Genomic DNA, 142034 nt, shown 5'->3' with positions numbered 1-142034 from the left:
CTCTAATCAAGTGGGTTCACAGCATGTGAATTAGATTGCACAAAGTGCTCCTAAAATGGACATTCCTAAAACCTAACTACTTGTCTGAGCTGGGCATTTTGGATACTTCATTGGCGCTGCAAGAACTCAGCTTGGGTTCTTTCCATTAGTTTGTTCCATTAATAATAGTGAAAACAACATCTAGCAGGCTGAAGGAAGGCTCAGTAAAATTACATTTAGTACACAGTCGCAGCCATCTTCATTGTAAATGTTCTGCTTGCAGCACTGACCTAACTATTACAGTTTTGCATGTACGGCAAAACCTAGTTCCAGATTCCGAGGAAAGGGCTCTACATGTCGCCTGTCTTGTGGTTTGTCCTCAGTCTCTGTGACATCTAAACCTTTGACTCTTGAGTTATTGGTGTAAGACAAATTTCCAGCTAAACCAAATCAAAATCCTGTACATTGTGCACCAGCAAAATAAACATTTGGTAACAAATAAAGCCTGAGGCCACAAAGACCTTTAATAAAGGTTTTTGTGACCCAAATGTTGGACTTGTCAATAAATACTTTAATGTCAAACCACCCCAGTGACCTGATCTGTTAGGACACGTGTCCCATCTCCATGACCCACCCATACAACTGATCTTGTGAACTTACTAAATGGCTTATCCAGCTGAATAATGTAAAAAAAAAAAAAACAACATTACACAATACACCCCTGAAGCTTTTAACTGGCTATTGAAAGGATAGGAAGCTGTGATTGGTTGTGATTTGGCCTCAGAGGCAGGGTTTCAAGTCTGGTCACATATAAATGTGGCAGCACACTGAAGGTGCGCACTTGGTGACTCTTCAGGTCAAACTGCTGTTAACCATGGCAAAGTGCTGGAGTGCCGCGTCTTTAGTGGCACTAGCACTGCTAGGATGCTTCGTTGGGACAGAGGTAGGAGCTCAGGAGTCATCCTGGCAGAAGCCTGTACCACAGGTTTCTCCACCGTATCCTCAATACCCTCAAACGCCACAGGTCCTTCCTCCTACACCGCCGAAGGTTCCTCAATACCCTCAAACGCCACAGGTCCGACCTCCTACACCGCCGAAGGTTCCTCAATACCCTCAACCGCCACAGGTCCTTCCTCCTACACCGCCGAAGGTTCCTCAATACCCTCAACCGCCACAGGTCCGACCTCCTACACCGCCGAAGGTTCCTCAATACCCTCAACCGCCACAGGTCCGACCTCCTACACCGCCGAAGGGTCCTCAATACCCTCAACCGCCACAGGTCCGACCTCCTACACCGCCGAAGGTTCCTCAATACCCTCAACCGCCACAGGTCCTTCCTCCTACACCGCCGAAGGTTCCTCAATACCCTGCAACGCCGCAGGTCTCTCCACCGTATCCTCAGTATCCTCAAACGCCACAGGTTTCTCCACCGTATCCTCAGTATGATCCAACACCACAGGTTTCTCCACCGTATCCTCAATACCCTAAAACGCCGCCGGTTCAACCTCCTACATCGCCGAAGGTTCCTCAATACCCTAAAATGCCGCCGGTCCAACCTCCTTCACCACCGAAGGTTCCTCAATACCCTCAAACGCCACAGGTTTCTCCACCGTATCCACAATACCCTAAAACGCCGCAGGTTTCTCCACCGTATCCTCAGTATGATCCAACACCACAGGTTTCTCCACCGTATCCTCAATACCCTAAAACGCCGCCGGTTCAACCTCCTACATCGCCGAAGGTTCCTCAATACCCTAAAACGCCGCCGGTTCAACCTCCTACACCGCCAAAGGTTCCTCAATACCCTCAAACGCCACAGGTTTCTCCACCATATCCTCAGTACCCTAAAACGCCACAGGTTTCTCCACCGTATCCTCAATACCCTAAAACGCCGCCGGTTCAACCTCCTTCACCACCGAAGGTTCCTCTGTACCCTAAACAGCCACAGATCAAAATTCCTCCACGACCACAGGTTCCTCAACATCGTAAATCACCAAAGTTTCCTGCATATCCTCGAGGACTTTACTCTCCCCAAGAGCCACAGCAACCACAGCATCCCCAAGAGCCACAGCAACCACAGACCAGTGAGCCAAAGCAGCCTTCTTACCAAAGTTGTGAGGTGACAGCAGGCCAGAGAGTCCCATGTGGAGGCTCTGGTATTTCTGCTGCTGCATGTGAAGCGATTGGCTGCTGCTTTGATGGCCGACAGTGTTACTTTGGAAAAGCAGGTGGGTTTTTGTTGAGGTAGTTATTGTTTGCCAAAGAGGAAATAGGGTTGCAAATAAAGTAGCTTTTGTCTCCTGTATCTTTGTTTATATTTTGTTAAAAAATATGATGGCACAGCTGCATCCTAAGTAAACGCTCAAATAGTTCCTCAAATGACTGTGGACTTATTACATTGTCTTTGGTCGACAAAATGAGATCTTTTAACCCTTCAATGCCTGTTTTTGTGCCACCAGTGACTGTCCAGTGCACCAAGGATGCCCAGTTCATTGTGGTAGTGGCCAAAGATGCGACTCTGCCCAACATTGACCTCGAGTCAATCTCACTGTTGGGACAAGGTTATGGCTGTACACATATCGACTCTAATTCAGAATTTGCCATCTACCAGTTTCCTGTAACTGCCTGTGGCTCTGTTGTTATGGTAAGACCTTGATTGTTTTCTATTTTACAACCAATAAAGACAACTTTAAAAGACTGACAATTTTTTTCACCTTTTTTCACCTTTTGTAGGAGGAGCCTGGTGTTATAATCTACGAGAACAGGATTACCTCCACATTCGAAATTGATGCTGGGCCTCTTGGAGTCATTACCAGGGACAGCCACTATGAGTAGGTGATCCTCTTCTTAAAGATGTTTGTAGTGTCAAGACAAAAGTTGACCTAGACACATAATGCTAGTTCTCTTTTTCAGCTTGCTCTTCCAGTGTAGATACATCGGAACCTCTGTTGAAACTTTGGTTGTAGAGGTGTTACCATTAGATAATCCTCCTCTACCAGTTGCTGCTCTGGGACCCATCAGAGTGCACCTGAGGTTGGCTAACGGACAATGCAGTACAAAGGGTTGTAATGAAGGTAAGTGTATGTTAGCCTGGCAGCAGATGATTTCATAATGTTGACTGTCTACAGACTAACTAGGATCTCTGCTCTCACAGTGGATGTGGCCTATACCTCTTACTATACGGATACAGATTATCCTGTAACCAAAATACTGAGGGACCCTGTGTACGTGGAGGTTCAACTCCTTGAAAAGACAGATCCACTCCTTGTCCTGACTCTTGGTCGCTGTTGGACAACCACAAGCCCCAACCCTCACAGTCTGCCACAGTGGGACATTCTAATAGACGGGTAACTAAAACACCAATTTAGTTTACACCCCTGTCAAGTCTACTCACTAGTAATAGTGAATAGAGAAATTAATGCTATGATAATGTTGATTTTTAAATTTGTTTTAATTTCAGTGTCATTGCCTTAACCTAATTTGCTCTCCTTCCAGGTGTCCATACAGGGATGATCGCTACTTGTCCGCAGTGGTTCCTGTTGATTACTCCTCTCCTCTGCTGGAATTCCCGAGCCACTACAGCCGATTCATTTTCAAAATGTTTACCTTTGTGGACCCCAATTCCATGGAACCCCTGAGGGAACAGGTAATAAATATATCCACTTATGAGAAACTGCTGTAGCAAAATATAGTTTTGCATTACTCTGCCAACACTGCTCATTCCTTGCCCAGGTGTACATTCACTGCAGTACATCTGTTTGTGCTGCTGCACCGGGTCGCAACTGTGGACCATCATGCCAAAGACAAAGTAAGAGATGAATTTATAATCTACATAATTCAGGAGCAATATGTACTTGAATCTGACCATGTTTGTGTGTCTGTCTGCAGAGAGAGATGTCGAGGCTGTGAACCAGGAGACATCTGGGCCAAAGGTTGTGGCTTCTGTTGGACCTGTGGTTATGGTCGCACCTGAGCAGTAAACAGCACAGTGCCAAGCTCAAGAATTTGGTTGAGAACATTCAGTAATAGATTTGAAACATTAACATGGTTCGGTATTAGTGGTAAAAGAAAATTACCATGTAGAGTACTTATTTGTAGTGATTGCGAAAAGACAAGTAAAGAGCCAACGATGTGCTGCAGGACGTTTGCATTCAATAAAACTGTCTGTGATATGCTCATCTTATAAAGAACACCTTTTCAATTTAATACAATTTTGTTGACATTGTGTCAGCCAGGTGCCGATTTAACTGGTAATGTCTGAGGCTGTATGCAGTTGCTGCGTTTTATTGGATTACATTATATTAAAAGTGCTTCTATTGTTTTGTTAGCCCTCATTTATGTGAACACAATATTAGAAACATTTCTCATCATAATTAAATTCAGCACAATACCACAACTAACTACAGCAAAAACAATAACCACATGGTTAAATTAACTCCTGTGTGTCATTTTTCTCTCTCTCAACAACAACAAAAAAGACATTGAATATAGTATTGGATTGGACTGCACAGGAGTACCTTATTATTGGAAAATCAGGGGTATTCCAAAATGCAATTAAAAGATTAAAAAGCAGTTGTTCAAACCCACAGAAGATACAACAGATGGGCTGAAACTGTAGTGTATGGCCTTTTGAAACTTTTTTTCCAGAATTTCTGACATTCCAATAAACATGGACTTTTGGTACTAATACTGAATTTTGTTTATAGTAATGTTTCCAAAAAATAATAAAAGATGTAACTACAAGAAGTTGTGATTTTTGTCTTACTGTCTACTGTAAGTTACTCATAAGTGTTATTTTGGACCTAACTGAGATTTAAATCCTTAAAATGAAATATTTTTACATCTCACCAGGGTGTATAGGCAGTATTTGTCAGCAAACACACAAAGTAGTACAGTGATCGAGGACCCTTTAAGCAATATAGTAGTACCACTATGTAAAATACAATACAAAAGTCCTGCATTTGAATTTGTACTTTTACTAGTAAAAATAGAGAGTATTAGCAGCAAAATGCAGGTAAAATTGTCAAAAGTAAAATGGCACATTATAAAGAAGTCCTCCTTTGTGGGTTAATGTGTAAAAGAGTGGGTAATTAAATCTTTCAGCTTCATATTTATTGGCTTATCATATATTATCTATGTAAGATATTAATCTGTGGAGCGTGTAGAAATATGCTGCTGTAGCACAAAATAGAAACACTTAAAGTATAAATGCACCACTGAGCAAATGTACTTAATTTCCAGTTACTTTCCACCTCTGATCCTGTGTAGGGTAGTGAAGGAAGGATCTCATTATTTCTTTAATTACTAACTCTCTGTGGAGAAGCTCCATGATTTGTTCTGACAAGTCATGTCACATGACCACTACAATCAGTCTGTTTGTTCAGTCTTGGGAGAGTTCTTTAAAGTCACAAGTTCAAAGAGAGATGTGTAACTATGTAGAAATAACGTCTATAATACAATAAAGTATGATAATAATAATGTGAATTTTATTTTACTGTAATGCTAAAGAGGTTCATTTTCCTAAAGAAATGAGATCTGCTACAAGAATGATTTCAGAAAATGGGTCAATATTGCAAAACTAGAATAATTTCCCACTGATTGTTTTAATCAGCAGTTTAAAGACTCCCTACAAGAGTTCAAATTCTAATTATTAAACAGGTATAATCACTGCTATTTTAAAGACTCTGTACGTTCAATGAGCACACCACTGAGTTGAGATATTTACAGTTTTGCTAAAGTGAAGTTTATCACTGGAGATTTGGTGAGAAGGAAGCTGTAATCCCAACAGTGAAAACTATTACAATCCTATGGTTGCAGCCACGAACCCCAAACGTGAAACACTGACAACAAAAGGTGAATGAGCTATTTATTTTTGGAAAGTTGACAGCAAAAATACAGCTAGAAATCGACATTTTCATAGATATATGCTCATCTGTGTTCTTTTTTCAATTAATATTCTATTGTTTGCTTAATATTCTCTTCAGTTATATTGTTTTTATTTGTTTCGCATTAATGTCTATTCCATGAAATGCACACATAAAGTCCTGTAAGAAAATGAGGATATGCTAATTTATTGATTGATAGACTGTATTTGTATGGCACAAATAAAAAACAACAAAAAAAGTGGACTCCCAAGTTCAGCTCCTCAAAGGAATTGCAGTAAACTAACCAACTATGAAGGCATGGAGTGTTTCTACACTGTTACTGTTACATATGAGTAAAACTAAGTGAGGGAGGTTATTAGTTTGCATCATGTGGATAATAGCGATCTTAGAACACAAGAGATTATCGTTTGCACACATTAAATCATTCTAATAATTTGTCTACAAAATTAAAATAAAAAGGTAAATCTTTTTCTGTTACCACGCAGTGAAATATTCAGATTTTAAGCAATAAAGACTGGTTATAGAGGTGAGGTTTTCAAATTCAGTCAGTAAAAACATCACACTATCATCATTATTACCTATGTCAGTGTATGGCAGAGATAATTAGATAATAAAAGACTCATCATGTTATCTACTGCAATAATTATACTGTATAGAGTCATATCTAAAAGTCTTTCTAGACTTACAAATATATTTATGCTGACATGAACCTTCGCAGTCTTGCAGTGGATTTAAAGATCTCTGTTTAGGAGACTGCAGCATGGTTGTGTTTAAATAATGGTAATATGAGTGAATATGTTTATAATAGGAAACAGCAGCGACACATAGACAGACCTAGTTTGGGCTGAAGTGCATGATATGGCAAACTTTGTTGAAGATTCAGAGGAAAGATCAATAAGGGTTTCTATGGTGCACTAACAAAATAAACATTTGGTAACAAATAAAGCCTGAGGCCACAAAGACCTTTAATAAAGGTTTTTGTGACCCAAATGTTGGACTTGTCAATAAATACTTTAATGTCAAACCACCCCAGTGACCTGATCTGTTAGGACACGTGTCCCATCTCCATGACCCACCCATACAACTGATCTTGTGAACTTACTAAATGGCTTATCCAGCTGAATAATGTAAAAAAAAACAACATTACGTAATACACCCCTGAAGCTTTTAACTGGCTATTGAAAGGATAGGAAGCTGTGATTGGTTGTGATTTGGCCTCAGAGGCAGGGTTTCAAGTCTAGTCACATATAAATGTGGCAGCACACTGAAGGTGCGCACTTGGTGGCTCTTCAGGTCAAACTGTTGTTAACCAAAGTGCTGCTAGGATGCTTCGTTGGGACAGAGGTAGGAGCTCAGATGACAAAGGGATCTCCAGCTCCTCAGGAACCACAGGTTTCTCCACCGTATCCTCAATACCCTCCAACGCCACAGGTCCGACCTCCTACACTGCCTGATTGATTAAGATTGATTGAGATTATGAGAAGTGTATATTGTCTAAAGAGCCAAAAGTGTACTGTAGTCAAATATGTAGCTTTTAAAAATATTGGCTTTGATGTGATGTGAATACTTTGATTATGTTTGTGAATACTGTATATTTTTCACGGTCGGCTATTGGCAGTAATATTTAACTTATGGTTTTTAAAAGGACGCTTTTAAAGTAAAATAAACCTTTCAAGAAATATTGACAGTGAATGAGAAACTTTTCCATTTTACCTAAATGTCTTAATGTGACCTCAGAGAAGGTGATCTCAAAAAATGTATGTAATCAATACTGTATCTGTGTCACCTTGATCAATAGACATACCCATTATTTATCAGACTTACACTGTCCTAATGAAATCCAACCACTCTTGGATAAAGCTTTATCATGTGAGGGGCTATATCCTTATTTTTTTAAGTTAAATGTAAGTTCTACTCTTCTGTTTTTTAGTTTTAATTGTATTTAATATTTGAATTATGTATGAATGCAACAATGGTGCATCACTATTTCAGTATTCTATATACAGCATCTCAAAGATGTCATCCACTGTGCACATCTATATTTAATTTAATAGTTAATTCAAACTTTTTGGGGTAGAAAATAACTTCTTTCCTGACTGATGACTGATGCAGAGCTTGTTTGTGTAGTTTTATATTCACAGATCAGAGCATTACGGTTATATAGTTAATGAACTAAAGAGCATGATAACATCTCTATGGTAGAAGGTCTTATAACAACCAAGATACACAGAGATATACAGAAACCCCCCCACGTTTCCTAGGCCCTACTAATGCACCGACAGTTTTAACATTAGGACCGCTTTAGTCTTAAGGTTTATAGACATTAAATGTTTCACGAACACAATACATAGACAACCTTCAGCATGTTTTATTTAAAACAAGTCCTGAATATATCATTGCCACGTTTCAATAAATTCTCATCAAACAGCAAACTTCCAAACATTCTGCAACACTGATAAAAGCTTTGAAACCTTTGTTTTCGTACAAGGCTTGAAAGTAATTTTATACTACAGGTAGATTTACAGAAATGTTTACTTAAATGTCTTATTAATGTCAGCTTAAAAATGATCGAGTCCAGCCATCAGAAAACACAGTAAACACAGTGGCCCCTGTGGAATATGGAAAAGCATTATTTGAGAACTAATCATTAATGCTATTATAAAGCTTCTGTGTCCAAAAGTGACAGCTTTATTTTTTACCCAAGGAAAAATGTTACATATCTCACAGAGAGTGACCTTTACCAACACGTCACAGTAACTATCAAAATATAGATTTAGTCAAAAATAAGTGTAATGTATAAAATCAAATCAACAAAATACTCTGACTTTTTTTTTATATTATGACAAAGAATTTTAGCAAGAAATCTGATTATGTATCAAAAGCACTAGTTAGTTGCCTTCCAGTGATCTTGAGAATACAACCACCAGAGGGCGACTTCAGAGGAAAAACTGTCACATTAGTTCAGTGAAATATTCAGCACGTGGTTGAGATATATTACATTGGACTGTTTAAATCACGCCTTTGATCAGACATCAGGAAGGTGATTTTTATAACACTTTACACATTTTCTGACCAACGTTTCTCCGTCGCCAGTCCAATACCTCCAAGCAACATAACTCCTAGTCAGTTATAGATTGTCTCGCGGGTGGAAGTTTAAGTGCATTTACTTCTCTCTTTGACACTGTTGTGACAAATAATGTAACAGCTGTCACAGCAGTGAAAAACAGTGTTGTGGCTTATTATCAAAAAATGAAACATGGACATTTTATTTGAACAATTTCAGGCACGTGTGATAATATTTTGGTGAGTTTTACTTTAAGCAACATAGCAGAAGAGTCTTTGTTAGTTCTTGCTTTGCAGGGTCCTTGAACGTGGGTTTACCAATAAAAATAACAGAAAACTAAAGCAAAAAAAAAAAAAAAAAACCCCTCACCAAAATGTGTACACTAAACCTTTTTGAGTCCTGTGTTGCTCTTTTCCTGCTCACCGATGTAAAAAAACAGGCAAACACGTCGAGCCATACATCTCATCTGCGTGCGTTCACGCTCTTCCTCTCCTCCGCCGTCAGTCAGACTTGTCTTTCTTTTTGGCTCCTCCTACGGGAACTTTGCTGACCACCGCAGAGCCGACAGCAGTCACTCCTCCAGCTACGGCACACACGCCTCCTTTAACCAGCCCCACTCCGATCCCAGGCACAGCGGCTACAGAGCAGACGGCAGTCTTGGTGAGGTCCAGACTCTTTCCTCCTATCCAGGTCACGCCGCCCACGGTTGCTCCTAAAGCTCCCTTGGTGGCGCCGTACAAGCCCCCCGCCAACCTGCCCAACATGCCCGGCTGCGTCTGTGGGTGGTCCTTGTTGTTGTCTGGTTTAAAAACAACAAGAGCAACGTTTTAAGATTCAATATGTGTCACTGCCAAATAACAAAGAATAAAACAGGGTTCCCACTCTTTTTAGGGATTCATTTTCCAGGAACTTTCCAGGAGTTTTTTTCTTGACAATGCAGGACAGTTCTTGCTCATTTATCTGTGGTTCATTACAGGTAGGTGTTTAGCATTCATGACTGATCTCACCAAGCTGTAGTCTCCAGTGAATTGGCAATATTTTACTACAGTTTTCCTCTAATCGTAACCTTAAATTTGTTAAGTTACTAACTAAATAAGCTCCTTGGTTTAAGCTAAAATACAATTACATAACATATATTTTTCCTAGATCTAGGTCATTTTAGTCCATTTCCAAGACAACAAGAGCAACATTTAAAGATTCAATATGTCACTGCCAAATAACAAATAATAAGACTGGAAAACTAGTCCCTAAGTTTCCAGGTTTTCCAGGACACGTAGGAATCCTGTAAGAGGACAAAAAAATGCTCCAAACTAGGGCTGCAATTACCGATTATTTACAAAATTAATCAACATAATAATTTACTAAATTCGAATATTGTTTGGTCTGTAAACATCAGAAAATAGGTATGATTTCATTAGTGTATAATGACCTGAATATAGGAATTGTTTTTGCAAGCGTTGCTCAGTTAGTTGCAATCTGAAACTTCACTGCTTCAATGCCACTAACATCCTACCCACTGGTTCTTTAAATGACTATATTTAGTATACTGTAATGTAAGACGAGAAAAAGTTGTGAATTCTCACATTTAAGCTGCTGGACCCGTAAAACGTGGCATTTTTCTTGAAAGATTACTTTATTAATCTAATATCAAAATAGTTGCCCATTCATTTTCTGCAGACTGACTTATCAATAAATAATTTCAGGCTTACTCCAAACATCCTGCATCCCCACAGTGGATTTGTACACAAGACTCATCACTTCAATCACTTATTTTATCAAACAAATAGTCAAGATATTCAGTTTATAACTGTTTGAGTTTATTGAATTCACATGAAATACTTTAAAACGATCCTGTGTCTAACATTTAGGAGGATCTACTGGCAGTAATTAAATATAATATTCATATGCATGTTTTCATTACCTTAGTTTCTCCTACACACTTCACAGCCTGTTCTCATTCCCACGTCATCAAATACTGATGCGAGTGGTGTTCAGTTAGTAACTTCCCCGCTAGATGCCACTAAAACCTACACACTGGTCCTTTAAAATGTCTTTTGGTAAACAACAACTCTGCCTCATGGGAACGCCAACCTTTAGAATCTGAACATATTAAGTTAACCATTATAGTAGCTGATTGGTGCAGAAATAAATCTTTATGTACAATACAGCATCCTTATTTCTATATAATCTGTCCCACAACGCCACAGCACCCAGTACCTCCCACCCACGCTGACTAAGACTGTTTAATTCAAACAAACTTATATTATTTATCTTAAATTGCACATGTACAGCTTAGTTTTTTAGTCAAGCTGCTTGAAAAAATTATAAATTGCACACCATTGTACTTGCACATTGCATATAGTGTATATTTTTCAGTTATAGTTTGATATTTCTATTATAATTTGTAATATTCTTAATTGTGATAAGATTGTATTTGTACACTGAAGTCTTTTTATTGCACTATATTCCCCAATGCTGCTGTGTGTCACTTATATTTCTCCCACGGCGGATTAATAAAAGGTACATCTTATCTTATTGAGTTCTTTGACTAAAAAAACAATAATAAACTAAAACCCTTGAACACGTTGGCGTGACAAAACAGAAATTCCTAATTGCCAAACGCACATTTAGCAACTAAAACTTACCTGAAGCTACTGTCTCATCGTTGAGGTATGCAGTCACGTCCTCAGGCTCCTGCTCCGCCTGACTCATCTCTCTGGGAAGATAAATAAATGACACAATAACCATAAGAGACACACAATAAACACAGATTTATGAGGGTATATTCAGTAGTTTCTGTAATGATGTAAACCCCGTCTGAGATCTGTGTCTGTGCTTGTTGTTGCACAGTTTATTCCTGTCCTTGTATGTATGTATGCCTTGTATGTTAAAGAGGGCAGCTGCAGAAACAAGTACAACAACAAAAACAAAATGTTTATTATAAAGTGTCAGTCGTGCTTTAACTGAATGTATATATAGTAAGCACACAGTTCACTAAAGATAATAAAAGGAGCTTGCTTTGGGTGTGCTGCGGATCCTAAAACAAGGCAGACCAGTTCACAGTCTGCCAGAGCTGCACAACAAGTTATAATAGTAGACAAGAGTTTATAAACTTTCTAAACTGCGGAAACATCAAATGTTTATTGTTGAAGTAGCATTAATGTCTTCTGGACTTTGAACATAAGCTGGCAGGTTAAAATAATGACCTCCATATTCTTAAAAGTAGACTTTTAAAGTACCTCACCTGGCACCTACAGTGCTTTAGGCCTCGTCAATGATGTGTTCAAAGGTTGTAGAAAATATGCCCACACAAAGGCGTTATTCAGCCATTAAGCACCATGTTACTTCACATTACGTGTTTGCCAGCTGTGGTGACATTTAACTGATGGGTAAACAACATTATCACCCTCTGTATCCTGGTACAGTTTCACATTAAATACACTAATAGGAGAATAGGAGTAGTTAAAGCTAAAGGCTTAACTCAACCTGTATGTTTTCGTAACGGCTGACGCTTACGTAAACTATACGTTAACGTAAAGGCACGTTAAAAGGTTTTTTTTAAGTTAAAAGATTCGTGTACATTTTAGCGCTAACTTGTCGACGCTGTTGACTCACTTTTTAACCAAAAAAAGAATAATAATAATTTAAAAAATGCTTGTTTGTTTGGACTTTGTAGCCCTTGTGTGGCTGTTTTAGCCTTCAGACGCCATAAGTTAGGCTAACGTTTGCCTGTTTTGACGATGTTTCTAAACGTTACATGAGACGTCCATACAGACACGTCACCGCCGACGCACAGCAACGGTTTCCAACGGTTATCGGTGGTTTATAAGTAATTCGGCCCAAACCGTCCGCCTAACGGTCGAGGGAGTTTGAAGACAATATGGCTCACCTTTTCTTTTTTTTTTTTTTTTTTAATAATCCTAACTAACGCTAGCGACAACTTCTCACGGCCGACACTCAAACTGATCCCCAACCAGCTAATTTACCACTTACCTTGCTATTTTCAGATAATGTTCAGCTTCCACGGGCCTGTGAGGATGAACGGTTAATAGTTAGCTGCTGCTGGTGAAGCTGACTTGTGTTTGTCTGATATATTTTTTTTTTTTTTGGGGAGGAGGATCTCTGGTCTCCACCCATTAAAAACACACAGAGGTACATACTGTCCGCAGGCTGGAGCTCCAGCTGCTGGCTGCGTTTACTAGACATAAAAAACAAAACAAGAAGCCACTACTTTAAAAAGTAGTTATTGCAGCCTGGGTAGTGAGATTGTCGGTCAGTGTTTTAAAGCACTCTTTGGCGCACACACACATGGAGAATTTTCAAATTAAGATATATATATTTTTTTTAGATGTTTTGGTGATAAATTAGGAACACACGTATCGTTTTGCTGTTTGGGTAAGTTACACCTCTGTTGGGGACATAAATTATTATTTGATAGTTTATTTTGTGTGGACTGTAACTTTGGCGGGAGAGGGTACTGATACAAATAAAACTCCCATAAAAACAACTTCCGTCCCTCGAAGCGGAAGTGACGTGTTTTCTCTTTGTTTCCCGCCAAAGATCGTCTCTGTTAGACAGAGATGTCACATCCGAGTGGATAAAAAAAACAAAAACAAAAACAGCACACCTGAATCAAATACCTATAAAAGAGTAAATTAGAGCCACTTATGAAAACTGTATTTGAGTTTAAAGTTAAATAAATAAATAAAGTTTTCTGAGATTAAAGGCAACAACACTGGACGATCATAAGAAAGTTGTGCTTGGATGTTTTTAGGGTACCAACTGTTGCCATGGCTGAGAGCTGCACTGCATTTTGTATTTCTGTTTTAAGGTAAATTAAGTGTGTGAGTGCAATATCTCAGAACTTAAAAACCTGGGTAAAAAAAACATCAACATGACTGTAACCATTGGTAACCATTATCAGAATAAAAGGCCTACTTTTCCGTGCAGGTAAAACATTTTGTTTGGTGTGTGAGTTTTGTATTTGTGACTATATAGTGTTAGACTTCGACTTCTCTTTATTGATCCTTTTGGGATGACTCCCGCAAGGAAATTGAATTTGCAGCAGCTTACAAAACAGTGTAGAAAAATAAAGAGGTATAAAAAAATACAGTACAAGATAAACAATAAACTCTTTGGTAGATATAGAAAGTAGACAATAGCACTATTGTTGCTGTCCTCTGAGTTACATTCAAGTTTCATATTGATTCATTTTGATGGAACAAACTTCCTATTTCTCACATGCATACACTCAGCTTCCAGTTTAGTAGGTGAGTAGTACTTAGTTCAAACTAATGCAGTCTAACACGACAGTCCTGATACATCCTACAGAGTAAGTTTTTATTGTATAACTGTTTAAGAGATGTTGTTTTTTTTTATTTTGTTCAGCTCATTTAGAGTGGACTAAAAGACAGAAACATCTCTCCGTAAACATCAATACAACAACATCACAAACTGCAGCCTCCAAACTGACCACAAAGTTTAATCTAAACCTTTCTAGCTAATAAACTGGTGTATTTTTATTTTTTTTAAATCCACAGTTCCCGTTTATAATTTTAATAGACCTTTTCATTGAAGATACTTTGACACGTCATTGTAGGTAAAGCACTGTTGTTAAAATCCGCTCGGTAGTCTAAACCGACTTTACTACAGCTGGATCCTGCTGATAATGCTGCTGGTCGACTTTTGTTTCTCATCTAAAAAAGAATAATAACTGTTCTTTATTTAAAAAAGAAATGGTCTCTGTTGTTGAATGTAGTTTATTACTGGAACAACATCTGTTCAGACCTGGACTGGAAACAAATATGGAGTCTATTTAAGGTCAAAGAAGTGACTTTTAAAAATAATTCATAATTTTTATATATTTTAAGTTAATTTTACAAAGATATATATATACAAAAAAAAAAAAAAAGGACACTAAGGTAACATTCTCATCTTGTCAATTGGCTCCAAAAGATTTATGTAATTTATTTTGGTCTCTATTTTTGTTCTTCTTGGAGAGATATTTGTGCTTTTATTTCCCAATATATTGATTCTGAATTAACCCTTTCATATGAAAATGTATTGTTTGACTTCTTTTCTTATTCTCCTACCAAAACAATTAATATAATAAAATTTAAGATAGCCTCATGGTGGTTTAGAAAAGTCATCTGTGACTTGCGTTACCATCTTATCATCCTGGAAAGACGATCACAATGGAAATTAATTATTTTTCTAACTTTATTTGTGTTATCCTCGACACGTATGCATGCAATGTTTGACAATGTATAGTTGAAAAGTCAAATAAATCAAATCAACATGATCCCACTTCTTGCAAAAAATATTCATAAATCAACATTTTGCAATCATGAAATATCTTTTTTTTAAAATCTTTTTTATTTAATTGTTTGAAAATAAAATCATAAATCAAGAAATACAACCTCAAATTAATTGATTTACCCCATACAACATTTTTGTTTACTAATATACTATATATATATATGATGTTTACCTGCTGTTAGTTAATAAAATAAATAAATAAATAAATAAAAGAAACCGGAAACAGCGAAACCACGTGGCTCCAGCTCTGTTTCCCGCCTGTATTCGTAATGACTGATCTAGTTCCCGGAAACAGCCGCAGAGTGACAGCTCTCTCTTATAAAACTCACGCTTTGGGCTGCGTGCAGATAAAGTTCCTGCCTGTGGAGAAGCAGACACTTTTCCTGACCCCGACTCTGGATTATAAACTGAAGTTTGGTGCAGGAGAAGATTTTATATTCCCGGGTTTGGATCCGAAACATCCCGAGTCGTCGCCGTCTGTTCAGCATTGGAAAGATCCTCAGTGTGGGAAGACAGGTAGCCTCACTAATGACAGTCATAGCATGGCATTAATGTTATTATTATTATTATTATTATTATTATTATTATTATTATTATTAATTATAGAGGAGGGGGGGTGTCCACTTTTTAACAGCAAATTAACTCCCTGCAGAGTGATGCTGCATTAGCACACATACATTATGTTAAAGGAGGTTTTCAACTGTTTATTATTATTATTATTATTATTATTATTGTTATTATTATTATTATTATTATTTTACTCAATATTAACATCCACATTAGTGTGATTAATTAATAAAAAAAAAAGTCCAGGCCATCCTCAGGGAGTCTGTTTACCTCACAGGACATCACTAAGTCTGTTCTTCTTTAATTAAAGTAACTTTAATAAAAAATATGTACTTAACTGCATCCTGGCAGTAATTCATTAAACAGATAATCTGATCTATCCGGATCCTTCTAGTGCTCCTAATGGTATTTATAAGAAGTCAGCCTTCAACCAATCAGAGCTGAGAAAGATTACTAATTGTTATTATGAGTCTCGTTTCCCAGCAGCCGTATTTTGACGACCTTTCACAGATTATCTGTCTCACGTACTACTGTCAGGATAAAGTGAAAGTTTCAGCAAATATGAGAAGTTATTTCCATTAAATTTACCTACTGCACCTTTTTAAATGCTTAACTTGGTTGTTTGAGATTCCCTGTGCATGTTCAGAGTTTCACATCAGGACATTTAGCTGCTGAAGGGGGAAGGAAGCTCTTTTGTGACAACTCAGCTAGTTTGTTAGTTATTATCCAAAATGCAACTCACACAAGTGTGACGTTAAAACTTAATAATGTGTGTTTTCTGTAAAAAAAAAAAAAGACATCAACTCCTTCTTGCTCATTAAACCTTTCAGAATCTATGAATATACACGTTTTGATCATTTCTAAAGTTTCCCTGTTGGACACAAACTGTCTCCTACTCCTTACTAAAGTCCATTCTCAGTGTTTGTGCACTGGTGGCTTCAAGTTTCTACATCACACTTGTATTTTATCTATTTATGATGTCACAAATTGTGCTCGTAGGCCCCGCCCCCTTTAAAAATCTGATATTCAGTGAGCTCAGAGAAACTCTCCACTTTCAGCACGTTTAATGTGAAAACATCCTTCTAGTGTCAGACACCATTCAAACATCACACTGTAGCAACAAGAAGAGAAAGATTGTTGACTGAAGGGCAACTTTAAAGCCTCCAGGACATCTTGTGTTGTATTCTATCTCAATAAGATAGAAAGGGTTAGATACTATTCTAAAACAAACCATATTAGACACCATTTATTATTCTAATTTAGAGTATTTTATGTTTAAAATATGTCTGTAGAGGATCTTTGATATGAATGGATCCAGTAATGTTTGTATTCAATACATGAATCTGCACATATAGTAAAGTTATGGTCTTTTTAAATGAATAGTTTGATCTGATCATGAGATTTCTTACTCAGTCTTATCTGCACATTGAACACAATGTATTTTATAATTGTGTGTGTGTGTGTGTGTGTGTGTGTGTGTTTGTGTGTGTGTGTGTGTGTGTGTGTGTGTGTGTGTGTGTGTGTGTGTGTGTGTGTGTGTCTCACATGTAATGACAGTTAACTTCCAGCAGGTGTCAGTGTAGCCTCACTGTAAGTGACAGACTGACACAACCACATATAGTTACACTCACTGTTTGATGTAATGTGTCCTCAACAACTTACATATGGCCCTTTTTATAAGTGTGACCTTTAACTAAAACTGACTCACTGATTAATGAATTAGTTGATCGACAACTAAAAACCAATTTTTTTTAAAATTTAGATAATTAGTTTATCGTTAAAGTCATCAGTTATCAAGAAAAAATGTCAAACATTTACTTAAATGTTAAGATTTGTGTGTTTTGCCTCTTTTATACCATTAAAAACTAAATAACGTATTACTATATATATATATTTTTATATTTAGTATAAGGAAAATACCTTAACATTAGTTTTGATAGGTATAAAGTGTTTATTATGGACGTACTTTAGGTAAGTATCTACAAGTACAACCTTTTTAAAAATCACACTTTTATCAATAGTCAAAGTCTGGATTTCTGAAAAACACTGAATATATTATATTGTGTATATTAAATGTTGTCCGTATGAATGTTTTCACTCCATATCTGTGTGTATCTTTGATATTCAACTTCTTCTGAGTTCATAGATATCAAATATTGATTGTGCCCCTTGTAGTTTCTTCTCTTACATTTATGTGTGCAACTTTTATTCATATGGAATATATAGATAGAAGCCCAATAAGTAAAAAAATCCCTCCATTTTTAATACTTATTTTAGGGCATTTTCTTCCGTTTTAGGAAGAAAAAAAAACAGTTGTTGTAGCCAAAGACTAAATATAGTAACTCAGTTTCAGCTGCAGGCACAAAAGAGTTAATAAAATGAATTAATCTGCAGATTAATTGATAATCGGGCTTCACAATTAATCGAAATGTTATCGATATGAAGTACTGTAGTTCTGAAGAGATTACCTAGTCTACAAATATTGTTCTCATGATTTAAGAAAACACGTTTGTTTGGTACAGACACACAAAAACTTCACATTATCATAATTTTAAGGTTTTTATTCCAGTGAAAATTCAATTTGTGATGCAAAATGACCAAATATAGAATATCTGTCAGATTTATCTCAATCTGATGTTTTTACCATATTGTGCAGCCCTAATTGATAATGAATTTAAGCCTTTAATGAACTGTACAACCTTGTTTTTATTACATTACTGTTGCTTCTTTTACTGTATGTCACTAAGTATTAAGAGTAGAGGTTTAACACTGTGTCTGTGGTTCCCTCGCAGGCTCCTCGTGGTCGCACAAATAACATCACATCCCCTTTTTTTATTGGCAGATTGGTGTTTTCATTTAGGGCCGTTACGTCCTCTGAGGAGTAACAGGGACAAGAGTCATTAGTTAGCCATCGACCCACCGGGCAAAATTAGCTCTCCGCCGCCCTCCTCTCCCTCCGTGTGCACAAACAATATATAAACACAAATTAGGACTCGCTGCTTTGTGTCAATTGAGAGTGCAACAAAGATGCTACACAGAGTGATATGTCATTAGTGAGCAGGTGGGGACGGAGGACTGAGAGCTGTTGCCTCTCCAGCTAAGTAATGAAGAGGTTTCCATGGCGACCGGTTTGCTGCCCGTCACCATCCTTGTGTGGGGGGGCAGCAGAGATCAAAGTCGGCTGTCCTCCAGCTCTGCTGTAAGTGGAGGGTTAAATGCTGGGGGTTTGTGTGTGTGTAGTGTGTGTGTGTGTGTGTGTGGGGGGGGGGGCCTCATTAAAGTTAACCAAAGCTCCTTTAAGACACAGCTGACATGTTACTCCAGAGATGTTTTTAACACTCAACTCCTCTAGAAAACAAAACACTGTCTACAGGTCCAGACTGCCGCTCTAGACGAATGAGGATCTGATTTTTGATGGATTTATTTCAGTTTAGTGAAGAGTTTTTAAGGTTTATATCACTGGACTACGAAATACTGACAGTAGGGTTTAGTACTACACATATTTAGGAACATTTGACCTAATGAGGAATGTAAACTGGATTAACTGGATCACTGTGTTTTAGCTATTTAGAGGAATTTAATTTAAATTCTAATTTAAGATTTAGTTATCAGAACTGCCTTTAAGCAGACCTGATTGTTGTTTTGTATTGTATTTCATATTTTAATTTTAAAAAGAGACAGAAAAAATTTGATAAGTCAATTGGCGGGTAATTAATCAACAACAATTTTGATAATTGATTCATTAATAAGTCGTTTATCAAAGGGAAAATCGCAATAAACACCTGTTTCTCAAATGCTTCTTTCCCTTTTGTTCAGTTTTATTTTGAACAGAATACCTTCAGGTGTAGGAAAAACAAGTTTTACAGTTATTTTACTTAAAAAAGTAAAAATAAATGACTTATAATTAATATATAAGGAACATATTTGTTAGTTGCAGCCTTAATTCAGAAGAAACTTCAAGTTAATTCTAGTCAAGAAGCTAAATTAAGCTTTTGGAGCCTTTTTCACAGCAGACACATCGACTTTATTGTTTGAGCAATTTATGTGTGTGTCGCTTTAGCTTAAAGACGATAATGGAGCCTAAAACTCTCTAATCAACCAGCTCCAATAAGAAAACCAGTGATCGCAGTAACCAACAAACATTTTCACCAGAGTGAGGTTTGAATCTCAGATCAGCTTTTAACAAAAAATTACTTATTTTTTGTTTCCTGATGAGTCTAATTAACCAAACACAACCCACCTGTGTGAGCTGGAAGGATGTGAATCAAACCAGATTCAAAACACACCTGAGCCTGTATGACATTATTACATTTTTACTAATTAAGTAATTTTAAAAAAAAACCCTGCATCCACGTGTTCGCTGACACTAATTTTAGCCATCAGGTTGAATTTTATGATAAGATGAAATAGACTTTATTGATCCCACACTTGTTACAGCAGCTCCAGATCCAACACAATAGATAATGAGCCAAAAGATGCTTCTGTTGTGGGTTTTTTTTGTTGTTGTTATTGTTCCGACACAAACATTTTTCCTGCTGCTCTCTGCTTGTGTTTGGCTTTTGGTCCTTAGCCTCTTGAGTTTTTAAAAGGATTATCCATCAGCCTGACTTTTTGGGTGGTAACGGTGAGCAGCGAGGTGTGCCCAGTGTGTTGTAGGACCGTCCTAATGAGATAACTGTAACCCTCCATATGAGCAGCTACACTGCTGGTGGTCCCGGTACTGGGACACACTGGGACACACTGGGCTCAGCTTTTTGACTGTGGAGAGCTGCGAGAACAAGCAGTGTGAAAGGCCAAGCAAAAGTGAGGGGGTTGAGGGAGGTGGGGGTGCTCTCAAATCCTTTTTAAGCCTTTTGTCATTTATACAGGGATTTATTTGTCATTAAAGAATTATAACAGCATTTGTGGCACAATTAGGTCTTTATCAGATAAAAAAAAGTGGACGTTTAAAACACTAAAGGGCAGTTTGATTTAAAAAAAAAAAAAAGTCACTTTTGTGCACCTGTGCATGGGATTTAAAAATAATCTTAACTTGTTTCAGGTTGTTGCTGAGTAAAGCTGCAAGATATGATGAAAAAAAAATCATATTTATTCACGATAAGTGGGATTGATCGTTGCTGCATCACAATTTTCATTTTTTCTTTACTTTTTAAAATCATGACAATGTGGCATTTGTTGGGATTTGTACCAAACAAATTAGTTTTCTTACATATGGAGAACAATATTCATAGGACAGAGTATCTCTGCAGCACTACAGTACTTCATTATAATGTTGTTTTGTCACACATTTGACCTTTTTTATCAAAAAAAATTGCACTTCAGATATTTTAAATCTTTAAAATGGTACATGTTCAAGTTCCTCCTCTCTCTTAAGATTACTTTATTGTCAATATACACAAGGTAATTGAAATTTCTCTTTTCACATCTCCCTCCCAGTTACACATCTACAGTTTCCCCACATGTATTCAGTACATCAGAGGGTCGACTGCAGTGGAGTGCCTTGCTCAAGAGCTGTTAAGCAGAGCTTGTCGGCCCTGTATTTGTGATACCACTCCCCAGATCACAGCTGGAATACATCCTCCTGTTGGTGCTGGGGATCGAACCGGCGACCTTTTCTTTTTAACATTTTCCCCCAACTTTAATTAAGTAAATCCTTAATAACCACCTGATGCATGTTTTGCATCCACGTCATGTTAGTTCTGTAATTAATTTCAGGTTAACCAGTTGCAAGTGTAACTTTTTCCCACATGATTAGAGGAGAGTTTGATCGTGTTGAGGTTTTCAGGTTGTGCTGCCACATCGCACCATCTGTGTGAGACCTTAATAACTGGGCTGGTGATTTATTGCCTGTACTCAGCAGTGTCTTTTTGAGAGGAGCCCAGACAAAAGCCGAGACCCTCGCCCTCCCGCTGTTTTTAATAGTTCTTTTAGGATGTGTAGGGGGAACAAAAACAAAGTAGTAATGTGAGGGCTTCAACCTTTTTTTTAGGAGGCAAAGTGAAAGACGATTGAGTCCTAAAAGGAAAGTAGATTTTTAATGTGGATCGTCTACAAATTAAGACATTTACATTCCAAAGGCTGCTGTTTTTTTCCGGCCATGTTGCTTCTCCGTAAGCCTTCGGTGACCCCTCTCCTCCTCTCCCATCCCCTCCGGAGGGCGATAAGGTGCTGCTGGAGGAAAAAAAAAAAGAAGCTTGTCTTATCTCCCTGCTGCCCTCTGAAGCAGTCATGTTTTATGGGTTGTAGCTCTTTTGTCTCCTTGTTCGCTGCCTCTCCCTGATCACTCACACTCATCCCTCATGGAAGTTGTTTGAAGGCCTAGAATAGCTTTGGAAAAGAAGCCCCCCACCTCCTCCTCCTCTCTCCTACTCCTCTGTTCACTCTTTATTGAATCCCGCCTCCGTATCATTTATCTCTGCACCCCACCCCCCCCTTGCCCCCTTTTTCCTCAGTTTGAGGGGGCCGTTAGGGGGCATCCTCTTTTCTCTCCCAGCTGGGTTTGTTGACACACAGTCAATCTACGGTTCCCTTTCACCTCTGCCACCCCTCTTTTTAACTCTCACTCCCCCCCCCTACTCTACCCTCCGCTTTCCCTGAACAGTAAAGCTGCCACAGCTGTGGACTGTATTAGCATAGCTGCTGAGGAGCAGAGGGGAGGGGAGGGGGGGGGTGCTAAATATATTGCAGCCATTACCTTTTGTTCAACAGTTGACAGTTTTAAAACATTTCAGCTTCTCTCTGTGCAAAGGCACTGAAGAGAAAAGGACGATGATTTCAGTGTAACAGCTTTTTAAATATGGGACACAGAAGATGGAGGACGAGCAAGTGGAAATCAAAACAAGTCAATGTCTAATTAGTGCAGTTAAGGGGGAAAAAGAGAATTAAAAAAATGTCAGAAAATAAACAAGCAATCATGATATTTTCCCAAAATAAATAAATAAAACCTTGTTGTTTTCAGGTCTGACATAAAAATGTAGTGTGTATGTAATCTCGCGTTGAGCTGATAGCACAGAGGAAAGGAAACGTGTGTTAACGCTCATTAACAGTGATTGATGTTTCATTTAGGCTGAATGATTTGTTATTGTTCTTGCTGTCAACAGGTGTTGGAATGAACAGGTCCAGGTCCAGCTGGGATAAAAAAGCCCCCCAGCCTCCAGTCACCAGGATAACTCGCAGCTCCAGGCATACCGACCCCACAGAGACCCAAGACTCTGGGCCGGGTCCGTATGGAAAACAACGAAAGAAGCAGACGGACTCCGCGTTGGCCCAGAACCTCAGTCAGATGAGTGTGAGCGGACAGGACAGTCTGAGGTGAGGACACATTAAAGAACCTGTGTTTTTGTGTTTCTACTTTATTTTTAGAGGGGAACAAAGGGCTGAGAAAGGTGCCAACCCTAACCCCCTAAACACAACATTATCAGTGCTGTTTTCTCAACGTTAAGTTAGATATACTACACTCTGGCTCTGACAGCACGGTCTAAACCTAACCAACCAAACCAACGAAGGCAATGAACACCAGCCAATCAGTCTTGGCAGAACACAAGTGTTACACAGGTGTTTAGGGGTGCATACCTAGACTCATCAGGTGGCAGTAGGATGCTCACGTGGCCAAAAATCAGAAGTGCGTGACAGTGAGTAACAGCCCATTTTAGGCACTAATGAGAACACAAATAAGAGCAGGAGGCCACACTTTGTTGTGATATTTATGTATAATATTAATTTTATTTAATATTTATTTTACATTGTGGTAAGTTGAAGGCAGACTCATCCTCTTTGTGTCCTAACTGTCAGGTCAAGTTAAATTCATGCTGCCATTCGTCCACATAAGTTCTGTTAGCTGGATATTTTGCTCTTTTTCCTCAAACAGCCAGTGTTGCTGTTCATACAGAACCTGAGGTAGTTATCGAAGGAATTTACATATTACATCTGAACAGGAAAATCTTCTCTCTATCAATAACAGCAAGTGATCATGTCTGAGATTGCCTCATATTGGATCAGGATGCCTTCATGTGTCTTTTCTTGGCCTTTTCCCCCCAGTAAAGGAAAGGTGTCCACAGGCAGCAGTGACCCTGTGCAGGCTGCTCAGTCCTCTGGGTCCAGATCTGATCAGGGCAGTCCCTCAGCGGTTGCTGCCAAGTCATCATCCAGGGGGGGTCTGGCCTCTGTGGCTCGGCTGGTGAAGCTAGGCCGCTGTAAGAACGTGGTGGTGGTGGCCGGAGCAGGAATCAGCACAGCCAGCGGCATCCCAGACTTCAGGTTGGTGTCTCTCTACCTCATCTTCATCATTCTCTTTACTATTATATTCCTATTTTTTCATCATACTTGGTTCTGTTTCACACTAAACCTAAATTGTAAACATGTTTAGCTACTCTTAATATCCCAAAACGTACATGTACAAAATGTCTGTTCTCTTTCAGAACTCCAGGAACAGGTCTTTATGCCAACGTGGAGAAATACAACATCCCTTACCCAGAAGCTATTTTCAACATCGACTACTTCTCCAACGACCCGCAGCCTTTCTTCTCCCTGGCCAAGGCTCTGTATCCTGGCAGCCACCGGCCCAACTACATACACTACTTCATCCGCATGCTCCATCACAAAGGCCTGCTTCTCCGAATGTACACCCAGAACATTGACGGACTGGAGAAAGGTGAGTGAGAGCTTAAAGGGAACAAACAACAGCTGGAAATGGATCTTTAAATCAAACTGTAACTCACGCTGTAGGTTAGCTGAAAGGTTGTTTTTGTATAAACTTTACACATTAAAATGCAAATGCAATGCATACCCATCACTTACTTATATCAATTACTTATGTACAAGCAGTGAAAGGTCTCTCACATCTAAACAATAATAAAAGATGTTTGATGTCATCGTGAAATGGCACGTCTCAGGGTTTATTGTTCAGGAGGTTTCTAGAGGGGGCTGAATTATCCACAGAGGTCTCGTCCTCTCCAAAACAAACGGACCTGCTGGTTAAAACCAGAATAAAGCAGTTTCACCTTTTTAAAAGTCAGTGTTTCTCCGATGCTGTCCGGCAGACAAAGGATGCTCAGGAGTGGTTGCGAGCTGAGCTACTGCTAACGTTAGCTCAGCTTGTTTCTCTGAGAACTTTAGATCCAGACATCCGATTAGTAAAATCCTTCATCTGGTTCAAATATATGGTAAAAACCACCAAAATCTTAAAAGGTCCATTGTAAAAATGTTGCCAAAAATTGGTTAAAAGCATTAAGGATATGACGCCATTGACAGGTGAGAAAATCTATAACATAGGTCTAGTGTTTATAGACATTTTATTGTGGAATTGTTACATATTATATCTTTAACATATATGTAACCAAACAGAAATAATAAACTCTCATTGATTACCATCAATATGATGTAAATATGTGATTATTCATCTGCAGCCCCTGTTATATATGATAAGAAACCAACGAGACAACATCAGAGCTCATACAGGAGGACACGGCATGAAAGAAAAGACCAAACATCACAGAAGAGTCAAAATACAGTAACATAAAACACCTTTTTGATACCCAGTGACTTGCACATGAGTTTTGCTTATTTTAGCCAGAAAATTCTGTATACTTTCATTCTGACGTGTTGTTCGGAGATTAAACTCTTAATTTCCAGGCAGCCATTGGTTTCTATTAATGTTTGTGCTCAGAAAATCAGCTTTTCTTTGTTTTAGTTTAGTTTTCATCACATGGTTACGCAGCTGCCAGCAGGGAAAGATTATGAAAGCTCTTCTTGTTTAAAGGTGGATTCATGGATTTTGTCAATACATGGTTTTTATAGGACGGAGACAATATACAACATTGTACAAAGTACAGTATGTCCATGAACGCACCACCAAGAGACATACTTGCATAACTTTAGTTGCGTACTGACACTCGTTTGCTCTTACAATATTTAATACTTTATTCACAGTTTGTGGCATCCCAGACGACAAACTTGTGGAAGCTCACGGTAGTTTTGCCACAGCTTCCTGTCACCTGTGCTACACTGCGTACCCTGCTGAGGAGGCTAAGGTATGTCTGAACCCCAGTGGTCAAAAACTATTCAAATTTAAAACAGTCATTCACTGCATTTGGTCATTTGATGCCAGAGTAACACTTCTTTTCTTCTCTTGTTTCACAGCACGCCATAATGAATGACAACGTCCCCATATGCTCATTCTGTGCCGCAACAGTCAAACCTGATGTTGTGTTTTTTGGAGAGGACCTCCCTCAGAAGTATTTCCTCCACACTAAAGACTTCCCCAAAGCAGACCTGCTAATCATTATGGGCACGTCTTTACAGGTGAACATTTAATTAATATGTATTCATTACTACATGTTGTGAGTAGGTGAACCCTGAGCTCAGTTACATCTGAACAAATATTCCCTGTTTCAGATTGAGCCTTTTGCCAGCCTGGTGAACACGGTGCGCTCCACGGTGCCACGTCTCCTCCTGAACCGACACGCCGTGGGTCCCTTTGAGAAGGTCCCGCCGCGGAGAGGAGACCACATGGAGCTGGGCGACCTGGAGGAGACAGTGCGGAGGTTTGCAGAAATGCTCGGCTGGAACGATGAGATTGAAGAGCTGATGAGGAGTCAGGAAACAATGGTGGGTTTCATCCTTGAGGCCTTCTTGCAGTTAATGTGAGTCTGTTTGGGTTCTTCATTAACAAATTGAAAAAGAGAAAGTAGGGATATTATACATATAAACTGAAGCCAGTTTGGCAGCTTTGGCTCCTCCGTACTCCTCGTCTCTTCTTCTCAACTCTCTCTAACATTCTTAGAAGTGAGGGGACATGTCAGCATAATATAAAGCACCCCTGGTCTTGATCCCCCACGACACTCAGGTGACATAACTTGAGGTAATTTGTCAGATTTCATGCCACAATATTCAACTATAAATCTCTCTGGGCTCTATTTTAAAGGTCCAGTGTTTAACATTTAGGATCTATTGTCAGAAATGGAATATAATATTCATAGGTATGTTTTTATTGGTGTATAATCACCTTAATATAGGAATTGGTGTGTTTTTGTTACCTTAGAAGGAGCTGTTTTTATCTACAGACACTGCGTCACCTGCCACTGGCTGTAGATGGAGCCATTTGAGGTTTTCAGACATTTCGCAGCCACCATAGTTTCTTCTACACACTTCACAGCCCGTCGTCAAATACAGACACGAGCTAACAATGCTACTGAATCCAACACACTGGTCCTTCTTTAAAACACTTTCTGACTGTGGCAACAACTTCCCTCTCTTGCAGAGCGTCCCTGCATTGATCAGCAGCCCTCCGTCAGTGAGCGGACAGACATCGTGCCCGGGCAGAAGAGCTCCAGAACCTCCAGGTAGGATGGAGACATCCAGGTCCAGACCAGGAGCTCAAAGAGCAGCCAGCAGCGGCAGCGAAGAGACCGACTCAGAGACGGACAGCAAGAGCACCGCATCGTCCAGCCTGAGCAATTGACACTGCATGTTTCATAAACAACGGCACTGGAAAGGTTTGAGAGTTTCTCCCACTAAGACTGTTCTCCTGTTAACTGTGTGTGTGTGTACACATTACCGTTCAGCTGGTTATTTTCTGCTAGTGGCCATATGGTCATCTTACCTCTTCATCCCAGTGTGTCATGTTCACGTGTAAATCAAGAAATGACATCAAATGCAGTTTAAAAGCACATTTAAAGCACTTATTATAGAGGAAGGGTCCATCCAGAACACTAGTAAAAAAAATGAGTCCTGAAACAAAGGGTTCTTGTTAATGTTTTATATTAGCACACACTGTATTTTAAACAATATTTAATAAAAGTATTGTGTATTTTGCATCTCTTCTGTCTTTTTATTGTGTAGTATAGATTCAAAAATGACCACTATTTGTATTCTCCATTTTATTAATGTTTCAGTGAAAGCCTCTAAGTGTGGCGCTATTTACAGTATGTAAAGAATCTGCAAAAAAAAGAACAAACATATTCCCATAACATATTCTTTCTACATGGAGAAGTGATCAACATGCAATGTAGATATTTTTTTTTGGACTGATTGTGAAGGAAAAGCACAATAGAAACAAACTCTGGTCCACAGATGCCTGACAAATTAAAGGGGAAAACCTGAAGAAATGAGTGGAGGAACATAACAAAACGGAAGTATTAACATTTGTTTGCACTGAAGTTGTTCTTGAGGCTTCTGGAGGCCAAACGACCTCACTAAGACACTTAATTGTTGCTTTTTCCTTTAAATTGTGACGCACATGTCTGACCTTTCGTGGCTTAACGGTCACATGATTTAGGAGGCGACTCACAATGTTGAGTCAGCTCTTTTTTGGGTGTGAGGCCAAGTCGAAATAATTTATCTTTTTGATCTGACTTAGTGTGAGTGTGAGTGTGTGTGTGTGTGTGTGTGTGTGTGTGTGTGTGTGTGTAAGCAGGCAGTAGTGGTGATTCACAGGTCAGGTGAATAGTGTGCTCATGATTACTCAATATCAAAACAAGTGAACGGTCATCAATTCCTGTATTAATGACACAAGTTCTCTGGTTAATATTCACTTTGTCTGGATTTAAAAAACAAATGTATCTGTAATCCAGAGCAGGGTTTCAGTTCAGGACCCAAACCGTACACAACCATGCAGCTGATTTCAGAACTGGCAGCTTTTATACTTGATTAAATTGTACCAACATAAAAGGAATATTATTATTCAGTTATACATACACTAAACTTGTGGATTTATATAAAATTAACAAAAAATTCAATCTAGAGAAAAAAAAAAGGGAGAAAAAAAGGAATTCACATCACAGAGAACAGATTTAACATCATGCAGATTTTGGCAAAAGTAACATGGATTAAAAACAATCGTTGCAGTTTACACATTTCTTTGTCAACAAGAGGCAGAAACAATCTGTTCACTATAATCCACCGCAGGAAAATGTTGCATCTTTCCATTTAAAGTCTTGATTTTAAGCGAAAAGAAGTCGTCGACAGTAAGCCAACAAGCCCTGAATCTAGAAAGTTTCCTTGCCGACAGACTGTGTGTGTGTGTGCAACATTCATGATCATTACATCACCACATATACTCGCTGTGAGCTGCAAGTTAAAACTGCCCACACTGACACCGTCTGATTTCTTAATATACATCAAACCTGTGGTCCTTACCGGACAGGCCCCATGAAACCAAGAACTCGGTGCACTGTTAACAGTTTTCAATGATTTTGTGTGTGTGTGTGTACTTTAATAATCTAGAAATAATAAAAAAGAGTGGACAAAATCATCAGATAGCAGGAAAAAAATAAAATAAAGAGAAACTTATAAAAAGTGAAAAACAAAAGCACAGGTGAAGGAATGATTATTCAGACCTAATTACACTTTTAAACATAACAGTTCTTTCAGTGACATTCACACAATCCAGCAAAAATTATATTATCTCTATTTTCTCAACTTAGGGAGCAATGAAAATAAATGATTAAAAAGGTGCAACAGTAACCACGGAGGCCTCCGATTCATTGTGCTGCCAGTCTTTCTGCCACACGTCCAAGTCCACTTACAGCTGCGAACAGAGCCTCAAAAGTTTCCTGTGACAAGTTTAAGCTGTGTCCCAGTTCGGGGCCGGACATTTCTAGACTGAATACGTCATAATGGGCTGATGAGGTCTGTCCCCCTTCAAACGAAACTCTGAATGAGGCAAAGGAAGCCATTTTCTTCTTAGAGACGATCAATGATCCCGCAACCCAAAATCCTTTGCACACCGGTCCACTGTTGAGCGATGTGTTCAGGCGACTGTTTGTGAATTGGTAAAATTGTGAATTTTTGTTTGTCATATTTACCAGATTTTGTATTTGCATTTAATATACATCTATATATATTTATATATTTAAAAAAACATGATAATTTACACAGCTAATTTTAAGTAACAGATGCCTGACATAAACATACAGATAAATAGAAGTTATATGGATGTATTTACTTTTAACTTGATACACTATTTGCCAGTTGTACTGCATTTGTTACAAGATAACTCTGGTATCACAAAACGTGTCCCAGTTACAACCATTTAAAACGTCCAGTGTGTAACATTTAGAAGAGGATCTACTGGCATACATTTTTATATAATATTCATAGGTATGTTTTCATTAGTGTATAATCACCTGAAAATAAGAATTGTTGTGTTTTTGTTACCTTAGATTCAGACATTTGTATCTACAGAGGGAGCGGGGCCTTTTGTGGTTTTTGCACCCACTGCAGTTTACCTACATGGTCTACACTCTTTAAACTTTGTCGTCCAATTTTATGCGATTTCGTGGTGATATAAGTTGAAAAACTGAGCCTAAATTCCACCATTAGTTTGGGTTTGAGTAGTCTCGACAATAGATCCACACATTTTGCTGATATCTGTCGGTCCATTTAAGTTAATAGAGTGATTCATTGGGAGATATCAGTGCAGTATGTGGATCTTCTGACTGACTTCTGCTCTATACTCTTTCTGTGACAGTGAACTCTTATTTTAGGGGCGGAGACACAGATTCAGCCTCGCTCCTCTAGAGGACCCACCTTTGTGGGCATCATCCTCAATCCAGCCCTTGAAATGGGACACAGCTTTAGACGTGTTGGGGCCCCGGTCAGCTCAGCCTGGAACAAGTGGGCCTAAATGTGCAGTGCACTAGTCAGAGTCTGATTCTGAGTTGTCCTCAGGTGGATCACAGAGCGTCTCCTCAAGAGGTGCTAACGTCCCGTCAGGCCTGACACCCATTGGCCGGATTACGTTCTGCCTGTGGACACAAAAAGAAAAACCATCAGAGACGCTCACTTGAGAGGGGGTTTGATAGGAAGGTTTCCAAACTGCAGAAACACATCAATGGACATGACTGTCTTCATGTATATTTTAAAAGTAAACAAACTTTGTAGACAAAACCCAACTCAGGAGCCTTTGTATCCACTGACAGTCTAAAGAGGGCTTTCACTTGTACATCTTTACTCTCTTACATCCAGAGCTCGAGGACCCTCACTCAACAACCCCCTTCCGCCCCCCCTTCATGGACACTCGCCCCTGTCTGGCCATCCTCTCTCCCTCTCTGCCCTCCTCTCCTGTGGCAGTTTAATTACAGGATCAGCGCTCAGACTAATCTCCTCAAAGCCACGGCTGCCCCTTCATCCTAATCCAATTATACCTGCACTGTGTGTCACCACTCCCTCTAAGATGATTTATCAGAGAATTATCCATCAAAGATTTAAAAAGGGACCCATTTGCATTCATCTGAAAGAGATTCAAATATAAATGGCTATGTAATTCCTACTGATTCCTGCAATTAAACTGAACTTAGCTATGGACATCTAGAGGTTAAGTTCTTTTAAATAGGAGATGGAGAAGACCTTTGATGTGGTTAAATCCGAAAATATTGTGGCGTCTTTTCGGTGATGAAATCTGCAGAGAGGCACCACCAGGCCACGGCCTGACATCACGTGTCAAAGTCAGCAGGTACAAAGAGGGCGAACAAGACAAAAACAAACAGGTAACATCCTCTTTCCCCAATTAGAGCAATAACAACAACAAAAAAAACCCTCTTCTCCTCAGCAGTGACTGGGGGTCTGGCAGATGTAAGAGGGGCTGGTGGGTGGGGATGCAAAATATGTGCTAATTGGAGGACCAGTTAAGCAGTTAGGGGAGCACATTCTTGCAGGGCTCTGAGCGATCTCCTTAGAGCCTGTACTGAGGAAGCACCTCTCCGTCATCATCGCATCCCCTTTACCGAGGAGGAGAAGAAAGAGGGTGCAGCCTCGGAAAGGAATCTTCCTCTTCTGGGAGCACGTGCCTCATTACAGCTCAACCCCCCCACCCCACTCCCTATTTGGCTGAACAATGACAAGGTCAGCTTTTCTTATGTCTGCACATTTGTTCGCCCGTGTGTCTTCCTCCTCGTCCACGTTCCACCCAAATTGCTTTGTCCAATGGTGCCTCTGTCTCAGTCCACTCCCTGTCTGGTCAATGACTGACTCCTCAGAATGAGGAGAATAAAAGTCAGGACACACGTGTTATTAAAAACCTGAATGTGACACATAAAAGGAGCCGGGACCGACGAGCCGTCTGTGTGCACCAATTAGGTGATAATTAACGGAGCAGTGGTAATGATGGTGCAGTGGCGTGCCGGCAGCCCCCATTTACTCCAGCTGAATGCTGCGGTGTGCTGGAAGTCCAGACCTAATTGAATCTGCAGCTAACAGCAAGAGATTCTTCCTTTGATGAATGGGTTGGCAGGGAGCGAGCTCACTGTTACCTTTGTACGGGCCTGACTAATGTTAGCTTCAGCTCACTAAGGAAAGGTCAACACAAATACAGCACGACTCTTTGCAGAGGAAACAATAAATAATATGAATAATTTGACCGAGGGGAAGCAACAGTTGTTCAAACGGGAAAAATTTTGTCATCTTAGTCGAGCGGTCGCAAAAGAAACACAATTCATTATTTGTCAAAGGATTCTGTAGCATCTAATGTTTGTTTGATTCTTAGTTGGATTTCTTTTGAATTTTCCAAATACACTACCAAAACTCTATCAGCAGATTTTAATTAGACTTGGTGGAGAGTCGGGCCATGGGTCCTGGAACATTTGGTTTGTGCCGATCTAGTATTTCTTAACATATCTAAACACTTTCAGCATTTTACTCATAAACTATAGCCGTTATCTGAATGAAGAAATTCTGACTCCCAATTTCTGTCATGTTCTGTCTCTGAGTGTTCAGTCTCAGTGCTTTTGTAGCTTCTAACTGAATCTCTGTGGTTTGAAGTTTCTCTCCTGCTTTCCTGTTTCAAATATCAGCTTTATTTTATAGTTTCATTCCGCTGTGTAGAAGTTAAGTTACTAATGAAAACCCAACACTTCCTCATTGTGTTGCTTCATAATAAACATAAAATAAATGGGTACTTTTATCATGAAGAATTTATGAGAAATAAAACCAATGTAATATTACTAAACTAAACTGAGAGGATGCAGTCCTTTGAAGAGTTCTTTCTAGTTCAGTATATTTACCTTGACAACTTGTCAAACATATTCACAAGTTTTTGGGCTTCGTACTCCTTCTGCTCATCTGTCATCTCTTCGATTGGGTTCGGCATCGGCTCCTCCACGTGGCCGGTGATCGGGTTGATGCTGGAACAAGCAGACGAGCAAGTTTAATACACAGCTGCAAAGGTTCATACAGTACCGATGCATACACATTACTGTGCTGAACAAGGTGCTGTGCAGAGTACTCACAAGGGTTTTGCAGATTTGTATTCCTCTGTGTCTGAGTCTTCATCTTCGGAGTACTGAGTCTCTCCTCTCCCTCCCGCGAGAAGTCCTCGAGCCACCAGGAGTCCTGCCGCATTTCCATATCCTGTGTACTTCAAAAGGTTGTCCACTACAAGACGACACAGGAGACACACAATGTGAAGTTACATATACATACAGCAATGTGGACATCACACCTGCTCTTTCTCATATTTCCTCATCTGATGTTCCTCCTATGACACAACCACAGCTGCCCCTCCACACTCACCGCTTTCTTTGCAGAGGACAAAGAGAAACTCTGCCGCCGTCTGCTTCACACCCATGTCAACATGTGTCATAAGGCGAACCAACTTATTTCTAACGGTGGTGCCGATCTCTGGCCTGATCTTCACGTCTTTCAGTGGGGGAAGTACCTAAAGATGCAGAGATTATGAAGTTTATTGTTTTATAAAAAGGTAATTAAAATCTGGTTAGGATCCTAGTTAGATTTCAGTATTTACGCAGACCCTTCAGCAGGAGAAATGCTTGCTACTGTACCTGAGCTTTGATATATCTGCGGATCTCCCTGTGTTGTCTGGATCCTTCAGTCAAAAGGCTGAGCACCGGAGTCAAACCTTCTTTGTAGTTGGAGCCCTGCTTGGAGTGACAGAAACCACAGACACTTCACAAGCTAGAACAACGGATGGACTTTAATCAGTAGAACATTTGTGGGTAATATGAAGGATAAGGAGGTAAAGACAGAATGATTGGTTAAGAAACCGAATTAGGGATCAAACAATATGTTTTCTTTAGTGCCGATACAGACACTGATTATTAGTAGCGAAGGAAACTGATACTTTGACTTTGATAATTTGCAGTAAAACTGAAAATCGGAGTGTCAAAATATAGAATAACCAGTGGTGGAGTGTAACTAAGTACATTTACTCAAGGACTGTAAGCAGGTACAATTTTTAAATACAAGTTTTATGCTACTTTATACTTCCACTGTACTCACTTCACTATACTTTGGAGGCAAATATTGAACTTTTTACTCAATTACATTTATTTGATAACTTTAGTTATTTTACAGATTATTAATACCAAAAATAAATCAAGTAATAAACAATCATGTATTATTATAGATTAAGCTACCCAGAAGTATACAAAGTAATTAAATTAATGAAGACATTAATGCATCAGTAATTATATAATAATATATTATTTTGATCATTCTGCACTTTTACTTTTTGTACTTTAAGTATAATCTGATGCCAAGACTTTTGTACTTTAATAAAAGAGTACTTTAGGCATATGTTCAATAAAATCCTGCACAAAATAACTTTACTATTTACTATAACCTCTACTATATATATATATATATATATACACACACATACAATACATATACATACATTATTATGTCCACTTTTTAGGACATATTTAAGTTTCATTATTAACTATCAACAGCACATAAACAGATATAGTGGATAAGTAATCAGTTCTCACTGTATTCGCTGCAGAGGATGAACTTTACCTTGTCGATCCTTTTCTCCATGAAGTCTAGTAACATCTGCACTGCATCCATGTTTTTCCCACCATATCTTTCCTCTCCTCCCTGAACAGGCACGTCAATTAGCACGTCGAGGCAGGACACAGGCAGGTTATTCAGCAGGTTGACGGCATGGCTGGAGACATAAAAGTATTTCTTAATGACGTAGATCAACAGTAGTGTTTTAAAACCAAAAATCCTCTGAGATGAGACTGCCAAAGGGTCAGTGGGGTTGAGGAGGTAAAAGTCTAAAAAATTAGATTTAAGAAGTGAAGAAAATGAGAAATAGATGAAAGCTTTGGAACAAAAGCTTTTGAAAAAGATTAAAGCTTTGGAGCATTTAGCCCGAGGCAAGTTGTTCCAAAGTCAAGGAGCCCTTGTGGCAAAGGACCAGTCACCTCTTGTTTTTAATCTACATTTTGGAACAGCTGATGGGTCGCTGCCAGATGACCTCAGGCTGCGATCTGGCTCACGTGGGGTAAAAGGAGCTTTCAAGTTAAGAATCATTTCATCTAACTCCCATCTGTGACACACTATTCATATCTTTGTTGTCAAGACAGCAATATACAGGAAATGTAAGTTTTATAGTGAGAGACATTTACATTGTTCATCACATTTTTGATTAACTGGTTGGTTAGCTGCGCAGCGCATCTAGAAGGAAAAGCTTGATGATTATGGCGAAGACTGCCAACACTAAATATCGCAGGTCCGATGCTCATAATTCGTAACATAACAGGAAAATGTTGTGTAGCTCCACCTGGAAAAACAATCTTAGTAATATTGTGTGCTAGTGTGTATTGTAATCTTGTACAATAATAATAATAATAATAATAATAATAATAATAATAGCAATACACAGAATTATACATACTTGCTGTTGAAAATAGCACTTAAACACATATTTATTCCATTACAGGAGGGCCCCCATATCTCTTTATTTCTGAATCTATACAGATCCGGTTGAACTTTGTAGGGCACAGCTAAACCTTCAGCCATGTTGACAGGATTAGGATTTTGGAATGACTGGAAAGATAAATCAGGAAATCAATATATGATTGTAGGCTGGCGAGCTAGACAGCTTTTTTTGAAGTCAAGCCATGTGAGTATATTTACAATTATCATAGGAATTAAATTCACCACAATACATTTATCTAAAGAGTTTTTTTTTTAATCACAATATGCGATACTATTATATATTGTCCCATCCCAAACTGTGGGGATTTTTGAGAAATGTCTTCTTATTTTAGTGACGCACACCAATTTTAAAGTTGGTTATTATTTTTAAACACCTTGAAACTGCTTACATTTGGAAACGATTCTTGTAAATATGATCAACCAACTTGTTTATTATATTAAAAACAACTTTACCCGTTCACAATATGTTCTGTCACATACTCACACTAAAGTTACGCCGGTCAATGGGCCAAACTACCATGACCAGTGCAGCCAACGACTTGACAAGTCAATTGAAACATCGGTCACTTATACAGGACGCTGTTTAAATCTGAGTCTATAGGCACGGATTCCTGGCATTCCTGCATTTCATTACCATGAGAAGCAGATACTGCTGTAGTATTACGACAGCTAAGAGAATTTAGACGATGAAACAACCAAACAAGGCACCAAAGAAACATCTCTGTTGAGCTTTAAGTGTTTTTTCCCCCAAAACACGGCTGTCCTATCGGTCTTAATTTTTCTCTCTTACAGCTGCTCAGTCGACACTCTTTTCCAGAGGGGTGCTTACATGCAAATCACAGTGACTCCACTGTGACCATGGATGCAAGTTAATTTGCTCAGTGGCAGAAGCACTTTGTCTGTCTGTGCGCTTTTCTATGCAAATCAGTCTGGAACAGAGTTTGAAAAGCTGCATTCTAGTAAAAGACACAACAACCAAATACACAGGCGAGGACACACATTTACGTACTAGAAGCTATGAAACAGAGAAGCATCATGCGAGGGGGCCTTGTCATGCGAGTTTTGTGTTTTTTTTCTCAGGTTGCAAACTTCATAGCACCTTCATTCAATGTTCAGTTTACTAAAAGAGATTAAACTATGAAGAGCAGCGAGGGGCAGACTTTCCCACCTGTGTGCTTCCTCTGTTTTCTCCTCCGTCTCAGTCTTCAGCATCAACAGATGACGCAGGGTGGCAGCGATGAGTCGGAACTGATGGTCGTCGTCCTATCAAATCAAAGATGTTCAAGACGGTTTTTCATTGTTCAGGGGTAAAGCAAAAACAGTGAAGGTAATAATAAAACTTGAGCTACAAGGACGGGAAAACTGGAAGCAAAAGGTCCTACTGCAAAAATAGCTGCCTTAATATTAAATAAGGCATCACAACCAGACTACAGCGCAAAAAGGGAGAGCAAAGAGATTAAATGAGATCAAAATAGGTGGAGGAAGAGGAGGTTTGGATTTCTACGTCACCAAAGAGGAGAGCAGGGTCAAACTTGAACCTAAGAGCTACATTTGGTGTCATCAGGACTTACACTGCGTTAGCTGCAGCCTTTGACGTCACGTGTCCCTTTTAGCCGAAATTGCATGAAATGTGGCAAGCATGTTTTAATTACCGTCTTAGACAAGACCGCCAAGTTTGACAGTGATAACTATATCATAACGACATCAATCACAGTCACATATGTAATGGACACATGGTAAACGCATACAGGATAAGATGATACAGGTTTTGTGTGTCTTCTGTGTGTGCAGCCTATGATAGAGAGCTAGTGTGGCACATAAAAGTGATATTGGTGTAAAGAGGCCTTTTTTTTCATTGAATACATTTGTCACTGTAAGAAAGTGTAAATAATATAATTAATAATGACATCATGTTGGCTCGCTGACACGGTTTACTGGGACACTTGCAAAGAACAGAGCCATTGTTAATGTTATTAGTAACACCTGAGAACAGACTCATTCGAGATGAAAGTGGACGAGATCAGCTTTCATAGAATATAAAACAAGAAGTCACATAAATATTTACATCCTGTTAGAGCCATCTGTAAACTACCTGTAGTTTCCTATCCTAACCTTCATTGTACAACATGAGACTTACAGCCTACAATCGCAGTAATTATTGTAATCACGCAAATAAATGTGATTATTTTTTAGGGCGTCTGGCTCTAAAAACTACGGCCGCCTCGATCTGGTGAGGTTGGCTTTGCATAACATCAGAGCAAGTTGGCATCAAGTCGGGCACATATCTAACTGGCATGCATTGTGCACCGGTGATCGATTCCCACAGGCCTGGCTCAGCTCGAAAGGAGCCTAGTGTCTATTGTGTAAAGGCCTACGCTGGACTGGATATCAGTGACTGATCTGATTTACATGAGAAACACGATGGTCAATACACCACTTGAGTTAAATGTGAAAGTAAAAAGAGAGGAGGCCATTTTGGTGAGTGCAACATGACTCATGTCTGCAGTTTCCAATTAACTGTGTAACAGGTTTTTTTTTCCAACAGGGCCGGGAGGGGTCAGTGGTGAACAGACACTTTGATTTGACTGATTCTCAAAAGTTCTGTATTAATGTGTAAGTGCATCCTTAAATTAAGTGTCAGTGATAACATTAATGTTGGCTGTGCTTTCAACCGGGAACACCTATTCATAATGACTTCACTACACACCTGATAGTGATTTTGTGTGTTTTTCTTTCTGATACATGAACTTAATCTTGAATTACAGTGTTTTCACATTCAAGAATGATTGAGGGTCTTCCTCAGAAAGACGTAAACATGAGAAACGGTTAGTGATAGATAGATATAATTAAGTTGTTGTGGGGGTCAGATGCATGATGTTTCTGGTCCAGGAGAGTCTAATCTATAATCGATATAGTCATGCATACCTGACCTGCTCTTAACCCCTCCATACACACTTAAAACCACGAGTCAGACAACAAACCCCAACAACTCCTGTGCAATATGAACCTTAACTGTAACATTACGCACTCTTGAACTAACAACACTCACCTTACCACCAGCGTAAGACAGCGTGAGGTTGAACAAGGCTTTCAGTGCTTCCATTGCTCGCTCATTGTCCTCTGCGGGCAAGGTCAGGGCCTGTGGATCCGGACGGGCAGCTTCATAGGGACCGACCCAGCGCACATCCAAGGTGTGCTCCAGAACCTCCGACAGTAGCCTCACAGCATGCCAATCTCTCCTCAAAATGCCTCTCACGTCGGGCCTCAAGGGCAGACAGCAGGAAGAGAAGGCGCAGTGTGAACAGGCCCACCTCGTGGTGCCACGTGCGGGCCTTACGCAGGCTGGCACACAGACCATGAGCCAGCTGCACGTCTACACTAACCTGCTGAGCTGCAGGACTGTTGTACACCACATTGCATAGGCACTTCAAGGCCTCCACCACCACCCTCTCCTCCTCCTCCGACAGGGCGTCTTCCTCAGAGCTTTTCTCGTTGTCAACTTCTTCCTCTCCGGCACGCAGCCTCGCCATCCCTCCCAGGATCAGCATGCCCTCCCTGGTGGCTACAGGTGCGAGGACACGCTTGTCTCTGGACAGGATGCGGAGTGTCTCCAGACACGTCTTCTGACAGCTGGGCTGCACCTGCCTCCCAAGTACTGTCAACACACTCTGACACAGCTTCTGGAAAATGACACAGAGTGAAAGCACTGTAGATTATTACAACACCACCTCGATCATATCACAAACATAGTGCTCAGGTAACTAGTACTTACACTCCGCAGGGTTTCCTCCTTTTGTTCAAAAGCAAAGGTGTGACTGTTCTGAAACAGATAAGATGCTCATTGAGTGACACCAAACAACTCACACTGACATGTAAAAGATACATATTAGCTATAGAGCCAATAACCCCCAGCCTCTCTGAGACGGATGTATTAGATATATAAAGATATATCTCAGACACGTTTGCTAATGTTGCTAATACAGCTGTGTGTAAGTGCAGTAGCTAACATGGTTACAGAGCAGTAGCATTAAAGTTAGACAACGTTGTCAACACTCGGTTCGCCTCAAACACAGGGTTTGTTTTTGTTTTACATGTTTAACGAGGCAACGTTAGATATCAACACCTTCAGCTCACACGAGCTGACAACTTAAAGTTAGCCGCGTAGCCACCTAGCTACCTAGCGCGCTAACGTTAGCATCGCCGTTTGTTTTTGGTTGAGGTAAAAAAAATAAATAAATAAATAAATAAAAACAAAAAGCAAAGCCGAGACTCACCTCTCGATTAAACTGCGTCAGGAGCTGGTCGACGTCCTCTTCGTTGGCGGCGTCAAACTGCGACAACATGATGTTTAAATCCATCGTGGACATTTAGAGAGAGACGAGCTAGCTCTGCGGCTAGCTGAGAGTGTGTGTGTGTGTGTGTGTGTGTGTGTGTGTGTGTGTGTGTGTGTGTGTGTGTGTGTGTGTGTGTGTGTGTGTGTGTGTGTGTGTTGCTGTCAACAGGGAAACTCCCCTGACTGTCTCTTTATAACACAGTCTGTACATAAACTGCATCATATAAAACATTAATATACTTTATTTTATATATTTTTTTAATAAGTCTGCAGAGTTTTTATTTGTTTTTTTTAATTTTAGTTTTTTTTATTATTTTTTTTTTAATTCAGGTGTTTTTTTTTCCAGAGTGGATTTGCTCGTTTTAGTTATTTTTTTTTATTATTTAAAAATGTTTAGTTTTTAATTAGTTTCAGTGTAGGTTTGTTTTAATTTACACTGCTCACAAAAAGTTAGAGATATTCCACTTTCCTGTGAAATTTATGGAAAATGTAAAAAGTTGATGCTACAGTGATATTATATCTAAAAGTAGGGCATTTAAGTAGAAGGTCAAATTAAGATCACCTGGAAAGGTTATAGTGCATTTTATGTACATTCTGAAATTTCATCTGAAAGCCGAATATCCCTAACTTTTTGTGAGTAGTGTATATATTTTTATATAATTTGTCTAATGCAAGATTTAAGAAGTTCAGGATATGTGTTACAATACGTACAGTACATATGTTGACATCCCAGTCTCAATAAAGAGATGCACTAATGCCTCCTGATGCTGACAAAAGACTAAAACTAGAGATATATTTAGTCGTTTTTTTAAGTACACAATATTGTTTTATCTGTCATTCAGTTAAATAAAATGTTTTTTTTATCGCACCTAGTTTTAGTTTTTAGTTAACTATAATAACCTTGTTCCAGACATAAGCCATGTGCTTTGGGGATAGTATGAAAAGTATCAGATAAATAAGGGAAAGCAGAATTATTTAGTTCATATTCAGGCTATATAAACCTGAACACGTGTCAGTTTTATATTAAATAATGTAAATATTGTTTAGTACAATATGAAATATTTATCTGAGAATGAATTTTTCCTCTCTGGCTCATAAGTGTTCGTAGACTATTATAAGATGTCCTGTTTGAGGTTTTGGTTGCATTGAGTATTGAAAATGTTTGCCTACGTATTCTTTGACGTTTCCAATCTGTTCCATCTCTCTTACGGAGAAATTAATGAACATGATTGCTTTCACTTGTTTATATCAAGTTAAACCTGGTGTTACTGAGTCAACAGTGCTGGTAAAAAGATATTTATGAATGAAAACATTAAAATATATGTTAATGTATGACTGGAGTTTGGCATCACAGAAATAAAATGCTGTTATTTCAGATTTTAAGAAGTAGGGGATAGATCCTTCAGATTATTTTGAAATGTCTTATTGTTTTATAGATTAAAGAAAATAACAGAATAACACAAAACATTCTGGAGCCAGTTACAGTTTGTGACTGCAGAAAAAGTCTCCTAGTGAAATCAGTGCCACTTTTCACGTCAATAAATGGGGTCAGGGTATCTACATATTGTTTACGTGTGGAGTATATTTGTATATTTTCTCTTTTTCTGTGCAATCTTCCTTCAACAGTCCAAAGACATGCACATAAACTGGAGAATCTATAAAGAATAGAGAGTGAAGATGTGTTTTCCACCTAACTAAATGTTCCCACAGGTCAGCTTCCCTTCATGAACCTTAAACAGAAATATTTTAGGTAATAGGTGTATTTATTTAATTAGATCTGTAATTTTAATCTTATTCAAACACATCTTTTCATTTTAATACACTAAGTATAAGAAATATACTTGAATCAGTGTGTTATGGGTTTAATTTAAAGCACATAACTATTAAAAAAGATTTAAAAAACGAGGTACGTGTTATAACTGTGTGAGCAGTGTTTATAAGGAGTAGTTCGGAGATGTCTGACAGAGCTGACAGCGATGTGCACTCCCAGACTCACCAATCTTTATCTGAAATCTTCAGCGGATATTGATATTGACACTCGGTCAGGTGATTAAATCACAATCGTGAGTTGCATTTTTTTTTTTTTTTTTTTAACAGGTTTTCTGCATTCAAAGTCTCGGCTGTGAGTCGTGCAGGGAGACACTGAGAGACACAACACAGAGGATCTATGTTCCAATAAATACAAACCTCGGCAGGGGTCAGAGGTTAAAGGTTACGGGACTGAGGTGCAATGACCCCAGCACAGCAGGACATTCTCTCTATAGAAATGTAATTCTTTCTGCAGTGTGGCCCTTGTGCTACCGGCCCAACCCCCCACGGTGTTGTCACCACATGAGGAGAGAAGTAAAAAGACGACTTCAGAAAATGTTTTTCCTTCTCCAACAACAAAATGTAAACTGGAAGTCTGAGGGGAAGCTAAGATGGGATGAAGAATTTAGAAAAAGCAAAACACATGTCAGTAGTTATAAAGTCAACATATAAGGCAAGTTAGTGAAATCTACCCTAATTATATTAAAGACTTTCTTCTTATAGTCACACATTGAAAGATTAAGACTTAAGAGATCAATGGAATTCAAGACTTAAGCTCTAGTTCTGATATTGATGAGTATTAAATGGACATTTCTGTGCATTATTTGATGGACTTTAACACAGAAAAGAATAAATAAATAAAGAGTTGAAAAAAAGACGAACATTTTGACAAACATGACTCACTTTTTTAAATTTGTGAAATTATTTATGTGGCAACATTTTTCCCCACATACACATCAGTTTCAACTGTGATAGTTTAACAGTCACCACAGACGGTTTCCAGTGCTTTTATTTACAGAAAAGTGGCTAGACTTCATGTTACTGTACACTTTGATATTTTCCCTTTTTATAAATACCCATAGGGTAATAGGTCCTCAGTAGCTTTGAGTGCATTATAAAACACACAACCCTAGGTTAATGCGTCTTTTACTAACCATACAAAACAGAGAACAAAGTACCAATTGTAACATAGAAAATAAAACATACGCCATGTTACAAAGTTACAGAAAATACATACTATATATATATATATATATTGTCACAGGAAAACAGCAAAAAAGATTGCGACAGAATACACTCGCACAGTTGTTGTCACAGCATTCAATCATTAAAAAAACTATCCGAGATAAAGACACACTGATCAAGGTCTTTGAAGAGTTTATACGACGTTGTATGTTTTGTCTTTGTGCCACTGTATTTACGGTGTCCCAAAAAGAACGTTAAGGCAGTACAGTTCATCCACATCCTGCAGCAAACGAATCTGCCGCAGCGAGCCCAGTGACAAGATGCTGCACAGTGATGAGCAACGAGAGGAGTCGGCGGTGTCACTGAGATTGTACTGACGTCAGTAACGGCTTACAGCATCCCGATCCGTCAGCCATTGACAAAACTGACTGAGGGTTGGCCGGATGATGTGTGTGCTGACGCGTGAGGCTGATGAGGGGGGAAACTCTGGCAGAGGTGTACATTCCTTAAAACAAAGGCACAGGTTGGCAGCAGCATTGCACTCTTAAAAATGATTTTGCTGCAAGTTTTGACAATCTATATGATTTGAATTGAATCGATTCTTTGCTCCAGCAGTGAGCAAAAAACATCAATTGTTGAATAAATTTCATTAAACTTCCGCACAAATTACACCACAATCATCAGAGCGATTGACGTAATGAGTCTTTTCAAATTGTCAGTACATCCACACCATGATTCCTATTACCTTGCATTGGTACTATCCACTCTCTGCTCTTCTTCTTTTTTTTTTGATGTGCTTGATTGGAAGTGTTCAGAGACTTTGCATCCACCAGTCTGGCAGGCCTGGAGCTTGTACACAGCGGTCCGAAGCGGTGCCTACGGGCTATTTCGCCCAGCCTGTGGTGGCCTCTCCGTTGATGTAGGCAAAGCCGGGGAAATGCTGCGAGTGTTCGTACTCTGAGTTCCTGCGTGGGCCCAGGGGAGAGTACATGTCCCCAGAGGTGGCATAGCGGGATGAATGCATAGGTGGGCTGGTGTAACAGGTGTTAGCTGGCGACACATCTGGCCACCGGGTGCCGACAGGTGCAGGGTGCAACCGGGGAGTGCTGCCCATCAAGCAAGGCTCCATTCGAGACATCTGGCCGTTGAGCTGATACTGTGGAAGAGGAGAAGGCGAGGAAAGACATTATGGTGATGCAGCAATAAAAACATAAAATATATAGTCAAGAGCTTCGCATCTCCAACTTTATACACCACATTCTTCCCAGAAAATATTATGCTTTCCAAGTACCACCATCATGACTGAGGTTACGATACAGTAGCATAGGCCGACCCTAAGATTGATCATTGCTGACTGTGGTTGAATCCTGAATGGAACCACTTCGAGGACCAGAGCTAAACTGGTTGAAATGCTGGCACTCCAGGTCCACACTTCTCTTACCATTTGGAGCCACGATTACAGTGTTTTTGAACCATTAATTTTACCTCAGATTACTATCTTGCCTTCATAGTGTAGCTTGTGATTAATCATGCATGTATGCATGCGTTACATGCATGAACTTGACTATGTAGCAGGTTGATAATGAAACAAAATATTACACCGAATGCAAAACTTATTTTAAATTACATTTCAACTAGTTTGATTATTTTTGTTTGAATTTTTTATTTTTTTTGATTATTATATATTTTTAAATTAATTTATATTTCAGAGATTCCTCTGCATACCACCAGTGGTACACATGCAATAGTTTGAGACCTTAGCTTAGCATTAATGCTAAACACAGCAAGGCTCTTGCACATAAACCCCATGAAACATTGTCGGCACATTTTGCGGCAACTTTCTGAGCTGATAAATGAAGCCAACGCTGAAGCGCCTAAAACTGCAGTTCCTTTACTTTACAGCAGCAATAAACAGCCTGATACAAAAACTTTTAAAACTTTATTAATGGTTAAAGTTGTGCATAATTAAGTGTGGCCACTTTGAGTGACAGGTGGGTGACGTCATAGGAACCACAGCTCCACCCACGCTCCATGTCTGTGCCTATTTTGGCATTCAGGACTCAGGACTGCCAAGATGGCGACGGCTGGAGCCACCACACTTCACAACAGCTTCACAACAGCTCTTCAGAAACCTGTGGGTTAGTTTTATACAGTCTATATATGGGAGTCAATCTTATTATCTAACTGTTGGCAAAAATGTCAGAAACAAACAAGTGGACAAACACTGAATCCTTTATTTAATTATTGGCCTAAATTTAGTCAAATTTTACATATTGAGTAAAAAGAAATACTCATATGGACAGTTCTGCATCATAAAATCCGACCACGAGTAACCTTTAATTATAAATGTTTACAGAGTGTCCTCAAATGTAGCTATAAACCTGCTGATATCACACTTGATGCTGTGTAAGCGCAGTAGGGTGTGAACTGACCCTGCCAATGGTAATTTCCTGTCAGGGGAAATTGCTTCACAAGTTGTACCACAGTCAAAACAGATCTAGAATAGAAAATTAAGCCACTTAAGAAAATTATACATCAACAAAAAAAAGTAGTTTTCCCGTGTTATTTTTGTTGCCTATGGTGACTGAACCCAAACAGCTCCGACTAAATCTGCTTGTTGATAAGAATATTTTGGACAGATGGGGATCCGACAAAGTTTTCTGCTCGTCTAAGCTCCACCCCTAACCTCTCACACGGACAAAGCAAAGTCATTGTGCCCGATTTAAGCTCAGACAGGCTTAAAAAAAAAAAGTGGAAGTAGGACCCTTTTCCTTTTTCTCACTAAATATAAACACAACAGTCGATCCCATTATAAGGGAGCACGGCATGGAAAAAGACAGTCAGTGCAGGTCAGAGAGCAGAACAGACGGCTCAGCTGCCTGTTGTTCACAAGCAGAAAAGAGACCATTGAATAACAATATTTTAATAAACGCCCCATTGCCCTGCTCTGTGGCTACTGGCTCGAACAGATGAAGAGACTATTGAGAGCTGGAAAGAGGAGTAACAGAGCAGGGCCCCTCTTGGCCCCAGCCAAGCCACCTTTCACTGTCTGCTTCCGCTGTGTGGAGAGGGTGATTCGGGGACTTTTAGAAACACTGCGACTGCTGAGGTCCAGCTGATCTCCTCCCACCATAAAGGCAGCGGAGGCTGGAGGGCCCTTGACAGGAAATTACCATCAAAAGAGTTAACTCACACCAGAAGCTACACGAGCTGTAACATCAGCGACTCCATCTCATCCTAATAACCTTTTTTTCTTTTCTTCTCACGTTTGAATTCAGTCTTGGGACGCCCTAGTGGCTCGCCTGGTGGAGCGTGAGCCCTGTGTACTGGTGCTGGGTTCGATTCCAGCATGTGGTCCTTTGCTGCATGGTTATTCCCCCTCTTCCTCTCCTGCATTGCCTGTCTATTTTCAGCTATCACTCTAAAATAAAGGTGTAAAAAGCCCAATCTTCAGTCTTCCATTACTCTCTTATAAGGACAGTTTACATTTTAAAAGACCAGTCTGATGATATCCATCAACTTGTTCCACTGCTGCTGTGCTCAGTGTACTAACCAGTGTCTCAACTTAAACTCATTTGTTTGACTTAACTTTCAATTCTCAGATTAGTTCAGCTTGTGCACCTGATACCATTATCTTGGGTCACCTCAGTCTCAATGAATCTCTTGGCCTTGCAGTCCACATTTGTCCTGCCGATGAGATTAAAACTGGAAGCTTTCTCATAACCACTGCGTTTCTCTAACGCTCTCCTGTTTTTGTTTCTGTCTCCTATAATGCATGTCTCTCTCTCTCTCTCTCTCTCTCTCTCTCTCTCTAGTTTTCTCCCTCTCTCTCACTCAGGCTCTTCTCTGTTGGACTGGCACACCCATCCAGATGTTTGGATCTGTGATCGTCGTCCCCAAACAGCGTCTCCTCTCCTCTCTCCCTAGTTTGCATGTGTTTTCAGTGGGTTTGTCCGTCTCTCCTGTCTGTGTGAATGCTGTACTGTCTCTTCTGGGTTTGTGTCTGTCCTCCATCCATTGGAGTCACTTGAAGTGTCTCACTGTCCTCCCAAATCCACACTTTCACATATATTTTATCAATCTACATATATTTGTATTTTTGTCAACATAATTTGTATATATTGTGATATATTATTCTACTCTGTGGTCTGTTCTCTTCCAGATCTGGAGAGGCAAATTTGTATGTAATGTGATTTTGTGGTTTGTTCTGTACACTCATTATCTATTGAATGTCTGCTCCATCCTGGGAGAGGGATCCCTTCTCTGTATCTTCAATGTTTTCCCTGTTAAGAGGTTTATTTGGGGGAGTTGTCCTTACCCGAATGAGGGTCTAATGACAGAGGACGTTGTACAGATTGTTAAGTCCACTGAGGAAAATTGTGATTTGTGATTTTCAGCTATATAAATAAAATTGAACTTAACTAGTTTAGACATACACACACACATACATTTTGTTTTTATTAATGTGAATTTAATTTCACTTTTATTTACATACTCTACTGCAGGTACATCTTTGAGGTACTTGCACTTTACTTTTACAGTTTTATTTATTTTTATCTTTTCAGAGCAACAACAGGTTATGTATCTAAATACAGAAGCATATCCCGTACTGTATATTATCTATCTGGCAAAACTTGAGTCTTAGTTCCCTGAATGTAAATGTTTAACTTTTAGTTATTTATAAATGAATCTATGCCTACATCATTGATTTAAAAGGATTAAAATATATTTACATTTATTTTAAATGATATTGAACCACCAGTTCTTGAGTGACTGCCACTGACCTGTGCAGACGACCGATGGTAGGCGGAGTAGTGGAGGGGGGCTGGGATCGCCGGCTCATGGGCCAGACTGGGATACTGGCTCTGGATGGAGTGAGGATGCTGGTTGGCGTAGCTGCCATAGTTGTAGCTACCAGTATACCTAGAACGAGGTAAGCTAAATTAATTCAAGAAATCCTTAAACAAAACTAAAATGTTTCCAAAATGCCTTGAAAATTTGTTTTTAATACTAAAAATCATAATTACCCATGCTCCTCTCTGTGGGTGTAGACTGGCATCCGGTGGGTGGAGGATGGAGGTGGGGCTGGAGCGCTGCTCCTCATACAGGACAGCTGCTGTCCGGCCTCTGGAGTGGAGCCGCCTGCTGTTGTCACTGTGTATGTAAGGGACCAGGTATATGACTGAACAGCGCCTGGTAGACACATATATGGACACAGAGACAAATGTGTTGGCGCAGAGGAACTATGTGCGGTGAGACATCCGTTTATTTAGGATATCTGCGTGTGACTGTCTCACCTGTGGTGGAGGTGACTCCGGTGTACTCTGGGGACACGGCCGCTGTTGGGGAGCTGGCCGAGGAGACGCCCACCGAGTGGACTGAGCGAGCGGGAGAGAAGGATCCTGGAGACGGGGAGGTGGGGGTGGTTTCTGTCAGCGTGAATTCCTCCTCTCTCTCTGCTGAAGGTGTCAAGAGGGGACAGATCGTTAGACAAATCAATATAACAGGGATCTCTTGTGAAATAAAATTTGCAGTTACTTTAAACTCTCTGTGAGTCAAACTTGAATGTGTACAACTAAAATTAATTTATAATTTTTTTTTGCAAACTGTAGTTTATAGACTTGCATGGATTGGAAAGAGGATTCAAATGTTTTGATACAAGAATTTAGATGTACAGCAGGTACAATTCACAGTCTTACTGCACTTTGTATGATGATGAAGAGAAGTAACTCATGTCAGTATGACTATTAATGAGCTGGAATAATAAAATCTTAGCTACCTCAGTAGAGCAAAAGATCAGCATTTCTTTAGGGTTTCTTGCTAATGACCCCATCTTATGCTCCCAGAACTCTCATGACTTCAATAGTTTGAGGTTTCAAGTTGTAAAGTAAATATACTTTTATACTTTGTTTACTTGAGAGCACTGAGGGAGAGTCACCAGTAATTAACGATAATCTTCATGAATCATTAATCAGCTGATTATTTTCACAATTAATCTGTTTGGTGCATAAAATGTAAGATAAACATCTAAGTGATGTCTTCAATTTGCTTATTTTGTCTGACTGACAGTACAAAACCAAAGCTATTTAGTTAATTATCACTTAAAACAAAGAAAAGCAACAACTCAAATGTTTGTGGTTTTTGTATGAAAAAGCGCTTAAATGACAAAAACAGATACATTTTCAATTTCCAGTAACACAATATTCTTATTCGGTAACTTAATTTCTTTATAAACTACTGCACAACACATTTAATGCAGCTGCACTGTCATTAATTATTGACTGAACCTCCAGGTAGCGGTCTCACCTGTGCTTCCCTCTCCCTTCATGGCCCTCATGAGGTCGTTGGCTCTCTCCTGGCAGTGCAGGGACTCCAGCAGGTAAAGCACATAATCATCAAACATGAGGTGGATCAGGTGGAAGGACCCTGAGGACAGACAGACAGGAAGACTTTAATACAGGGAAAGAAGTGTTATTTGTACCCAGGGGCGCAGCCAGACTTTGTAAACATTTGGGGCTTAACCTAGGGGGGGTCTGGGGGCCGTTTCCCATTTACAGTAGGTATATGTTTTTCAAGCCAGCTTCTGGAAAAACATGATAGTTGCACAAGAAAGAAATCATCCTGAAGAGCCTTCATCCTGTTCTGTAACTAATTGTTCTTCAACTGTCTTTAAGGATTTTAAACCCTGTAACCTAAAAAGAGGCAAAAATAGTTGGATGTTTTTATTTTGAAGTTACATAACATAGGTAGGGTAGGGATTTGTGAACAGCATTACTAATCTTGAAACCTATATATACTTTTAGCTTTGTTATGTCAGTAGTCCAGTAACTGAATGAAACACGACACACATAAGACGACAACCCCTATAATATTTCAACCTATAATATATTACAGTATTTCCTCTGTAACAGAACTTCTCCTTTGATTTTCTGGTCCAGTCAGAGAGACTGAGGGCAAAATTGTAGTTACATTAAAAGCCTAAAAGATGTTTTGAGAAACATTCGGGGCTGGAGCCCCAGAAGCCAAGTCCCCCTCCTGCTCCGCCTCTGTTTGTACCAAAGAATTGAAGGTTATTGGGAGTAATTGTGTGTTAAAAAGTGATTAATGTGGTAACAGTGAGACTGAGTTGGCCGGAAAAAAGAGCCTCCAACAGGATATCCATGTTGTGGGATAGGACATAAATGATGATGACCATTAAGACCGAAGCATCCGAGTGACGACATCACATCCTGCAGACTGACAGGGGGGCTGCTGTTATTAAAAAGAAGCGAGTTTGATTTTTTCCGTGTACCGAGGCAGTGCCAGAAATATGGCAGCCGACCCCCGAGGTCGCACGGAAGAAGAAGAAGACCGCTGCATGTGAAGGAGTGTCACAATTGTGTCATTGTGCGGGTCGCTGCCGCCGTCGTGCGCATAATAAACACTATTCAAGGGAGCAGGGTGTAATACTGACCGGTCATAAAATGGAAAAGACAGGCAAACACATCGGGAGAGGGGAGGGACGGCTTTTGTTAATTAGCTGTTTGTGCACAGAGACCTGCTTTATCAAACCACTGCAACCAGCTGTGTCTTTGATATTCACAGACAGACCCAAAGGACACAAGTAGAGGAAAGAGAAGCCATTTTCTTTTCTTTTCTTTTGTTTTTTACAACTCTTCACTTATTGCAAACCTTGGTTGTGCAAACAAGCTGTTAAAGCAGCCATTTTAGTTGTTTCTCCCCTTATTTTACACTTGAGATTCATACAGTAGAGGAATGTACACCGACTTTGGCCATCAGTGGTGATGTATATATATATGTATAATTAAAGACTTGTGAATTTGTCCGAACAGATCTTTAACTGGCACATTTTACATGGAAATCCCTTAATTAGTGATATGAAATCTTCAATATTGTGTAATTGTTTTGGGCATATTCATGATGGTCAGCATAGATTATTTTTATGTATAACAAAGGATGATCTATAGGTGTTTAGAACAAATCTTAAGTACAAATTATTAAAAATATTTCCTCATGACGCACTAAATCCTGCTTTATGTAAAGCAGATCTCTGAGTGCACAGTTACATTCAGGTAGATTACCATCAGCTAAAGCTATAGACACTACATAAACAGGCAGGTTCAAAGTTCTCCTTGAAGAAGAAGAACTTTCAATGTTTTATTGCTCATCATATGGTGATTTAAGAACAACACTTTATAGTAAAATGTCTCTGATGAGTTCTTTTGGAGCGATCATTATATATCTGTATTTTGGACGTCAGTCAGAGTTGGGGGTGCTAAGAGAAAATCAGTCGATATAAAGTCTCATATTAAATACTAAATGCATGACATTCGCGTTTTTTTGCATTCATTTGAATGGCGAGAATAATTTATAGCCTATTTAATAGTTATTAACAACTATTTACACAGATTCTATAACTTAGTGGATAAAACGGATGAAAAACAAAGTTTTCTTTTATGAACAAATGTTTTTTATTATACCAGATTTTAGGGGGTCCCCCTAAACGCCAATGCTTATTAGTATGTGTGGTAGGGGGCTCTTGTCTGTGCATGACACAATAAACAAACTTTTCTGCCCACTCATGAAGCACCATCAAATTATGCGTGCATTTCCTGTCTGTTGCATTAACTAATGATGACAAAGCGTTAGCAGCTCACCAAAGCTGGGCGCGCTGTGGAGGGTCATATCTCGGATGACTCTGGTCCCAAAACACGACCACATCAGCAGGAACTGTTGGGCCACCTTCTTCAGGCACCCGGGCCTCTTCCCTGCCACCTAGAGAGAACATTTCCATGAGAAAAGAGGGGGAAGGGTTGGGATGCCGGGGTAGAATTAACCCCTTGGTCCGCATTGGGGCTTAACCCTCAGGAACGAAAAACATGTCAACAAGTCAACTATTTAATTTGCCCCCAGGGACACGCCTTCCTATTGAACTATTGTCTGGGCAGTCCAAGACGTTGCCAGGGCAACCAAATTTTACAAGCCCATATCTGGCACATAATGGACGCAAATGGGAAGCTTGAAGACATCATTAACTGGGAGGATTGCAACGTAAGTGCCTCTGTGTAAGACAGACACAACAGGGACGAGTGGATTTCGGCCGCAGGTGTCTCTTTTAAAAAAAAATCTGACTTCTGCAGCACAGCACCTCAAACGTTTAGTTTTAAACCACTTCTCTGCAACAGAGGTGGAAAATGTATAAACTTCATCAGTGCGACTTGAACAAAAGACAGATACTTTATGTACAAAATGCTGAGTCAGAACAGGCATAAAGACGTGTTAAAAAAGTTTTAGCTGTCTGACCTTGACGACACAGCGGTCAACCATCGAGTCCAGCCACTCGATGTACGCCTCGATCGGAGACTGCTCCTCCAATAGACGGTCAAACTCCTGATACACTGTGAAAGGAGGGAGAAAGTCAGGTTACACAGTATTTTACATCACTTAAAAGCTATAAAATCGGTGCTTCATCCTGTTGCAACAACTTCTACGTATCTGTGACCTCTGATCCGGCCAGGACGGACTCAGAGGAGTGGGGCTGGACTGAATTGGAGATGCTCCACAGGGCGTTTCAGAGGAGAGTGAACTTGTTTAACCTTTTGGTCTCCATCATTTATGCTTTGACTCTGCTGGTCGTGGGAATGATTGTCCTTCTGTGTGTTGTTTGTGTGGAAGTAGAGTGTAATTCTCTGTCTGGCAGCGTGCGTTCGAGTGGAATCAACGTAAATGTGTGGACTTACAGTGGATAATAAGCTGCCTGTGCTCCTCTTGTGAGTCCTCCATGGTGTAAAGTGTCTGCTTGGTGATGCTGTTCAAGTCCACATTCCTCCAGTCCTCCAGCATTTGAAAGGTGATGTCGGCACTGTTTATCACAGTCCGTGATGCCTGGGGACAGATAAATCAACAATATTACTTACAAGCATACCCATATCCCTTATCAGCCGTGTTTGTTCATATGGGTTTTATTAAAAAAACATTCAGAGCGCGACAGGCACCTGACATAGATGGTTTAAGGATGTTTGCCGCTTTAGAATCTGAGAAAATCTTCTGGACACTGGAAACGAAGAGGAGAAAACAATACGGCGTGTCATCATAAAAACGTTGTGTTTAAAAATAAAAATGTGAAGATGTTAAACTGTTATGATGAGATTTTACACTTACGTTCAAATTTGATATTCCTCAGGTTTTCAGGAAGGTCATGAAGTGCTATTTTTAGCCACTCGTCGAGCTGTTTGGCAAATTTTCGAATAACCTGAGTCAAACTGTGCAGACGAGGGGAAACAGAAAAACATTAAATACATCGTAAGTCATAATTTAATTTAATCAGAACAACAACTAACAATTATTTTCACTATGTTTATTATTCTCTCAATCCATTTTTTTGTTCAAAAATTGTTGCAAAATAGTAAAAAAGTTACAAGTTGGGGTCTAAAAATTACTCACCACTACTTCTACTAAATCTTAGAGAGAAACAAAGATATTCAACTATCAACCTCAATCTGATGAGGAAGACTGAGATGTGAGAAGCTACAGAAAAAGCAAGTAAAGGCTTATGCTTGTTTCCAAAGTACTTTATGGCTAATCAGTTAAAATATGATGAATGAAATTATATTACGGTTGATGCAGCAGCTTTAATTTACACTCCAGGACGAGCGGGTACACTGTTATCTGTATCTGTGCAACCAACTGAATTATCTGTGTTCATATCTGCACTGGGAATGGGCGGGGCTTATACCAGAAGAGGGTTGGACTAACTGGAAGTTGTTCATTTAACTCCTTGAAATTAATATGGTTGATCAGAAGTTGCTACATTATTGGAAAACTATTTATAAAATTAAGCTTCAGAGCAATGTTTTTGTTCACATTTTATTCATTTTATACTCCTACTCATCATCTGTACCAGACAATCGCACTACTATAATTAAATGTTTGTTGTTAAAACATATCACCCAATCCAGTTTTAGTAACAGCAGGCAGAAAAATGGTACAAAACTCACATATTTTAGGAGTAAAGGTTACAACACGTGCTCACCTATCAGGCAGTGCTTGCAGGACGGTGGGCATCAGCACCCCAGAGATGGCCTTGTAGAGGATGGAGTCACAAACACCCACTATGTTCACCACCGTGGTGGAGCCGAGGACAGGGAGCATGTGGGGCGGCATGCCCTGCCAGAAGTGCAGCAAGAAGCTTTGGACCTGAAAGTACAGCACACACACACACACTGCGATATTCAGTATTACAGGAAATAACAGTTCAATCAAACAGTTTCTTTGAGGCAGATTTGATGTGTAAAATGGTTTAAAACAGAAGAAACCTTGCCTCATCAAAGTTGGCTCGAATAACAGTGTCCAGTATCCTCTGACAATGCGTTCTGTACATCATGATGAAGGTTGACACCTGTGAGTAACAACAGAATATTAATCTCATTGCATCACAAACTTAATAGCTTTTTTTTTCTCTCTTTTGGGAAACTAAAAAAAAGTGGTACAAAAACAAGAAAATAAATCTTGCACAAAGCATGTGAATCAATAAATACATGTTACAGGTCTAGGCTGGAACAGAGTGATATAAACCGAGCTTTAGAGATCAGCAAAACACAAACCATTTAAAATCATGGCCCCTCTTTAAAAGCCGGACAGCTAGTGCCTGTCCTTTGTCCATTACTAGATCTTATTATCTCCCCCAAAAGATTAAGAGTTAGTGAGGAGCCAGCATATAAATCCTCAAGGTCCTTCTCTAAATGCAAACCCAGTGAAGGTCCCGGGGCAGATAAAAGGCTGGAGCCAGAGGGGGCGCAGAGATGGTGAGATGGCAGGGAGAGGTGGGAGGAGGGGGAGAGCTGTAAGGATGGACTTTTAAAACTCCTGTTTACCCTCTCTTCTGGCAGGCTGGCAGGCAAATTTAGGTCTTTGACATTTGGAAACTCTGGCAGGAGCGTTCCCAGTTTGGAGCGCGGTGAATACGCCACTGTCTGCTTCGTAACCTCTTTCTTCCCCGTCTCGTTCACCCACGCCGCTCCCTTCTTGGAGTACATCACGTCATAATACTGAGAGGTCTCCTTCACCGCTATGCCGTAGTAGTGGTACCTGAAGAGAACAGAGGGACAAAGTAGGATCATTATAGGTTAAAGAAGAGTGTGAAAGAAAACTAATACGTAATTTATTATACGTTTGTTTAAATAAGTTTGGTTCTTCAGATTACATGCTTCTCGATGATCTTTCTAGTCTACAATTAGCTGATTTCTCCTAATGAAGATTGTGATAAATGTATCAGGTAAAGAAAGTGTTAATTTCCAGTAAAATAGATTAAAATAATAAAATAAAATAAGTAAATAAATCAGCTTTATTTTAATTATAGAATCTCACAAATGCAGGAGTAATTTGAGTTAATGAGTAATTTTAACTTTTAATGATGCTAACATGCTGTGCTTTATGCTTTGTCTGCATGTGTACGCCACAGGTTTTGGGGGGGTGTTTGTGGATAAGTGTCTAATATGTAGGTAGTTTATGACATAATAAAACTAAACCAACTCACTTTGACTGCCCTCTTGTCCCCAGTCTTCTGGTAGTCAGTGCTGGAAACTGTTGCCTTATGATCTGTTCATTGGAGGAGAGAAAAAGTTGTCAGTGTGCTACAGAAAGAGAGAACTTTAACTTATATCTTTAAAGTAAATTCCTCTCAGCCTTTCACAGGAGTTTGTAACAGTAAAAGGGAAAATAAACAGGAGGTGGAAGCAGGTGACACAAATAAGATCTTTATGTAATATCAACTTAGACTTTTTAACACACAGCAAATACAGAATTACTTGTCAGAAATTACTGCTCTACAGTATCTTTAGTTCTTTATGAGAAAGTGTTTAATTAAGTTTGTCAGGAGAACAACATGAAAGTCTCATAGCTGTGACCACGGGGAGGTCTGTGAGGAAAAAAAAAGAAGCTTTGGGAGCCATCCATTTATGACATTCAGGGGTATTACTTTTTTTTTTTTCCCTATATCAACAGTCTCCCCTCATCTATCCTCCCACCCATCCTCTCTCCTGCTTACTCTCTTTCTCTTCTCCACTCCCTCCTTCTTCCTCTCTCTCTCCTCTCTTTTTTTTTTTTTTGTCCAAAAGAGATTGGCTCCTCGGTCCAGCTCCTGGTGCAGAAACTTTAGCAAACAGTGTAGCTCTCCATTGTGTGGGATGAAAAAAGAGGGCAAGCTGTGAAGTTTCTGTCAGGCCCCGCTTGATAAATGAGCAGACAGGGAGGCAGTCCGGGCCCTCTCTCGTTTTTTTGTCCTGAATCAATGAAGCCTTCCTAAAGGACACCCCACACTGCTCCAGCCACTGATCTAACATTCCGCAACATCTCACCCTTCCAAATTTCCTTTAATTACACATTAATCCAGGCCCCTTCTCTTTTTCAATATCTTCCGACAGGAGCTGCAGAGGGGCGGCGGGGAGGGTGGGGGTGGCGGCGGCGATGGTGGGCTGGGTTGGGGGTTGGGGCCGGAGTCCAGAGTACAGGGGATCGCTGGGGGTAGGAAGGCTGAGGAACTTCTTGGGGTTGTGGGAACAGACGAAAGCACATCTCCTTTGGCTCTAGATTATGTGTTCAGTGAACGACCGCAGAGCTTTGCTTGCTTCACACTGAGCTGCAGTTGATATTACTTCAACAGCAGCCAGAGCTGCAGCACAAAAACCAACCCAGGCATGAAATGGTCAGACTTAATGCTTATGGCTGATTTAGTGCCAGAGATTATTGCTTTCATAGGGGTAACAACATCCGAATATTGTTCTTCTGTTGAGTCATTTTGTTCTGATTAAACTTACAGCGCACATATAGATGTATATTAAAAACCCTAAAAAACTGAGAAATGCTCAACTTCAAATCATCTGCGTAGTAAGTCAGACATTTTAAATAGAGATGCTGACAACAGATGTTACAGAATTAATGGATTTCGTGTGTTTTTATGACATTTAAAAGATGATTTTCGGTTAAATTGGATGAGGGAGGGTAATAAAAGAGTTGCCAGACGGTTTAACCTTTGAATCTTACCTTTCCAAAGCTGGCTGCGTTCACAGGCTGTGTGTCATGCTTTTCACTGAAGTCTAGGTAATGCATGTAGAGGGCACTTCGGGGGATACACACACCTTCAGCTATCTCATAATTCTCTTCTAGCCTGTTAAAAAAATATTGAAGTTTGTGAATGAGATGAAATGAGAGAATCATAGCTTTTTTTTTTTTTGTATAAATGGGGGGAAAATGTGGATTAATTTACAGTGTGAATGTTTAGGAAGCCAGATTACATCCATGTCAGCATAAAGAATCAATGCAGTGAAATAATAAATGATAATATGGTGTTAAAGTTTAAATGATATTTACTTGTGCAGGTACATTAATAACCATTATGGCAAATTTCTATAAACATAAAATGTCACGCATAGTAAGCCCATGAAGTCAAAACAGAAAATAAATAACTGAATAAAAGCACAGTTATATAATTTTAACCAGCATCAAGTCCGCTCATTCACAACACATCATGTCACATAAACAGTCACAGACATTTAACACTACAGACAGAACCAATCAGCAACAGGATTTAAATGTTCAGAAACACACAGCAGTCAGTAGATGTACTGCAGCACACAACTTTATCATATTTAGCATCAAGACAACTCAGATATCACTGACTGCAAAGACATAAACACCTGCTCCTGGGGGAACATGTGTAATAGACCAAAGTCCAAAAGGTAATTTTCTTGATGATAATAACAGGAGAAACAAAATGTATAAAAAGATTGTACTTCATGATAATTTTACAGTGATCGTATGTGTTTTTTGTTTCCAGTTCTTACATATAAAAGGTTCACGTTGGTTTTAGTGTAGTCTGCTTTAAGTTCTGTTTTACTGATCTAGTGAATTATTTAAATCTCCATTAAGAAATAAAGTAGAAATTAACACTGAATAAAATTATTCCCTTTAATGTTGAAGAGTTGCTGGCACTTCGAATCCCAATGAGAAGCAAAACACGACTCTAAATCTTTTAGTAGTTGTCAGTGTTTCTAAACTGCATTTTGATGATGTTGGATGAGTTTGTAGCTGTTTGCTAACACACTAGCCGTAAGAGTGAGGTGACTTTGAATTGGTTATTTCTTATGTGTCCTATAGGTCTCTATCTGTTATGCTTGGAAACGTCCCCTCCTCTCACCCTCTTCTCTTTTGTGGGGTCCCCCAGGAGTCTATTCTGGGTCCCCTTTTATTTACCCAATAAAGCCTGGTGCCATCAATGTGTCCAGAAATTAAAAACTGGATGTCCAGAAATGTGGTTTTTTGTTTAATTATTTTATTGTGAAATGGATCTTATTTGCTTTTAGTTCTTTGTTTTGACTGTAAAACATTTTGAAACGTCTGTGCCGTGATGCTTTAAGGTTGTTTTGGAGTATATCTTCCCCCTAACGGTCCAACAAATTAAATCACTCACTGCATCTTCGCTGTCAATAAATATTGCAATGTGGTATCACACTATTCCCATACAAACATGTTTGTCCTTGTACAAGTAACAATAAAAGGTCAAATAACTTAGAGCGTACCCAAATCTAAGCCTTGAGGTACACCAGCATCAGTACCAGCAACCACAACGTTAAACAACACACTGAATCCTGCCACCACCTCATCATGCATCACGAGTTGCATTTTTATTTATATAACTCGTCTGTTAGCTTCTTCAGTTGTTAGATTAATTGAGCTGGCACACACTGTTTCACTTATAATCTTGATGAAAAGTAAACGCCTCTTACATCGCACTTTTATTTTTATGGAATATACAGAATATGGCAACTGTAAGAGCCTGGTGCTCTTCTTTTATGAGCCCTGACTGTATTGTTTTATTAAACCATGGGAGATGATCTCTTTGACCTGAGTTACATTTGCTTTCATCCAGAAAGTTGTGAGCTGTTATAAAAGAATTACAATCAATGTTTTCAGTGGAATAAAAGAATATATAGACATTATACAGAAATAACTGTATTTTCTAGACTCCACTAATGATTATTCTGTAATGTTATGGTATAAATATTACGGTTGAAAACTTTAACTATAACATCCTGCTAAAATGTAAGTAAAATTTCTAGTATTTCACTATAATACCTGCACATACAATACTTATGCACAGTGAAGTGAGGCCAATGTCTATATTATGTCTATAATGCTTCTCTTTAAAATGGTACAACCCAACTCATGTTCCTCACTCAGGGTTCCAGCCCCCCCACAGTGCAGGTTGAATGTCTATAAATATTAATTTTAAGCCTATGTGCATTTTTGAGTGCTGTTAAGTAAAGGCTGGTCACGTGGCTGTGCAACAGGCAGCCACATATAAACTAGAGGCAAGTGTGGGGTTTGCATTTTATACACGTAGAGGATATGAAAGATTAAAGCTGGTCTTCTTTTTAAGTCTGTGTCTGCGTAAGATGAGTACAAAACAAATTTCCGCTTGAGGACAAATAAAACATAAAATGGTATTTGATCAGATTATCATGATCAGATGTTAAATTAAAACAACTAAAAAACAGAGTTTTCTAAATTCTCCTTCTTGTTACTAAAAAAAAAAAAAAAACATTTCAAAGGCAGGAAGTCACTTATATCTGTGTTTATAGTTTACTATATATTTAAATAAAGCCAGAAAAGAACCCAGTGTGAAGAGAAACTGGTATCATCTGTCTGTGTCATGTAAAACTATTCGAATCAATGCATTTTTAATATATTTAAAAAATGAGGAGGGAAATCTTGGAGGCTTTACCACCAAGTTACCACTGCTATGTGCCACAGTTATGTGTGTATCACTTTAAACCTGGTCAATTAATTTTAGGCTCAATTTTTATCATTAATATTTCATGTTGGTGAGTGGAAGCTTTAATTTATTAAAAACCTTTTTTTGGTTTCATAGTTTTTATATTAATTCACAATATTTACATTTGATTACTTCTGTTTGACACAAAAATTTGTTTTTTTAAATTTATTTTCTCTTTTTTCTTTCAAAAATACAAATTTATTTTTAATTACTTACCATTCCAGGGTAGCCGGTGTCGAATGTGGTTTAGAGGCTCTGTTGTTTTCTTTTTCTTCATCTGTAACATTCAACACATTGTGGATTTTTAGGATGAAATTAAGTTATTTTACGTAAAATGAGTCAAATGAGAGTTCCTATAACCCACAGTAATGTACAAAACACTGTATGTCATTTCCTCTGGTTGAATGACGTTTATAGCACTAAACACTAACTATAAGATGAATAAATAAAGTCTAGGAAACACACAACACAACAAGAGTTGACAGGATTCCTCAGTGAAGTCAGTAGTTAACAGTGTTTGTGCTGCTTACGCTCGTCGTTGGACATGTTCCCCAGAGACGTGTGACTGGAATATCGCTTGCTCTCACTCTCGTTGAGGCATCTTTCAATCCAGCTCTCTAAAAAAAGAGACATGATTGAGCACAGATCACCCTCTTAGTACAGCTCAGAAAAAACTTTTTTATGTTGTTATTCAGACAGAAGGGATGAAATTATGAATCATAAGAATAGGATTTTTAAAGATGTAACAGTGGGATTTTTTAATTGTCTTTAGCTAAAAGGTTTTGATGTATTTTTCATTTTTTTTGTATTAATATTCATTCAAATTTAAATTGTCAAATTAAAAAACTCTTTCTGGGGTGAACTCATTTTGTCCTGCAGTTGAATAGAGCCAAAGCTGTATTTACATAAACAGTGCAAATCACTGCCTATACAGGACACTTTAAATGTCACTAATGTGACAGGGCGAGCTGACAACAATCGATTGTATGGGCAGCGGTGCAGCCATGGCTCTATTTGAGATGTTTTCACCAGGACGGCAGGATTCCAGCATTGTTCCCAGGAAACTACGAGCGTACACAGTTGCTTAAAAGAGCCTGTGCACATTACTGAAGCAGTCTGGTGGAATAGAGGCCATTGTCCTGTTTTAATTTCTACTTAGAAATAGCTCAACTGGTGTGCTTTCTGTGAGCGAGCAGCAGCAAAACACTAAAGCTTTCATGTAGAAACGAGTGGAAATCCATTTTAAATTCTTGCTTTTTTAATTTTATTTTTTTAGGAAAGTTATTCAGTATTTGATGAATGTTATTAAGAAGGAGATTGTACATGAGTAATATTCTGGTTTATTTGAGTGCAAAGCTTTATTTTTTTATTAGAATAATAAGCTACAACTTATTTACCAGCCATTTGTACTTAACTGGAAGCCCTAAAAAAAATATTAACTCTGAATAAAAACTATTATATGCAGCCTAAAACAGAAAATCAATGTGTGTACTTGTATTTTAGTACACACAGCACTAAAGTAAAAAGTACCTAACAGGTTAGTTCTGAGCTCTACAACATTATATTTCTTTAAATTGTGTTTTTATCTTTTTTATTTCTGCATGTGAACTAACAATCACCATAGCAGCTGTTGCTAGGACAGACTGCTGGCAGGGTGACCTGTTGGTGCAGCCCATTGGGGGGATTCAGAGGAGGTCACATATATTCAAAAGTTTTAGAAAGTTTACACTCGATGAGGAAGCTACACCTCACTGTTTGGCACGTGCTGACAGAAAAAAAGGTCGGACAGTAGTTTAGAGTCCCATCGTCGCTGCAAACTCACTGTGAGCTCAAGTTTTTAGAGAAATATATTAATTAGAAGTCTTTAAGGATCTACTACCAACACCTTCTTTAACTTACTGATTAATAGCACTCTATATGGCGATTATATTCCCTGTTATACAATAAAAAATAAAAGAAAGCAACCTGTGCATTTGCATTTGAATAAAACACCATCAGTGTCACTGACGGCTTTCTGACACGTCTCATCATTTACAACAGTGTTGGCTTCTTTTCTACCTAAAAAAAAAAAAAAAAAAAACAAACCTAACAAACCCTGGAAATGAAAAAGTGAATCCACTGAAGTGAAGCTAATTCTCCACAGTGGCTCAGACCTCAAGCTTCATTTGCCACAGGAACAGATAAGTTGGGGATCTAAATAATTGGATTAAATTTGATCAACAAGTGAAACGGATGTTCACTCATTTATTAACACATTCAGGACTAAACTACTCTATGTTGCACAAGCATTTTGGTTTAGTATAAACTATTTAAAAATCCTTTAAGCAAAGATTTACTTCCATTGATCACCTTTACTCATTTTAACACACTGAGCCGCTTCTCAACAGTTTAATTGTTTCTTTAAATCCGACTGGACATGAATCAACAATGTTTCTGAAAACAAATTTACTTTTACCAGATAAGATATAAAAATATTTTACTGATAGATTCTCAGTAAAATGCAGTTTTTAAGTTGAATAAACGCTTTAGTTTTCTGATTTTGGACTAAAAAAAACACCCAGGAAAATAAGCCAAAAAGAGGATAAGACTTTAAAGTGCACCATGATGTGCACTTGCTGTTTTTTTTTCTCTAATCGATCAATCTCCTATCAATACTGGAGATTTAAGGGCTATTTCCCTGCTTTCTGTGACTTTTCTTTAGTCACTGGACAACTGTGTCTTATAACAGCACTTCTCAAAAAATGTGTGTGACCAGAAAAACACTAATTCATAAATAACAAAATTTAAACAAGTCATAAAAAGGTAAAAAAAAAAAAAAAACAACAGCTGAGCATCCAAAACCCTTGCGCTGAATTACAGCAGGGAAAGTTTGAGACTTCCAGAAGAGCAGCAGCAGCAGCTCACACAACGTTTTTTTCCCCGAACAGAAGCTAGTTTTCTCGACGAAATCCACACACAGCAAAGCCATCACAGTTTAACAGGACTGACCTGTGGAATCCATATCAGGCTCCTCCAGCAGCCCACAATGCATCCTCTTCCCATCAACGACACTGGCTCCTCCAAGAAAATGGTTTAGTGCACGTTTCCCCCTCCTCAGTGGCTCTCCCCTTGTCTCGCTCTCTGTTTCCGTGACCACTGCCCGTCACAGGAGATGTTGAGGATCTGAGGTTCGCCCAGAGAGGGGTGGTGTTGGCGGAGGAGAGGGGGGAGGTGGGAATAAGGGAGGAAAGGGGGGTAGAGACTCCAGAAATCCAGCGGGGGGAAAGCCAGACCCGTCAAAATGTTTGCTGATGTTTCATGGGAAAGGGGCTGATTTTATAGGAGCCCTGATGGGGACATGTCATTGATAGGCTTGGAAGGCTGATGAATGGCCCCAAGTCAGATGGGGATGTGGCAAGGCTCACTGGAAGTCTTTTGTGGGGCTGTTTTGAATAAGAAAAGCTCCCTCCCAACGAAAAAAAAAAAGAGGCTTAGATCTACGCAGTCCTAACACTGTGGCCTCCCCGTCTTCCATTATGGCATTTAATACGTTTTTATACACCCCAGAGCTCCATATAAACATACATCCCTACACAACCGCCGCTCCTGCTTTTCCTTCTGATTTTAACTCCCAATTTTCATGTCCCGCAGACACTTGTTGCCACATTTGGTCAGTTTCTCACCTCATTCCACCATTAAACCATCTTTGTGCTAACTTTTTCTCAGAGTCGACAAACCACGTGCTCGGACGAACATAGGAACATGCTAAAAATTGCACCAGTGTGAATTTTCTGGTGGAGTTGTCACCCTCTTTTTCGCTCACTGTTTCGCTGTGGCAACCTTATTTTTGGTGTGCCTCTCAGAAGAGGGAACGGTCACAAAGGGGGGGAAGTAAAAGTGCAAAGCCCGAGGCTGGGAGGGCTCTGATGGAGTGCCTGAGAGCTGGAGAAGGGAAAGCTGTGATTAGAATATGAATGGAACCACAGGAGAGGGGGAGAGGAGAGGGGAAAGAAGAGGGGAGAGGAGAAAGGCGGATTATGGCTGAATTACTCACCACACCATGGATAGCAAAGGAGGACTTTCTCTACCAGCGCGCAGGCACCACTGCTGCTACTCACCGACACACACCGTGCAGCTACCTGGGAGCACGTGTGGGACTGGGTGGCAGCAACATTGCACGGACCTCTCTGTGCATAGCTGGTTATAACAGGTCCGTGCATCCATTCAGACTCATACAGGAAGAAAAAAAAGACTTGTTGGAATGAGTGACAGGTCAAAGGGGCTTCTAAAAAAGCACAAAAAAAACAACCCACATCATCATACCAGGAAATCATTTAGGCTCGTCTGTAAAGATTCTTCGAGCTTAAGAAGAAGTTAAATAATAAATATACTATAACAACTCATTAATGACACAATAATCAAAGGCGTAAATGGTGGCTGTTACAAAGCCGTGACCTCAAAGAAGGATCTAATTAATTTCTGTCAATTAAGGAGAAAGTGGAGTCTGCATCTCCCTCAGTGGACGTCCCTTTTTTTTTTTTTTTCATCCTGTTATCTGCTTATTAGAGCCTCATAAAATAGGACAGGTGCAGCCACCAAAAGAGCCTCTTCCACCCTTCCTATTCTCACACACTCTGCCTGCACAAACGGATGTGTACTGCTTTTGTTCAGTGAAAAGGCCCCAATTGAGTTGTGTGTGTATGTGCGAGTAGGGGGTATGGTTACGCTACATACGACATGTTGGTGGATTTAAGGCTGCGGTTTAAAAGAGGAAACCATAAAGCAACTTTTTCTTCCTATTGACATGAATGGAGACGTATACTTCTACGTGTCATCGCTCAACATTGTCGTATTTAGCATCCAGCTGTCTGCTTATCACGTGGAATTTATATGAGAGTCGTCCTTCACTATCTGCTGGGAAACTTCAATTATCAACAGAAAAACAACCCAAACAAAACTCCTTTTGATGCTTTTAGCTCAGCCAGTTTGTTCTTAATGGAGTTTAATAAGATCTGGTTGATAATTCAGCTCATATTAAACTTTGTTATCATGTTCAACGATTGTCAGGAGATTCATATCCTGATGATGTGATGTATAATCACTAGAAAGCTGCAGTGATTAGTTGATTTATCAAACAACAACAATTGTTTTAAAAGAAATCGAACTTTCTCTGGTTCTCAAATGTGAATATTTGTAGTTTTAATTTCCTTCTACGATTGTAAACTGAATATTTTCGGTTTTAGGACTGTCGGTCGCTTCAAATAAAACATTTGATGAAATTATCATAGACTCTGAAACTGTGTCAGCTGAGTATTTTGTTTAACACGTGACATGTGATGCATTAAAGTGGGAAACATTCATTATTTTCTATTTGATTTTGCATACATTTGCTTAGTTACGACATAAATCCATATCAGAAAATACAATTATTTTCTATTATTTAAATAATGTGATTCAGACATATTACGCAACTGTAGTCTGATATTTTCCTTCTGCTAAATGCAGATGATTTCCCCCAACAGGCTGACTGTAACAATGAGTCCTTCTTCTCTTTGTGATCTCCCAGAATCCAGATTCTTCAGAACCAGTCAACATATCATGACATTTGCAAGTGCTTACTCACTGTTTTTAGCTTTTTAAATACTATGTGAGGTCAATTTATATTTAATTTCTTGAGAAAATAAAACAATTTGTATTATTACTCTGTTGTTGGGATGTTGATGCTCTGATTTCATGTATTATAATAGGCCAAATAGTTTTAATGTGAGGAGCTGTCAGATTCAGATTATTATTTTCATTATATGCATGTTTGTCAAATCTCAGGTTTTGGAGATTTTATTAGCACATTAACACACCATAAGTGACCCCATAGACCAGGGGTGCCCAATTGTTTTCCCTTGGAGAGCCAAAACTGAAACTTAATGATGGGTCACGGGTCAAAAGCAAACACCTGTTGTGCTGTTGTAAGAGCCCAAGTTCCCTTAATTCACTCTGCCAATCAGCTATGCTCGTATTATGTAAAATATACTACATATTTAAAAGGAGTATTTTTTTACCTCACAATAATTAAAACGGAAATATTATATTATAGTTTGTTTTATTAGCAAATTTTTTTGCAATAAACATCTGACACTTTCAGCTCTTTTACCATCTAATAGTAATGTCTTTTTTTTTTTTTTAAAAGGTTTTTGGGAATTTTGAGAGATCACGGCTGGATTCAATTATTGGAGTGGATTACCTGTAGCTCAACAATGTTTTTGCTTTAAATGCAACGAATAAAGTTCATGATATGTAGCATTAAAACATGCAAAAGCAATGATTTTCTTTTTTTAAGAAACAAAAGAAAAGGGGTGCACACTGTTCATGGACTGCAGCAGTTTGTTCCCCGTGTTGTTATTCGTGTAAATGTTGTGTTTGGATACGAGACCATCGTCGTAAAGTACCTATTTTAATATTGGTAATTAAGTTAGAAGTAATCACATAGTACCACACACAGCAGCTGATTACAAAACAATGGTTTTGTGTTTATTATGTACACATACAAAGAGCATAATGGTGAGAAGGCATCAACATAAATGAGAAACTTCACATTGTTTTGGTTTGTGAACACCAACAAAAATGTCTTCTTTTTTTTTTTAAAGCTTTTAGCCTTTTTACAAAGGAATCAGTTTCCGACTTTGTAAATTAAATCTCTAACTCGAAACCTTTCACTCACACAGACTATGTTTCTGTCCCTGTCCTGGTCAGTCGTTGTAGCGCGACAGTTTGAGTCGCGGGATGATGTTCATGGACTGAAGCTCCTGGAAGAGCAGCTTGCAGGCGTACGGGATACGCAGGGAGGAAACGTGGCAGGAAGACTTACAGTAGTGACACCTGGAAGATAAAAACAAACTGAGAATCAGACTGGAGACAAACCAGGGGACTGATGACTGTACTTTATTCTGTGTCCTGTACTCATCCAGGCGACAGTTTCTAGTCTGCATTATGAGATAAAACATCTTCCAGATCTAAAACTGTTTAAGCAGAAGCACTCATTATGTTGCACAACACTATTAGGAGATGAGGACATCTCTTGAGAACACCTGGGGAAAGTTCTCTCCTAATATTGGATTAATAAACTCTCTGTTTATTGTCCAGCTTCACCTTGTGGTGATCAAGGGCCAGAGATTCAGACTTACAGTAGCCAATGAGAGCCCGGTTACAGTGGGGCTGATGTAGAAATGATAATCCATAAAGATAGATTTTTAACTATTTAAGAAACGTTTTCCTGAAATAGACAACAATAGATAGATTCTTTATTGTCCTTTGTAGGAAATTTGTTGCCACCGTCTGTACATACACATATATACACAACATTACCCCAGGATAGACATCTAAACACAACACAGGTAATTACACATAACGGCTACCGGGGAGTTTTGTTGAGAAATGCTATGGTGTTCGGTACAAAACTTCTGCTCGTTTACAGGCTGTTACATTAAGTTTCTTGCTCTTTCAGTACGTTTTAATACAAACTGGATCATGTGATGACAAAAGTTCTCACATAGATTGTTCCAGGGTGTTTCATACAAAGAGTTAGAGTTTAAAAAGTTTAGCCTGTACACTGGTTTCTAAGAAACTTACCACCCCGAGTATCCCAACAGGCCACACTGTCCGCACACGTCCACCTCAAAGGCGTCACTGGAGATCATGAGGCGCTCCAGCAGTAGCATACTCGCTCCGTAGCCAATCAGACAGTCACGTTCCATCTCTCCCAGACGCAGACCTCCGTCTCTGGAGCGGCCCTCCGTCGGCTGCCTGATAGCAGGACAGACGCATTGGGAAAATACAAACAGGTGAGACAGAGGACAGAAAATAGTTTGTTACGCAAACTGCTTTTAAAGTTCAACTGTTTTACTATTTCTGACAAAAACCCTGACTTGTTTCTGTGTCTCGGATGTAATCGTTGACGCAAAACTACAATTGATAACGTGAGGAAACTGGTGAAGATTAACTGCAGAACATCCGACAGACAACTTCACAAGAAGCATACTACTATCACTAGTGTCATAGAGAACATGTAATTATAATAAGACCACTGATTTTACCTGGTGAGAACAGCTCTGGGGCCTCGGGCTCTGGCGTGCATTTTGTCGAGGACCATGTGCTTCAGTTTCTGATAATACACCGGTCCAAAGTAGATATAAGCCTCCAGAGGTTCCCTTAAGAAAACACAGCAGTCAAATATAGAGATCAAGCTACTACATCAAAATAAATCTGGTCAACACTGAAATACAAAATATTTTTAATACGATACAATAAGAGAAAAATCTTCTCACTTATCCAGTAAAAATACCAAATAGTTCCTGGTTACATCTTCTCATATATGAAGGAGCGGAGGCACCTTTAAACACCATGAGGACGATGGTGCATTCAGGTGACTCTGGAAAGCTCAGACATCCTGCATTTAACAGTTGGCTGCCAAGCTATGTTGTTCAAAATCTAAACCACTATCTTTCCTTTTGGGAGGCAGATTTGAAACAGTAAAGAAAAATAAGAAAAGATAAGTATGAAAGTATGAAAGAAAACAGCCACTAGAAAGTCTCCAAACCCATGAATGTTCACTTATGTGCAGCCCAGATAAACCCATTCCAGTCTGAAGTGAACATGGACATTTTCAGATAAATACTTTTTTATTTCTTGCATTATTAAAAACAAAGTTGCGCTTCAGCTGCCAACTCTTTAATAAAAAGTACAAAGTCTTTCATGAATCTGAAAAAAGGTTTAAATATGTAAGAAATTCTGATTTAATATAGTTTTCTGTCCACACAACCTAGTTTTTGTCAAAAATGCATAAAAAAAACTGAAAACAACCAGTAAGAAAATCCACCTATAAATATGATATGCTTTGGAAAATGTGTGTATGTGAGTTGTTAATGGGATGAGATATTATCTCTTTATTACCCAGTGATTCCTGAAGTGACGTAGTCTTTGCCCTGGTAGTTGTATCCATAACGGATGAGATCCTCACACACATCCTTCACCTTGCTGCCTCCAAAGGCCGTACCGTAGTGAAACCGTCCGTCCAGGACTCCCGCCTTCCCAGCCAGCAGCTCAATCAACTTTCCCACCTGACAGAACCAGACAGAAATGTAACAATGGCTCTGTTCACACCATAAATCCTTTGTGATTTACATTCTCTCCTGGCACCAAATGTTGATATTGTGGGTGAGATTAGATTACACATGTACCCCTCAGGGTGGGACCAGCAGTCTAAGGATGACTGATTTCAACAATTCCACTGAGGTCGCACCCAGAGGACCCCTGACCCCATCACATAAAAGGAAACACCTACTCTCATTTCACTCTCAGGCCACAGAAACATCCTCCCGAGCCAAACATTTCTGAGTCTTTTCCATGACAACCACAGCGAGCAAACACGCTGGCACTGACAACTTCAGCAGTAAAGATCACTCCAGTTTTTACAGTGTATGGGACAAAAAAGCGGGCAGTAACGGGGGCCAAGTTTTCATGTCATTCACATTCAGCAACCATCTTACAGTTCAGATGTATTGTGCGTGTTTGATAAAAAAAACTTCCACACACTGCTACAGGCGGCCGCTTCGCTGGCAGCCGTCTCCGCAGCAACAAATATCTGTTTGTGAACAGTACGATTGCTGCTTGGCGGTGTCAATGGACGTGTGCTCTGGAAGCCAATGATAACCCAGAGAGGAGAGGAGCGGGGATAATGAGGGTTTTGTCTCAGAAGAGAGGACACAAACTTATGAAGAGCGACGGTCAACACAGAGACGGAGGTGATTCAGACTGAACTCGCAGCCAAAAATCACAAATAACAACTGTGTACTAGGTTTTGGATTAGCTGTCAAATAACCAACTTTTCACCAAAACAAGAGTTGATTTGACCTTCCGGACAAACGCTACATGTTACACTCTGACACATTAGTCAATTAAATCATTTGCAACTATTTTGATAATAGTTCATTATTTTTTTAGGCAAATTTAATTCAATTAAACTGAATTTTTTTGGTCAGACAAAAGTCATGAGAAGACGTCATCTTGGGCTGTGGGAAGGTTAAACAGGCATTTTTTTTCCTATATTATAGACCAAACAAACCAATGAATCAAGAACATAATTATGTTATTGATTACTAATGAAAATAATCACAAGTTGCAGCTGTAAACTGAATATATCATCATGGGCTCTGATTTATTGAGAAGAGAGTTGTGAAGAGTCGTACCGTCATTCTGGAGGGATATCCGTGAGGGTTCATGATAATATCTGGACAGATGCCCGAGTCACAGAACGGCATGTCCTCCTGTGGAACGATAAGGCCACAAACACCTGATACACACACAGAGACAGAAAAATAAAAACATATTGAAGTCAGTGCACACATCTGTACACATCGAAGTATGACTGTACTTCTAGAAATTGCACATGAAGCACTTTAAAGTGATTTATCTTCAATTAAAGTTGATTTTTTAGGTAATTTTTCAAGCAAAGTGTTTTTTCCATTTATAATCATTGTAAATCTAAAATATTTGTCAGATGTCACCTTGGACTTGGAGAATTTTTCATGTTACAGACTCAACGATGACTCTAAAATATGATCAAGACATTACAGTAAAAGACAATAACTCATTTGCAGCCCTATCTTTGCCCACGTCTAGTAAAACTTTGTGCTGTGTGTATTGATGCTGGGAGACTTGCAGTGGACCTCTGGCAGAGCATGACATTTCCATACTCATGTGGGCAGACAGGGTCGTCTTTTGATTCACATGACGTTGGGGACGAGCGCCCTGGTCGCCAGGAGTTTAAGTGTGAGTGCAAATGTTTGCAGAGGGGCCGAAGCACTCTTCCCTGGCCAGGGTAAACAGATTGTAGACCCATTTGCAAATGAAAAAAAGAGAAAGAGGGGAGAAGAGAAGGAGAGCAGGAAGTAGAGAAAGGTGCTTAGCCTGACAGGGAGACCGGGATTACACATCCATGACTTTCAGTTCAACTCAGAGGAAGTGGGGGGGGGGGATCAACTGGAGAGGAGAAATTGAATCCGTGCACGTGGGAAAAATTCACTATTAGCCGACCAGTCAGCGACACAGCAGACTGTTGATGCCTTACAGGATGCCGTAACAGGATGTCGACTGAGAACAAGTGCAGCGATTTACTGGAAAGTCATCCAACAGCAGGAAGAAGGTGAAAAGAAAAAGAGAAAAGGCAAGTACGGCAGGGCCAGAAGAAAAAGTAAAAGAGGAAAATAAAAGGCAGTAGAAAAAAAGAGAGTTTGGATATCAGGGTAAAAGTAGGATGAAAGAGGGAAAGAGAGGAGGAGGAATGGAAGTGGAAAATGTAGGAGAAGTTGAACAGAAAGATTACACTAGTTCCCATAGCAGACATCCTCGGTGTTGTTTGTTTTGTGTGAAAGTGAATGATAAAAGAGGCATGAAATCAGCAGAGAAAGGCAAGACAACAGCAAGGGTCCAGAGCCCTCCATCACAGCTCATACAGCTCCACACTGGCGGCTCGCACAATGGGCCCCTACTACTGACAACCCCACCACCTCCTCCCCCACCTCCACAGCTGTGTGTGTGTGTGTGTGTGTGTGTGTGTGTGTGTGTGTGTGTGTGTGTGTGTGTGTGTGTGTGTGTGTGTGTGTGACCGGTAAATAATTAACTTATTCTGCTCTGCTGACCAGGACTTATGAGACTAGTCATGAGTAGCTGGGGGATCTATTGTTGCAGCCAAATTCACTTCTAATAAAATAATAAATACAGGATTCGGTTTAAAATATGTGTGAAAGAAGAAAAATGTGGTGATTTCTACATACAAAAACAACCCAAGTGGAGAAAAAATAATAGGTTTCATGAGCTTTCCTAAATTTTTAAGTAGCTCTGAACACCTCTACATGACTTCAAAGAGCTCTGATTAAAAACTGTCCGTCCATCAATTGCACATCTGGGACTTTCCATCCAGATCTCCTCCGGCTAACCCCCCGGCGACCCCTCTCTCTTCGTCACTATCTGAGACAGAAGACATTGTCCCATCCTGAGCTGACCGCCCAGTGGCCACGGCGTTAATGAGGAGAGTAAATTATGCATGGCGCCAGTTAGCTTTTTGATTAAAACATCATACAAGCCCTCTATAGGGGAGGTGCTGCAAAACAATGGAGGTTGTAAACACTTTTTCTCCAGTAGCAGCAGAATACTGCTGGGGTGTAATAAATTTGCATAGTCTGGCACAGGACAAAGAGCAAATTAATTGAAAAGAGCTCTTGAAAGATGAGGACAGGGGGGCAGTGACAGAGCAACAGCCACTGGGACTTGACTCAACAAATGCTCCAGCACAGAGACGACCAAGTTTTTTTTTTTTGCAGTCATTTACAATCTTTCATGACAGGTTCAAATTCGAGGCTCTAGTGGTGAAGATGAATGCAATCCTGTGTATTGTGCACTTTTAGGTTTGAGCTCATTTTCAAAGAGAAGACAGTGTCAAGGCTGGCACCTTTCTGTCCGTGCCGACTGCTGAACTTGTCTCCTATCTCCGGTCTCCTGGTCTGCCTCAGGAGGATCTTGATGAGGAAGGCATCTTCAGCGTTGGATGAGATCATGACCTTCTCGATGTACGAGTCCGTTGAGCCCTTATAGCTGCAGTGAGAGAATGAGAGAAAAGAAGAAGCTGAACAGGTGAGTCCACAGCGAGGCGACACACGCCATGTTGACGTGGTGTGGTTTTAGGAGCTGAAGTGCTCTCACCTGATGGGCACGTCTCTGTACTGGGGCTGGCCTGGCTGGGTACTGCCCTCCAGTGGTGTCTGGGTGACAGTTGGCATGGACTTGTTCACCAACACCTGCTTGTTCTCCACTCTCTCACCTGTGCCACACACAAGACACATCGCACAGTTTATCACAGTGTTAGGACGGCGTCTCATGTGACTATTATCTGGCAGAAAGAGTCATTTGTGTTCCAGAGAGTTACTTTCTGAAACCTAAAGAGTCTGGATCAGCAGAACAGATGTGCACAGCCTCTTCCTTCATCTCCACTGCATGATTTTGAGTTAAACTTGGTTGTTTTGTTTAAATCCCACACCTGGATGTGTGGCTACCAGTGCAACATCTGTAAATGGAATATTTTATTTCTTTTCAACCTGTTCATTTGTCTCCAATAGCAACCTACCTAGAAAAGTAGCAGCTAAAGTAGCAACAGTATTATGGAAGTCGTATTAAAGTTGTACTAAATTCCCTGATGTTTTACTTCTTGTTCCTACAGTTGGGTGTTTGATCTTCACTGTGCAGGAGGTTTTCAAATTCATCTGCTGAAAGAGGAAAGTTTCTCTGTGCTTTAATGTGGAAATCTTTAACTGTCAAGTACATTTTTGTTTTTAAGGAATCTGGATGCTGCACCATTTGAAGCTGTCAGTATGTGCTGATGAAACTTTCAATTAAAAGTAGGCAAGGCATAAAGTGTATTAGTTAATTCATTGCAACATAATAATGTCCCTCATTGGGTCGTGGTGTGTGTGTGTGTGTGTGTCAACTCAAATTGAAGACATGATAAAGAAGGCCAGAGACTCTGTTAATGCTGTAATGTCAGAGAGATTTAAAAGAGCCCAATAAAACTCCTCCCTCTATCACTTCAGTTTGTTAATGCCGGCCTTCCACCAAATTAAATTTCAAGCGACTTTGCTGTCACAGACAAATTTCCAATGTTGGAATAAAATCATTAAAGTTTTGCTCGAGTTGCGATGCGTTCGCTGGTATTTAGGTTTATTAAGTAATTATATAATTTCACGTGGGGGCTCCAACTCTTATAAAACAATGGAAATCAGTTATAGATGCATCCTGCGGTATTATTAATGACAGTCAGCCACATTTCCTGGAGCAGCAAGGCATGCTGGGTCTCTTCCGGTCCTGCTGGTACTCACCAGGGGAGCAGATCCCGTCAGCATCCAGGATGCTGTGCCTCCAGATGGGCTTTCGTGTTGCAGCATCCAGCATGGGCCCCATCACCTTGTCAAAGGTCTGGTTGGTGTAACGCCGCAGTGTGCACTTGGCATTTTTATAGACAAGGCACCGGCCAAATCCTGAGGGACACATAGAGATTAGGATCTTTAAGAGACTGTGGCCTAAATAGGTTGTCACGTGTTCCCTGTTACCTCTCACCTCTGTCAAGCGACGCTTTGTTGAGGACCAGAGCGTCCTCAATGTCGTAGCCGCTGTAGCTCATCACGGCCACGGTGGCGTTCTGACCAGCAGGCAGCTTCTCAAAGTCAATCAGCTCGATGGTTTTTGTTTTGACCATCGGCCTCTGAGGATACGCCAGCAGGTACATCAGAGTGTCGATACGATTCCTCTGATTGTAGCCAATAGTACCTAGAGGGAGGAGACATGGAGATTAGACGAATGACTTCTGCAATGTCCTGTTACTTGGGTAACTCACCGTTTGAGATGGATCTTACTAGTGTTAACTATGTATTGTACCATTAAATTCCAGTATAAGTGCAGCTTAGAGGCATTTAATGTGTCAGGCCTAGTTAGGACCATCTCAGAGCGGCAGAGTAGAGGAACGGAAAGAGTTATGGCATAAAGCCTGGCCTCCCTGGAAGCCTTGACATTTGTCAGATGCTATTACTTCACAATCAGGCTACAAGCACAAGAGTCCGTGATAATGGGCCCGAGCCACACAACCGGATTTGCACATGTATAGGGCCGAGCCACACAAAACAGACAAGGCAGAGGATATTGGGCCAAATATAGTTCCAGTCTGTGTTTTTGTAATAATGGGGGAGGGGAGGAAGGGATGGATGGAGGTAAAGCGGTGGGGTGGGGTGGGGGGGTTGACCGCGGTGCTTACGAATGTTAGCAGGACCGTTTGGGGAAGTTTTTGGTTACCAAGGAGCTGCGGGTGCGCACTCTGTGGTCTTTCGCAGCTGAGCACACTGACCCCCTGAGCACAGCCAGAGCAGACACAATGAATTGCTAATGACACTCTGGGTGACTGGCAGGGAAAGGGCCTCCGCACACACACAGTACAAAAGGGGACCTACGCAAGCGCCCCATGTTTGATGTCCATGCGCATACACACACTGACACACACATAAGAAAAAAACACTCAATCACACATACAAATGTATTCTGACAAGAAGTAGAGCAGGAGCAGAGTTTTTTGGGGGAGATGAACCAGCAGGCTGCTTGTATCTATAGTGTTTGTTATTCTAATGTCCTTTTGTATGATTTTAACTTGTGCAAATAAAACTCTAAACTCTGAACCAGCAGATTTAGGGGGCTTAAGAATAGTGTTAATGCAAGATTAAATTACTGTCACTATCTGTGTTGGTGTGTATGCATGCACAGAAGTAAACACTGGAGGATGTTTGAGAAAGGATTTGAGATCTTCACAGTTTAAGTCAGTTTTGCCTGCTGACTGAAGCTACCTGCCCAGCTGAGTCTTACCCATGGCCTGCTTGCCCATAGCGCACTGGTATGTGTTCCTGGGTGACTGGTTGTGGTGGGGGTAGGGAATGAGGCCCGCACACACCCCGAGCAGCGTGAAGGGCTCGATCTCCAAGTGTGTTGTGTCTCTACGGAAATAAAAGAGGCAGTGAAACCGGCGTGAATGACTAAAACAAATTCAGAAGAACCTTTTTCCCCTCCCCATCAATGAATAATGTGCCACTCACTTGGAAATCATGTGTTCATAAAGGGCGATCTGACAGTCATTCTCCTCATTGACATCCAGGTACTCCACCAGGCCCTCGTGCAGAAAGTCCTCAAAGTTTCTGGAGTCAAGAAAAGTGTGTTTCAGAAATGATCTACTTACATATCTGCAAACAAATACGCTCTTTAAAATTAAGCAGTTTCTCCTGACTCTCAGCCTCACCTGTAACCCTGTGACAGATCTTCAATGTGTTTGTTTTTCACCATCGGCTGTCCCTTCTTCACTATGATGTACGGCCTGATACAGAGCAACAATACAAAGCAGAACATTGTCAAACTACTAACGAGTCACTTATCTCACATATTCTTTCTGGTTAAACAAGAAAATTCTTAGAAAATAATTTCCACATGAGTAAATGTGTAATACAAAGACCTGTATGTGTAATTCTGGATAACAAAATGTGTCCTCTAGCATTTATTTTTTGTGCCTTGTGCAGAAGGTCCAGGTCCAAACTTCCCCACCTGCAGAGACGACCTCCATCAGAGGAGATGTAGACGCAGCGGTCGGTCAAGTTGGTGGAAATGGACACAAACTCGTTGATAAAACCTGCCCTGCGCATCAGTCTGAAGGTGCTGACCAGCTTATGATGATCTCGAATGACACCAAGAATGTTTCCTGTTGACATAACACAGTCTTTTAGACAAATGGACATAAAGACAGTCTTTAAGACAGATTTTGTTCTGCAACATGTGAGTGAGTCAGTCCTGTAACAGAGTAACAGTTGGACGAGAAGATCGATGTGTCTAATTACTGATTAGTACTGTCATTACTGATCCTGTCATTTGTGTCAGTTTCTGGATGTTGTAATCTGTAGCCAGCGGTCTTTGAGAGTGAACAAACAGATGTTCATTTCCTAGTTTAATAATGATCATGATCATTCCTGATTGTGTTTAAAGGTTTCAACCAATAATTATTTTCATAATAGAATAATCTGTCCACAATTAATCATGTTGTCTATAAAAGTTTGGTTAACATCAGCATATCTCTACCAGTTCTAGCACTAATGCGTACTTGACCTTGTACTCATGTTTTTAATAGATGCAGTCATGTATGAGCGGCTTTTTCTTTTCGTCCGTATGTCTCACCCTGTGTTTCTGCTGTTGTGTTATTTTTTTATTGCTGCTGCTAAAAAATCAATTGCCCCTCAGGGACAAATAAAGGTCTTGAACTGAACTTGGAAATGTCAGAGAGAAGTAAAAAAAAAATGCTCATCACAGTCCAATGTGACGTCTTCAAATTATGAACAACACTCTGAAATACAATATATACACTAATATATTGTATTTCTATCATATAAAATCATTAGTCGACAATAAGAACGGCAGCCCTTTAATTTTTTTTCCTGATGATCTTAGGAATTCCTCAACCATTATAGTTTTTAAATCCAGACTTAAAACTCTGTTATTCTCAAGCCCACGGTTTTATTATTACTGTGCTTTTACTATTCAAATGTATTTATTTGTATTCTTATGTTTTGTCCTACTTTTAGATAGATCTATCTCTTTTTATTATGCTTTCTATAATTCTATTGTTTAAATGTGTTTTAACTTTGAATTGTGTTGTTTTATCTTTTGCTTTCAACTACATTGTACAGCACATTGAATCTACCTTTGTTTATGAAACATACTTTATAACTGCCTTTCTTTTTGTCAATCGCCTAAAGGATCAAAAAGTTGCAGCAGATAATATGACTACTTTTGGGTTAAACTGTGACTCAAAACCTCTCCCATCCACAAACTTTAATGCACAGAAAGAGGAAGAGCGTGCGTATACAGTAGAGTAACTCTGAACCTCCACAGCTGGTGAAAGCAGAGCTCAAACTGCCTGCAGGGGTTTGTTCATATCAAGTCTGACAGACAAATGACTGGAGAACAGAGGAGACACTGTGCTCTGCCTCTGTGTGAGGGCACATTTGCAGTGAAGGGCTTTGACACCTGCTGCTACAAACTAATTAAATGGTATGGCAGCTAATATAATTTGACAGTTATCAGTGGCGAGACAAACATATACAGTAATTAAGGGGCCAAGTTCTGACTCAAGAATAATACCTACTGCTGCCATGAAATTAATGACTTATCAGCCTCCCTGCAAAATACAAAATTGTCTTCTGTAAACTAAACAGAATATTTTCCCTTCATGTTCATAAGCAACGCATTCAAAACAGGGAGGATTAGACTTTCTTTTCAAGTGATCTAAGGCAACAGAGTTGTGTTAATTCCAGTGTTAATTCCCTCTGTGTTTATTTATTAAGCTCTACTACTGCGGAGGAGTTTTACCGTTGAGGAAGACGAGGAAGACGCTCGGGTAGGAGAGCTCCTCTCCGCACAGGAGGTTGACGTCCTCTACTCCCAGGTTGAAGGCCAGTTTGATGATCGGACCGTCCTCCATGTCGGTGGTGATGTGGGTCATCAGAGCCAGGTTCTTCACCAGACCACAAGCCTACAAACCAGAACGATATAAACCATGTACAGATATTTTCAGAAGGTTATGCTTCTTTGTGTCGAGTAATGCAGCACCGCAGGTCTTTGTGAAAGTCATATTAGCTTTCTAAGCTCTCTCTCTCTCTCTCTCTCTCTCTCTTTCTTTCTTTCTTTCTGAGTGTAGTCTAGAACCAGGATACGGGTAAAGCTGTGTTTTTATCTAAGAAAATGCTGCTTTAATGTTAACACATAAATAATAAATAAATAAATATATAATAATAATAAAGTCAATTAACAAATGCACTGGTATTACGACACCTTCAAGCTTTTTTGATATTTATATTTCTGAAGGGTCATGAAACCATATTACAATCCAACGATGTTACTTGTTAGTCAACAGAGAGCAGAGAGTTTCATATTACGTTGTTAAATCACATTAACTGAAATGAAACACTGAGTTTTAATCAATTTAGAGAGAGGAAGACCTTGTTTTTCTACAAGGTCCAGTCAAATCACTGTCGGGTAATCGGTTATCATCACAGCGTAAATTAAACTGAGAATAATCAAGAAATAACTTTGTATACAAATGCTTGAGGGCATCAGGCTCTGTTACATGAATGCTTTCAGCATTTAGCAGACATTCAACGTGGAGACCTGTTGGTACGTCATTAATATAACCTCCTCAAAAGGGCAGCAGTAACAGGTCAGGTGCGGCTGCTGCAGCTCACTCACCTCTCCTTCAGGGGTGTCAGACGGACACAGCATGCCCCACTGTGACGGCTGCAGGGAGCGCGGCCCGCTGACCTTCCTGGTCTTCTCGAACTGAGAGGAGATCCTGGTCATCATGCCAAGAGCCGAAATGTAGGAGAGACGAGACAGGACCTGAGTGACACCCTGACGGTCCATCTTGAATCTTTTCAGAGACCAGTTTCCCTGTGGACAGAAATGTCTTTATTACCCTGCTTATTAATACATTTTCATGAACAAAAAGTGAACTCAAAACATGTAGGATTATTATATTAGTCAGGCTTAAACTGCTGCTTTCAAAGCTTTTTGATTGAAGGAGTATGTATCAATATCCACCTGTAACATCACACTGCTGTGATTGTACAGTGTTGCTGAACCGCCTCAAAAATAGGCCCAGGTCACCTAAAATTCTTTGGATTCATTCAACGATTCAGCCACCAGAGTCAGAAACAATGGTGATATGTAGAGGTGTGTGGTCTCAGCTCAGATGATGCCGGTTTTAATATAGATTATTTAAAAAAGTTCCAGTGTGTTACAGGCCAGATGTTTGTTGGAATAAGGATTCAAATCAGGTTCCTCCACAGGAGACTTGCACACACTCACTGTGGATATGGCATTGACCATGCCGTTGGTGATCTGGTCCTGCCGCATGTGCTTCACCACATCAAACTGAGCTGCTCGCTGCTTGGGGATGATCTGGTCAGCGATTTTCTTCAGTTCAGAGTTGAACTTCTTAAAGAGATCTTCAAACAGCAGAGACAGGAGCTAGAAGGAAAAGAGAGAAAGACTTTGGTTAAGAAGGTTTTTTTATAGATATGATTCACTTGTCAAGTCTCCAAACTATATGTGGAGTAAGAACAATCAGTCGTCACTGTGTCTTCACACAGTCTCTCAGATGTCCTTGCACCCTAAAATCTGTCTCCAATCAGTGCTGATGTGCTTTTACAGTCTGATTTAATAACCAGGTGTGCCAGCACACTGATAAGCCTGACCTGGCCTCAATCCCAGGTCCATGTCCTCCACCGCCAGGCCTACAGGAGGCAACCTCTATCACAACCCCCACCCACCCTGTGCATTAGCATACATCAAAACAAACAGGCAGCGCTGCTTAAAATTAATAAAGAAATTAAGCTTCCGTTGCGCAGCCAGGCCAATTAGTTGAATGTCAGGGAACCATAATTGGAGAGTGAGGAGATTGCTGCCGTTGTTAATGTGTAAGCCCCCTATTGAAAGAGGGCTCTGTGGCCCCCCCTCCCTCCCATCTCCTGCTCCTTATACAGAGCAGGTTGGGGGGGAAATTAAAGGCCTTAAGACAGCAGTAATTACATTATCAGAGCCGGGCCTGCGGATTAGCTCAATCGCTCCAGTCAAGGCAGCAATTCTATTGTCACGGTGCTGAAAAATCCCCATGCTTCCACAGCCTCTGGATTTTGGTGCCACCGCATATCTCTCCTGACAAAGCCAGGCTGAAATACAGGGGGAGTGGAGGAGGGAGGGGGGGGGGGTGAAAACAAAACAGGGGAAAACAAAGCTGAAGGAAAATAATGAGAGTCTTATTAAAAGAAGGAGGCAAAAACAAAGATGCAGGTGAGAGATCAGGGTTGGAGCAATGCTGTGATCCATTCGCACTAAAGCATGCGAGCATTATTGGTACTTTTCTATGCGTGTGTTATTAATAAGCATCAAGCCTGTTTAGTTTTCTAGAGGCTCCATGAGGAAAGAAAAGGTAGTAAACACCTTTCAGTTGACAGAAATGATTAAACACACTGTTCAACGGGGGGGGGGGGCTTTTGAACTGAACTCTGGCTCATTCATTTATGTTCCTGTTGCTCAGTTGTTCATGCTTCGTGTTTGTGACACGTAATGGCTGAATGGCGGATTAAATACGGCATCGTACGAGCAGTAAATGAGACCACATGGAGGACAGGTGCGTACAGGCTTACCTGTCCGGCCAACTCGAGACGTTTGTTGCCATAGTAATCTCTGTCGTCCACCTTGTTGGCCCCTTGAGCCAGGATCACTCTCCGCACCATCACAGCCAGGTAAATACACTTCGCCCGAAAGTTAAACTCTTTGACCTACAGACAGAATACGAATGATTAGACGTTGTGGAATATACTTGAGTGTAATCCCCGATTATTGTCTCGTCAGTTAACGTACAGGAACGTGTGTGAGGATAAGAGACGCCAAAAGCTCTCTGGCCTCCTCCATCTTGGTCTTCTTGGGACCTCCCCACATGCGCTGTCTCCGCACTTTATTCCCGAGGTACCTGAGAGCCTGAAACACAGAGCGGAAGATACAGCAGCAGTCAGAGAGAGAGAGCAGTCAACAGGATATTTGGGGTTGGGAGGGTTACTTTAAAAATGTAATCTGATACAAATTACCTGTTAAAACAAAATAATCTGATTACTTTGTTACTTTTGGATCACCTCAACGCCAAATTTGCAAATGACAATGTAACTTTAGAAAAGAAAATGGAAATCAAGATGATTAGCATCAAAAATGTGTCCTCTGCTCAGTGTATTAAAAGAAACTTAAAACTGTAATTCTGTTAATAATCCCCATGTTTACTAAATGCAACTGTAATCTGATTACGTCTTTCTGATTACGCAACTCAGTTAAATATAATCTGTTACTCCACAAGCCTAGATACTGGTACCAATGTGATACCCGACGTTTAAAATGTACCAAACAATCATTGGATTACTCAGTTTGGGGAATATTAACATTTTACTACAAACTTTTGTTAGAATATCTGCAAAAAGCAAACAATCAATCCAACCTCTGGTCAACGAGGACCTTTACAAGAACATCAACAAAAAACTAAAAAAAAGAAGATTCATAACTGAAAATGGAAGAGAGGGGGGAGGGGATGTGGGATGATCATCTTCAGCATCAAGTGTCAAAGACTTTATGTGATCCTGATACAGTTCAAGACCTCCTTGATCCAACCTTCAAACTCTAACCAGTAAAGTAGTGAAAGCCAAGACAAAGACACACAGACGTCATCAAAACATCGCTGTAAATGGATCGAGGGGATTATTACATCATTTGCATTTTGCAGAGTTTTAAATATTTTACTTCAATTATTGGAGACAAAACCAGAACATAAACATATTTAACCCTTTTATTACACTCAAATAAAATATGTCGAACACCTTGATGCATCAGTGTTGAATTAACAACTTTATAAAATATGATCTCAAGTTAGATTTAGTTTACATTAACGGATTTGATGCAAACTCTCGACATTTTGTCCTGTTTTTGACACCAGACAGTAGAAAAGTGACAGATAATGAGGAGAAAGAGAGGAGGGAGGAAATGCAACAAATGTCAAACAGGGGACGTTGTGATTACGTGGTCAGTCTTAAACAACTCATACAGCAGGACGCCGCGCAACTTTTGATACTCGAACAACTTGATTTGGTATTAAAGAGATATTGAGGGTTCGTTACCCAGCTGTGGTCGATAGTTAAATTAGAAATGTATTATATATTATCAACTGCTGCATTTAAAGGTTTTTTGGTGTAAGCTGATGTCATTGTAAATGTATATGTGCAGAATTTTCAAGAGAAGGAGAAAATGTATCCGGTTGTGGGAGGTCAAGTGAATCACAAAGGGCAACACACACACACACACACACACACACACACACACACACACACACACACACACACCCTGACTCAGTGTGCCTTTGGAGCCTCTACAGATCTACAGAAATGTCAAAGGTTAATGAGGCTGAGGCCTTAAAGACCACCCACTCTGTCCACCATGATAAAACCATAAATATATATAACATGTGTAGCCATTAATATCCCATGGACAACTGTTACGAAAAAACAAGTTAATGTCGAATTCAGAGAAATTAAAAAAACATATTAATTGATGAAATTCTGTGTCTTTCAATCTGATGTCTAAGTATATATGACTGGGGAAAAAATGACAGTCAAAATTTGGTTGGGGCAGATTACTGATCATAATCTGATAACAATGTTTCTTAAGCCTTATCTGCCTTTAATTATATAGATTTAGGCGTCATTGTGCACAATACAATGACCCAATGAATACCATGAAAAGACATCATGGAGGCTGGCAGACAGAGGAACATGAGGGCTGCGGCGACCGGTTGCTAGGAAGCAAATATGGCCTCATCAATGCATCAGTGGTTCGTCTAACAACATAATCTTTATGAAAAACAAATTGGCCGATTGCATTCATCTGTAGATGTCAAAGAAAACACGCGGGCCTCCTGAATAACCCATGAAAAGCATTACTTAACTGGCTGGTAAGACAAAACCTTAGTCGTCTGATGACAGAGAGACAAAGAAAAATACCTTCTGTTGACAGGCAGGAGCCGCTTGTTTCTGTGTCTGAACAACAACATCCTGCTCCTCAGACAAAGTTAATGGGCATATTAGGGCGGACTGATAATTCAATCTCCTCCTTTATTGACTTTCAGCAGAATCACACTGTAATGATACGTTATCAATCTACAAATGTGTTAATTATTCTGAACAAGCATGATTTCTCTGACGTTTTTTGTTTCAAAAACTTGAGTTTCTTCTTATTTGATTCATAAAAGAGGAACATTAATCTGTTGAGTTTTTTTTTTTAAAATGTCCTTAATATTTTAACACTTGAGATAAATATGTAGTCCGTTAGCTTAGCTTAGCACAAAGACTGGAAACGGGGGGAAACCGTTAGCCTGGCTCTTATCTAATGGTAACAAAATCACCATCTCTAAAGTTCACTAATTAACTTGTCACTTCTTGTTTGTTTAATATGAACAAAATCAAAAAGAGTAAATAAAAAAACAACAGGTTTTGGTTTTTCGGGGGGTTATGTGACTTCCTGAGTTTTGTCGTGACAGTGAGGTTGCCGAGCAACCAGCGGAGACTCCAATTAGTGAGCTGGCAGGTGGATTTTCTTACTGTTGGACAGAGCCAGGCGAGCTGTTTCCGGGTTTCCAGTCAAAGTGGGAGTGACAAGGGTCAAAACTGATGCAGGCAGAGATATAGTGAAGTTTAACACCTGTACAGGTGAGGTTTCAAAAACACTGGATCCTACATTTCCCACAATGCAACAAATTGCATCTATTTACTAAACCCTCCCCTGATTATTTTCTCCTCCTCTTTTGTTTAAAGTGATTTTTTTTTCTAACTGAATATCGTAAGTTCTGTTTCAACTCACACAAGTTTTAATTTAATCATACAGTTTTAATTTTTGCACTTGAATTCTATTGTGTCTTTTCTTTTTTTGTCTTCTAATTTCTATGCAGACTTATTTTTGCATTATCATTTATCATCATTACCAGGTTCATTTCCACCCTTTGATGTATGTTGTTTAAAACAGAATGAGCCATTGAGGCTTCCATGTTTTGATACAGTGACTACATTATTCACATCGTCTTCCAGATGAGAAGATACGTAAAGCTCCCACCTGAGGCTAAGTAGGATTCCCTTTGACAAGTAAATGACTTTTATGTGTAAAATCAGCTGTGTATTCCTTTAATTTGTATTAATGATTCGAACCACAACACCTCCCGCTCTGGCACACATGAACCACTGGGGTACCTGAGTCTGTGTGAAGATCTGGGCTTTCTGACACTCCTCCAGGCTCGGGGCGAAGCTGGCCATGACGTGCTCCTCCGTACCGATCATCTGCACGATCTCCTGGTCGCTCTCGACGCCCATACCCTGAGTGAACAACGGGCAGAGAGTGTGTGACGAGAAAGTGTGTACTGAACTAAAATAAAAGACCAATTTAAATATTTATCTATGCAGCCACATAAAGACTTTATATTTGATGTAAAATGACATTTTGTAACTAGGAACTGGAACAAGAGGTGAGCCAGGAGGCGTGAGGAGGAGACGTGTGTATACAAGGAGGGAGAGGTGAACTGGGAGTCATAAGGTTGTCTGACATTTGCTTATGGAAATGTGAAGCTGTGGGAACGAATCCGTCTGTCCCACACTGGATCGGAGGTTGTTTCTGCAGGATATACAAGCGCACAGCAAACAGAAGCGAGCACGCTAACGGCGTTCTGCGGATAATAACTTCAGCTCCAAAATGCTTGACGCTCACAAGTTGACATGTTTGGAGAGATTTGTCCTCAGAGGGGAGAGAAGTTAATGAAGCCACCTGGTTAACTGACATTTTCATTGAGAGCAAAGGGCGACGCATGAAAATGAATCTGAGGAAGAATTAATGAAACTATAAACATTAACTAAACACTAACCCGCAGCAAAACCTCTCACTAAACACATGTATTGTTATAATATTGTGTGAAATTATCTATCACAGACAGTTCCCAGGGGTAAAACAGAGTGAAATATAAGTTTAATTCAATCAGATAAACTGGAAATAAACAGAAGTTTTTGCTTCATCCTCTGGGGCGTCAACATAAAACACAGCGTCCTCCAAAATCCTCTAGCTGTGTTGTAGCACCCCCTACTGGGTGCATAGTGTCACTCAGATATCTGGGTGTGACACTGGATGATGAACTGACAAGGAAATCTCATATAGCACATTTAAAACAAAAGTAAAAATAAAATAAATGCAAGTTTTTATGTTGTTAGATTGCAATGAAATGCAAATTCTGTACTGCTGCACTTATTTTGCCATATTTTAGCAATTGTGTGGAAGTGTGGGGCAACATGTAAGTGAGCAACATAAAACTATTGTTTGTAAGACAGAAAAGAGACGTAAGAATTATTCATTAAGTGGATTTAATGGAACTTGAATTACCGACATAATTTGTTATATAAAGGGCAAAAAGTATCACCAGAATTATTGCTTGTTCTTAGTTAAGAGGAAGGGAACACGTAAGGAAATTTAACTTTAAGTATCAGTATACACAGACTTCTTTAAAGCAGGTGTCTATTTCAGTAGTTACAGTCAAGCTGTGTGATTATCTGTGGAATTATTGGTAAATGGACCTTTCAAAGCGCTTTTACACAACGTGCCACATTCGCCTTTTCACACAGCGATGGCAAAACCCATCGAACAGAAACTAACTCATTCATTCACATACACACACCGATGACACGGCATCAGGAGCAACTTGGGGTTCAGTATCTTGCTCAAGGATACTTCCGACACGTGGCGGGAGGAGCCGGGGATCGAACCCCCCGGTTTTTTTTTTGTTGGGGGTAAATTGTGTGTTTCTCTAAAAATTTTTTTAGTTTTTAAAAATTTTTTCCCCTCAAAAAAAAAAAAAAACCATAAATATTTAAGTTGTCAGGTAAGTTAGTAAGAATATGAATTATTGTGTATGATCCTTGATTCTCTTTGCTTCTCATGTTACTGTAAGTACTGGTTGTTAATGGGCAGATCATATTTTCCATGGTTTATTTATGATTTGATTAAGGGGCAGGATAGATAAGAAGTTTCTTCTCCCTACTCCTCTTCAGTCACAGCATGTGTAAATAGATTTCTGATTGTGAATCGCCTCATTTTTCTCTAATGTTTTGTATTAATTAGAAAAACTAATAAAAACAGAATTTAAAAACAGGATGAAATCATCATCAGCAACTCTTTTACCTTAAATATGATGGCAATGGGGGCGTCCTCTGACAGCGTGTTGTGTCTCAGGTAGAATCTGCCTTGTTTGACAATCATATTAGTTCTGCTTTTCTTCTCGTGAGTGGAGCTGGAGTTGAAGACAAGGTTTTTTTAAATACAGATCAGAGCAGATGAAGAAACAGAAGGTTTGACAAAGAAAGTGAATTATTTCACAACAAATATGGGAACTACAAACTAAAGTAATATATAATATATAAATCTAATCTGTATTGTAACTGCACCAAGAGGCAGACTCAAGTATTAAACGGTACCACAGTATATTTTATTTATTTAATTGAGCTCCTTTTACTTAGACTGACACCGATATTATCTGTTTTTGTGCAGGTTGTGCGTTTTACTAGCTATAAATCCACAAAAAAACAGTATTTGCTAGTAATAATTTAATTAAAATCCCTTTTGTTAATCACACTGGATTAATGTTTAGGGGAGATGTTGTTACTGTACCTGGTAACCGAGGCTCCAACTGCACCCTTCCTGTCCTGCTCCACTATGATTCGATTCTTGGACAGCTGCTCCTGGATCAAGATGACTTTCTCCTGGCCTTTAACGATGAAATAACCCCCTGTGAAGAAACACAAGACGGTGCATATAAATCACACAAATGATCTGATAATAATTATACTGTGTTATTGATCTCATTCTGATTACCGGGATCCAGAGGACATTCATTGAGTTTTGAAAACTCCATGGGCGTCTTTCCTGTGAGAACACAGTTTGAGCTCCTCAGCATGATCGGCATCCTGGGAAAATACAGTTAAATACATTAATAATAACAAGAGAGTGTATGAATAAGACTTTATATGTAACATTATACTGTGTCTGAACGCTTTAGAGGAGCTTGAAGGAGGAGTGCAGCATTTATTGGTAGTAAAGGTGGAATATGTCAGATCCATGATGATGAAATGGTAAAGTTTTGACTATGTGACGCTGTAAGAGACAAACTATGACACCTTCCGATGGGCAGCGCGTTGCGGATGATTCTCTGACTGCCACGAGTGTACTCGATGTCCACTGTGATGGGCGCCGAGTACGTCATGTCCCTGAGACGACACTGTGGAGACAAACAGGAACGATGAGCATCTGACATTTTAATCAGAATTATAACCGACCATCATACTGAATGTTTCTAGATCAAGTTCGTCTGATCAACTACTCAAACAGAGAAAATTCACACATTTAATGAGCTGAAACCATCAAATATTTGACTTTTATTTGGTATTTTTGCTTCCTCAAATTATATATATTATATTATATTATATTATATTATATAAGTATTACCAATTAATTGTCTCTAATAAAAAAAACTAAATATGCTGAACTAAAGACAAACTTTACCGCCAACAATGGTTCATATTCTTTAATACCACACAACACAATAATCTCACCTCATGAGGAGACACTGGTCTGGTTACGTTGAAGCTTTCTTCAACATCCGGCATGCCAACGTAGATATTGAGGTATCTGGACAAATAACAAACAAATTTTAATATTTCTGAACTCAGAACTGAATCTAGAAGCCGTAACGTGTCTGCGGCTCATCAGTGTTCGACTGCTGCTGGTGGACACAGTTAAAGACGGTTCATGTGACTTACTTGAGGTACCACATGGGATCTGCATCGCTCGTGATCTTCTCGTTCGCTTTCATAATTTTCTTTATCTGGGAAAAAAACAAGACATTCGTATTTTGATAAAGACGAGGCAGAAACAGCCGTAACACAGCGAAGGTCACGTCGGAGAAGTTTTACCTCCACGTTGATGAAATAGTTGAAGGAGTCGATGTGCTGCTTCACCAGCCCTTTCACCTGGACAGCAGATTGAACAACAGGTTATAATGTTTGTGGTGTATATTGTGCTGAAAACAGTCCGATTAGACTTCTTTAATTACTAATTTAATTGAATTATTGATCCCACACTGGGGGAAAGTCACTTGTTACAGCAGCTCCAGATGTAACACAGCAGATAAGAATAAAGGAAATATACATTAAATAACCAAATAAAACAGAAAAATACAAGATATCAAGCAAAAAAGTAGAATTATGGTTGTATGTAGAAACTATATACAGTATTTAGTAGTTTATTTTGTGTTTATTACTTATATACATTACTGGGTGTTCGATGCAATTGTAGGCAAGGTTGCAGATCAATAACCAGGACTGTTCCAAGGCAACATCAGATTTCAATATGATCATTTTTGCATTGATATGATGAAGTTTCTTGTATTCTGAAGCATTTAATTCACTAAATTAAAAGAAAAACAGACTCTCTCGTCTGACTTTATCATCCATAAACATTTTCTTTAATATAATATTCATAGATATGTTTCAATTAGCGTATAATCACCTGGATTTAGGAATTATTATGTTTTTGTTACTCTAGATTGGGCCGTTCTCATTCCCAGGTTATCGAATACAGACGCGAGTGGTGTTCAGTTAGTAGCAATCTGAAACTTCCCCGCTGGAAGACACTAAATCGTACACACCGGCCCTTTAATATCCCGATATAAAACTACATGTACAGTGATAGTGGATTTATTTATAAGGAGTAAAATGTGCAGCAGGTGGAGGAAGGTGTGTTCAGTTACCTTCAGGAACGCTGGTAACAGTTTCCATTTCTCCTGTTAAAAGGAAAAGAAGGAAAAACACATCAGTCTCTTTTAGGATTGTTGATAACAAGCAGTTTTAAATATATATTTTACTTTTGACTTTTTCTTTGAACAATAAAACAAACAGCGGACATAAAGCACCCAGTACATTCACACACAACAGAGGATTGTTGCCAGTTGACAGCAGCAAAAATACATAAATAAAGAAACCAACAACACAAAAATAAAACAAATAAGTTTGCACAGATAAAAGGCAACATATCAGCTCATTAAATAAACAGTTAGGGCTCATTAAACATTGTAACTTCAGGAAACACTTCCAGTTTTAATAATATATATATATTTTAACTGAAACAACGTCTTTTAATGGGAGTAAAGAACCTTTTGTCCTCTCCAAATATTCCCATATTACAGTCTGGCTGAATGTTTGGAAACCCAGTTAAATATGTGACACCAGAAACTACCTGAGTGCTGCACAGTGTCATCCATCACACAGATATTAAGTTTAGTTTTAGAGCAACTGTAGCTAATTTAATGGGTTTAACAACTTTCTGCTGCGGATAAATGTGAATAAATGTAAATAAATGTGAATAAATGTGACTCAAACCAGAAGAAAGCGACCCACTGTCTGCAGTCTGGGTTCACACATCCCTCCACACTGTCTGTGTGCTGTTAGCATTGTTAGCTCCTCTGCACTCGTGGTGTGAGACTTTTGTATTTCTGGATAAACTAGAATAAAAAAAAAGAATAAAAATAAAACAGAATAAAATCACCTCTACTGTGTTAACAGGAGCCGCCAACTCCCGAGGAGACAAGTCACAGAACTCCCCTCCGAGCAGCGCCATAGTGAACACTTCAGTGTGTGTGCATGCTGTCAGTGTTGTTGTTGGGGCGTCGGAAGTGTGTTCCTCTGTAAAATGTCCGTGCGGGCGGAACTACATAATGTGTTCCGATTTTATTTTATTTTTTTCAATAATCAGGTTTATTTTATTTTCATCTTATTTTATTTTATTTATTTACTTACTTATTTTATTTTATTTTAGCCTGAGAAGGGACAGATTATTCAATGCACACAGTAAAAGAAAATGCCAGAATCAGGTTTATTTAATTAATTCATTTTATTTTATTTTATTTTATTTTATTTTATTTTATTTAAGCCCGAGAAGGGACAGTGCAAATTATTAAATGCACACAGGAAAAGAAAATGCCAGAATGAGGTTTATTTAATTAATTAATTTAATTTTATTTAATTTTATTTTATTTAAGCCTGAGAAGGGACAGTGCAAATTCAAAAATTAACACGGGAAAAAAATGCCAGAATCAGGTTTATTTTATTTATTTAGTTATTTATTTATTTTATTATTTTATTTTATTTTAGCCTGAGAAGGGACAAATTATTAAATGCACACAGTAAAAGAAAATGCCAGAATCAGGTTTATTTAATTAATTCATTTTATTTTATTTTATTTTATTTTATTTTATTTTATTTTATTTTATTTAAGCCGAGAAGGGACAGTGCAAATTATTAAATGCACACAGTAAAAGAAAATGCCAGAATCAGGTTTATTTAATTAATTCATTTTATTTTATTTTATTTTATTTTATTTTATTTTATTTTATTTTATTTTATTTTAGCCTGAGAAGGGACAGATTATTAAATGCACACAGTAAAGAAAATGCCAGAATCAGGTTTATTTAATTAATTCATTTTATTTTATTTTATTTTATTTTATTTTATTTTATTTTGTTTTATTTTGTTTTATTTAAGCCTGAGAAGGGACAGTGCAAATTATTAAATGCACACAGTAAAAGAAAATGCCAGAATCAGGTTTATTTAATTAATTCATTTTATTTTATTTTATTTTATTTTATTTTATTTTATTTTATTTTATTTTATTTTATTTTATTTTATTTTATTTAAGCCCGAGAAGGGACAGTGCAAATTATTAAATGCACACAGTAAAAGAAAATGCCAGAATCAGGTTTATTTAATTAATTCATTTTATTTTATTTTATTTTATTTTATTTTATTTTATTTTATTTTATTTTATTTTATTTAAGCCCGAGAAGGGACAGTGCAAATTAAAAAATGAACACGGGGAAAAAATGCCAGAATGAGGTTTATTTAATTAATTTATTTTATTTTATTTAAGCCCGAGAAGGGACAGTGCAAATTAAAAAATTAACACGGGAAAAAATCAGAATCAGGTTTATTTTATTTATTTAGTTATTTATTTATTTAATCTTATTTTATTTTATTTTAAGAGGGGACAGTGCAAATTAATAAATGCACGCAGTAAAAGAAAATGCCAGAATCAGGTTTATTTAATTAATTTATTTTATTTTATTTTATTTAAGCCCGAGAAGGGACAGTGCAAATTAAAAAATTAACACGGGAAAAAAATGCCAGAATCAGGTTTATTTTATTTATTTAGTTATTTATTTATTTAATCTTATTTTATTTTATTTTAAGAGGGGACAGTGCAAATTAATAAATGCACACAGTAAAAGAAAATGCCAATCAGCCAAAAAAGGCAATTTTTCCTCAGTCCCTGGCCAAGGTGTTAAATAAGCTTCCTAAAATACATCAAAGCAAAAACAAAACAAAGTATGCAATTTAAAGATTGGAGAAGGACTCACAGAAACAGGTATAGAGGATCCATATATGTATGTATGTAAGCAAGAATGGTTATCAAGTAAGTGTGAAAATAGAGAAGATTTCTGGTGCTGAATCTTCTGCTACCACAAATGAACGTGGGTCTCCAGAAACAATCACTCACTCTGAATCAAAGCTGTAGACTTCAGACTTGGGATTGAGTTGGACTTAAATTCAACTCTTACCTGTCCGTTTTTACCTGATAAAATCTTAGGAAAATAAAAATAAATAGGACATGGACAGGCAGACCTTGTATGGCCCCACACTTGATACATTAATGTGTTAAACTTTGTACTGAAGGGACTTGGTCTTCCATGATTTTACAACAATAAAAACTATTATGTGACTATGTGATTTGCTTATGAAGACATGTAAACTTGCAGCATAATATAACACTCTTAAAACAATATTTTCTCACAATTAATAACTTTTTTTTATTGCAAATGAACAGAATACATCAGAAATACACACATACATTTTAAATGTTCCACCCCACCCTCATCCCTGGCGGTTTACTTCCTCCATCTCGCTTTAAACTAGCACTGTTAATGCAACTTCATGGACTGAAGTAGGTCTGTTATTACAGAGGCAGCCCCCTTGCCACATTTCCAACGTAGCAGCCTTGGCTTTGTTTACCAGAGCTGTGGACGCTTCTTAAACATAACATCATCTTGAAAATATTCCGAACGTTTTCTAGTGTAGTTCGTGCTGTGGTACAATTAATACTGTTTTATAACAATATTTTAGGGCCAATTATGTGCAATAATATAATGCAATGGATCATTTTGGTCACTTTTACTGAAGTAAATCTGAGCAGAACATCATTGTAAAGATGTGATTAAAATGATTATAAAGTTTAAATGAAAGTTATTTTAATTGTGGACATTTGTGCCTCAGATTCTTGGTCGTGCACATTATAAAGACGTGATTATCACATCAGAAGATCTTCCTCATCAGTGTGAGTGCTGCCTAAGATGTCTGCTGTTGCTGCTGAGCAGTTTGGGGTACGCCGTCCCGAGAGAGCGTCCGTGTCTGATGACCACCAGCTCCATCTGACACTGGTCGATGTTGACCAGCACCGTGGTGCTCCTCTCCGTGTTTATGAGGAAGACGATGGTGAAGATCGCCATCTCAAACTCAGGGCTGGTCCCGATGAAGGCGCTGCCGACGGGCTTCACCAAACCGTGCCAGCTGAACTGGAGGTTCAGAACGTGGTCGTCCTGATCGGGCTGTGGAGGGGATGTCAGATACACTTTGTGGGTGGATATTAAAGACAACTGTTGTTACATCTGTTATCTGATGAAAGGTTACACTTACTAAGTCATGGTTCCTGGCTTTGTATCCTTTGTAGTCCAAGTGTGTGCTGTTTTCCTGGAGGTAGAACTGGACCCAGTTGTGAAACCCAATGATTTCTGTTCCAGATTTTGTTTCTCCAACAAAAACATGCTCGAATCCACAGGAGTCGAGGCTGGTGAATGAAACAAGCAAAACAATTGTGTAACCTTTTATGCAACTGTAGTAAATCCCTTGATTGCTTTCTGTACACACACTCTGATTTAATATGATCATGTGCTGGTGTTTGGCAGGATGTGTCTCACCCTGCATTCCTCTGTCTGTGGTAGAGGTTGAACCAGATCGTCTGCAGCTGACTCTTAAAGTGCCTCAGGTTAGAGCTGGACTGTCCTTTGCTCACCAGGTACTTATGAGCCCTCTGTGGAGAAATCACATTTATGACATGTATACACGTCAATGGAAACCCGACTCTGCTGCGAGATCTTCTTACAATATAGAACAGATTAAATGGACAAACTGGAGAAGACAGATCAGTTCTGTTGCACAGACGAAAACATTGCAAAATTCCTTTTCAACGGACAATATTCGTTAACAAAGTTCTCTCATCAAAACAATAATAAAAGACGACAGAGGTTTGATGACATTGTGAAGCAGTGTGGGATCATGGGAGTTGTTGTCTTCACCACCATTGCTGTCAGCTTCCCCCGTTAGGATTCCTTTAGTCTGTATCATTCAGGAGGTTTCTACTGGGAGCCAGATTATCTGCAGAGGTTTCTCGTCCTCTCCAAAACAAACAGATTTGCGACTGAAAGCAGTAAAAACTCTGAACAAATCAATGAAAATCAGTGTTTCTCCAGCACTGTTTGGCGGACAAAGGACGTCCCGGAGAAGCTGCTGTCAGCTCAGATTGTTCCTCTGATACCTCAAACTTAAAATAACCAAGCTCAAAGAAATATAGTGTAAAAATTGGGCTTAAAACTGGATAAAAAGTCAATTTATGAGGGCTCCTGGCAGAAAACTACAACGCCATCGAAAAGCGATCGGTGAAAAGCACCGTCACTCATAACAAAAGTTATAAGGAATATTTTAATTATATAAAAAAATGTTGCTGTATAAAAGTGCCAGGAACATGTTCTCAGCATGTGTTGACCTTGAATTGTGTAAGAAAAAGACATTCACTGACTCACTGAGGAAATCCTCCAGAGTATACTGAAACAATACTTCTCTTGTATAGAGAACTTACATAACTCCCAGAGCTCTACATCACATTAATATGTATAATGTATTATGTAGCTAAATAGTTGGTGTGAGAAGCCCCTCTTATCTTTTAACAAGTCTGATGGACACAGAAAGATTATTTACTATTTACTAAGAGTTTAGATCTGATGTCAGCTACAGTCATCAGGTCCAAACATGCTTCCCCCCCCCCCAAAATACAACAAGTACTGCATGTCCACATTTTTCCACTGAACCTCTTCGGGGAGACCGCTGAGGCCAACGCTGCATTCCACAGCTGCTGCACACAGATGTTTTCAGATGGTGTTTTCTCTCTCTAACATCATGAAGTAAAGAGCTGCAGTGAGACAGGAAGAGACAAAACTCCCTCTGGAGTTCAGCTGCAGTCCCAGAAAACCCCACAACGTGTAGGAAAACAAGAAACCGGAAACAGGCAGTGGGAAACAAAACAACTTAGAATACATCTTATATATATATATATACATTCTTACCCTGAGACGCTGAAAATAAACAGCTGTAAGAAAAGAGGTGACAAACAATAGAAACTAGTAGAACTGAAGCATGTGCAGCTTGTTAGGTGCAAACTGATTGTAACACGTCAAATATACCTTCATGACTTCTGTCTCTAAGACGGCATCCAGGAAGAGATTAATCTCTGTGAGCTCCTCTGTTGTGACCCGTTCAGCCACGCCTGTGGACCGCTCATAGTTGTCCAGGAGTTTGGTGAACCCTGCAGACACACATTAAGTTTTTTTTTATTAATTATAGTGAAATCTAGAGGAAAAAGAAGAGAAAAAAACTTTTTATGTCTGCTGCAGAGACACTTACGGGAGAAAGTGGTTGTGTTCTTCAGTTTGTTCTCATTAACGTTGGAGAACAGAGGCTGTGAAGCGTGATCCTGCACAACATGGCTGCCCTGGTTTACATAACTGGCTCTGCCCTGGACACAGTTCAAACACAAAATATATCTTTGTAAAAACCAAAAAACAGAAGATAAGAGCTGTCTGAATAGGAATATGCACCGTACCTGAACAGAGATTGTGTAGTCTACCCCAGGTGTCATGCGATTCACATCCAGTCTCCACAACTCATTGAAGATATTGGATAGTTCCTGGTTTACAGCTGGTCTGTGACACAAAGTCAGAGGGTATAAGCACAGAAAACTGACAAATACTGGCAAACACAATGACTCTTGATGAATGCTCCCACTGGTTACTGTACCTTGATGCATCCAGTCCACTGAGAGACACAATAAGGAGGACAAGGACTCCACAGAACCTGTACAACACATTGACATATTTTCTATAAATACAGCAAAAAGTCAAAGAAAACCAAACATTTTCTGACCTAATCTGGTCTATTGTGTCACATTAAAAACAGTGATTAGTAAACAATCACAAAAGTGTTATAAACTGTAACAAATGAAGCCAAACTGAACTTGTCTACAGGGATGCAATTCATTTTCAGATGTAAAATAAAAAATACAGACCTTGCAGCCATGATGCCTTTCTCGTAAGCTTCCTCTCCTCCAGCTCAGACTACAGTGGAGTACTCACTGGTCTGTTTCCAGTCTCCACCCGCACTTCAGATCCTGCAGGACGATGCCCACTGACTGCGCATGTGCAAATCTGGACAGACTCTCTTCGACGTCCATGTGTTTAAGTGTATAGCCACCAGAGGTCGCTTCATGACGTTTAACCACTTATATAGAACAAGTATCAATTAATTTATTGTTATTGGCACAGTTCAGTAAATAAATAATTTGTTTATAACACCTCTGGTTTTCCATGTGTCGTTCAGAGAGAGGAGGTGGAGGGACAAGTGTAAAATACTTAATATTAAAGGTAAATATCAGCTAATTTAATGTTATTGTCAGAACTTAAGTAAAGAATAGGTGATGTTAGTTGTCCAACCAAGTAGCTGGGTTACCCAATTATACCAAATACAACTGGGTGCAGAGAGGTGATCTCAATTCTGCTTCAAAAGTGTTTTTTCTTTACAGCTGACCAAAAGGAGAACTTCAAAAACCCTCAAAAGGGAAACATCTGTACAATGACTGTTGGCAAACAGTGAAAAAAATATGCTTTAAATAAAAGTTAACAGCTGGTTCGTTTTTAAGGTTTATGTTTCATCTCACTTTGGCAATTTATATCAAAAGACTGATGGAAAATCCAAAGACTCTTTTCATATTGTATTTTCTACATACCATTCTGCACATTTTTAAATTATATAACATTTTTAAAAAAACTTAGAAACCCTAACTTCAGAATATGTATCAGTTAAAGATTTCTTCTTGTCTCTCCTCTCAAAGTTAATAGATTTGTTTTATTATTCTTTATATACAGTCTGGGTCCCATAAAAGTCCCATTTCACCTGTGAATTAAAGGGTCATTTTATGATATATATATATATATATATACACACACACTTGAAGCTCAGTTACTGTAAAATGCTAGTCGTCTAATTCAGCTTAGAAATCTGAAGTCTTAATTACAATATAATTACCTCTCAGTTGTTTGCACGTGGAGCATCATTCTTCTGTACTTCCTCATCTCTTACATGTATTTGTTCTTGCAGGTCGCAGATCAAAGTTGAGCTAAATTGATACGCCTTTAATTTATTGCCTATATGTGTAGTAAACTATTCACAATTATAGACTCTTTAAACAGCCATGTTTTAAGGAAGCATGTTGTTTATGATTCAGCAGTCCTGTCCTCAGTTTGTGTTACACACTCGACTGCGTCCATGTGAGGAAAAAAAACAAATTGATTTAAATTATTTTATTCATCATAGAAATGGATAAACGTAAAAAAAAAAAAACAACATAGTCTATCTTCTCAGGTCGATGGTTGCATTACAACATTATTCTTATCTCACAAATACGACTTTTTCCAAAAATAACTCTTTGTCAGCCAACATGGTTCCATTAAAAATCAATTTATAGTAAAAAATAAAATAAACAACAAGCTCTTATATTAATGCGTTGAATTTCAATACCATGCAATGATATTCATTAGGCTATGATATGTACTGGTGCAAATGCTTGTAGGATATTACTGTCGAGTGAAAAACCTGTAAAATGTTCAGCGTAGGATAAAATATATGACAATTTCCATTTTATTAGCGAGGTTTAGTTCTGTAGAAAACATAGCAGCTGTTTCGGAGTTATTACTTTACACTAACTTCTAAAAATGGGACAAATCTTCTCAGCGTATCCATCTCTTTTTCTCTCTCTCTCGCTCTCTCCCCAATATCTCAACAGTCAGAAAGCAATTTAAAAAGATATATATATTAAAATCTATATTGGCGTATTTTAGCGGGTTGACACTTGAAATAACTCCAGAAACCAGCTGGCAGGCAAGCAGTGGTGTTGCCCCAAATGTTCCCTCCGTCATCCGACGACAGTAATGGAGGCAAAGTTCAGGAGTAATAGTGGCTTACTGGACCGTAGGTGCTCTCAACACCATGGATTGAAACTGCAAATAAGAAGGACACTGTAATACTTTTGGCTCATCTCTGAATGTAACACTAAAAAAAAAAAAAGAAATGTGGGAGCATTCTTGGGAGTTTGTTGAGACAAGTCTGTGTGCGAGTGGAGAGAGAGGGGGTTGGCACAGAGTTTCATTCACAGCAGGACCAGGTCTCATGGCGCTGACAGTCTCATGCGTTGGAGTCATCGTCTGTTACACTGGGGTTCGGTGAATTTGAATTCTCTTTGAAGAATTCATCGTCTTTTAGCATGCTCTGGGAAAAAGAAAGCAAAAATCAATTTGACGCTCCTGAAACAATCAGGGAAGTACAACCTTTAGACTTTAGACTCTTACCGTCAGGTTTTGAATACCCTCAGAGAAAGCTCCGATCTGTCTCACAGTTCCCTCAGAGTCCTCCATCTGTGAAACAACAAGCAGCTTTTAAACTCAATAAACAGAATATAGAAACTACGGAGTATATATTATGAGAACAAGTCATCTTCTAAGCAAACACTGGTGAGCATGTTAACACAATCTTAAAAAACCAAAACACTAAACCTCATTAAAACTGGATTTCAGATATACATGTAATAGAGATAAATAGTTGTTGATGCTGTTTAGTGATTTGAAGAACGAGCTCACCTGTTCTAGCCTGTCAAGGTCGTCCTCGTAGATTTGGAGCTCGAAGCCTTTCTGGAAGCTTCGTCCCTTTGGCATCTCCACATCCATCGGACACACGTACTCCTCACTCTCCTCCTGCTTCTTCTTCCTCAGGCTGCCAAAGTTACCAAATGACAGTTTCCTTGGCTGGTGTGAACGAGGGGAGAGAAGAGAAAGAAAATACATTCTTCATTTCAATTACATAGACAGCAAGTTTTTATGGCTTCACAATTGCAGTGTAACATAAAAGTTTAAGAGTCTACTTATCAAAAATAGTTTGAGCTTAAAAAATTTGCATAGTTGCGTTTTAGTGTATTAATTTGTTTATTTTATTAAAATTTTCTGTTTATAATTTCCCAAAACCCTTCAATAAAAAACAGAAACAAAAATGGGGGGGGCAAGGAACTCAAGCGTTACCTTGACCTTGGTGGTGGCAGTAAGCAGAGTGTAGTCTGGGTTTTCAAGACACTCCTGTTTGAGCTGCTGGGCCTCTGAACCAATGAGCAGGTTGAAATGTGTGGCGAGGTGGCGGCGCAGCAGCGTCTTGTTGGGCGGGATGTTCAGCAGCAAAGCCATGGTCTCCACGTTGAACCGAGGCTCCAGAACCTGAAGAAAGAAAGAAAGAAAGAAAGAAAGAAAGAAAGAAAGAAAGAAAGAGAGACGTTTTTAGGAGTGGATACTTTTAGGAGAGAATCTCAATTTTCCAGGATGACTGAACACTGGACTGTCTCACCATCAGGCCTCCGTGCACACCACTGCCTCTCAGGTTGGGAGCGTATTCAGCGAGGTCCACAGACCGCAGCCACTCCATCACCCTGTGGTTGGTCCACTGGGAAATCTCTGCTGGAGAAATATTGTTCTATGGGCACAGAGCACAGAAAGAGGATGAAAAAAGTTTGTTAACATACAGCTGTGCATTACGAGATGAGTGTGTCAGACAGTAGAAACAAACCGGCTCAACCCTGTCAAATTATTTCTCAGGTGAATGTTAAAGTGAATGCACCTCGTCAGATGGCCTGCGACGCAAGCAGTTGGGCTCGTAACTGTTGAGTCTGAGCACTTGGATCGCTCTCTTGATACTGAGGTGATGCAGGACACTCCCCACTTTCAGAGAAAGCAGATCATCCTGAGGGACAAAAGTTGGACATCAGTGACGTAGTGTAAAATTCAAACAATAAATACAAAATTCAGTTGGAGTTTTGACAAAGTACAGATTATAAAAGAACAGAAAGAAGATGAAGATGACAGTTTGAGCAGAGGCAGACACTGTGATGAGACTTCAGCACGGTCCCAAATGGAGGGTGACACAAGGACATCTCCAGTACAGTTCTCTCTCTATGTAATAATCCTAATGTGAGATGGCACTGGACTCATCAGACCTACTTATCCGCAGGGTCTGTGGAGGGAGCGCATGTGTCTTGTCAACACTCACCACTGTCATGTAGTGCAGCATGCGACCGTCCACCCTCCCCTCATCAAACTGAGTCTTATACTGAGGCAGACCGATGTCATCGAGCCATCCTGAGAGGAAAGGGAAAAAGTGTCAGTTGACAGTCAGGTAGTAACAACTGGTAAAAGAAGAGGAGGAATCTTAGACTAGCAGCTGGTACTCACTCGTCACCCAGTTGTAGTCCAGCTTTCCTTTATTATTCTCCTCCTCTGAGCCAAGGGCCTGCAGAGCCAGCTGCAGCTTCTTTCTGTGCAGCGGGTGTTTGATTCCCAGCTCCTAAAGATCCACAAGGAGGATAAGTATAAAACACATAAAATCCCCGAATATTCCCTTACAACGTAGTAAGTTCAATCACAAGAATACTTTGGCTGTCTGGCGGCTTTGCTAAATCTTATTAAATTCTTCTGCTTCATCTCACCCTCTCCAGGTCCTGTTGTGAGGCCTGTAGAAGCGTCTGTCCAGAGGAGATCCATACACGAGCCATGTTCACATAAAGACCGAGACCCTGATCCTGTAGCCAGTCACACACCTGATCCTTTGACCAGCGTGCAAATGGAGCATCAACATCACTACGAGAAAGAAATGAAAATAGGAAAGTCAAAACTTTTAAAAGGATATACCCCTATAGCTGTATAAATAGGAAACAAACGCATGCTATTTAAAATTGTGAGTATAGAACATTAATTTTTAATGCCTTTGTTATCCCAACAAGACTGCTTTGTCAAAAATCATCACATGATCTCTGAATTTCATTGTATGCCTTCATTGAGATTCAAAACAAGGAAACCACAACTTCAGTCTCATTATTCAGGCTGAATGCACTGACTTACTTGCTGACTCTTTGGAGGTCACGAGACCAACCCAGTCTGGGCCCTGCTGTGGCTCGCACTCCCCCCCTCTTGAATTCACCCTCTGGTAGGTTGTCATCCAGGTTAAATGTGGTAGACTGGCTCCTTTTTAGCCTTAACAATATGAAAAAGTCCACATATTTAAAAACCATCCTCACAATCATACAAAATACAGCGATAGTGATTAACCATATAAAACGCATACATATTTTATATATTTCACTATATCTGAAAGTATTGCATTTAAACATTTATATCCATATATTTTTTTTTAATTACTTAAAGAGTAACATTTTATTTTAAAAATCAAGAGCTAAAGATTCTTATACAAGTCTCTACTCACTTTCCAAACAGTTTCTTTATTCCTTTGGATTTTTTCTTGCTCTCTGGGGTCGTAGAGAGCGTGTGGGTGCTATCGCTGTTAGCTGACCTCTGTGGCAGCCCAGCCAGATCCAGATGGTCGGTGCCCTGTCGCTCTGTTTCAGCTGTACAAAGAAATACAGACAGAAAAATAATTTGCAACGTGAGTATCAGTGGGGTCGACGTGTACAGATCGGTCGAGAGAAAGCCGCTGCACAGGGTCACTGTAGGGACCCAGAAAACACTCAGACAGACACATGACGTCTCCTAGACCTAGACAGGCTGGGAGGTCATGGCGGTGTGCAATAAAAGCAATACCGTCTCTAGTATGCATGCATCAGACACGGCTGATGTCTGACAAAGACTGGAATGAAAAGGTCTTATTATATTAGATAAAAAAGAAGTTTATTAGTTGTTTTGTTTTAGATTTTGAGTGGAGTATTTGAAGATCCAAATATCTAATTTTATTTTTGTTTGATAATTTTGGATCGACAGATTTGTGTTTGGCGGAAGCAAAAGAGTGTAAAGAAATACATGCAGGGCACACAAGCAAAGACGACATACACAACAGAGTGACTGTATGTTGGATATAAAATATTTGTGCAACAGTGGGTAGTGACAAGGGTGTGGCTGTTTAAGCGCTGCAGCTACTGAGACGCGATCAGCTGAATGGATGGGTTTAGAAAAGGCGCACAATGACATAGAATACATTGAGTAGTTTCCTTTGTTTTCTTCAGAGAACTACTGCCCTACAATGACCTGTGGTCTATACTGTACCTAGCATAGGTGCACTTGCACTCCGGCTGCGGTCTTCATGTGTTACAAAGCACACACAACACACGACAGGGTCCAACAGAAAAAGAACAAGACAAAGGGAAGAAATTATGATTGAAATAACTTGGATTGGAGAGGTGGAACAAACACAGACACACGTGTCACACACACACACACACACGCATAATTAAATGGGGACCACAGTTTGTGTGGGCTGCAAATTATGGTCTTGGTCCATATAGTATATTCCATGGGTGTGGCTTGGGAAAATAAAAAGTTGTCCATGGTGGGGAAAAATCTCACTCTCTAGTAAACAGCCATTCAATTCCACAGCTAGCTTAATGCCCAAATATCATCACAGACCGAGTCACCTTGTGAACCAGCTGCTACATCAGGTGGTTTACTCTTACCAAGGTTAGGGGTACTGGCTGTCTTCTTGCCCCCACGGATCTTGAAGAAGCCCTTTCCAAAAGATGAACGAGCCTTTCTCGAGCCAAAGCTGTCGTCCTCCGTGGTGGCAGGTAAGGTGGCAGAGGGACTCTTGGGCGGCTTTTCACTGATTGTTTCACTTGTATTCTGAGAGAACAAAATTATATTCACATGTACTGCCCAACAAGAACTGGTCAAGTTTAATAAGCTAAACTTGTAGCCAAATATTTTCCATTAGAATTTAAATAATGTAACTTTTTTCCGCCACTAAAAACATGTAACATTTACCTTTTCATTGTTGCTCCTATCCAGCTGGTCCTGGCTGCCAGTCTTCGTGGTATACTGGCTGCTGAAATGATAAAGCACAACAATGCACAGTTCACTCGTGGCTGTGTAGTGAAGAGGTCATGAGAGGCAGCAGTGAGGGGCTACAGGATATGAACTACTGTTACACACATCCTCATGTGTAACTTAAAGAAGGCTACTGAGACATTTCTTCACACTCTGCATGACCGCAGCAAATGGACAAAACAGATGTGGGCCCGGTCACACAAACAGAATATACTACTGCACTGCACTCCATACACAGAAGTGAATGTAAAATGGTATATGGACAAAATATTGCAATCACAGCATTATCTTAATATCAGTGTTACAATATTTACTACTAAGTATGCAAGTATAGCATATATTCAAAACAATACAGCAAAAAAGTGAAACCTGTTAGTTCTAGAAGTATTTAAGATCTCATGCTAGGTCTGATTCTGTTCAAATCTGACTAAACAATTATATGGAGAGCAGAAAAAACTAAAAGGTCAGTCTTCTGATGTAAGTGGTGTGACTGCCGGTCACTTAAGTGCACACTACTGAGCCTTACACTGATGAAGAGATACCATTGTATGTTAGCATGGAGAGTGACAGGAAGCAATGAGAGAGACACGTCGATCATGTGACATAACACCACATGTGCATGTTACTTGACCCAACGAAATAAATACGTGAATGTGACAGTCAGTGTCGTCACCTATATTGAAAACAACATACAAATCAGCTGCATAAAACCAGATGATAAAACCTGCAACACATTCATTAATGGAAACAAGTAGTGGCACAAAACTTAAGTAGTATTAAGTCCAAAAATATTGTTTATTATCATTATGAATACACATGAAAGAGAAAGTCTCTTCATATTTTACCTTTCTAATTCTGGCGGTGCAGACTCTGATACTCGTTCTGGATCTGACGGACTGGGTGTAGGTGAAGGCTCTTCACTAAGTCCATTGAGACTCTCCAACTACAGATCCGAATGAGAAAAATAAGACAGAAAATACAGTGTTTAAAAATCCATGTCTTGAAATGTTAACTTGCTTATTCTCCTCGGGACATGACAACACAGCAGTCTAATTCTGCACAGAGCTTTGAGAACTGACAGGAGACGTTATTCAATTAATTGGGTGTCGAGACTTCAACACTCATTTCACCAGTGTTATATTTATGCCAGCTATTAGTGTTTTACTGAGCACTTTAGAGTTAATGAGATCTGAAGTAGCTTGAGGAAAGATATTTTTCTTAATATCCCTCCCATTAACGACTGTTGGATTGATTTTTAAATGCCAAACCTCATCCGGACTCTTCCTCCTCAGTTGTTCAATATCAGTCAATTCTTGATTTTGTGACTCCACAGACACAGAGTTGATTGACAAGAATGCACTGGATCCATCACCCTGATTCTCCACATGCTCGTTATCTTTGGTTTTATCTGTAATAGAAAATAAATAAGATACAAGTGAAAAAGACCATATAACTTGACCGTTTTACTTGGCATTGAGCAACACATCCCAAAGCTTTCAGCAACAGAACAAAACGTTTGTATATCACCTCTAGACATATCCTTAAGGGACCCTGTTTCTATCAATGAGTAAACTGACGACCTCTGACTAAGTGACATATTTTATGGGTATTCCACCTTGTATACAAAACTGTACAATGAACCCAAACAGTGAACTCAGTAACTGCAAGAAGTTTGTGTAAAATTTGTGATTTGGATGCATTCTGAACAGATTCTTTCCTGTTTAGGGAACTTTTTATACAAATCAATTGTTTTTCTTCATACTTTTTAACAATCATACATACTTACTATTTCTTTTTTGACAAATTCAGTTGGGTTTTTTTTGTCCCTTGTTTTCTTGTTATTTTACTTGACATTTCTTCACAGAAGTGAACCAAATGATGAGATATATACAGGTGCATTTCCAGACTAGCTGGGGTGGCACAAGTAGGGCTCTGACTTATGCAGAGGTGGTACGTCTCAGCTTTCCAGTCATTCCCGATTTATGCCATTCCAATACTGTTCACAGTGTGCAGAAACATCTAAATACAACACTCATTTCACAACCTCAAGCAAGGTGATTTTCATATAGCACGGTTGCCTAGATAATCTTAATAAAACCTATGATGTGCTGTAAAAATGATTGGAAGTTCAAGGACTAAACCATAGCTGTATTAGTTTCAAGGCAAACTTTATTTAGTACTTCTTTATCTGTGAGATTAAATTAATATCATTCACTAACAGAAGAGATATCGAACCTTTCTTGCCTTGAACTGACATCACCATGTCTTGAACTTTCTTGTATCGCATCAGCGACTGCTTCAGTTCCTCAATCTTACGATCCTGCAAAAGGAAGAAGACAATTAAAACCAAAGTAAGGCAAAAATTTTCAGGAGTAGAACTGAATCACTTGGTCAAATGTACCTTCTCTTCATTGGCTGCCATCAACGATTCAACTGCCTTTTTCATTCTCTGCACTTCCACGTCTAGCGAGGAAAGAAAAATTATTATAGACATATACGTATACACGTGGGGTTGGAGAATAGGCCTGAACACACAGGGTGCAACTGGAATATTTGATACATTCAGACCATACAGGCTGCAACATTACTGACTGTCCAGTAACATCACAGCCACAGTCTTAGCTTTTTAAGCGTCTTTCAAATTGATACACATTGTCTTATGTGAACAGGTGTTACATATTTCACTTTGGTAGAACATTTTCACTTTTGAACGCACACTCTATGCTACACGGCTCTGTGAGCAGTCAACAACAACATTAACAGTCCTCGGGATCCTCTGTTATTCAAGTTTATTATCTCCAAGTAACTTAAGTAACAAGAAACTAAAACATGCTAGTCGGTGCTTTTGAAATTGTTTGAAGATATGTGAGATATCTAATATTAATCATTTTAAAATGAATATAGAATAACTGTTATTTAAGGAATCCCATAAAATTCTAGTTATCTAAACTACAGCACTGTATGTGCAGAGTCATGTTGAGGGAGTACTGAACGAAAAATGAAGTTGTTCTACGTAAGTGAAAGATCACCGATGGATGAAGGCACAGATATAAAGACAGCACTCACAACAAAGATATTATAACACGACACTGAACATGACAACAACATTGCAGGTTAGCAGGGCACACACTGGTTGTTGGTGTGAGCAGGGGAAGGTTTAGAGGAGAGACACTGAGGGGTACAGGAGGTGATTATTGTTGGAGGACATGAGGCAGGAGAATGAGTGAGCAGCCTGAATGGTTATGACAAACAATTCATTCCTCATTCCTGTTGAAAACACAAAGCAGACATTCCTTGCTGCTGTTCCAGGTTGGACATTACAAACACCTTGGTTCTGTTCAGTTCAAAGTCCTTGAAGATTGACAACAGTTGAGTAGATTGGTGATGTGGTGATGTGGTGCTCTGTGGGCAGGGTATTAGCACTCCAATGGGTTATAATGGACAAGCAGAGTTCAGATGGCTCATGCTCGTTCATGCAAACAGGGGTTGAGATGGGTGCAGTAATAAGTGCAATAATATACAAAAGCATAAAAACCCCCCTTACGTTTTTCTTTCAGCCTCTTTCTAAGAGTTTCATCTGGATGAGAGACTAAACAGGACAAAGAATTATGAAACAGAAGCTGGTTGGTTGCAGATTCTGACTTGTTGTAGAACTAAGCCTAGTGCTTTGCTAATTAAACATAGATATTACCACTCCATCATATATGATAAAGTTCAAACATCATGCATGCTCATCTGCAGTAAGGCTTGTGATTCAACTGGCTTTCCCACCTCTCTCCGTGGGATCTGCACTGCTCGAGGCGATGGCTTTGAAGCCTGTCTCATCCTGTAGTCTCCTCATCTCTCCGTCTTTGCCCTCCAGCTGCCTCCTCAGTATGGCTAGCTCCTCCTGTCCAACAGAGGACAACAGTGAGGATACTTCATCCACACAGACATAACCTCCCCCCACCCCAACTCCACACTACAAACAAACCACAACACAAAAAGGTTCACAGATGCTGACGTGGCATTCAGGCACGCAGGCCACACCTGCTCTGAAGGTTAACGTGAGGTGTGTGGTGAGCACTGATGTCTTAGGGGGCTGAGGTACAGGACCCATTATTAAAAACATGTTTTAGTGACAACAAAAGGAAACAAGAATGGAGACAGACAAATTGTACAGGCGTTTTAATAAAGATGATCAGACAAAAGGAAATCAGTGGGACAAGTGTAAAGAGGGATAAAGAAAGAAACAGAAAAACAGATCTTTTGCTAACTCTTGACAAAACCCCAAAATTAAAGCATACCTGTGGTTTGAAAAACTGCTGCAGAACTAAGGAAGTGGTATTTCTGACTATACTAGACTTTTTTTTCCTTTTACTATACTGCACAGTTCAGTAAATTACGTGATTTCATTGTTTGCAAAATGACATCACTTTGCCTAAAATGGTGAAAAGAAAAAAAATGGCAAACCAGTTTTAATGATATTTTCCTTTAAAAAATAAAAACAGAAGAGGAGCCAAAGGGAGAGGTCAAAAACCATAATCATACAGCAAGCAAAACAGTCATCCTGAGAAAAGCCAACCTTCATAGCCTGGAGTTTGTGCTCCTTCCTCTGTTTCTCATACTGCATCTGGCCCATTTTGATTTTCAGGCTAGAAAGCTTGGCCATTACCGACTAGCAGTAGAGAGACAAACCAAGGAAGAGAGAGAAAATAGAAATGCAAGAAGTAAAAGATAAAAGAAGTCAAGAAGGTGGAATACCCAAGATTCTAACCATGATATTTACAATATAAAAACACAGAAAATAGACACTGCTCCAAAGTTTCAAAGAGGAGTTGCACACTCTCTGAGTAGCAACTGCAAAGGTGTAATTCCTCCTTAAACATAGGTCATCCAACACCCTCACGTCCAATGAAAAGGGGCTCCTCAAGATCAGAGTCATAACCATCATAAATAACTAAATTTAGAAGCTTAAAACAGCCACCAGAATCTTTGAACCATAATCTTTTAAATTATGAATAAATCACGCCAGGAGCTGTTTACAGAAGCAGAAGGGAATTTTAACCTGAAAGAAGGTGGCATGTTCTGCTAAACTAACGCTAACTCAATTAATGAATTGGGCGGAACAGTTTTTAATAATTGTGACGGAAAAAGGGTTCCCTAGGAAAAAAAAAAAAAAAAAAAAGGGTTCAGCTAGAGGACACAGCTAAACAGCCAGGAAAGAATAAAATGTTAGTCATGAATAGTTTTTCACATAAACACAGAGTGTGTGCAAACCTGTCCTGTGACAACCCACCTTTGTAGATTTAAGTTTCTTTTCGTACTGTAATTTTTCATTCTCCAGGTCTGTCAGTCTGTACCGCAGTTCATTAATTTCAAGAATCAAATCCTAAAAAGACACAGATCACAGAAAGGTATTAAACACTACAATATCTGAATACTTAAATTTCAGTATGGCAGCTCTCACATTCTACAATTTCAGTTAAATGTTTTTTTTTGTTACACTTCTACCTGAGGTATTTAAACCTAAAGTTTATATTCCATCAACCAATCAAACATGATTTAACTCAGCAAAACCTGTACAGTATACGCACTCTATAAAGCAACTCTAAATACGTTTGAAAGGACTGAATTCCTTGGAGAATAGATGCTTCAGAGCAGCAGCAGTGAAAAAACAAGAGGAAGTTGCTTGTAGAAGAGATGTGATTTATGTGCAGTGAGGCGGAACATGGACAGCAGCTTTTTTGTTCCAGTGGGGTGGAAGAGATGGCCGCGCTGCTACAACAACAACATGACGTGTTTGAAAGCTTTCCAAGTATTCTGCATGGTTCATCTGGGAGCAGAAATCTCCCCATCTATAGTAAACATGATGTCCAACAATGACTGACATCTTAAGGTTTATAAAGCCTTTGAGCAGAGGGTAGTGAATTAAAATAAGGTAAAAAACTAAAAAGGTAAGCCACTCCGCACAGAAGGTTTTTCATTTATACTGACAACTAACACAGCAGGCATATTTCCCATGGATAGTTCAGTGAGTGTTGACCTTTCTTTGAGGTGCTAGAACATTTCTGACTTTTTTTCCTTACTTGACAAACAGCTGCTTTGAGACCGACAATAAAATAACAAGTCCTTCTCCCACACAGGTGTCAGACAACATCAATGAGTGTTTGTTTGGTGTGTGTGGGCAAGTGTGTGTATTGAGCTGAAAGAGAAAGGACACAAAGAGAATTCCTGTCCTGAGAATTAGCTCACATACCTCACTGTCCCCAAATCTGTCATAGTCAAGTCCGTCCTTCCCCATGGTATTCAGCTTCAGCTTTAGGTTGGAGACTTCAGACATCAGTTCTAGCTTCTGGTTCTCCAGTGCACTTCTACACAGAAGCTCCTACAATGACACATGAAAACTATGTGGTCAGTACTGGGAGAATGGGCATTACTGTTGTTGTAAATATTTAATAGAATAAAAAAAGTTGACAACAACAACAACATGTACAAAGCTCACTAGCAGGCACCAGGTGTATTTGTGTTGTCTGGCCTATGATGATGATGACTTGTGAAGGTAGACATTGGCCATCATTTTCTCAATAGCCGCCAACAAGCACAAGGGGAAAGCCCTGCTACACCTAATCTCTATAACAGAACTGCATGAATGCAGAATCTGTGGGCAAACGACCAAGATTTTCTGGTTTCCATTTGTAGTCCCAGTAGTATTGACCAATTGTATTTGAGCAGGCTGTGGCTGCATGAAGGTAAACAGTCCGTGTGAAGAGCAAGAGAGGTGGAACGGACGGGAGGGAATGCAATCTCAGAACCCATCGGCTATTGTCTCTCCACGATTTGTCACCTTTATTTGACTTATCTGGTTTGAAAACTTAATCGGACTGCAGAGGAAGTCTTGGACGTCTGGATATCGGTTATTCATTTTCTAGATATCCGCTGGCTACACCGGAAGCCCCGAAACATTGGTCGTAGCCCCCAGAGGCTAAATCGTGCTACACACCAAACACTTGTGGAGCTGACACAGCAGCACACTTGTAAATATGCATTTATCAAACATAGCAGATGTCTACTAACAGAGGGACATCAAGTCAGATCTTCCAGATGCAAGTTAGTGTCCCTTCAACATGTGAACCATGCATAGCTTTCACTGCTGGGTGGATCTTGAGCCATCACTTTGTCCTGAGCTATATTTTATAAAAACACACCCACCTGTTGTAGCATCTCCTCGGTGGCATTGAGTTTCTCCCTGTGCTCGTCCAAACACAAGTCCAGGTCTCGAATCTTCTCTCCCTGAGCCTCCACCTGGTCTGTCAGCACACTCACCTGCATGCAACCAAGAAGTCACTCCATTAGATAAATATACATGTATATCAAAGATGTGCGTAAGCATTGCTGAATAGGTACCTGAAGAACCAGAGACTCCTTATCACTCTCTATTCGGGAAAGCCTTTCCTGGTAGTGGTCACCCCCACTCATATTAATGTGCCCATTGGACTGCAGGGACAGAAGAAAATATGGATTAGACAAAGGACCATAAGAGGAAGTGATCCTTGACATTTTGAAGTGCAGACAAGAGTAAGTGGTACAAGTAAGTTAATCTAATATGCTGATCTTGACAGCCTTGCAGGTTTCGGTACTGATCTCAGATGAAATGCTTCAGATCAAAGTGTGCCTGGCTACACTACTTTACCCTGCACAAACAAAACCTTACATGGCTGAAAAGAAAGGCTCACATTCAGACTGCTGTACGCAGAGTGAGTTACAGCATTACACAAAAGCTCTGGCATTTATCTGGCCTACAGCCCATCACTCTCCCAAACACCACTCTGGTTCCCAAGAAGTCAGCATGTTCCTTGCAGCACACTGGCTGTGACATTGACAACACCAGCATTTCATCTTGCTTTCCCAGGGAACTCAGAGCAGAGGAGGACAGGACAAGTTTTTGCTTAGCAAACAAGTTGGCTGTGTACTTGCACACAGGACTGTTTGCCCACGCTTGTCTGCATTCATAGAGTTTTAACACAGCAAACCAGATGTGCTGAAGCTCATTTGCAGCACATTCTGTTCAATCATTACAGACAAAACCCCTTTCATGGTTACACAACTTAAATTGATTCAGACATGAATGTTATTTCCTTCACCAAATATATTGAGGGTGAAATGAATAGAAATCTTCGAAGCATCCTGAAGCCTCTAAAAGAACCAGAGCCCTTTATGTTACATATAGTATGTTTAGATAATGTGATATTGCCAACCTGAGGTTATGCTATTTTCAGAGAGAGAAATAAGGTAAATGTGTTCTATGATCTTCAGTTCCAGTTATTACACTAAAAGATTAGCAATGAAAAATCCTGACGATGAAAGCTTCATACATGTTCAATGTCTTCAACGTGGTGTTATTTTACAGATCTCAGGGTCTCATGCAGCATGTATGCATCTTTTCTACATGTAAAGCTCTTACCAGGTGACCATGGAGCCACTCCACCAGACTATCAGCTGTGGAGTCAGGGATCTGGCAGCGTAGACTCTCCCTTTCCTCTGTGTCCATCATCTCCAGGACACTCCTCAGGTCTTCCAGCAGATGAAGTGCCCGCAGGCTGCCCATGAAGGGAGAGGTGGGCGACTGGCAGTCAAACAGCCCATTGGAGTAGTCCAGAGCCTTAGAGCCTGAGATAAAGAAGCACAACAGAGGAGTGAGGAACACTAGAGGAGCTAGAATTCAAAGAAAGACACAGATGTACACTCACATACTTGAATCACAGTGATTTAAGCACACATAGTAACAATTCCCTGTTTCATACACAGGATAAGACTCTAACTCTTTTAATGTATCACTAGTAATATCACAGGCTGAACTAAAGTGAGTTCTTACAATCACGTAATTTGGAGACATTAATGACACTGATTTGACACCTGATCCTCCCAAGCCTCATCCAGTGTTCCTTTGCAACAATACAGTATGGGATATCATTTAAAATTGATCCTTTTGATGCACAATAGAAGTTGGTGAATATGACTACAAGCCACACAGCCTAATTTAGCACAGATAAATGCTAAACCCTCTCTGAGAAAAATGGCGCTCCAGGCATCCTGTGACATCTATGTATCTAAAATGTCAACTCTGCAACAAACCATAACAAGACACTAGACTCCAATCAGTGTTGACTGAAAGTGTTTTAAATCAGAGACTTTTTTATGGTTGGACACAACTGTACATGCATATGGTGGTGTGATCTGTATACTATGACATTTTATTTTTTTTTAAATCTGAATATACCACCCTACTACAGTATCGCATTATATCACAACACACTGAATCGTAACCCCTGTATTGTGACATATGGCATCGCCAGATTCTTGCCAATACACAGCCCTAAAAATATGTTGATGCTTAACGCTGTAGGAGAGTTTTACCTGCTATAATGCCGTCCATTTGCTCCAGTGCAGCTGCCAACATGTCGCTGGCATCGGACATCATTTTCAGTCACTGATCAACCTGGAAGGAGCAATGAAACCATTTAAAAAAAAGCCATCCTTTAAAATTTTCTTCCTAGTTTACAGTAAAGTGTTTATTTTGGCTCACATTGAAGCCTCAGAATCCAATAATACACTGAAAATGTTTACTTTCATTGTGCACAAAGCAGTAACACGTAAAAAGAAAACAAGGACAACTGACATAAAATAGATGGGAATTGAAAATGAAAACATCCATGATTATTGTGACTAAGCCAGCAGGATTATGTACTGATAAACATAGTTTAGTCTATGGAAAAACAAATCACTGTGGCAGCTGTTCTGTGTCCGAGTTGTGAATGTCAACAGTGAAGGAAGAAGACAAATCGAGCAAACCAGTTACTCTGGTGGCTTTCTAGGCTTAAAAAAGTGCAGTAAAGTTGATGTTAAGCATGTGATTACAAAAGGTTCCCACCCAGGAATTAGGCTGTAACTGCAGTACATCCTGTACATCCAACCCTCTGTGCCTAAAAAAGGCCAGCGTGTGGTAAAATAGCATGTTTATGAGCTGGGTTTGACTGTATAAGAAGTGGATAAGCTGAGTGATATGTAAGAAAAGCACCCTAACTACACGGTTACATGACAACCAAGGGTTGGGGGCCACAGTTGGAAGATGATATGTGCTCCGCTGAGTTGTTGAGTTGAGTTGACCCTCTTGAGCTCTACGCTGCAGAGATCTTATGTTAATTTTGTCAGAGGAAGACTAATGCATTTCAGAATATAAATCAGGCCATTTACCTAAAATACTGGCACAATGAATATCCTGCCAACAGGACACTGGACAGTCTGTTTGCAGAGCAGTGAAGATACATTTTAGTGTCCCAGGCTTGGACATCTGCCCAAGCAACACAACAGACCCTTTATGTTTGGATGTTTAATCACAAGGCTCTGCTGTAAATTCATGCATGCTTAAACATGCGTGCTCAGACACCCATCTGCATAAACATACACACATACACATACACACATATACACACACACACACACACACACACACACACCACCCACACCCCCCTTCCTTTAATCAGCTGCCTCACATCCTGGGAGTGCCTGACGCTGGGACGTAGCACCATTTTCAAACTTTATGGAAACCACCCACAGACATAACCCTGTTATTTCAGCATTCCTGTGGTCACATTTTCCATTATGTGTAAAATAAGTGTGCCCTAAAACATAGATCGTCACAACACACAGTAAGCCGAGAGGAGGCGAGAGGAACCAGCATGCCATCAGTCAGCTCCACAGTAAACTTCTGAGTGGTTTCTCCTCTCAGGCAGCCTCCAGTAACTCCCTGACCTTTCCAAAGGACAATTTATGAGGTTTTAAAATGTTTTTATACTTAGTAAAAGTACTTACATTACCTGATAAATTCAAAAGATGACATTTAAATGGGTGTGTTTTCAAAAGGGAACATAAAAATAGCATGCCCACTGAATAACTAGTAATGGTATAAGACAGACATCCAATACATCCAGACAGAAATACAGAGACAATCGATACTCCAAATCTATGAACACATTGATGCAAGCTCTTATTCAAAAATACTCTGCTAAAGGAAATGTAACTGGAGACTTCCCTAAACACCTTACTTTGAAAAAAGATGAGAAGGAAGGAGCATAACCAACTCACTACACTCCCAACAAAGTGCAGCAGAAACCCAGACTTTAAACAGCAGATAACACAAAGAGTTTGGATCATGATGAATCAAATTGGAATGAATGCCTGCAGGGCATCACCCTCAAAAACCTGACTCAGCTTTTTCTCTCACAGCAAAAAGGCAAATATGGGTAACGTTAACACACTGCTTTCAGCAAACATAGTTCAAACACACCCGGCCAAGACCAGACTCGCCTCTCAGAAACCTGCTGTCCATGTGTCACTCAATGCTAAACAAGTGTGAAGACCCTGTCTGATCACTTCCATGCCATCAACCTGGATTCAGTGTAAGAGTCCAGAAAGATCTCAGCACAAAGAATGCCTAATTACAGAGAGGTGCTCTCTTGTCCTCAAGTCCTGGGATGTCTCCATGGTATGTTAGTCATATGTAAACACAAGGGTTGTCTAGCAAGCAGACAGGGTGACTTTGTCTACGTTGCCTTTACTAAACAAAGGCTATGGAGGAGATTGCTTTAGGGCTGCAACAAATCTTTATTTTCTTGATTAATCCATTAATTGTTTATCTGTTAAATGCCAGAAAAATAGTAAAATTGATTTCTAATTTGCTCAAGCCCACAGAGACATCTCCCCATTGCTTGTATTCTTTACGATCAACTGTTTAAAAGCCTAAACATATTCAGTGAACTATCACATATGACATTGAACAGCAGGAAATCCTCACATTTAAGCAGCTGGCGCCGGTGAATGTTTGGCATTTTTTCTTGAAATAAGATTAATCATCATTTACGAAAGTAGTCACAGATTTAAATTTCTGTCAATCCACTAATCGTTTAAGCTCAGTATGTTTTAATTTGTTGTTAAAGAGTATAATAAAGGATTATATATCTGTACCTGTGTCTGCCCTTAAATATATATTCCATACGTGCAAGCTTGCTATCAAAGGAGACGTCTCAAAAATCCCAACTAGCCAGCATCACTCACAAAAACAAATGTCCCACTGTCTGCCCTTCTATAAGCACCACTTACACCAACCATAAGACACACAGAGAGGGCTATTGTTCATCGTACTGGGGTATTTTGACTGAGAGGCATGAGAAGACAAAAGACAGAAAAAAAACTGCAACGCTACAGTACACATGGCATTTGCAATAACACCTGCATGCATATTCTTTTCAGACACGAAGAGCCTCGGAAACTAAAAAAGAAAAAAGAAAAAAGGCATTTAAAAAGCAATCTTGCCCTTTGGTGAAAAACAGCCATATAATTCATGGAGACACGCAAAGAATAATGAATACAGCGGGGAGAGTGGACCACTATAATGGCCTTTCAAATCCTTCAGCTCTGGTCCCTTCAGGCAGGGAGAACCATCACAACTCATCCACACTGGACACTATAGAGAGCTGAAGTATTCCTGGGATAAAAAAAAATTCCTCAGTCCCAAATGACCAGTTAACTATGCTCTTGCACACACAGGAAATAGAAAACAAAATAAAAGCTTCAGGGCCACTTGTGTCTGAGGGGGGGGAAAGTGTTTACAAGTTTACAGCAGCCATGCAACTGGCTTTTAACAGCTTGTGTTGAGATGAGAGTTGCACTGGTGGTAAAAAAAAAAAAAGGCCCGGGGAGAGAGGAATTTACAATCCAGGAATAAATCATACAGCACTTTGCTTGGACTTTTTCATCTAGGTAAAGAGAGGACAGACCCTTACCACATAATGACACTTTCCATGTTTTGAGTCATGCAGGCCTCGACTCAGTTTTTACCTTCACACAATATTTCCCATGAGAAAATCTTAATTCTGGCTTTCACACCTCATCCTGTTTTACCTCAAACTGTGAATGCACTTTTCCACACTGCAAACCTTTGGAAACAGTTACGGGGAACAAGGGCGCGCGTTTCCAATGGGCATCACTGCATATCTGGGCACTAACCGTATGCTGTGCACCATACACAAGTTTGTATGTTTGGATTTGATCTCGTGACAGGGTGAATGTTATCGTCTCAAAGGTTAAGGGTGCATGAAATTAAGCCGGCTGTGTGTCCGCTGACTGACTGGGTGTAGACACGGTCCACGCTCTGGAATAACCTCCTGCTATTTCCAACCTGAGTGAGCAGGCAGAATACATCATCACTAATTTTATCCCACCAAAAACAACGAGGGCCTATATGAAAATAAAACGTGGGTTGCAAAGCTGAAGGAGCCTTTTCTTCTTCTTTAGACTGGCTGGTACTAAAAATAAGAAACCCACAAGGCGTTGGGTGATGTAGTGTAAACACACTGAACAAAAGATGGAAATTTAGTTTAGAAATAAAGAGCTTCCATGTGATAAAATCTTTTTTTCTCCCGCCCGTATGTATGCAAAAGATCATAGCAGAAACTAATTTATGTTGGACAGCAGCACACATTCTTTTCATATTACTCACGACTGCACTGCTTCCACCTTAACTTGGACTTAGAAGATATTCGTCTTTGACTTTTATGCAAAAAAGCAAAGCAACGCTGAAAAGTGCACACGCGGTGCAGATGGTGAGGTTATGTAAATCAAAACAGCGAAAAGGTTTACACACAATTGTTGTTTTTTGCTGCGTACAAGACAATAAACCAAAATCACTCATCAGTATAACAACTTAAAAACTGTTAAGCAGTTTTACAAGCCTTCAATATTTTCCCAAATAAATTCCTGGTATGTATGAAATGAAGAGCGCTGGGGGGTTTCCCTGCTATCTTAATGATGAGTAACATTTTGAAGGAAAACCCCTTTGTTAAATCACAAAGAGACACCTTAAATACCACAATTTAGTTTGACACAACTTCATAAAGTACTTATAAAGTAAGTAAGTAGGAAGGAATAAAAGCTCAAAACTATTAAACTAGTGGGTTTACTCAAGTAGAGTCATAACCTTGTGAGCCTCTAGGTTTTCTTTTAGGTAATTATGTTGTTTTAGAAATCATTTAAGAAGGGAAAACCAAACAGTTTTAAAAGAAGAGGTCGACTGGAGGGCAATACAAGAGTCGATCAAATTTCATAGCTTTTTAAACTCTGCACAACCTCGCTTAGTTTACAGTCTGGGTCAATTCATATCATATCCAGTAGCCTGAGTATATAAATCTCACCAGTCAGCATCAAACCAGATGAAGAGAAAAGGGCAAAAAAAAAAAGGTGGCCTCAGGGCAATGGGAGTAGTTAAACTTACCACAATGTCTGACAGAGTCTTGAGCTGTGGCAAAGCCTTAAACTAAACTTTAGACACACTTTCTCACGTCAAGAAAACTTAACATAACCGTTACTATGAGTAAACAGCCATTTTTTCTTTTTTTTTAAAAATCACTATCCTCTTGCCTCAGATTTCTTCAACAATGATTACTTCTTTTTTTAAAGCTAATCTCGTCCTATGAAGAGACCCATCGTTGTCGTGAGCGGTTGATACTTTAGGTGTAAAACATGACAGGCAATTTAAGTGTAGTAAACAATATAAAAGCGTTTACTCTCAACGTTTGCTCTCAACCGTGCAACAAGTGAAATTTAAAAGCCCCTGACTTTACCTCAGGTGGACCCCTTACGGGAACTTTTAACGTTAACGAACGCGCTACAGGTCAACTGTAGAAAAAAAGAATGCTTTTAAAAAAAAAAAAGTGACCGTTAACGTTGTTACGTTGACAAAACGTGCACATTCGTCCGCGCGAGCCACACCAGCCGTTAGCAAACTCCTAAAAGCCCGTTTAAGTGAGTGGAAATCACCAACTGACACTTACCGACACTCTGCTCGAGGAGAATTCGTATTTTCCGTTAGTTTGTTCCCTCAATTATTAAAAAAACATAAATTAAAAAAATAATAAAATGTATCTGAACTTCTCCGTGCCCACCAGTACTTAACGTTACCCACCGACCGTCCACATTACTACGCCATGATGTCGAAGTGACAAGATTGCTGGAAAACTTTGGGACGTCATGGTTGGAAAACCCCGCCCTGCTGCTGCGTGGATTGGTTCGGGAACAGGGACGTTTTATGTGATGGGAGTCCTGGCGCATTCGCTGTCGCATTGGAAAAATGGGAGATAGGAGTTTCTCTTTGGATAAAACTGTCAGCAATAGACTGGAAGATGAGATTACAGGAGCAAAATTTGTATTTGTTTGTTTATCTATGTAAAATATGACAAGGAACTACTATAATTAGTCGCTTCCAGGCGCAGGACCGATTGACGGCCTTAAACGTGGTGAGGGTGAATGACGGAAGGAAAACCTTCCGTGTTTTTGCTAACACGTGAAAGCAGCATATTCCTGAAAACCTGGGAGGTGCTTGTGTGTAAGTTTTAAAAAGCACAGGCGACATCAAGTGGTTTAAAAGTATGAAAGTGTTGGAGAAGTATCCTTACAAAGTTGCAATACTACAAAAAAACCCAGCACAATTTAGTAAAGGTTAAGATTTATTCACATAAATGCACAGAAGTATTAATAAGATGTACATTACATACAAGTAAAACTACTCAACATACAGATATATTATTAGATTATTATTATTGATGTTATTGATATTAATTAGGTATGCAAAGCAATTAGTTAGGCTACTATAGGTGTCAGATAAATGTAGAGGAGTAAAAAGATCAGTATTACAGAAGTGGTGTAAAAGTACAAAGTAGCATTTAAGTGGAAATACCCAAGTAAGTACAAAAAGCCCAACTCAAGAATGTAGTTACAGTACTTCTCTAAATGTACTTAGTTACTTTCCACCACTGGTGTGTGTTAACTATCTACTGCTGAGGCCCATAATTGGACAGCAGACATGTATGCAGAGCAGATAGTGCAGGGTCAAGGGAAGACATCATTGCAAATCCCATTACAGTATGTTTACTATTTATTTTGCGTCTGTTGCCTGGTGCAAGTTAATCTGGTGCAGACTGGATATCTAATAATATAATATGACCAGGACAAGTACAATTTAATTGTCTCATGATACAGAAATATTAAAAACTCCATCAAATGACGCAGCAAAGAAAACACCAGCACAATAACTACTACTACACAAAGCACCGATCCAAACAACAGAAGAAAAACAATACAAAATAAAGCAACAAGGCAAAAAAAAAAAGGAATTTCCTATTGCGATTTCATATTTATTAAAAATAAATACATTTTCTAGTGCTCAGCAGCATCTACCTTTAAGTTACTAAACAGGCCGTGATATAATTTCTCACAGTGAATGGAAGCTGTGTTGCTGCAAAAATTCCTTGAAATTTCAGTCCAAACATTGACCGGTTAATTTCCCCGCTCCCACTGAATAGAATACCCCACTTCAGGTCAACCATGGCTCCCCAGAATGGTGTCCCTCCTCAGGGGCCTCTCCACCTTCACAGTGCTGGGGTCACATTCCAGCATCTCCCTGATCCAATCATCATCCAGCGCTCCCTCTATGAACTCCTCCAGACTGATGACGGCTACAGACATAACAAGGACAAAAGGTTGATGACAGACAAAGTACGCCGCACGTGTTGATATCAGTGTGCAGGGGGTTAATGGTTTTTAATGTTAGCTACCTACTGCAAATTAAAAAAGTCCTGTATTAACTATTAACTATATAACTATTTAATCCATGTAGGAGGAATATTAGTTGTCTTTAATGATTTCTCAAATGACACATTAGAAGAATGTTTTTTTTAGGTTTGCATCACAGAATTGACATAAAGGTGCAACACACTTGATTAGTTATTAATTATTCTTGTAATATTCAATCATTCCTCGTAATTATCTATAACTTCTGCAAGCCACAATCTTAAACTCATTACTATTTAATTTCTGTCAGCACATACTGTGGAATATGTTTATATTTATTTTGTATATAGGCTCTTCTATCTTCTATTTCCATTTTTACTTTTACTCATGTATATACCTATACATACATTTCTATTCTGTACATTGTGTTAGATATTGTAATATAAGTATTATTTTTTATTCTTTAACATGTGTGAATAGAACAACTGTAACAAACAAATTTCCCCCTGGGTATCAATAAAGTATTTCTGATAAAGATTTTAAGATTATAATTTTTTTTTTCAAAGCTAATCTGGGTTTTTTATTTAAAGTTAAAATTTTTTCATTATGTTTCCACACAGAACCACAGCCTTTAAAACAATATAACAGACTGGGCAGGGTAATTTATAGCCATATTTGGCTTCTTTAAAGGCAGAAAAGACTAAGTACCTGATCACTATGAGATCCATGCTGAAATAACACTACATCATGATTTCAAGCAGAAAGGGAAAAATAATTTCCTCACCATTATTGTCTTTATCTAATCGCACAAATATCCTGTTGGTACATTCTTCAGCTGTAAGTAGGCTGGGTTTGGTTAAAGCAGCTGCTTCGCTCATCTTATAAACAGCCTGTGAACAAAAGGAAACACACACCAGTTGGACTTAAAATGATGCAGCGTCTGGATAACATCTCATAAGGAAGCTGTAGTTTGAAATGTAGCTTCTGACTTTTACACATAATCTGTGTATGACACAGCAAAGCACACACACACACACACCTGCATGATCTCCAGCATTTCCTCCTTTGTAATGGCTCCATCTCTGTCTTTGTCATACAGCTTAAAAGACCACCGCAGCTTCTCCACAGCTGAACCTTCAATAAGCATGCTGATGGCCATGACGTACTCCCTGAAATCAACCACCCCATCCTGAGGAAAAACACCCTCATTAACGCCTTTCATTGTTTGTTGTTCACTTCTGTTGGTTGTTCTAACTTTAGGATGCATCTCTTTTACAGAATGGAATTTATTATCGTCCTGTTGGTGCTTCTTTAGAAAAGTATATACAGCCTGAAGTCATCCGAGGTACTTTGCTTACCCCATTACTGTCCAGTGTGCGGAATATCTGTTCTGCGTACTCAGCCGACTCACTGCCCACTGTTCCATTGCAGAAATGCCTTTGAAACTCATGAAGAGTGATCAGCCCACTTGGACATTCATTAATAAACTTTCTATCACACAAAAAGAAATACAGCTTTTTAATAAAGAGAAAAGAACAGTTTCAATACAGAGGAAGACACAGAGGCAGTTTGGTTAAAGGGGTCAGAAATGTGGCAGGAGAAACGTGACCTTTTTATTAAGAATTAAGGTCAACCCATCCCCAACCTGCAGAGATTACATGTGTTTGAAAGCTTGTTTAAACCCTGGGACGTGAGTGCTAAGATACTTAGGTCAAATGATTTTGAACCACTTCACTACGGCATAGAGAAGTGCAGCTAATCAGCATGTGTCTAGTCGTGGAGATAAAGTAGAGCTATAGAGGCATTATTCCTCAGGTTTAACCTACCGCTCGCACAGCAACATAAATGGAGAGTATAGAGATAAAATGAACAAAAATGTAAGACAAAGAAGATGAAGGACATGCTAGGTAGATTTGCCAGAATAATGTATTATACATTTAAAAAAAAACCTAATAGTAAATCTCCTGAAAGTCTGCAGTTTAAGCAGCAAGAAACTTCAACTTCTCACAGCTCAAAAAGGGAGCTTTGAATGTTTCCACTCCCTCTCTTTCTGCTACTTAGCCAGGTGTCTTCTAACAGCTTTTCTATAAACATGTCAAAAGCCAAATGAAAATCTTACCTGAACCATTCGTACAGGTCTGTAACATAAGACTCGCCTCTCCTACAAGGCAAGGTAGCAGCTTGACCCATTCTGTAACGGAGTAGCAATAGTTCTGCATTCACCACCGCCTTAATATACACAACAAATCCCAGCTTATGCCATGCTTTCTTAATTGCACCAACCACTACCTTATCACATTTGACAAATTACACAGAGCTAATCTCCTTGGTAGGGGTGGGGGGCAAAAAAGAAGGTTGTAAGTGGGTTCAGTAGACAGCAAATGTAATTACTCAAAAAGCAGGCTGCTGGCTTCTCAATCTACCTCGAGGACAGAAAAATACAGTATGAAATGTGGCAAGAGCATGAAGTATTCTTATCGCCTTTTCCGTTGATCCATAGAAATGTGAAAATATGCCCAAAGTTCCTGTTGAGGGTTTAGTAAACTAATATTTATTAACATGACAACCTGGGAAGAAGGCCCAGACATGCTGATAGTAGCAGCAATAATGCAATAGACAAATACAGTAAGTGCTTCCTCTGGAGCTCAAAAAAAAAAAAATCAAACATTATCATCAAAGAACGAACTTATAAAGTGGCAGGAAGTGGTACAATGGAGGTGGTAACAAGCTCCCAACAGTCCAATACAAAGCCCAAAGGTTAAGATCCTTCCTCTTGTGTAGTGACAGTTGGCTGTCAGTGCACACACAAAAAACCAGCCGGTATGAAGTTCCCCAAATCTACAGATTTCAAATCTAGCAATTAAAGATACAAACGTGGCATGCTACTAGACACAAAGCAAGGCATGAAATCAAAACATAATGTTGCCTAGCTTACAAACCTACTGTTTCAGCTCAAACGGAGACAGAAGCAACCACCAAATAAGCTTAAGTGAGAGCAATGTTTTCTGGGGAAATTACAGCTACAACAGAGCAGTGATTGAACAAGAAGAATGGGAACAAAAAAATAATACATAAAATGGACTTGTTGCCTTTTTAAATAAAAGACCAGCCTGTGTCTATGGCACAACTACTCCATAGCTCTGGTTGTTTTGTTAGGTAGTGAGTGCTGCAGTCAGCATGTACAACTCTGCAAACAAGCTTCCACTTCAGGCGAGATGTGCGCAGTACACCAAGTCGCATCAAGTTAATCCAATTATACATTTTAGCCATCCTTTCAGTCTGCGGAGGTGCCAGGTGGGAGGCGGTCTCCATAAGCAGCACAGGTCTATTGTGTGCCCGAGCAGACATGTCCAAAGGCACTTCGGACACAGGCAGGAGGGTCCTTTTGAGTTTCAGCTGCTCCATTCACTGGCTCCTCGTAAATTCAAGCATTAGAGAGAAAAGATTCTTCATGACAACCTTTTTCTATCCTTAAAACAAGAGCTCTTATTGGAGAATCCTTAACAGTCTTCATGAGATGACAGTAAATCGTGGCCCAAGATAACAATATGAACAATGGCAAGGCATAACAGCTACAGTTCCATATATTGTACATTTGGGCAGCGATACAACCGCTGATGTTTTGACTGATTGGTTCAGGTACTAATGACTGAGGGTAAGATACAGATACACAGTCCAAACACCTTTGACAAAACGTATTAATACAAATTAAGTTAACATATACTGACTTTGACTCTTTTCATTGCATTCCCTATGAGACTCCAGCAATGTACATAACTCAAAATTATTCAGGTAAAAGATTTGATAAATGTAACACAACAGTGAACAATAAGCACAAAATCAGTGTCCCAATTTAGCTGGATTTCAGAACCTTTTCAAATTCTTATAATATGAAAAAGGCTAAGTGATGAATCTTTTTTAAACAAGTCAATACAATAATTCTCTTAAACTCAACACGTGTGTAAAAACATAACATTCAGTATGATTTGGGATCTGCAAAAGCTTAAACTGCCAGTCTTTTTAAGAATCACTGTGTGACAATAATCGGACATACTTTGATAATCCTAAATTTCACTTTATATTGACCCACAACGACATCTAGCAGTGGATCACTAACGTCACCATAGCTATCAATGCTGTGTTAGTAAAAATTCAAGATATGCGCTTGTAAGCATTGGGGGAAAACAAACTCTACATGAGGTAAATCACAAAGGAATCCATACAACTCATTCAAGATCTCACCCAAATGGGGTTTCTTGAGTAATGCATGAGATGGAAGTGAGAATTTCAATGTTCAGAGAAAAAAACATACATTAAAATTTAGAATTCATGAAATAATAGCTCTGCATAGCATAATGTCTTAATAAAAGTATGCATGACAATGTATTGTGCCTCTGACAAGCAACATAAAACATGTCTGAAAGAATGTCAGTGCATAATAGGACAAAAAAAACATCTGAAGCTATGGCTTACCTGCAAGATTATAAAGCTGACAATAAGTGTAAGAACACAGACACACAGGTGAGTAAGTACAGACTTATCACGAGACATGACCCACACGTGTACAGAAAGTAAGGAAGCAGGAGGACAAAATACTGCCACAGTTACTGAGAACTGTGTCATCGTATGTTAAAATGGGGCGGCTCTGTTTCCGTCACTCCCTGAGTTAGCACTTCTACCATCAGACACGCGAGATCAACCTCAAACATGTGTTGATAAAACGTCACAGATGTGAAATGGGTTTGCTGCTCAGCCGTTGCTACCAAACCTCAATTTCAGCACCTCTAAAGTGCCATTTCATTTTGCATGAAGTAGTACTGTAGTGATCAGAAATCAAAGGTCAACTGCCAAAACTGGCCACTCGCCAACAAACGTGTGTGTGTGTGTGTGTGTGTGGGGGGGGGGGTCATTTCTGCCAGGAAATGTTAAATGTTTGCTCAGGGGGAAAAAAAATATAAAATCCAGGGCAGCCAACATTGGGGGCTAGACGTATATAAAAGTGTACATACTAAAAACATTAAATATTCTTCCTATGCAAACTATCCCTTTAAGACAGATATGGCCTGAACACACGGTGTTTGCAATCATACCAAATCCACACATAGACAGTATATGTTCAAGTGTACAAGAGAGGAGGTTACTGGACTGTTTCCATGGAAAATGTTCAGATACTGACAAGTTAAGAGAAAATCTCTGAGTGGCACATCATTAGGTGACTCTCAAAGTTAGAGGTGATGGAAGTGTGGTCCGCCGTGGTACACTGGCTACCTACGGCTTGGATCCTGAGGGGGTCACAGAGATGGGCCAGGTTGTCAAGGTCTTCCTTGCATTTTAATTAAACATACAGTACCTAATCAAATTACAACCTTTAAAAAAAACCCAAAAAACATGAAATCGATTCAGTGCAATTTCTTTTTCATTTTTTTTGCATCGTCACTCCCAACCTTTGTTCAAATGTGGGTGGAGAAGAGAAATATAAGCAGGAACCCCGAGCCATTGTACATCATGTCACTGTAATGTTTATTCATGGGTTCTTCAACCTATGAGGCCTCTTCAGTTAAACAGAGGATGATAGTTGATGTGAGGAAAGCAGTGAGGAAGAGCGTTTTAGGGCACGCAGACTGCTGTAAGGCGTTAGAGGCACATCCTCCTTCTGAAGAGGGGAAGCAGGGTGTCCCGTATTGTCGTCGATCTCGCTCCCTGTTAGAGCAGCCACACGAAGACTACACAGCTTATGTGTAAAAAGGTTACTAATAAATAGAAAAAAAAAAGTCCTTAAAAAGGAATGCTGCATCTTAGATTAAGCATTCAAGCTGTTCTCGGCATCATAAAAACTGATGGTCCAAGTGTTTTTCAGTGTTCTCCAGCTTCACACTGTAAGAGCAGATTCTATAAAGACCAGTGCATCTCTTCAAAGTCCACAGCCTCGCCCAAGTTTGTGTCGGTCTCCAGGAGGCTCATGATCACTGCCATGGCTGCTTCATCGTTGCTAAGACTGCTGAGGCCCGGTCCGACCACGCTGTCCAAATCCAGCTGGGAATTCTCACCTGAGGTGGGGAAAAAAAATACAAAGGTGAAGGAGTAACAAGAGCGGAAAACTAAACATTGTTTCTATATACAATTTATTAACAGAATCAGAGGAAATACCCATGAGTGTTTCTCCTCCTGAGAATGCAGCTCCTTGTGGCTCATCCTCTGAGCTGGACTTTCCTGGAATCTCCATGTCTGTTGCCTCTCCATTTGGCACCTACAGAGCAAAAGAGGAGCAAATTATAGCCCTGGCTATAGACATGGCAGGAGTTTAGTCACGAGTGGGGAAAAAAGGAGGAAAGAATTAAATCTGTGCAGGCTTTGATTATGCCTCTCAACCTTGAGAGAAAACATAATTTCCCAGTACACACAGATGTTAAAACATTTGAACACAGATAACAAGGTAAAATGGCAGTGCTAATTTTCAGCTAGGTGGATGAAAGGTTTTTATTGCCACAATGTTTGTCAAGTTATGTAAATTACTTCCCATTCTACTTCAAAACTAAATGTGGTTTTACAGATAAAATTCACACCTTTTTTTGGTAGTGATTATAAGTTATACTGAAAGCTGATTTGATATCACTTCAACTTACAGTCATACTGTCAGTCATTTACAGAACAACTTCTGTAAATTGTGATGAACTACATAGGATTCTACAAATTATACGTTATGCTATTGCTATACTATAACATAGGCCTGCATCTCTATGAACACTATACACCTGTTATGATATATGGTTAATTACTTTAAACTACTGGTCTGAAAACGCTTTATGCAGTTTTTTGAATGGAAAAGTGTAATAAGACTTACATTGTTGCTGATTTGATTGTGAGTTGGTTGACACTTGTCCTGTGGTAGACTGAAAGGGCTGACGCTACCACTGGAGGGTGATGAGTTCATCCTAAAGCAGCACAGACAAACTTAAAAACTGCACAAAGTAACACCTACAACAACTGCTTAGTAAAAAAAAGACTGGTGCACTAATGTACATGGACAAGACTCTCTTGCTCTCTTAGTAATTTACATATCTCTGTTAAATAAACAGTAAAGAGGACATGCTCAGTTTGGATGCCGCACCTGTTGAAATCCAGCAGCTCATTGGCAATCTGGGTCCCAATGCTTACAGGATAAATCATAGCTCCAGGTGTGGTGATGCCTGGTATAATTGGAAGGGACTTCTTGCCATCTTCTAACAGAAAGAAATGTTACGAGTGGGGACAGACAACATGTACTTTACAGAGTGCTACGTCTACACAATCTATATTTTTAAGTATAACAGTGCATCCGAGATACCAATGAAGTATTTTTTTTTATTTGAACAGACCTTCAGAAGTCTTGGAATTGCTCGATTGTTCAGACTTGTTTCCTGACCGACTGGTTCGACTGTGTTCATGTCTTGTCGTGGGATAACAAAGCAGGTGAAGCTCTGATTAATACACTGTGTATCTACCTCAGGTATAAAGATATTCCAGTAATGCACAAAGAGACGGACGCATATACTCACGATATAACTGTGTTAGTTGACACTATGTATTCTACTTCTTTGGTCCAGGGATTTACAAAACTAAACCACTGACTTTGCAGGGTGACAAAAGAGCCATGTTTTGTTTTGAACTTGTAGCAATTTGTCTCTATCTTTTCTTTACTCCGCAGCACTGTGGAAGAAAAACAGTGAGAGGGCCGGGAAAATGAAGAATCAATGTCATTTCAGGCAGAAAAGGCTATAAGCACAGGACCAGCAGGCATATAATAGTGACCAGCTTCAACACTACAGCTGTATTGTAAATAACAATTTGATAGGCCTACATAATTGAAGAATGTAGGAATCGTCTCACTAGACAGTGAAAATACTAATAAAAAGGATTTGAGATAATTAGAAGAAGGTATGGAGTCAGTGAAGAAGGGAATTGACCTTTTCGATGTCTGTCAGCTAAATGCGGTAAGTCGTCTTGATGGAAGTACTCATAGCACGATGTCCCAAGCAGTTCTTGGGGAAGATAACCAAGAATGGTTGTAGCCCTGTGGAAGCAAAGACAAACACAAATGTATCATATTAGAATTATAAACATCTATTATACTATGTAAAATACTAAATGTACTCAGTCTGTGTCAATGGAAGATATTTGAAATGTCTCGGATGATGTTAACAGAGCTGTGCACCAACAAACTACAACCCTCTACCACCCCCTTATTGAAATTCAACTCTACCTTTGATCGACAAAGGTGAATTTGCCATCCATGGCATAGCGCGTGATGAACTCTGTGGGTTTCACTCGGACTTCTCCATTAACCTGAGGAGATGAGTGGGAGTGGACACGTCCCATCGCCACCAGGCAGCTGAAGTGGGAGCTATCCAGCTTGTCTGCCTCGCCTTCCCCCTCTGCTTCCAACTGGCTGGTGGGCCAGCTGCGCATGTATCCTGTACAGTGGACTGTGCAGTACTTCTGCGACTCTGTAGGCATGTGCAGACACAGGTTACAATATAAATACAAAAAACTAAAATTAATGTATTCTTTTACACCAGAGGTTCTCTTACTAGTTTGGTAATTTCTCTACCTTTCTTTTTGGAGGTGCTGGCTTGGAATTCCTTCTCCTCCACTTTGACAGAAATTTTATTGTACTTCATGCGGCAGAAGAATGAGCGCCGAGCGCCCGAACACAGCCGTGCTGCACCGACTGGGAGGTCAGCCTGGACCTGCAGACCGGCTGGAGACATGAAAGCAGTGTTAAATGCGCTCTCACACACACACACACAAACTCACACAGACAAAAATAATTGTTTTACTTTTAGCATCTATGAGCCGTTCACGAGGGTATAATTCAGAAGCTGAGAGCTGCTCCTTCACTTTTCCCATGTCCTTTGGGTGTATGTAATCAAACAGACTCTGTCCAATCAGCTCCGCCTGTAGGAAGAACAAACAGACTAAACATGGCTCTCATGCTGATAAGGAGAAATTTCAAAACCATTCTGCATCTAAGGTAATTCCTGCTGACAAATAACAAAATGAAAAAAGTACATTGATTGAGGACTGTTGACCCCCCGGGCACACCAGATACTGAGAGGGGCAGAGGTGGAGGAGATTCAGATTTAAGTAAGAACAAGGGCCGAAAAAGCAATGGCTCATTTCTCAAATCTTGCTTGAAGGACAGCTTATGAAGCTCATGAATGCCCTCCAGTAATCAAATGAGATATACAGTATTTACATTATACGGCACTCCATCGCCCAACGGAAAATCTATATGCACCAACACCTTTGTTTTATCATCAAAGCAGCCGTGTGTCTTTCAATCAAGCGAGCATTTTGAACTGCAATTTGGCAATTTTTGGAAAAATCTAAAAGGTCTTCCAGGATTTCAAATGAACCATTAGTAGCACTAGAACATAATTTGATTATAATCCACTGTTTAAATAACACTACCGATGTGCTTTTTTAATATCAAAATCCAAATATAACCACCAATTTTGTTTTTCTAAAGAGCGCTTCTGTGAAATCTGTGCACACGATGCCAAATGTGTCACTACCCACGCACGTTCTGGTGGGTCATTCGGTCCAATAACACTCGTGCCAAGACAACGCAACCCATCTGGTGTGTCCGGGGGTTTCACAAGAACAAAGATACTGCAGATACAGTAACAAATGTAAAAGCGTTACCCGACTATAATTTAATATCTTCGTGATGGACTCTGAGACAAAAACTATTTTCCCACGATCACAGCCCACTACAAACAGGAACCCATCTGCAGCCTGCACAACAAAGAAACATGGGGGGAAAATAGGGGGATCCAATGTGATGACATGGTCAAGACAAAAGTAAAAGGCCATTGAGTAGATTATATTAGATTTCATTTTATTTATATGCTTGAACTAAATAGAAGCATTTAAATTATCATGAAAATTTTGTGTAATTAGCTATAAGAGAGCAGCCTACACAATGATTGAAATTCAATTAATGTTAAGAATTTTGATCTCTCTTCATTCGATGTTTTTTGTATGTGGTGAACACAGACCACAGTGAAGTTGGGCCACTGTTGCTAGCACAAGTTTATAGCCTGATCTCTGGATTGTGAATGAAAAGTTTACATCCTCAAGTGATTGAGCTTAGCTTTCTATTAAGAAATAACTACCTTAAAAATAAAACAAGTATTCCATTGCAGTTTCAGTTTCTCAAATTGTTGCCTTTGTCCATTGTACGTTTACCTTGAGGATGAGGTGTTTGAGCTCCTCGTCAGGAAGGAATGATGGTTTGTAGCTGGCTTCAGAAAAAGAACTTCCTGAACCTGAAAATACAAATAAAAAGGGTTACACATGTGAGATTACTACATTACACGTAGATGGTAGGTTTAAAGAATAATTCCAGTTTAATACAACCTGGATCCATTAACTCTAATTATGGGTAATACCACTGTACTCACTAAGTTGAGTGTTGTAAATAATGACTAAAAACAAGTCAGACGAGAAACATGTGCAGTCATGCAATAAGACAGGTTTTGCACAAACACCTCAGGTTAGCCAGACTTGCGCGTAAAAGAAAAGAGTAAAATCATTCACTGCTTACAGACATACAGTACATTCTTACCCTCACCCCATCTTACATTACATTCATTCAGCTGATGTGTTTATCCAAAGCGAAGTGGATAAACCATACAGAAGCAACCCAAAATGGCAAGAACCATGTCACTACATCAACACCATCAAATCACTTTGAATTTGACCACCAGATAAAGTGGTTTAAACTGCGCGTCTCAAACTCAAATTGGCTTGGGGCCACTGCTGGTACTGTGATCTCGTTTGAGGACCACTTCAACATTCAAGTACTGCAAGAAAGAATCCATTTGCAAGCACCTTTGACCTTTGCCATTATTTTGTGCCACATGAAATACATTTATTTAAAGACAGAATAGTGCTTTTATTTTAAATTGTACATGAAATTTAAATCGATATCAAACCATGACGAGAAAATATATATATATTATATTTTTGATGTCATGTCGCAGGCTGCAGGGGAGGGATGAGGAAATGGCCCCTGGAGCAGCTGTTTGTTTTAGATAGTGTGACTAAACTGGTAATGTTTGAACTGGAGAGTACAAGGTTATCATAACTGATAAAAAATTATGGCCAAAACTACAAAAATAAAACCCTTAATGCACTGAATGCATCAGTGATGAGAAAGTCATGGTAGATTATTTTTAACACCAGTGGCCTTCAACTGTCACGGTACCTTTGAGAGATTTGAGGTGCTGCACAGCCATTCTGAGCACAGTGAGTTTGTCCAGCTTTCGGGACATGGGGTTACAAGTAGGGATCATGGCTGATAGTTTGTCAATGAGATTGTTCATTTTGTCCCGTCTCCTCTTCTCAATTTGGCTGTGCGGTTCCCTGCAGAGACATTAAATAATGAATAGAAGGTTCACAGGAGTTTTCTCCAAACAAAACAAGACAGATGATAATATTAAAAGAACGTGAACATCAAATATAACCTACCTGAAGCATTTAATTTTGACGTGTTGGTCCTCTCCATCTGACCTGTAGAGCAGAAAAACACACATGTAGAGACACAAATGTATAGAAACATGCATAATAGCATAAATGTAACAGGTCAGCTCTTAAAATCCTAAGATTGGAACACCGTACCCGTTTTGGTCGTCTTCCATATCTGCGTCAGGGGTGGAAGCAGTTTTTCTATCCCTAGGAAGAAAAATTAATTGCCGTCATAGGAAATAACAATTTAGGTCACTGAATAAATTAGATTTTCTGTAAGCCAAAGTAAAGCAATCACACTACTTACTGGTTGTCCATGCTGCCCTTGCGCTTCCGGGGCATCTCCATGCTAAAGGACATCCCTGCAGCTGAGGATGGGGTCATCAGGCTGGTCAAAGACATAGAACTGCATTGGTTTTCCTCAACCAGCACATTTTCTGAAACACACAAAGACACAAGGAAGCTGTAACTGGTCATAAGGGGCAGGGACTTGATTTCATTTGAAAGCAAATCAATACTTTCCCTTTCAGTACGAGATCGCAATACATCTCAGATTGCACTTTCTCAGATCTAAGTGATGAAAAACAGTTGTCATATCCAAAGCTTGTCCACACATGATCACAATGTTCTTATTAGGAGCTCAAACAGCCTTTATGAGCAGTTACTGTTATCTGTCACTCATACTGGTGGTAGCAGAAACAGTGTTAATAAAGATGAGACAGAAATGTGTCCATAAAGACACCCAATAAATGCACCAGTCACAACACGTTTACACCATGCAGATGTGGGAAATAACAACAGCTCCCATACCAAATCCATTGTAAAATCATTTAGATTTGAATACTATAATATTACAGATGTTATTATTAGTCTGGATTGCGTGACTGTTTTCTAGAATTGGGAACATTGGCAAAGCACTTTCTGTGAATTTATTGCAGTAATTGTTGGAGTACATGCGTGTGGGGTTATTGCAGAGATAAAAAAATATTTACACTACACAGTAGAGCTTTTGGTGTTTGTCCAGTAGCTGAGAATCCAAAGTTAACCAACTGATATTCTCTTAATGCAGTGAGGGTCACCTTAAAGGTTAGCAGTTGCTGGATGGTGGCTAAAAAGGTCAACAGCAGGAAATCTGCAGTGTATCAAGGACATTCTTCCTACCTCTTTACTACTAAGTATGGGATCCACGTCAGCGTATTGAACCCAAGCACACATGATCAGCCCCTGAGCAAAGTTTCTCTGCACAACAGGGTCTACCAGTTATAATCATTATTACATGGGTTTTAGGTACAATACATTTCAGCAAGTGTTAATTCTACTAATTAATGAGAGCTGCAACCAAACATTACTTTAATTATCTATATTGATTTCAACTTTTTAAAACCAACTGTTTCAATAATAGTTAATTAACAGTCTAGTAAAATCTAAAGATATTTAAGATTATTTCTTCACTGTGATATGACAGAAAGCACATGGGTGGGTACTGACATTGTCTCTATTTAGGTTGATCATCTACTGCAATTGACATTTTTTCCCCCATAAGGCTCAAGATCAAGGACAGAGATGTTTCTACATTTAGACCCAGTTTTTGACGAGGATGTACAAAGGTAGTGTACATAACTCTTCTTTATGGTATGTCCTTGTGCCCCCACCAAATGAAATATGAAAATAAATGTTTTTTTAAATCGATCTAACACACAAAACCCCAGCAAAACGTTTTCACATGGAGAGCACTACATTCAATCTGCATACAGATTAATAAACCGAATAGATTACATTCTAGTAGGACTTTGAATAACAGTTAACTTCATTATAGTTTACTTCTTCGATTAATATCATTTGGTTTATAAAAAATGGCAATTACATATCACAAGAGACCAGAAAGTGATGCTGCGAGGGCCCAATTTCCAATATTAAACATGGAAAAGCAGATCCCCACATTTGACTGTAGGCAACATATATTTAATATTCGTTAATCCATTTACAATTAGCTTCAAATACGAATAGTCTCATTTCTCATTTTCTTTCTTTCTTCTCATGTACCATGGAGACTGGGGCTGCACAATTAATTTAAATATTATAAAATCACAACATGGCCAAGTGCAATATCCAAATGTGTGACAGAACAGCATTATAATGAAGTACTGCAGTGCTGCAGAGATTCACTCTGCCTACAAATCTGGTACTCCAGATGTAAGAAAACATGTTTGATCACAACAAATGTCACATCATCTAAATATTTTTTTCCAGTGAAAATTATGATACAATAATGATCATTGCCACTAATCATAAATCATATTGCAGTATCTGTCAAAAAAGGATGTTTTTATTTAAACTTACCATATTGTGCAGCCCTAATGGAGACTTAAGTATCCTTCCAACCAAGGGCTAGGACAGGTGCCTTTACTGAACACTGAATGTTAATCAGCGAAATCACCTGCTGTCATCTGAGCTGCAACGGAAACCTGTATACACTAGCTCATGAGTGAGAAATCCAGTACTAATTGATTGATCAATTAATCCTTTTAGCCCTGCATCCCACAGCAGCTAAAAACAATCCATCACTGCTAGTCGGCCTTCAAACTGAAACCTGCATGCTGGCAATGCCTGAATATAGATGCTTACCCAGAGACATCTTTATGGTGTTGGGTTATGTGTTAATAGAGACTATTAAAGCCCAAGCTGTTGTGGTGGAGCTAGACAAGCCCCTGTAGCTCCACCACCTCCCTCTCTATAGATATGCAGCAGCCTATTGTCTATCTGGCGAGATGTGGAGCTGCCATGACTGTGATTCAGCCATGGCCTCAGAAGTATGCGAGCGTATGTGTGGGAGAGAAACTGGAGAGCACAGCACGAGACAGAACAAATGCGGCCAATATCCACACCACCTATTTTTAACTCTGCTCCACAGACCCTGTGACCCATATAGCCATTAGCAGATCAGATCATTTTTAATCCCGTTCCCCCTGTCAAGATCTGTTGGATTACAGAGTTACAGTGACGGCTGAACATCAGGCCATACAGACATCCCTCTGCCAACTCCCTGAATCCCTCTCTCTTGCTCACGTGTTCATTAACTTGCTCATTCACTGAATCCATGAATGAGCATCTGCTGCACCTAAATAACCCCACATACTGCCCTGCTCACATTATCACATAGTAATCACACAAAAAAAGGGCAGATTAAGTTGTACTTTCATCAATTTTTATCCATTTTAGCAAAAACTGCCAAGAAATTTTAACTGCAAAAGTATTTGCATTTATTCAACAATGGTTAACTGTGTGGTCAAACTAGGTCATGAGCTCTAAACGCTTTGCTCAATAAAGAATAAAGACTTTCTCCGGGTTTTTATTGCTAAAAACGAGTGGAAACAATTAACAAATGCAGAATAAAACCTTAATTGCAGAATTGCAGAACCAATCCCAAGTCTTTAGGGCTGAAGTTGTGTGCTTGTAAACATTGTAATACCATATTGAACATTGCTCGCAACCTCCATTTCGAATGTTTTAATTTCAGGTAAGGCGTGTCCTTGAAGTAAGGCGTGTATGTTTGTTAGTGGCCGTTCAAGGAACTACTTTGCATTTAGAAATGCAAAGTAGTCAGCAAATGACTGGTAGGCACAGAAATCTCCCATCATCTGGTATTAGGGAGACCATGAGCTACCCTATGCCACCCTACTCCACATACCCACCCACAAGGAATCTGCCCAGTAAATCCAGAGTCTTTGATGGTTAGCTTTATTTGATATGACTCAAGTGACCATCAGACATGTATGCAATTAAACACACAGTTCCCTGCATGCTGATTTCATACCAATCAGTGTGATGTTAGGAAGAGCAAAACATGTTCTACGAGTAAAGGAAGGAGGACACATTAAAGTTTATTAAAAGTGTAGGATTATTTTTATATAAAAGTAGAGAATAAGCTCCTCTGGAGATTACTATTTCCATATGGTTATGGTGAAATGTCCACTGTGGCATCCTGCTGAGTGAACATGAACTACAAATCCTACTTCCAATGCTTTCCAACGTGGCAGCCATTTTATTACTGTTAAAAAAAAAATCAAGGTACTTCATAGCTTACTTTACAAGCAACATAAGGGGCAAAGCCAACTTAACTGGAATATTCTCTGGAGCTGGAACAATTAATCGATCGTCAATCGACAGAAATTGGACCATCTGTTTTTATTTTTACTACCAAAAATGTCAAACAAACATCAGCCAGGGTACAAAATTAGCACCAGCGACCAGCTAAATGCTGGTAAAATATGCAGTAGATACATAGATAGATAGAAAGATCTTTATTGTTCTTTCACGTAAACGTATACACATAACATTACCATAAGATAGGCATCTAAACACAACACAGGTATTTACACATACTGGCTCCCAGGGAGTTTTGTTGAGTGATGCTTTGTAAGAAAGGACGAAACTTCTGCCATAGCGAGCTCATTTACAGGACAGTGATCTGTATCTTCGGCCGGATGGGAACAGCGTGAAAAACTGGAGCTGGTAGATTTACTTCACTCACCAGCCAGAAAAATTACGTTAATCTACGGAGTAGCTGGTATAATTTGAACATTCACTAGCCATTCGGCCAGTGGACAGAAATGTGCTCCACCCTGGTTCCAGAGGATTTGCTGCTTTTCTGTGTACGTTTGTAATCTGGGCTGATTATAATTTATAGTTTGTAATCTAAATTTAATCCTGATTACGTCTAATCAGTTACTACCCGACACTGGTTATGTACAAAAATCCAATGTTTTAACTCATCTACAGTTAATTCAAGCACAGTCGTTTAACTTGATCTTCCAAAAACCTCTATTGACTCCAGCTTTAGCAGCCAGTCCCATAAAGACGACCACCTAATAACCAATAACTATAATCAATGATCCTGTTATAGAATTTCTATTTTATGTAACTACCACACAACACCATTGAGCATACAAAAGTGACAATGGGCATTGTCTTTACAATGCAAAATACAGTATCTTCACCTTTTTTGTAGGAGGATCTCTTGACATTGGGTATATTTAATTTTAAATCTAATATCTTGAAAATCTAAAGCCCATAGTTTTGCTCAGTTTGAGCCTTGTGGTGTCTGTGTTTGATGTTTACTTAAGTTTAATAAATGTTCTTAAATAAAAAGGTAAAAACACACGCATTCAGCAGTTTAATGTGGATTTATTTTCATGTTTAAGTAAGGGACACTGAGACTGTTTACAACTGGTGTTTATTTTGCCAGGTAAAGTAAAGTTGATCTTTGACTAATTGATTTTAGTCTACAGTAAAGCCTGCCCCCTCTTTTTTTTTTTTTTTCCCCCCTCCCCCCCCTTGGGGGGGGGGGGGCGGGTTTTTTTTTTTATTTTTTTGGGGGGGGGGGCCTTCTTTTTTTTTTTGAGGGAAAAAAAAAAAAAAAAAAAAAAAATTTTCCTTTTTTTCTTCCTTTTTTTTCTTTTTTGGGAAGGAAACTAAATAAAATAATTGTATTAATTTTAGATTATAGACCTGAACACAAGCTATATCCACAGATCCTTCACTCTCTGATACTCTATCCAAGTCCATCAGACATTATTCAATTAGACACCAGTGCCCTGTGCTTTTCATACCAACCTGTATGTAGGAAAAAAAACATTCTACGAGAAAGGAAGGAGGACCCATTAAAGTTTATTAAAAGTGTAGGATTATTTTAATATAAAGAATAAGCTCCTCTGGAGATTACTATTTCCATATGGTTATGGTGAAATGTCCACTGTGGCATCCTGCTGAGTGAACCTGCTAAAACCTACTTGATTTTTAAGGGGTGTTAAAAAAAAAAAAAAAAAAAAAAAAAGTTGACCTATGTCTCAGCATTTTGTTCATTTTTGTGAAGGAAACTAAATAAAATAATTGTATTAATTTTAGGTTATAGACCTGAACACAAGCTATATCCACAGATCCTTCACTCTCTGATAAACAGCCTCATGCTCCATTAGGCAACAAATATCTATTAGTTCCTAAAAATAACATTTACACAAACTTCCTGCAGTTATTGTGCTCACTATTTGGGTTCATTGTACATTTAACAAGTTGTTCTGTATCTGTTATTGTTGTGTATTGAGTATAATAAGAAATATTGATCAGATATGTCAGAAAGGGGTCGTCAGCTTGCTTTATGATTGATTGATTGATTGATTGATTGATTGAGAAGCTGCGTTAGTAACCACCGTTGGAGCGAGCTACCGTGTAGTTACATTAGTTAAGGCCTAATCAGCACCAATCAATAATTCTAGTTTAGTCCACCTTGACACTAGTTCAATCAGAAAAGCATGGACTATCAAAGAGTGGAAAAATATCCAAAGTGACACATTTATTATGAGCTGTAAAATAAAAATAAAAATAAACAGGCTCTGCTGATTTGAGAGCGTTGCCATGGTAAACAGGCCTTTGCTACCAGTGCTAAGCTAACATTTGCGTGCTGCTGTCGCTCACACACACACACACACACACACACACACACACACACACACACACACACACACTGTACATTAAATAACGTTATCGTTCAACACCAAACACAGCCGTACAATAACGTTAGCGATACACAACAAACGCTTGGCGATGTGATTAAAAAACCAACGTCGTCCCGGCGTTACATAAATGGCGTAGAGAGGGCGAGTTTGCTCCACTGATCTACTGACCTAGTTTTCGGGATAGCGCAAAGTTACGGTCAACCGGTAGCCAGCAAAATAAATAAATAAATAAAAAACACACCACCGCGGAGCTTCGTCTCTCTTCCCTGCTACGTCTCAATAACGCCAAGTCACCCGGTGTCAACATTCAAAACTGTTCGCTAAAGCTTTCTGTGGTGTTTCCAGTTACCTGCCGGTTCGTCTCCCGCTCTGTCACCGCCGCCAGCCGCTGCATTCCTGGCCGACATGGCTGGAGCCGGAGCCGGTGCGCTGGGGCCCGGGGCTCCAATGCATGGATGAGGCGGTCGACTACTCCGGGGAGCGTCGGTGTGTTAATAGTACAGTTTGTATGGGGGAGCCGAGGCGACTGTGTTGTACAGATTGTCTTATTTGTTTTCCTGTGTGAAGAAGAAGGAAAAAAAAAATGTTGGGAGGGGGGGGGGGGGGGGAGAGGGCGCAGTATAAACGCGAACTGAGGACGATGTGTGCTGTGCAATCATTAGAGAAGCCGGGGAGAGAGAGGAGGAGGAGGAGGAGTGGTGGTGGTGGTGGTGGTGGTGGTGGGGGGGGGGACGCGGAAGACAGGACGCAGTCTCCTCCTACCGGCATACCGGAGTCACCGCCGCAACTACTGCGCTCCTGGGCCTCCCTTTAAAGTTTATATATCATCTAAACATCTTTATTCTGTCTAAATATTCAACAGGCTGGCATGGAGACTTCATATATATGTGCAGATATAATCACAAGATGTTCCTTTATTGATTGAAGTCTGTAGTGCAAATAGTAGAGAAGATGTGTAAAAATACACTAGAGAATAATACCATAAAAATATAATAAAGATATGATAGAAAATATAAATAATGTAAATATATGCACTGTGCAAAAAATATGGTGTGCAAAACATTGTTTAAACAGTGTGTCACTGTACATGTGCAATTATTACAAGGTAAGTTTGTGCAGTTTGTGCAAAAAGAGTCCTCATATATCAATATTTGCTTAAAAAAAGCCACCAAATTAGGATTTTTTAAGCTTAAAAGCATTACATTATTGTCGCACATTAGAAAACCAATGAATAGAAATATCTTATGGTGGCATTAGAAACCAATAAATTGTTTAAAATCTTCAAACATTTTTCCAAAGATAGCCCATGTCTTTTTCAATTTAAGACTACAATCTGGTCATAACATCTTATCTATCATTATCTATCTATCTTATCTTATCTTAACAGATCTTTATTTGTTTTTATCTGGAAGAAATAAATCCCAATAATTTAAGAAATCCAGGTTGGTCAAAGTAAAAAGAAAACAAAATAAATTCAGAAAAAGGAAATTAAAGGTAAATAATTAATAAAAGGTAGATGGATTCAAGTTGCATTAAGACATAACAAAAAATTTATCATTACATTATATATATTTGTAATAAATTAGTGCATTTTTAAAATGTTTTCATCATCTTTTATTCGTCTTTTAGTGTATTTTAGTTCATACACTTTATTTAAAATGCTTGCCCATTCCCCTCTAGAAGGTGTAGCCTCATTAAGACAATATACAGAATAATATTATATTCATTTACGAGGGAATCGAAAACATATTTCACTGCAAACCCTTTATTAGCTTTGGGACCAGATCTGGTCTCCACACAGTTCAGGTGTGTTTGGAATTGGAAAAACATCCAGAGTTATTTTTCCTAATTATTCGTATGAGTAGGCCAATTATATGAAGACATTACATCTTCTCAGGCAGCAAACATGAAGTAGTAAACTCAGATAATGATACTAATTGAAGTTCTGTACCATTTGGTGTAGCAGAGCCTTTCCAGTGAGCCAACAGCAGAAACCTGACTCTGTCTGACCTGAACGGGACCTTAATTAGTATTATTGGTAACACATGTATGTGTATCATCTTTTTCAGTCTCTTGCAGGTTCAAATATCCTCTGTTCATCCTTCTGTGGGCTAATATTAGTTCAATCAAGGTTTCACATTTAGACTGACTACTTTTTTATTCACAATTACTTCTTCATATGCGACCAGATTAGCTTTATTCAACTATCTGGATTTCATAAAGGAGAACAGCCCCTCCTCTAATAGAAATACGATGCCATACATTTAATCAAACTGATCGTCAGACGCATTAGACATTAATTAATTAATTTAATTATCATAAATACACAAAGATAGATAAACTGAAATCCAATGAAAACGATTAACATACACATTCATCGGATCAATGAATCAATCACAGTTAATCTGCTCGAAGTGTTCAATATAAAATAGAAGTAAACATTCCACAGCGCAGGCGCATCGAATGTTCCATTGCGCATGCGCTGCTGCAGAATGCCATGACGTCACTGCTGATGAAAGGCACTGATGACGCCACATGTAGCTTTGATCATGGTCAGGGTTGCTAAAATTACAAGGTAGACTGACTGATCACTTTACAACGCATGTATAACGACACTAAGTTATATATTTGAAGACGGCGTACAGGAAGAACAACTTATCAGTGAAATAACTATTATTTGTCTCCACTGAATTTAACTGGCAGATAAATTGTCCAAGTATGTCTGAACATAATGTCGAGGATGCTCAGTGTAGCTCAGAGAAAGCAGTGGAATCAGGTCGCCCCTCTATGTCAGAGGACGCGGAAACACTTGATCCACAGAAGCTTCTGCAAAGAGTTCATGAGCTGGAAGGCAGCTGCAGAACCTACCAAGAGCAAAACTCTATGCTCCAATCAGAGGCGCTGGCGTTTCAGTTGAACTTAGAGGATGTGTGGGCTGAGAAAGCCAGGTGGCAGGAGTTGGTTACTGAAAACATTGAGATTAAGGAACAGTTCACCTGGGTTTCGAACATCCTCTCCACCGTGGAACGTGTCAGAGAGAAAACTGACATTTACATTCAAAAGCTAGAAGAGGAAAATACAAGTTTGAGCGAGGAGAATGAAACTATAACCACTGAGGTGGTCCAGCTCCAATCCCTGAGTAAGAAACTAAAGACTGAAAATGAAAATCTAAAGGCAGAAGTGCAGGATCTCAGGGAAAATGAGAAGATCCTGACTGACAACCTCGCCACTGAACACAACCTCGTAGAATCTCTCAGTAAGAAAAAAGAAATAGCAATTAAACAGCTGAGGGAAGAGGTGGAAAGTCTTCAGTGCAATGAGAAGATTCTGAACCAGCAGAACATGAATCTAATTGCTGACGTGGCCCAACTTGAATGTCTGTATGTAAAAAATCAAGCAGAGATTAAACAATTTTGGGCGACGGTGTACGAACTCGAACAGCACGCACAGGCAACTCAGCAAGACCACAGAGTCGAACATATGCAACTACAGAAGGTGGCCGCACTGGAGACGGGGAACAAAAAGCTGTTGGCTGCATTGCAGGATCTGCAGGAGAGTGAGACCTCTCTAAACGAGCAGAACAAGACCATCAGCGGTAAACTGGCCCTAGCTGAAACTCACATTGACAAGATAGAGACACAGAATGAAAACCTGCAGGTAGAAGTTTATGATCTACAGGAAAATGAAAAGACCATAAAGGAGAAGCATGCGAGCCTGGCTGCAGAGGTGGAGGACTTTGAATCTTGGAGAGAGAAAAAACAAGCCGAGAATGAAAATCTGAAGGAGGCAGTACACAAACTTCGGCGTCAACTAAAAGAAGCAGAGGACATCAACAAGGAAAATAATGAGGTCATGCAGGAGCTGACCCACACTGAATCTCTGGTGGAGAAGAAACAGGCAGAGATTAAAAAGTTGGGGAAAAAACTGCATGATCTTCTTGAAAAGGAAGATTTTCTGAATAGGCAAAATGAGAGCATGTCCGATAAGCTGACCCGACTCGAGCTTCTGAAAGACAAGCAAAGCGAGGAGAATACAAACATGAAGACCACTGTGCAAGCTCTTCAGCTCCAACTGGATGACGCTTGTCTACTGATCAGGATAAAAGACGAGCTAATAACGAAGCAAGAAAGGAACATTTCTTATAAGCAGGAACAGATAGAGGAGCTTTGCACCATCACCACTGCCACGAAAGAGTCAATGAAGGATCTTCAAGAGAAGCAAGAGTTGAGCCAGATGGAGAAGATACTAGCTGGTATTGAGAATTTCAGAGAGGAATCCAGGAAGGCTGAAATTACAGAAATACTGAACTCATCTAAGAGGCAGACAGCGGAGAGCTTCCTGGGCAGCTCAGCTCCTGAGGTTCAGAACAAAAGTTTGTGGCGCCGCTGTGCTAAAGGTTTACTGAAAGCGTGTCTGCATGTGGGTATAGCCACTGCAGGTGTGCTTATTCCTGCAGGTATCCTGGTCAGCAAACTGACTGCCGAATGCTCCCAGTTGGACTGTCCATATCACCTGCCAACAGACTACTGTGGCTTTGGAGTTGGAGTCCCATATTAAACAGTATTTCCTCATCCCTTTAAAAAAAAAAAAAGTATGTATATGTATATATATATGTATACATAGGGTTTTCTCCAGGTGCTCTGGTTTTTCTCCCACAATCCAACTTTCAACACACAGTTACGTTCCTTATCCCTTAAAAAAACATATATATATATATATATATATATATATATATATATATTTATGAATATTAGGGCAGCACCGTGGTGCAGTGGTTAACACTGTCACCTCACAGAAGGCAGGCCTCTCTGTGTGGAGTTTGTATGCGCTCCCTGTGTCTGCGTGGGTTTTCTCCAGGTGCTCTGGTTTCCTCCCACAGTCCAGTGACATGCAGGTTAGGTTCACAGTGTGACCTCTCACCCATAATAACCCTAACCCTGCAATAGCCTCATGCTGGGCAAGAGATATAAGGAACGGCAAAAAATAATAAAACAAACAAACAAACAAACAAAACCAAAAAAGAAATACATACAAAATACATGAAAAAATAATAATTTCAAAGTTGAATTGACTGAAATAAAATAGAAATTGAATAAGGTAAAGCAGGAACACTTGAGCATCATACTAATAACAAAGATGACAAAGTGAATGATACATTTATGCATGTACACACACACACACACACAC

General features: G+C 39.4%; 10 protein-coding genes across 25 annotated transcripts; 2 read left to right on the top strand and 8 right to left on the bottom strand.

Moving 5' to 3' along the window:
- The first annotated feature begins 747 nt into the window (after positions 1–747).
- LOC127353250 (zona pellucida sperm-binding protein 1-like) lies at positions 748–4696 on the top strand. Of its 7 annotated transcripts, none has more exons than XM_051382353.1 (10): positions 748–1027; positions 1181–1579; positions 1658–2207; positions 2439–2623; positions 2713–2810; positions 2893–3053; positions 3134–3326; positions 3475–3625; positions 3712–3787; positions 3868–4696. In XM_051382353.1, the coding sequence occupies exons 1-10, from the start codon at positions 794–796 to the stop codon at positions 3957–3959; spliced, it is 2139 nt and encodes a 712-aa protein (XP_051238313.1). In that variant the 5' UTR covers positions 748–793; the 3' UTR covers positions 3960–4696. The 7 variants fall into 7 exon arrangements, with proteins under 7 accessions (XP_051238313.1, XP_051238312.1, XP_051238308.1 ...); XM_051382352.1 differs by having other exon boundaries at positions 748–1105; positions 1259–1579; XM_051382348.1 differs by having other exon boundaries at positions 748–1105; positions 1157–1579.
- Positions 4697–8216: 3520 nt separating this feature from the next.
- On the bottom strand, positions 8217–13085 carry tmem263 (transmembrane protein 263). Its single transcript, XM_051382355.1, has 3 exons — positions 12922–13085; positions 11574–11644; positions 8217–9727 (listed from the first exon to the last, which is right to left on the bottom strand). The coding sequence occupies exons 2-3, from the start codon at positions 11638–11640 to the stop codon at positions 9429–9431; spliced, it is 366 nt and encodes a 121-aa protein (XP_051238315.1). The 5' UTR covers positions 11641–11644; positions 12922–13085; the 3' UTR covers positions 8217–9428.
- Positions 13086–15507: 2422 nt separating this feature from the next.
- Positions 15508–27626, top strand: si:dkey-103i16.6 (uncharacterized protein LOC557125 homolog). Its single transcript, XM_051381908.1, has 8 exons — positions 15508–15762; positions 22914–23124; positions 23851–24069; positions 24231–24463; positions 25741–25841; positions 25951–26112; positions 26206–26418; positions 27071–27626. Exons 1-8 carry the CDS (start codon positions 15516–15518, stop codon positions 27269–27271), a joined length of 1587 nt encoding a protein of 528 aa, XP_051237868.1. The 5' UTR covers positions 15508–15515; the 3' UTR covers positions 27272–27626.
- A 48-nt stretch (positions 27627–27674) lies between these two features.
- ric8b (RIC8 guanine nucleotide exchange factor B) lies at positions 27675–39946 on the bottom strand. The gene is given in 11 exon segments (XM_051381907.1): positions 27675–30557; positions 32811–32930; positions 33036–33180; positions 33319–33463; positions 33588–33683; positions 34564–34714; positions 36662–36756; positions 38543–38761; positions 38763–39173; positions 39266–39313; positions 39768–39946. Coding segments are annotated over 11 exon segments (1632 nt in total). The 5' UTR covers positions 39861–39946; the 3' UTR covers positions 27675–30448.
- A 2588-nt stretch (positions 39947–42534) lies between these two features.
- Positions 42535–64704, bottom strand: rfx4 (regulatory factor X, 4). 3 transcript variants are annotated; one of them, XM_051382058.1, is made up of 18 exons: positions 62640–64704; positions 60182–60268; positions 59868–59928; positions 56861–56984; positions 55356–55417; positions 54694–54907; positions 54141–54218; positions 53853–54016; positions 52982–53082; positions 52816–52874; positions 52561–52705; positions 52124–52218; positions 51478–51595; positions 49127–49246; positions 48118–48276; positions 47848–48013; positions 47605–47743; positions 42535–43976 (listed from the first exon to the last, which is right to left on the bottom strand). In XM_051382058.1, exons 1-18 carry the CDS (start codon positions 62680–62682, stop codon positions 43704–43706), a joined length of 2208 nt encoding a protein of 735 aa, XP_051238018.1. In that variant the 5' UTR covers positions 62683–64704; the 3' UTR covers positions 42535–43703. The 3 variants fall into 3 exon arrangements, with proteins under 3 accessions (XP_051238018.1, XP_051238017.1, XP_051238019.1); XM_051382057.1 differs by having other exon boundaries at positions 48118–48279; positions 62640–64701; XM_051382059.1 differs by having other exon boundaries at positions 47848–47974; positions 48118–48279; positions 62640–64700.
- Positions 64705–66130: 1426 nt separating this feature from the next.
- On the bottom strand, positions 66131–89594 carry polr3b (polymerase (RNA) III (DNA directed) polypeptide B). Its single transcript, XM_051382055.1, has 28 exons — positions 89469–89594; positions 88675–88707; positions 87839–87895; positions 87686–87750; positions 87479–87554; positions 87044–87144; positions 86742–86833; positions 86538–86655; positions 86052–86160; positions 84083–84205; positions 80670–80786; positions 80453–80587; positions 79113–79274; positions 78495–78695; positions 77619–77781; positions 75804–75957; positions 75505–75579; positions 75305–75403; positions 75078–75205; positions 73788–73997; positions 73550–73708; positions 72381–72498; positions 72130–72272; positions 69869–69972; positions 68574–68740; positions 67718–67831; positions 67254–67427; positions 66131–66503 (listed from the first exon to the last, which is right to left on the bottom strand). The coding sequence occupies exons 1-28, from the start codon at positions 89538–89540 to the stop codon at positions 66374–66376; spliced, it is 3399 nt and encodes a 1132-aa protein (XP_051238015.1). The 5' UTR covers positions 89541–89594; the 3' UTR covers positions 66131–66373.
- A 2166-nt stretch (positions 89595–91760) lies between these two features.
- Positions 91761–95501, bottom strand: endouc (endonuclease, polyU-specific C). The gene is made up of 8 exons (XM_051382480.1): positions 95370–95501; positions 95102–95158; positions 94908–95007; positions 94709–94820; positions 94489–94610; positions 92950–93062; positions 92669–92819; positions 91761–92580 (listed from the first exon to the last, which is right to left on the bottom strand). Exons 1-8 carry the CDS (start codon positions 95378–95380, stop codon positions 92305–92307), a joined length of 942 nt encoding a protein of 313 aa, XP_051238440.1. The 5' UTR covers positions 95381–95501; the 3' UTR covers positions 91761–92304.
- Positions 95502–96645: 1144 nt separating this feature from the next.
- ppfibp1b (PPFIA binding protein 1b) lies at positions 96646–117307 on the bottom strand. 6 transcript variants are annotated; one of them, XM_051382277.1, is made up of 27 exons: positions 117090–117307; positions 111619–111700; positions 110666–110871; positions 109609–109698; positions 109414–109527; positions 108461–108589; positions 107501–107593; positions 105994–106111; positions 105767–105811; positions 104624–104685; positions 104458–104542; positions 103491–103630; positions 103068–103165; positions 102160–102220; positions 101853–102018; positions 101446–101478; positions 100652–100793; positions 100291–100422; positions 99879–100029; positions 99625–99736; positions 99443–99531; positions 99014–99136; positions 98744–98869; positions 98428–98616; positions 97993–98157; positions 97705–97770; positions 96646–97624 (listed from the first exon to the last, which is right to left on the bottom strand). In XM_051382277.1, the coding sequence occupies exons 2-27, from the start codon at positions 111680–111682 to the stop codon at positions 97541–97543; spliced, it is 2883 nt and encodes a 960-aa protein (XP_051238237.1). In that variant the 5' UTR covers positions 111683–111700; positions 117090–117307; the 3' UTR covers positions 96646–97540. The 6 variants fall into 6 exon arrangements, with proteins under 6 accessions (XP_051238237.1, XP_051238238.1, XP_051238240.1 ...); XM_051382278.1 differs by having other exon boundaries at positions 102160–102217; positions 117090–117270; XM_051382280.1 differs by having other exon boundaries at positions 104467–104542; positions 117090–117270.
- A 441-nt stretch (positions 117308–117748) lies between these two features.
- si:ch211-245j22.3 (uncharacterized protein LOC563798 homolog) lies at positions 117749–121259 on the bottom strand. The gene is made up of 5 exons (XM_051382105.1): positions 120944–121259; positions 120183–120315; positions 119864–120013; positions 119609–119714; positions 117749–118769 (listed from the first exon to the last, which is right to left on the bottom strand). The coding sequence occupies exons 1-5, from the start codon at positions 121012–121014 to the stop codon at positions 118633–118635; spliced, it is 597 nt and encodes a 198-aa protein (XP_051238065.1). The 5' UTR covers positions 121015–121259; the 3' UTR covers positions 117749–118632.
- Positions 121260–121352: 93 nt separating this feature from the next.
- bmal2 (basic helix-loop-helix ARNT like 2) lies at positions 121353–137501 on the bottom strand. 3 transcript variants are annotated; one of them, XM_051382102.1, is made up of 17 exons: positions 137197–137501; positions 130643–130772; positions 130489–130542; positions 130339–130380; positions 130076–130233; positions 129055–129134; positions 128509–128601; positions 127641–127758; positions 127412–127561; positions 127064–127307; positions 126768–126874; positions 126360–126510; positions 126180–126250; positions 125933–126044; positions 125666–125756; positions 124972–125071; positions 121353–124871 (listed from the first exon to the last, which is right to left on the bottom strand). In XM_051382102.1, the coding sequence occupies exons 1-17, from the start codon at positions 137252–137254 to the stop codon at positions 124714–124716; spliced, it is 1917 nt and encodes a 638-aa protein (XP_051238062.1). In that variant the 5' UTR covers positions 137255–137501; the 3' UTR covers positions 121353–124713. The 3 variants fall into 3 exon arrangements, with proteins under 3 accessions (XP_051238062.1, XP_051238063.1, XP_051238064.1); XM_051382103.1 differs by having other exon boundaries at positions 125933–126041; XM_051382104.1 differs by lacking the exon at positions 128509–128601.
- Between the last annotated feature and the right edge of the window lie 4533 nt (positions 137502–142034).

Source organism: Dicentrarchus labrax, unplaced genomic scaffold (genome assembly GCF_905237075.1).
Source record: "Dicentrarchus labrax unplaced genomic scaffold, dlabrax2021, whole genome shotgun sequence".
NCBI classification, from domain to species: Eukaryota; Metazoa; Chordata; class Actinopteri; family Moronidae; genus Dicentrarchus; species Dicentrarchus labrax.
This window is presented reverse-complemented; position numbering and strand designations above follow the sequence as displayed.

Bases quoted from the DNA above. Each gene is read 5' to 3' on its own strand.
- si:ch211-245j22.3 (XM_051382105.1), bottom strand. From the start codon at position 121,014: ATGGGTCAAGCTGCTACCTTGCCTTGTAGGAGAGGCGAGTCTTATGTT. The intron at 120,014-120,182 runs GTAAGCAAAGTA...GTTTTTCCTCAG, and splicing joins GCACACTGGACAGTAATGGG to GATGGGGTGGTTGATTTCAG. The intron at 119,715-119,863 runs GTGTGTGTGTGT...TTTTGTTCACAG, and splicing joins AAATGCTGGAGATCATGCAG to GCTGTTTATAAGATGAGCGA.
- polr3b (XM_051382055.1), bottom strand. From the start codon at position 89,540: ATGGCGCTGCTCGGAGGGGAGTTCTGTGACTTGTCTCCTCGGGAGTTG. The intron at 86,834-87,043 runs GTGTCATAGTTT...GTATTTTCCCAG, and splicing joins AACGCGCTGCCCATCGGAAG to GATGCCGATCATGCTGAGGA. The intron at 73,709-73,787 runs GTGAGAGGTAAC...TGTGTCCCTCAG, and splicing joins CAAAGCGTCGCTTGACAGAG to GATTTGGCCGGTGCCTTGTC.
- LOC127353250 (XM_051382347.1), top strand. From the start codon at position 794: ATGTGGCAGCACACTGAAGGTGCGCACTTGGTGACTCTTCAGGTCAAA. The intron at 1,580-1,657 runs GTTTCTCCACCG...CCAACACCACAG, and splicing joins AATACCCTCAAACGCCACAG to GTTTCTCCACCGTATCCTCA. The intron at 3,054-3,133 runs GTAAGTGTATGT...CTGCTCTCACAG, and splicing joins TACAAAGGGTTGTAATGAAG to TGGATGTGGCCTATACCTCT.
- rfx4 (XM_051382057.1), bottom strand. From the start codon at position 62,682: ATGCATTGTGGGCTGCTGGAGGAGCCTGATATGGATTCCACAG. The intron at 54,908-55,355 runs GTGAGTTGGTTT...TGTTCTCTTCAG, and splicing joins GGGACAAGAGGGCAGTCAAA to GTACCACTACTACGGCATAG. The intron at 49,247-51,477 runs GTGAGCTGCTAA...GTCTGTCCTCAG, and splicing joins CCACAGCGCGCCCAGCTTTG to GGTCCTTCCACCTGATCCAC.
- bmal2 (XM_051382102.1), bottom strand. From the start codon at position 137,254: ATGTCGGCCAGGAATGCAGCGGCTGGCGGCGGTGACAGAGCGGGAGAC. The intron at 130,381-130,488 runs GTACGGTGTTCC...TCTGCTCTACAG, and splicing joins ATGGAAGACGACCAAAACGG to GTCAGATGGAGAGGACCAAC. The intron at 125,072-125,665 runs GTAAGTCTTATT...TTTGCTCTGTAG, and splicing joins ACAATCAAATCAGCAACAAT to GTGCCAAATGGAGAGGCAAC.
- si:dkey-103i16.6 (XM_051381908.1), top strand. From the start codon at position 15,516: ATGACTGATCTAGTTCCCGGAAACAGCCGCAGAGTGACAGCTCTCTCT. The intron at 23,125-23,850 runs GTGAGGACACAT...TTTTCCCCCCAG, and splicing joins AGCGGACAGGACAGTCTGAG to TAAAGGAAAGGTGTCCACAG. The intron at 25,842-25,950 runs GTATGTCTGAAC...CTTGTTTCACAG, and splicing joins ACCCTGCTGAGGAGGCTAAG to CACGCCATAATGAATGACAA.
- ppfibp1b (XM_051382277.1), bottom strand. From the start codon at position 111,682: ATGATGTCCGATGCCAGCGACATGTTGGCAGCTGCACTGGAGCAAATG. The intron at 101,479-101,852 runs GTAAGAGTAAAC...TAACACATGAAG, and splicing joins AGCCAGTACCCCTAACCTTG to ACCGCAGCCGGAGTGCAAGT. The intron at 100,423-100,651 runs GTGAGTAGAGAC...CATATTGTTAAG, and splicing joins ATAAAGAAACTGTTTGGAAA to GCTAAAAAGGAGCCAGTCTA.
- endouc (XM_051382480.1), bottom strand. The intron at 95,008-95,101 runs GTACAGTAACCA...TTTGTGTCACAG, and splicing joins AGTGGACTGGATGCATCAAG to ACCAGCTGTAAACCAGGAAC. The intron at 94,821-94,907 runs GTACGGTGCATA...AACTGTGTCCAG, and splicing joins ACTACACAATCTCTGTTCAG to GGCAGAGCCAGTTATGTAAA.
- tmem263 (XM_051382355.1), bottom strand. From the start codon at position 11,640: ATGAGTCAGGCGGAGCAGGAGCCTGAGGACGTGACTGCATACCTCAAC. The intron at 9,728-11,573 runs GTAAGTTTTAGT...TTTTTAAACCAG, and splicing joins CGATGAGACAGTAGCTTCAG to ACAACAACAAGGACCACCCA.